This window comes from Mytilus galloprovincialis, chromosome 3 (genome assembly GCF_965363235.1).
Source record: "Mytilus galloprovincialis chromosome 3, xbMytGall1.hap1.1, whole genome shotgun sequence".
Taxonomy (NCBI): domain Eukaryota; kingdom Metazoa; phylum Mollusca; class Bivalvia; order Mytilida; family Mytilidae; genus Mytilus; species Mytilus galloprovincialis.
Window position 1 is genome coordinate 12,150,330 of NC_134840.1, and position 126,637 is coordinate 12,276,966.

Below are 126,637 nucleotides of genomic sequence, written 5' to 3' on the forward strand. Positions count from 1 at the left end.
TTACTGTAATCGCATGTTTTGTGAAATTATGTCTTTCATTTTAAAGTTTATAAATATATCGAAGCTCTGTAATAAAATTATGTTCAAATTCACCTGGACACCACTTTGATTTGGATATTGGGTCACAAAAGGTAAATGATCAATTTCAAATTTTTCAGTTTTTTCACCACATTCATTTTGTGTCACAAACTTATACCATATATACATGTCAACTATTCAATCACAATCCAATTCTACTGTCTTAGAAAAGATAATAATATCTATAAAATTGAGAAAGGAAATGGTGAATATGTCAAAGCGACAACCACCCGACCATAGAGCAAACAACAGCCGAAGGCAACCAATGGGTCTTCAATGTAGCGAGAATTCCCGCACCCGTAGGTGTCCTTCAGCTGGCCCCTAAAATATGCATAATAGTACAGTGATAATGGACGTCATACTAAACTCCGAATTATACACAAGAAACTAAAAATTAAAATCATACAAGACTAACAAAGGCCAGAGGCTCCTGACTTGGGACAGGCGCAAAATTGCGGCGGGGTTAAACATGTTTATGAGATCTCAACCCTCCCCCTATACCTCTAGCCAATGTAGAAAAGTAAAAGAATAACAATACGCACATTAAAATTCAGTTCAAGAGAAGTCCGAGTCTGATGTCAAAAGATGTAACAAAAGAAAATAAATAAAATGACAATAATACACAAATAACAACAGACTACTAGCAGTTAACTGACATGCCAGCTCCAGACCTCAATTAAACTGATTGAAAGATTATGTCTTCATCATATGAATATCAGGTACAATCCCTCCCGTTAGGGGTTTAGTATCATACTATCATAAAATATATGAGAAGAACATAACCCGTGTCATGCCAACAACTGTTTTTTTAGAAATAAATGTGTTTAGTTCCGATGCAAAGACCCTATCAGTGAATCAATGTTAAAGCCAAAATATGCAATCTTTAATGACCTGACAACAGTATCGTAACTATATCCCCTTTTAATAAGTCTATTTAAAGGTTTTGTTAGTTTCTGAGGAGAATACTGACATCTTTGTGCTTTATAAAGAATATTTCCATAAAATTTTGGATGTGAAATACCTGAACGTATAAGATGTCTGCATGTTGAGTTATATTTACGAATTATTTCCTTATACCGGTGATAAAATTTAGTAAATGTTTTGACCAGTTTGTGATATCGAAAACCCTGGTGTAATAATTTTTCAGTAATACATAAATTTCTCTCGCTAAAATCTAATACATTGTTACATACACGAGCGAATCGTACAAGTTGAGATATATAAACACCATAAGATGGTGACAAGGGAACGTCACCATCTAAAAATGGATAATTAACAATAGGAAATGAAAAATCATCTCTTTTATCATAAATTTTTGTATTAAGCTTCCCGTTTATGATATAGATATCAAGATCGAGGAAAGGGCAGTGGTCATTGTTATCATTAGCTTTATTTAAAGTAAGTTCTACAGGATAAATTTCTTTAGTATACATACTGAAGTCGTCATTATTTAGAGCCAATATATCATCCAAATATCTAAAAGTATTGTTAAATTTTTGTATCAAATGTTGTTTTGATGGGTCTTTGCTAATTTTAGTCATAAATTGTAACTCATAACAATACAAAAACAGGTCCGCAATAAGTGGTGTACAGTTAGTCCCCATTGGAATTCCAATAACTTGACGATATACGGAATCTCCAAAGCGAACAAAAATGTTATCAAGTAAAAATTCAAGTGCATAAATAGTATCAAAGCATGTCCAATTGACATAGTTCTTTTGTTTATTGCTACTAAAAAATGATCTAAAAGAGTTTGAACATATGTACTCGCATTCCGACTTTTTAAATGCCCAGTTAATTAGGGATGTAAATTTTTTCTTAATAAGAATATGAGGCAAAGTGGTATATAGGGTAGAAAAATCAAAACTTTGAACAGATTCAAAATCACCAATATATGCATGCAATTTATCAAGTACTTCCAACGAGTTTTTGACACTCCAAAAGTAATTAATTCCACTATTTTCAAAGGCCTTATTTGAACAATTTATTATCAGGTTTTTTATTGTACCAAGTGTACTAGTAAGTAAAACAGACAATTTAGTAGTTGAACAATGGCTGGAAGATGAATATATATATTTTCTATTTGATTCAATTTGATTGATTTAGGGATGTATGCTGGGCGGGCCGCTGTCAATTGGTGTCCGTTCATTAACATGAAAACGCTTTGACGTTTAGAATACACGGACATTTTTAAAGCACAGAATTCTTACCACGGACAAAATACCAATTGCGAGTTGTTAAATCAAAACAGTATTTGTAAGAGAAGCAGTCCTTATGATGCGCCCGTAGTAATAGTCCGTAAGCATAACAAGTATTTTAGGCTGTGTGTTGACTATAGACAACTAATTAAAAAGACAATATGCGACGCTTATCCGCTTCCACGGATCAATATTATTTTCTATATATATTTGTAATATTTTCATTTTTGTTTCATTGAAACATGCTTCCATTATATTTCAAATAATGTAGCCGTGCTATTAGAAAGTCCGTTGGGCATTGGCTAATGTACTATACAGACCACCAGTTCCAACACGAAATTTAGTCTTATTTCATCGATCACTACTTGATAGTTAACTATAACCTTGGGATAAATCTAAAGTTGAATTAAACTATGTTCCGTGCAGTGTCTTATGCTTTTTAAATCCGTGGAAGCGGATAAGCGTCGCATATTGTCTTTTTAATTAGTTGTCTATAGTCAACACACAGCCTAAAATACTTGTTATGCTTACGGACTATTACTACGGGCGCATCATAAGGACTGCTTCTCTTACAAATACTGTTTTGATTTAACAACTCGCAATTGGTATTTTGTCCGTGGTAAGAATTCTGTGCTTTAAAAATGTCCGTGTATTCTAAACGTCAAAGCGTTTTCATGTTAATGAACGGACACCAATTGACAGCGGCCCGCCCAGCATACATCCCTAAATCAATCAAATTGAATCAAACGATTGCGTCACCAACGTTAACATTTTATTTTTGTAAATAAAACCTTCACCTATTGACATAGTATTGCTTCCTTCCCTATGGTAATACATAATGATATTTAGCTGATTTGGAAAAAAGTAAAATCACAAAAATACTGAACTTAGAGGAAGATCAATTGGGAAAGTCCATAATCACATGGCAAAATCAAATAACAAAACGCATCAAAAACGAATGGACAAAAACTGTCATATTCCTGACTTGGTACAGGCATTTTCAAATGTAGAAAATGGTGGATTAAACCTGGTTCTATAGCGCTAACCCTCTCACTTTAATGACAGTCTCATCAATTTCCGATATTTTTACATTGATGCGTTAAATAAACAGACACAATAAATATAATAGTCAAAATATGGGTACATCAGTCATCATCGTTTAACAATTTTAAAAGGAACCGAAACTTCCGGATGATTCGATTTCCTGAGGTGAATATGTTGTAGACAGATTTCTAAACAAAGCTTTGAAATTGTTTTTGTTTGACATGCTTCCAATGTATCGTAATCTTTTCACCAGAACAAGTGTTGTCACAGCTTCAACGGGTTAGTAACGCTCAAGTATGTCAATAAATTTGGAGTAATACAACATCGATTACCAGCATTTCATAATTCTGAACACCTTTCCTCTCATCTCTTTACTCATTACCAGGTAGACTATAAAATTCATTGAAAATCCAATCATTATACTTAAATACTTGTACTGGTATAATTCAATGCGTAAATTGTTAAGCCTCTCATTGGCGCCGCTTGTAGACAAAAAATATATCATCATCTCACTTATGTTCAGCGCTTCAGACATTAAGAAAATGACGCATATGATTACAACTGTAATGGCAGACTTTCGGTTTCTTATTTGGGTTGCTGGATTATCTTTCCACATAAGATTTCTCCTCAGATATGTCAATTTACAGGTAATGTAAACCGTACACAGCAAAACAACTAAATCACTCAAAAAGTTTAATATGTTTATTATGAGTACCGTATATCTGTGTGGTTCATCTTGTATTCCTAAGTATTCTTTTCTGTCATTGCAACACTTGCCTTCAATCATTTTGATATTCAATTCTTCAAATATGATAAGAGGCAGAACCAGGAGGACACTAATGACAAGCACAACCACAGAACCTATGAAACTGACCTTGGTGTTTAGATGAACCCTGCTCCAAATAGGGAACAAAAGAGCCACGGTTTTCTGTAGGCATAAAAGTGTAGTAATGCAAACCGAAAATAAGTGAAAAATATAAGAAAGCAACAGAGTTCTAAGAATATTAAGACATAAGGGATAGCTAAATGTTGATATTCTTGGTGTAGGACCATGGACTTCGGTACGGCGAGCAATTACTTCCGAAAAAGATATCAACAATGCGTGCATAGTATCTGATATAGCCAAGGCTGACAATAAAATCGTGACCGGTGTTCGGTTCTCTTTACGTAGAAATATAAATAGTATGATGATATTAACAATGGTCACTTCAATTGTTACGCCAATTTCAAAATAAGCTATAGGTGCACTAAAAACTAATTGCAAAACCATAAAATACTGGTCCCCAATGCATTGGTAATGAACTTCCAAACAAGGAAAGTTTGAAGTATATTCGATGACATTATGAACACTCAAATAGATATCATATTTGTTTCTATGGTAACCTTGTGAATAGACGTACTGTAGAAATATATTTATACAAGATTGGTGTTCTGAAGTCAAGAAAATGTCATTCCTAAACTTTTGTTTCATCCCTTTTTGCAGTATTCCTTTTATTAAACCATATTTTATCTGTTTGCTCGTTTCATTTTTTGAAAATAAAATTGTATGTTGATTCGTACCAGACACAACTCCCCAGCATTTTGTCTTGTTCAGAAGAAAATATGTAACATCTTCATAACCAACTTGAAAATGCCTGTTTTCAATAAATTCATTGAACTGTTTTGTACACATATAAAATTCGTCTTTGAAAAAAATATTAACGCCTGTAAAGTATGGTATTGCAACATTCTTTGAATAAGTAACGTTGTAAACAGCGTTCGACCCACACGTTAAGTTTTGAATAATACTGACATTTGAGCAAATTTCTATTGAGTCTTTTAACTCGGACGCTTTAAAATAATCACGAACAATTTTATTCATTTCCAATACCAGACTCGTGCACTTCTTGCTCAATTTAACTAATATTACACTTGTATCTTCAAATATAACAACGAAAGTGTTGTCTGGACCGTCGACAGAAAAGATCTTTCCCCTAACATCAGGTAGTACTATTTGAGTGATGTCCGTTGTTTCACATATCATTTTACTTTCTGCTCCTGGAATTAAACAAAATGTGTGTTTAGTACTCTGGATTAACCCTTAAAATGTTGCAATCTTGTTCATAAAATCATACATTTCCATACATTTAAATTTACATATGTATCATCAGCTCGGTAGTCAGTACCGAAGTACTGACATGATTTAACAAAGTTTTCTAAAATTGTCCGTTTTTAAATTTAGAAATTATTAAGAAACTAAGGTTTCAACTCCCTCAGACAAAGCAGGAACATATATATTAACATATACTGTTCCCAGGGCAAAGTTAACTTTAGATGAATTTAGCTATCTATTTTATTTGTTGTATAGCTCTTCAACGGTTTCGGTATTTATACATCTTCGGATTTCAAATGTTTGACTTTGAGCGTTCCTGATGAAGGTAAATCCAGAAAAGCGCTTCGGACGCATGAAATTATTAAACGTGTTGTCCTCAATGTTGTACTAGACTTTGAAACATCCGGGTCTGACATTTACAGCCTAGTTGACCGTACGCTTGTTCTCTACTCGACGCGATACCGACACAAAATAGAATATGATACATTAGTGGAGATGATTATCCTGCAATCTATTTGTAAGCACATATTTGTCAGTTGTATGTACTGAACACAACACTCCCTCATTTATATAAAAAAAAAAGAAACATATATTTTTTTGTTTAATTAGTTTTGTACAATAATTGTTGGGTGTAAAAGAGGAAGAAGATACAAAACGATTGCACACAGGGTCTTCGGAAGACCAATCTTTGAAAACCAGTGAACAATCTACATTGTACACATTTATCAAAAATAGTTTGACAAAATTTGTAGAAATCGACAATTCTTTTTTTAATAGATGATCATTATACTCAAAGACAAAATAAACACAAAACTTTTCTTAAGAAAGATATTTTGAAAATCAAGAAGGTTTTTTTTTACGATGATTACTGCTACATCTCTTGAGCATTTCCCCTTCTTACAGTTATAATTCGTGAGGTATTTATGTCCTTTCTGCTCGAAAAGAAGAATAAATGACGAAAGAAGACTGACTTTCAGTTGTCCAGCACTAACGTTTAGCTGCTATATCATAAGTCGTTCGGTATCAGTCCGCTTTACTAACTTTATACCTCCTGATAGGTCTAGAGAAATAAAAGTTTAAAGTTTCAAGAATTCCTGAATTAAGACCCACCTGTCGTCTAGTTCTTGTATACTTGCTGTATAGTTGTTCATGTTGGATGACTCAGTAAATGTGCAATAAGTGTGTCCTAGCCTTGTAGCTTCTGGCTTTAGATGACTTAATAGTCGTTTAATAAGTGTGTTCTAGTCTTGTAGCTTCTGACCTCAGATGACTTAAAAGTCGTGTAATAAGTGTGTTCTAGTCTTGTAGCTTCTGACCTTAGATGACTTAATAGTCGTGTAATAAGTGTGTTCTAGTCTTGTAGATTCTGGCCTTAGATGACTCAATAGTCGTTCAACAAGTGTGTTCCAGCCTTGTAGCTTCTGACGTTAGATGACTTAGTAGTCGTGCAATAAGTGTGTTCTAGCCTTGTAGCTTCTGGCCTTAGATGACTCAATAGTCTTGCAATAAGTGTGTTCTAGCCTTGTAGCTTCTGACATTAGATGACTTATTAGACGTGCAATAAGTGTGTTCTAGGTTCTTGAACTTCTAGCCTTGTAGTTTCTGACGTAAGATAATTCAATAGTCGTCCGGTAACTGTGTATTGACTTTTTAGCTGCTATGCATAAAATTACTTACCTATCATACGGTAACTGTGTATACTAGCCTTGTAGCTTCTGATGATGTAGATCTGTAGCTGATGACGTAAGATTAATCACCTGTAGCTGGTGACGTACGATTAATCACCTGTAGCTGATTACGTAAGAGTAATCACCTGTAGCTGATGACGTAAGATTAATCACCTGTCTGATGATGTAAGATGAATCACCTTTAGCTGATGACGTAAGATGAATCACCTGTCCTCCAGTTACTGTGTGCACTGACGCTATAGCTTACGCCGTAAGATACTCCATCAGAAAATCTGATAAGAGTGTACTAGCTCTATAACTGGTGACGCAAGACGACTCACATGATGTCCGGTTATTGAGTACTAACTCTATAGCTGGTGACGCAAGACGACTTACCTGACGTCCTGTAACTGAGTACTAGCGCTATATCTGGTGACGCAAGACGACTTACCTGACGTCCGGTAAATATCTGGTGACGCAAGGCGACTTACCTGACGTCCGGTAACTGAGTACTAGCGCTATATCTGGTGACGCAAGACGACTTACCTGACGTCCGGTAACTGAGTACTAGCGCTATATCTGGTGACGCAAGACGACTTACCTGACGTCCGGTAACTGAGTACTAGCGCTATATCTGGTGACGCAAGGCGACTTACCTGACGTCCGGTAACTGATTACTAGCGCTATATCTGGTGACGCAAGACGACTTACCTGACGTCCGGTAACTGAGTACTAGCGCTATAGCTGGTGACGCAAGATGACTCACCTGACATCCGGTTATTGAGTACTAACATTATAGCTGGTGACGCAAGACGACTTACCTGATGTCCGGTAACTGAGTACTAGCGCTATATCTGGTGACGCAAGACGACTCACCTGACGTCCGGTTACTGAGTACTAACTCTATAGCTGGTGAATCAAGACGACTTACCTGACATCCGGTAACTGAGTACTTAGTCTAGCTCTATATCTGGCGACGCAAGACGACTCACCTGACGTCCGATTACTCTGTTCTAGATCTGAAACTGCTGACGATACTTCAAACTTATTAAAAAATTTAAAATCTAATTGATTTCCATTCACCATTATATTTAAAACTGAAGATATAATCGTTACTATTAAAGCCTTCATCGCACTCAGTTTCTACGAACATGTGTGTCTGCTGCTTCTGTCCAAGATTGAATCAAAACTATTAAACCAAGTTCATTAATATGGTTGAAACCTTAAGTTGCAATAGAGTTTTGCCATCAGCCAATATTTGTCAAAATGTAAAGATTTTGATTCCTCCAGAGAGGCTGAATTGAACCTACATCAAGGTATTTCAATCAGTGGAATATTTTCATAGTGTAATCAATACATATGGATTGCAGCCAATAGCAAAAATTGCTCTTTCTCAAACGTGAATGATTAAAAATCGCTATCATATAATTCCCTATACTAAAATAAAATGTAAATATTAATCCGACTAAAAGTTAAACAGTTGATACAAATTTTGTTAATAATTGCAAAGTTTTCCACAACTTTCCATGATTTAAAACAACAGAGGAGGTACGATAACGCATCAGTACTTGACTCTTCAACTTTTAAACTTGATGACGTTTGAATGATTTTCCGACTTATCATCCTTTCAATGTTTTATATATGTATTAATAAAAGAAGATGTCTATTGCCAAAGAATGTATGTTGCCCTCTTGTTGTTACAGTTAAAATAATAAAGCATGCACACCAAGAGTTTTTAAAATGCCTTGGTTGCCAACTTTGTTTGGTTGTTTGCTCCGGCATTGTAATTAAAATTGCTCAGACTGTTTATGTTGCCTGTATACTTAATTCATTGGCTGTGTCATAAATTTTACTGAAGACTGTTTATGTTGCCTGTATACTTAATTCATTGGCTGTGTTATTGTTTTTACTCAGACTGTTTATGTTGTCTGTATACTTAATTCATTGGCTGTGTCATGCAATTTACTGAAGACTGTTTATGTTGTCTGTATACTTAATTCATTGGCTGTGTCATTGTTTTTACTCAAGACTGTTTATGTTGTCTGTGTACTTATTTCATTGGCTGTGTCATACATTTTACTGAAGACTGTTTCTGTTGCTTGTATACTTAATTCATTGGCTGTGTCATACATTTTACTGAAGACTTTTTATGATGTCTGTTTACTTAATTCATTGGCTGTGTCATACATTTTACTGAAGACTGTTTATATTGCTTGTATACTTAATTCATTGGCTGTGTCATACATTTTACTGAAGACTGTTTATGTTGCTTGTATACTTAATTCATTGGCTGTGTCATACATTTTACTGAAGACTGTTTATATTGCTTGTATACTTAATTCATTGGCTGTGTCATACATTTTACTGAAGACTTTTTATGATGTCTGTTTACTTAATTCATTGGCTGTGTCATACATTTTACTGAAGACTGTTTATGATGTCTGTATACTTAATCTGTTGGTTGTGTACTGATCGATAATTCAGTTTTGGAAAACAGGTTTACTAACCAATGAAAACTAGACTTTGAGATGCCTGATAGAAGGAGTCCACTTACATTGGTACTTATTACCTTTTTATATTTTGTAGGATTTTGTGATTTGTACCAATCTCATGTCTTTTAAAAGCCATTTCTAACTGCTTTTTCCAGTCAGTTTGTTTGTATGTTGTGTTGTTACAACTCTATTTCAGGTAAGGGAAGAGATGAGGGCTCACAAGGGTGACTGGGGTATAGAAATATGGTCACTTGGTCTTCTCCCGACTGGCAGTAAAACGCTTGCTGAAGTGGGGCGTCCGTTTGGCTGTGCGGGATGTATCAAGTTCACAGTCACGTCCGGTCAGAAGGGGGACATTAAATCCGATGCCTCGTGTAAAGAGAGTGCCACGCTCTTTGCACGTTAAGAACCCTTGCAACAACTCTTTGAGGGGTCCGTAGGTGGCCTGTTGCAAGGCAAAATTTCTGTCCCTATCCATTATACCCTCATTTTCCAGTGGCAGTCCAAATTTCCCCGACCATCATCCTAGATGGCCTCTATTACAACAACCTACCTATTGTATTTATTGTGAACTTGTTCTCGTCCTGAATATGCATGAAATATTTGCCACTGGACGTTAAGCAACCAACAATCAATCAATCAATCATGTCTTTTAAAAGCCATTTCTAATTGTTTTTTCCAGTCAGTTTTTATGTTGTGTTGTTACACCTCTATTTCAGGTAAGGGATGAGATGAGGGCTCACACACTTGTTTATAAATTCATTCACTGCTTTTTGGGACTCTGGTCTATGTAGAGCTTGACCAATCATAGTGTTGATCTCTGGTAGTCTTTTTGTTTATTGATTAATCGGTTAGATGTTTTGTTTATTGATTAATTGGTTAGATGTTTTGTTTATTGATTAATCGGTTAGATGTTTCGTTTGTGTGTTTCACTCATATTTTTTTTCTATATATTTTTGTTGAAATGTCTATTTTTTTTAACATGTATTGTTGGCTTACTACTCTCTTAATATTTAGTACATGTACCCTCAACACAGTCTTTAATATATAAACCATTACATGTTTACCCCTCCCTATTCTGTTTTATATAGAAGAGTCTTGAACCCTGGGCCAGACTTGTTTCTTTCTCATTATCAATAACAAAAATATAAATAAGCTACACATTTATTAAAGTATCACAAACTTAACAAATATCACAACAGTTAAATAAATATTATGACAAGTTCTGGTCACACGACTCAATTATTTCTCCTGATTATTTTCATTTGATGGTGGCATTAAACAAATAAAATATTTAATAAATAATACAATAAATTTATTGTTGTAGACATGCATTAACATTAAACACCAACAACTCTGAACGTACAACCTGATATATTAACCAATAAAGCATGTTTATCCTGTGTTGATGATCTCTAGATGTATTTTGATTTTGTTTCTTTGGATTGCAATCTCATTGACATTTAACTTAAAAAGCGACAATATCTCTTAATCATATGGCAGTTTAAAGTATACATTGATTGGTATTTCAATAAGATAGACAAATGAATAACAATATACCATATATACTTCATTATCAACAGGTACATAAAACTTATGTGAACCCATGGTAAGTTATTCATCAGTTTTCATGCCAAGCACTACTTGTAATCAATCATGTAAATTTTATAAATGCATCTTTAATTTTAATACAATAATATAAAAAGCTGCTTAAATAATTTGACAAAGTAGTAAAAGTAGTAAAAGCTGATCTAAATAATATAAATGCTGCACCATTATATTTAAACGTTATATTTCTAGATGCACATATTTTTTGCAATTTATTACAAAAATCAGCACACAAATACTTTCAAATAATTTTCACAATATTTTTTTTACTTTGAACACAAGCTGCTTGTGTTCTATAAATTTTGCTCATAAAGATTAAATAAATATCATCAATACAAGCTGATTATATTGAGAATCTTATTTTCTTGATTTTATTCTTCTTTAGATGTCTTTAAAAATCACTTTCATGACAACCTTTTCAGAAACTATATAATTCAATAAGTCTGACATGTTTTAAATATGTTCCTAGAATTTTCATTTATATAGCGTGTATTCATATTTTGTCTAAGATGCTTATAAACTTCTTCTGTCGTCACCTTTGAACAACAGCAATAAAAGGATTCACATTTCACCATGATTCCCCACTTATCTTGTGCATCATGCTTCACATTTCACTGTGATTCACCACTTATCTTGTGCTTCATGCTTCACATTTCACCATGATTCACCACTAATCTCCTACTGAAGGCTTCCCATTTCAGTCATTTTACATTCAGATCACATGACTGGATCTAACATTCACATTTTGATCCCATGAACTGCTTCACATATTAGACTCTCTATGATCTTCTATATCCCCTACTACTCCACTCTCACAACTCTCTATGCATGAGTTACTACGATACATAGACTTAGTATTACTGCCCTCGTTCACTTTCCAGCAGTCATTAGTGTTCGACACAAGATAAATCATGGCTTTTGGAAGTTGTCCTTTCTTGATTAGATAGAAAATCACAATACGGATAAGCATGTGACATATAAGCATGAGACATGCGTACACAAATAAGATGTAACATGTGTTCAACAAAATCTGTCTTAATGTACTAACAAGGGGAACTAACTCTGAATGTAAATAATGAACAAATAATCCTTCATCCATTTCTGAAAAATAAATGTATAAGTAAATTAATAAAATAAAGATTCTTAATGAAGTTTTATTGTAGTATATACATAATATAAGCACTTGCCCATTGTTCAGAATCAAATGGTAATAAATACAGGTAATCCCTTTTGTTTAAATTAGACTATGTTTGTAGATCTCTTTCTCTGTCTTGTTTTTAAGTTACTTAAAATCATGTGCCTCGTTTCCAACCTTTTGTTTGACCACCAATCCAAAAACATATATATATGGTGATAATGTAAAGTTCCCCTTTACTATAAAGATAACCTTTAAATGGGGATCATGTAAGAGGGTATGAATGCCCTTCACCGTCAAGCATCAAACCACCATTTTCCGCTACTGTGAGCATCAAATTTGGTTAAAATTTTACTGTGATTGTCAAAATATCCTGGTAGTCATTCATCAGAGGCCTCAAATTATTAATGTTACAGTTATTTTTGGGGAAAATATAACGTGATTCGTCAAAATCCGGATTATTTTTATATCAGCAAGAAGAAAGTGTACATTTTAAAGTCATGCACGGAAAACCATTTAGCTACAATTTTTTTACCTTTATTCATCATGAAGGTAACCCCATCATGTCCCTCATGTAATGTTACCCTCTACTTTAATACTAACCTTTAAATGGTGAAGATGTAACTGGTAAAAAGTTACAAGATGTGATCAGTTGTTGGACCCTCAGTAATGATGGACTACAAATATCTGTATGAGTCGTGGAACAGAGGTCTGATAGTATCAGTTGTAATACTTCATTCTACAAGATTATTATATATTCAAGTTTATAAAAGTTTATTATATATTCAAGTTTATACAAAACTGTATAAAGTTGAAATAAGATGTTTCTTTATACCTAGTTATTTTTTATATTACTGTGTGAGCATAATTATTTGTGAGGTACAAATTTTTGTTGATTTTGTGGGTACATGTATAGGTTAACACAAATATATATGTTCAAGGAAGTATAAATCATAAAGGATTGTATGTGGTCTTTCGGAAATCCACTAAATAAAATATACACAAAAACTTTTCCTTAATGTGTACCTACAATAATAAACAAATCCAAAGTATGCTACTCATGCAGATATCTCTTATAAGCTTTCATCTCATCTTCATTTCCAGCAAGTTTCTTTCATTTTAATTTCATAAATGTGAAATAATGTGTGAAATGTATACCGATATGTGACTATGTGTTCAAAAATTAACTTGGACAGTTGAAGCAAAATTTTTCATTTTATAAAACTGTACATTAGTAATATTGTATGAAATTGATTTAATTATAGTTATGTTCATAAAATCTTAATTTTCTTTAATCAAATCTATATTTGTTTAACAATATGATACAAGCCAGAGTATTGTTCACAAAATTGTTAAATTATTTGATCAATGCAATCCTATAACTGTCCTTGTTTTAAACGGAGGTGATTAACCGATTAAGTTATTAATTACACAATAAAACTGTCATATCATTCTGTGATATCTTTAATCCTTAATTGACTCTTTGAATGAATCACTCAAGTTGTTTTTTACAATATCGAAGTTCAAATGGGGCTCTTGAAGGCAGTAAAAGTTAAGTGTCAGTACAAAGGTCAAGATCATTTTGGGATGTTATATATTATATTCCAGGTTTTTAATATGCAAGAATATTGTATTCATGTTCGGATATGGTTTTTTTTCCACGAAAACATACGACTGGTGAAATTTGTGAAAATAAATAAACTGCGTAAAAAAGTACATGTACAGTATGTATATACAATTCAATTATAACCAAAACTTTAACATCACAAATACGAAGTTAAAATTGTAGAAATATGCAACTGTCCAAATTGTCATATTTACAACTTGATGAATACCAAACAATCTATAATTAACTTGGAGTAGAAATTTTAATAATTACCTGTGCATTTATTGTACTGGTCAGAAAATGGTTTATGGATGCCACTTCTGAATCAACCAATGATTTGTGCTCTTTCAAAATAATGTTGAGGTCAGAGGTAACATCTATTAATAAACTATTTGTAATGTCAACTTGTCTATGTAACTGTGGAATGATGGATTTAGTGTCTATGAGAAATGTGGCTGTTTCTATGCTAACCAAGTCTGAAGTTGCCTTTGTAACTAAACAAATCACTAAAACGAAAGCTCCGACTAGAACGAACCTCCACAGGATTGGAGCAATTAAATGTTTGTAAAGAAAAGTTGACAAAGTAAAAATAGTTTTAGCTATAAAGGAGTGTGGAGTACTCTCTGTGTATGATATACGTTTCTCTTTTTGTTTTTTATTCCAGATTTCTCTAAGGATTTCCTGTTTGGATTTCTGAGCAGTATTGGCATACAGTTGAATCGGATCATTTTTACCGGACCACATGTCTTCTTTGTTTTCTGCATAAAAATTGTAAGGATTTTCTTTAGAGGCATGTTCTAATTTACGATTATTACATCCTGTTTGCCAAAACTGAATTTTTTCAGCCACATGGTCAGTAGGTACTTTGATATCCACTCCCATTTTTGCCTTGCGTAGTATTTTCCATAACCACACAAACCTGTAGCCTAACATGAAAGCATCCATAATAATAAATAAACATATGAACACAGGTAGTATGATTTGTTTCATCTGACTGATCATCTTTGCTTTAGACATCATTTTATCATCTTGAGGTCCATTAGACTTTCCATCTGATGAGGAGTTAGTATGAACCCACAATGTCTCCCCAGTCTCTAGTACTTGAGATCTGACTTCTGATTTAAAGTTCACAGGTACTTCAGGATCCTTTTTCAATAAAACTGTTTCAGGTGATATTTGTAGACCTGCAGGTATAAGTTCAGCTACAGACTTCTTCAATCTGAAATATAAACATTTATCAATATTTATATAATCTCATAAAAATACAGAGCCTTTGTCAGACTTTACTTAAAATAATCTCACAAAAAATCTGTTCTACCGAATACTGTAAATTCTGAATTATTGCATGCATTTATTGCGATATTGTTATTTAAGACTCAAATGCAATTTGAATGTTTGCAATATTGAGAAAAATCATGTTTAATTCATATAAAAAAAATCAAAATGTCAGTTTAAATTATTGCGATTGTTACTCTGTCGCATTCTTCACAATAATAAAAATACCTCAATAATTAAAATATCATAATAATTTCTGAATTTACAATAATACAATACAATCTAACAAAGCGCTGTTATTATTGGCTCATAAGTAATTTTTACTATTATAAATTTATCATTATGAAATATTTACTTGACAATACAGAAATATTAAAGTATTTTGCCATTTTCAAATATAAATCAGTCACTCCATAATATTTCAAAAGTAAAACACAAATATTTATATTTCACTTTTTTTGTGTAAAAAAATTAATCAGTTTTTCTTATTGTGAAATATGAATATGTTTTTATTTACCTATTTTTTATAATGTCCTTGAAATTAAGAACTGGTTCCACACCATCGACTTCAAGCCACTTCATAAAGTCCTTCAAACCCTGGAATGTCTTCTCCTCTCCCAAAATAAACTGCTGTTCAGCAAATCTCTCTTTAGAGAATTTCAGCCATGAATTATCTCGAAAGTTCTCTAGAAGTTCAATGTACTTCTGTTGTGTATAATCAAAATGTTTATCTAACACAGAGTCAGTTTCAGTTAAAAATTTCTGAAATTTATCAGCAATAAGTTTTGATTTTTCAGTTATGCTAATATCTATAGCAGTTTTGACTAAACCTTGACCACTATAAAACTTATTCAAAACATCGTGAACATTTTTTCTAATGGAGGTATCTATTCTAGCTACATCCTGTTTTAGGTGTGCAGAGCAAGCTTTCATACGGTTAAATGTTCCATTGAATGCATTGACTAGTTCCTGGTCTTCGTATTGACTGATTTTGGCCATGTGACTGCTAACAGATTCATGGATTTTTGCACTCGTATTTGATACAATTGTTAAATTACTAACAAGAGGTCCCTGGACTAGATAGAACACTCCTAAAAATGTTGAAAATGTGAACATGATGGCATAAACAACATATAGTGCACACAAAGTACAAGACACATGTTTTGAAACTGGTTTTGAAAATAAGGTTAAGGTCAAGGGTTGGTTGACATTTCTCTCATCATCTTTAGCACCAATATAGGTGGTCGTCTGTGGACTGATGTATTTCTTGACCTCTGGAGTCTGAATCGGTCGCTGTCTTTTGATAACCAAGAAGGCTGCAACAAATGCTGAGAAAACAATGGATGTTATGACCAACGTAGCAATAATGGGTAGCCATGGAAACTGGTACAACTCATTTGTTGACTCAGTTAGAGGATATTCTGAAGGTGGATAAAATGGTGGATGCATCATAGACAATAAAACGTAGTGACTGATGTAAGAATCATTAATCTGAGCTACAAATACATTTGGCAAGTCTGTATTTGGGGTCTTGAGGTCAAAGGTCAAATGAAAATCTACAGGACATTTAATAAACACATCGAAATGAGCCAATTTTCCTTCCATGAACTGGTCATACATATCAACAGTCAGATATCCTGGGCAAGACTGTAGTCTCCCTGTAAAACAAAAACATATTCATAACATTTAAATAAATGACCAATCTCTGCCATAATATCATAGTACCGGTAATATGAACTAAAGTATATTTGTGGTAGGTATCACTGAATCCACAACTGAACAACACAATAGAGTCAAAAATGTAATCCTAGGTGTATATACAACTCTCTTATTCTTCATTTACAGAAGTCAACACTCAGTTTCTTAATCAAGCCAAAATACATTTAAGGAATGACAGTAATATTTTTTCTGTCTATGAAGAAATAACATCAAAAATGTGATGCACACTGAATAACCAGCAAAGCGTGTTTTTTTAAAGAGTGCACCACATTTTTTATGTTATTTCTAATAGACAGAAAAAATATTACAGTCATTTCTTATAATTTAATTCTAAAATTCACTTTAAACCGAAGTAAACCATGAAAAATCGTTGATGACGTCATGGTTACATGACAAAATTATGTCTATGAGGTGATAAACATAACAACATCATCCAATCAGAAGACACGTTACATCTAAAATTAAATTATATACATATATCTTGCTCTAATTCTAATTGTGTATGAATTCAACAGAGTACCAAATCTGACATAAAAACTATTGTTATCTTGTATACTCTTATGCCAATTCTAAATACAGATTAGACAAATTGTGACTTGAATGGAGAGATGTCTCACTCATACCACATCTTCTTATAATAATTCAAAAGCTAACAAGATACATTGCAATCATCTTGTGTCCAGATAAATTCATGGCATACATGTTGAAAAACTAGTTTAACCCACCAATTCTTAGGAACCTTGTCAGTGCTGGTCTGTTGTCATATCTTAATCTATGTCATCATATTTTGAATTTGGTGTTGGTGGTAGGTCTTGATAAATCAATTCATCACTTGATCTTTTGATATTCACATATCTTTTTTGTTTTTTTTGTTTTGTTTATATGCTGTCTTATTGATATGTTTATGAAGTGGAATGACAGTCTGAAGGAAAAATAAGGAAAGGCAAGGTTTATTTAGAGAAACTAGTAACAGGGTAACTGAAAATAAGTGATGGTTTTATATAAAATAATAAACCATAAGGCTAAGCATACCTTGTACTTGTATAGTCCACATCTGTGTTTTAGGATTCCATAGTAAGCCACCAGTTACAGAACTTCCATCTAACACTGATTTTGGAAGATTATCTTGGAAATAAGTCAAAATGGAAGAATTGTCTAAAAAATCAAAATATAAAATGAAAGTGTAATAAAAATATTTCTTTAGTTCAAAATTGATTTTTTTTTTATTTTGTGAACATTTATCAAGAAATGATTTTTATCCTTTCATTTCTACAGAATTTACAATTTGTATTAGATGCAGTCTATGTATGAGCTGTATAATGGATATATACTTTTCTTGGAATGATGACACACAAACTTTCAAAATTTCATTACAGAAACAGCTATATACCAGCTTACCTTCATTACTTTTTCTATTTTAACTATGGGATGATTAAAACTGTTGTGTAACTAAAAGGGGTCTCATTGGGGGTTCTGATCCTGGATCCCACTTACTGCTTTTTCAGATTCCTGTATCCTGCCTATACTAAGTATGTAAGCAATTCTCTTTTTTTTTTGTAATTTCCCGTGTCCCGCTAGACTTCATGTACCGTTTTCACGGCACAATAATTTGATTTTCACGTGTCACACTTACCAAAAATCGGCAATCCCATGTCACGCTTAGACCCACATTAAACACTTAGTGTAAATAATTTCAGTTGTCATTATCTACTTTATAAGCATATTGAAATAAAACAATTTCTTGAAGTTGATCTCAATACTTGATAAAGATCTGACCAGTTACCAGTTACAAGTTAATATAAACCTAGGTGTACCACCTACCAATAAACATTCTAATATAAGCTGATCTAGTTATGTTATGTACTGGTGTCTCATACTCAATCCCAGCTCCTGTAATGGTTATTGATGGATCCACACGAATGCTAGATGGTTCGTAGAGTGGTTGTGGTGGATAAATATTGGTGAAATTCTTATTGATACAACCACCTTTTGAGAAAGTAGAAGAACTATACATAAATGGCCGCTCCACCTGGATGTTTGTAGAGTAAACATGGCTAAATCCCAGATTGGATCTGTGTGGACGTATCCTAAACTTTTTTCTTTTATTAAAATCATGTGGTTTCTTTAATTCATGCACTAGGAATTTGGTTGGCCTGTGTGTTATTTTATCATTCTCAGAACCAATAAGAATAATTTCTTCACTTATTTTTGGAAAGGAATAGTGAGATGCTGTTATAAACTCTGATGTAAACACCCCTCTCTGGTTGAATGAAATATCTCCCTTAGCGAACTTGATCCTTTTTGGAAAAGTGTAGTCTATCCCTAGCATACGGACTGTGTATTCCATTTGATATAAATGTCGTGGTTTCTTGTACTTCATATGACACAAGAATCTATCATTCACTGACGAGAACACAGGCTCCAACATAAAGTTGTGAATATCACCTGCAAAATAACAAAGATATATAAGAGAATAACAAGAGTTCACCATACATCTAGATGTTCAGTACTAATAGTTGTTTAATAATTCTAATTTTAAGCCTTATATTTATAAAATATTCTTAAATTTGTGTTTGACACATAATGATAGATTAAAAAATCCACTATAATTGTATATGTAAAATCTATCACATACATTCTAATGTAATAGTGAGAACTGTCATTTGATAATAGATTTCAATAATTGTTTTTCTAGATTGGAATAGCAGGAGATACTGAATCAACATGAATGATACTGATACGGTACCCAACAATACAGGTAAAATACAGGTAAAATACAGGTAAAATTAAATACTTCTTTTGGACAATATACATACTTGGCTATAATATCCCAATTCTTAAAACACTAACAAGTTAATACAATGTATTCAAAAGAAAATATGACAAAAATCAAAATATTTGAAATCCATTATAGTTTTACTGAATTTAGAATTGAACTCCTCAATAGGTTTGAAAACATTGAAATTATGAGCATTTGTATGATATTGACAACTGTCTGTTGTTGAACATTTTATACTGACAGAGTCAAGCCTTAATTTTGAGTTGTTGGGGTCATTATCTCATTGAGATATATCCCACATCTCCTTTTTTGAAACATATAAAAAGAATAACTTGAATATCCTTTCCAACAAAACTTTCAATGGGAGCTAACTCTTACCAGATGCACATTCTACAGGCTTTTTAGGACAATCATCGCTGAAAGACTTCTGACAGCTTCTTTGTGTGAAACAATTTATATCACAACACTGACCTGGAAATAAAATAGGATTTTAAAAATCTGTAATAAAATTGACAAATTAATAAAATCTTTCTATTTGTTGTGTTTTAAATTATGAAAACAAAATTATAATTATAGATTTAGCAATATTGAAGATTTTTTTATGTTAAAGTCATACACGTTTTTTTTCTTGAAAGCTGTATTATATTCTTTTTAAATCTCATTTCATTTTGGTGCTTGAAGCAGGCCAATCAAAGGGAGATAACTCTAAATACTATTAACAATGGCTCTATAGGCAGAAGAGGATATATTTGGTCTAAATACTATTAACAATGGCTCTATAGGCAGAAGAGGATATATTTGGTTGTGAAAATGGAATCTTAACCTGAAACTAAGCTTTAACCTCAAATTGTTGAACTAAAATAATTGTACAGACTTTAATATTATGCTCTCTTTATAAAATTGTGCTGATCTATCAAAAACAGACTGATTAAAAAGTAAGCTCTACACTTATTTTTGAACCTTATTACACAGAAGTTAAGGTATAAACTGAAGACATACCTTCGTATGAACGACAGCTTGGGAATTTCAAACATTTATTACAGTCCTCTGTGGCCTTGTTGCAGTCCTCTGTGGGGTAGGTAAAATTACTGATGTCCTCTGGAGTAAGTCCGAAAGTATTCTTAAACAAGGAGGTTGTGTGGGTACAGTAGATATTGTTCTTTCTGTGTTCAAATCTCTCAAAATATTGCTGTAAAATAGATATCATTTTTTTTCAAACTGGTTACTTCTCTCTCAAAACATTGCCGAATTACAATTATTGTTTATTTAGTCTTGAATATCCTATGTGTCTCTTTTTCAAATTTCTTTAAATATTCTCTAGGAATCATAAAAGTTCTTAGAAATCTTGAAACAGGTAATTTGGAGATGAAATGTTAAGAAATCCAAAAGTGAAACTAGAAAGGTGATTTAGTAATCAGATACCCATGCTTGCAGCAACCAAGAGGGTCAAGATTTTGTTTCTGTAGCAGCATACTATGAAACTAGAGATGTGGTCAGTGATCCAACTTCCAAGATACCCAGATCTGCAGCAACTGAGAGTCATGATTTTGTTCCTGTAGCAGCGTACTGTGAAACTAGAGATGTGGTCAGTGATCCAACTTCCAAGATACCCAGATCTGCAGCAACTGAGAGTCATGATTTTGTTCCTGTAGCAGCGTACTGAGAAATTTTATAAGATGTTTTCATTTTGTTTAAATTTATAACAGATAAAGAATTATTTATCTCTGATTATCCTATAACTATACTCACATTTCTTTCATATGGACATTCCGTATTGATATGTCTATTGAGGAAGATATCGCCATCTTTATATCCATCAGGGCATGCTGGGATATCAGGGTCATGTGAGTTACACTTGACGGCATCAGCAGCAGAGGTATGGTTACGTGTGATGTACAGTACCAGCTTGTAATGATCTGGTAACTGATGCCTGAAAGTATTAATTTTGTGATATTAAATTCAGATGATGCTATATGGACTACTAAAGAAAATAATTTTTAACAATAAACATGATGAAATTAAGTGCTGATTGATTGAAATTTATGTTGAGAGCCTTAAACATTATAGTGCAACTACGTTTTTTAATACATTATACTGGTAAATGGTCCATAAAAGGGAGGTCAGATGAACCTTGCAAGACAGATTTTTAAAATTTACAATCATTCCATACACCAAGACAGCAAGACAAATATAATCAGGTCCTCAATACAGTTCTGTAGAATGGACCAAATCTCATCAATTCCTTAAAACTGACCAGCATCATAATGGACCAACAATCATAAGGTCCTCAATACAGAATGGTACAATAAACCAAAATGACCTCAATAAAGATCAGTAGAAATTGAGTAGACCAACCATCATCAATTTTCAAGTCAGATTAGTAGAAATGACCAAAATCCAAAATGACCACAATACAGATCAGTAGAATAGACCAAAAAGCTTTACTTGTAGCTGACTTACCTACAGAAATCCTTTTGAATAGCCCTGTACTGTTTCTTGGCTTTTTCTAGCTGGAACCTATCTCTATCTATGAATTTGAAATCGTCTTCATGGTCTAGATCAATATACTGGGGTACCAGATACAGACTGGAAACCTTTATCTTGATGTGTAGACCTGATTCTCTTTGAAAGTCAAACTCTTGAACCTGTGCATTGTTTGGTATGTACATAGAGACGTCCAACTTCTTTATTCCTCCTATTTTTTCATGGAACACATTTTGTGATGATGTCAATGAGACCTCAGAACCAGCTGTCAATCATACAATAAAAAGTCATGTGACAATGCTTTAATCTTCGAAAACAGAAAGTTATGATATAGTACTAGTAAGAAAGTTATGATATAGTACTAGTAAGAAAGTTTCATAGATTGTTACATTCTACTTATTATTCAAGGCATTAACACTTGTATTGTTTATGGTTTCTAAGAAGTTTTAAGGCATTAACACTTGTATTGTTTATGGTTTCTAAGAAGTTTTAAGGCATTAACACTTGTATTGTTTATGGTTTCTAAGAAGTTTTAAGGCATTAACACTTGTATTGTTTATGGTTTCTAAGAAGTTTCAAGGCATTAACACTTGTATTGTTTATGGTTTCTAAGAAGTTTTAAGGCATTAACACTTGTATTGTTTATGGTTTCTAAGAAGTTTTAAGGCATTAACACTTGTATTGTTTATGGTTTCTAAGAAGTTTTAAGGCATTAACACTTGTATTGTTTATGGTTTCTAAGAAGTTTCAAGGCATTAACACTTGTATTGTTTATGGTTTCTAAGAAGTTTTAAGGCATTAACAAGAAGTTTTAAGGCATTAACACTTGTATTGTTTATGGTTTCTAAGAAGTTTTAAGGCATTAACACTTGTATTGTTTATGGTTTCTAAGAAGTTTTAAGGCATTAACACTTGCATTGTTTATGGTTTCTAAGAAGTTTTAAGGCATTAACACTTGTATTGTTGATGGTTTCTAAGAAGTTTTAAGGCATTAACACTTGTATTGTTGATGGTTTCTAAGAAGTTTCTTGTATTGATTATGGTTTCTAAGAAGTTTTAAGGCATTAACACTTGTATTGTTTATGGTTTCTAAGAAGTTTCTTGTATTGATTATGGTTTCTAAGAAGTTTTAAGGCATTAACACTTGTATTGTTTATGGTTTCTAAGAAGTTTTAAGGCATTAACACTTGTATTGTTTATGGTTTCTAAGAAGTTTGAAAGCATTAACATTTGTATTGTTTATGGTTTCTAAGAAGTTTTAAGGCATTAACCCTATATTGTTTATGGTTTCTAAGAAGTTTTAAGGCATTAACATTTGTATTGTTTATGGTTTCTAAGAAGTTTGAAGGCATTAACACTTGTATTATTTATGGTTTCTAAGAAGTTTTAAAGGCATAAACACTTGTATTGTTTATGGTTTCTTAGAAGTTTTGAAGGCATTAACATTTGTATTGTTTATGGTTTCTTAGAAGTTTTAAGGCATTAACACTTGTATTGTTTATGGTTTCCAAGAAGTTTTAAGGCATTAACACTTGTATTGTTTATGGTTTCTTAGAAATTTTGAAGGCATAAACACTTGTATTGTTTATGGTTTCTAAGAAGTTTTAAGGCATTAACACTTGTATTGTTTATGGTTTCTAAGAAGTTTCAAGGCATTAACATTTGTATTGTTTATGGTTTTAAAGAAGTTTTAAGGCATTAACACTTGTATTGTTTATGGTTTCTAAGAAGTTTTAAGGCATTAACACTTGTATTGTTTATGGTTTTTAAGAAGTTTCAATGCATTAACACTTGTATTGTTTATGGTTTCTAAGAAGTTTTAAAGGCATTAACACTTGTATTGTTTATGGTTTCCAAGAAGTTTTAAGGCATTAACATTTGTATTGTTTATGGTTTCTAAGAAGTTTTAAGGCATTACCACTTGTATTGTTTATGGTTTCTAAGAAGTTTTAAGGCATTAACACTTGTATTGTTTATGGTTTCTAAGAAGGTTTAAGGCATTAACACTTGTATTGTTTATGGTTTCTAAGAAGTTTTAAGGCATTAACACTTGTATTGTTTATGGTTTCCAAGAAGTTTTAAGGCATTATCACTTGTATTGTTTATGGTTTCTAAGACGTTTTAAGGCATTAACACTTGTATTGTTTATGGTTTCCAAGAAGTTTTAAGGCATAAACACTTGTATTGTTTATGGTTTCTTAGAAGTTTTGAAGGCATTAACATTTGTATTGTTTATGGTTTCTTAGAAGTTTTAAGGCATTAACACTTGTATTGTTTATGGTTTCCAAGAAGTTTTAAGGCATTAACACTTGTATTGTTTATGGTTTCTAAGAAGTTTTAAGGCATTAACACTTCTATTGTTTATGGTTTCTAAGAAGTTTTAAGGATTAACACTTGTATTGTTTATGGTTTCTAAGAAGTTTTAAGGCATTAACACTTGTATTGTTTATGGTTTCTAAGAAGTTTTAAGGATTAACACTTGTATTGTTTATGGTTTCTAAGAAGTTTTAAGGCATTAACACTTGTATTGTTTATGGTTTCTTAGAAGTTTTAAGGCATTAACACTTATATTGTTTATGGTTTCTAAGAAGTTTCAAGGCATTATCACTTGAATTGTTTATGGTTTCTAAGAAGTTTTAAGGCATTAACACTTTTATTGTTTATGGTTTCTAAGAAGTTTCAAGGCATTAACATTTGTATTGTTTATGGTTTCTTAGAAGTTTTAAGGCATTAACACTTGTATTGTTTATGGTTTCTAAGAAGTTTTAAGGCATTATCACTTGTATTGTTTATGGTTTCTAAGAAGTTTTAAGGCATTAACACTTGTATTGTTTATGGTTTCTAAGAAGTTTCAAGGCATTATCACTTGTATTGTTTATGGTTTCTAAGAAGTTTTAAGGCATTATCACTTGTATTGTTTATGGTTTCTAAGAAGTTTCAAGGCATTATCACTTGTATTGTTTATGGTTTCTAAGAAGTTTTAAGGCATTAACACTTGTATTGTTTATGGTTTCCAAGAAGTTTGGAAGCATTAACACTTGTATTGTTTATGGTTTCTTAGAAGTTTTAAGGCATTAACACTTGTATTGTTTATGGTTTCTAAGAAGTTTCAAGGCATTAACACTTGTATTGTTTATGGTTTCAAAGAAGTTTCAAGGCATTAACACTTGTATTGTTTATGGTTTCTTAGAAGTTTTAAGGCATAAACACTTGTATTGTTTATGGTTTCCAAGAAGTTTCAAGGCATTAACACTTGTATTGTTTATGGTTTCTAAGAAGTTTTAAGGCATTATCACTTGTATTGTTTATGGTTTCTAAGAAGTTTTAAGGCATTAACACTTGTATTGTTTATGGTTTCTAAGAAGTTTCAAGGCATTAACACTTGTATTGTTTATGGTTTCTAAGAAGTTTTAAGGCATTAACATTTGTATTGTTTATGGTTTCTAAGAAGTTTTAAGGCATTAACCCTATATTGTTTATGGTTTCTAAGAAGTTTTAAGGCATTATCACTTGTATTGTTTATGGTTTCTAAGAAGTTTTAAGGCATTAACATTTGTATTGTTTATGGTTTCTTAGAAGTTTTGAAGGCATAAACACTTGTATTGTTTATGGTTTCTAAGAAGTTTTAAGGCATAAACACTTGTATTGTTTATGGTTTCTAAGAAGTTTCAAGGCATTATCACTTGTATTGTTTATGGTTTCTAAGAAGTTTTAAGGCATTAACACTTGTATTGTTTATGGTTTCTTAGAAGTTTTAAGGCATTAACACTTGTATTGTTTATGGTTTCTAAGAAGTTTTAAGGCATTAACACTTGTATTGTTTATGGTTTCTAAGAAGTTTCAAGGCATTATCACTTGTATTGTTTATGGTTTCTAAGAAGTTTTAAGGCATTATCACTTGTATTGTTTATGGTTTCCAAGAATAAAACAGTCTTTACTCAAACAATATGTACAGTTCATAATTACTAATTTTACCACAAAAAAGTGTTTTCAAATCTAAAGTATATTGAGTTTCTTCTGAAAACCACAGTATGACAATAGGTGTTTCTTTTCTTTAAATTAATAAACACTTAAAACCTAAGGTACTATTGTAATGTTACCTGATTGTTTTATTAATTTATTCCATTTAACATCTTGTACAGGAAATGCAGCGCCAACACAGATGGTATCCTGTGTACTGCTGCACGCTGCCACTTCATACAAGGCTCCAGTACACGTAGAACATGGCCTACAAATGACATCACTACTGGACGTACAGGCCCGTGACATGTAATAACCATCTGGGCATGCTGTGGCGCAGGCTGAAATAACAATTTCAGGAAAGTGTTAGTACATAACTATTTGTGTAGACTGTTTGGTTTATTTGTAGATATTATATGAAGATACAATTTTCAGGGTATGAAAGGGTTCAAAAGGGGAGGTAAATTCATACAGGCTTTATTTTTTGTTTTGTAGATCAATAATACCTCTATAAATACTGTTCGTTTCATTTGTAATTAACACATTATCATTGACCATTATCATAAATCTTCTTCCATTTTCTACTTGATTTACCTAAAAATTCAATGCAAGGAAAAAGTATAACTAACCCAAGGATTCTAATACAGAATAATAATCAACTTAACCCTGATAATTTACTGTATATGGTGTATGGTCAATTCTTGAATAATTCTTTTCGTTTTTCAACAGATTCCTATGATTTACTGATCTTTTATTGAGTATAAAAGACCCAATGCATACATCTACAAGTTCAGTGTGTTTTCTTCTATCTTTGTATCATTCAATGTGGTGTAAAATTGTGTCATTTTCATGCATTTTTGGTATGTTTTCTGACACAAGTGTCTATGTGCTTCTTGATGTACTTTAAAGTTATAAGAATTATTATATGGTCAAACCTCTGCATTTCCTGTCTTTGACGTAGAATCCTCGTTTACATCTACAGGTCATGTGACCTAAGTCTGTATCACACATGGCATAGGTCTCACATAGCAACTTGTCAGTAAGACAGGAAGTTTGTAATAACTGGACTCTAGTTACCAATGTCATACTGCTACTATTCAAAGCTATTGCTGATAAGTCAGGGTTGACTGAGTAAGATCGAATTCTTCCTGGAAAATAAAATATGTTGAATTGTTAAAAAAATCATGAGTTGTAAATGAGATATAGATAATTAGCACCTCATAGTAATAGCCTCATGAGGACAGCTGATCAAAAATATCCCATATCACATCTTTTGGAATGATCTCCCCTTATTTTGTTTTATGAATAGTGGTAATTTACAGAGTTAAGGGACTTTAGTGAGCATTTTTAACATGATACACAATGAGATGTGACCAAATTATAATATACTTTTGCTTGATTAATTTTTGGCCTTTTTACGAAGTTGAAATGAATAATGATGCATAAAATAGGCCTTTTATAGTTTTCTGGTTTGAATTGTTTTACATTTGTCATTTCGGTGACTTTTATAGCTGACTATGGGCAATGGGCTTTGCTCATTGTTGAAGGCCATACAGTGACTTATAGGTTTTTATTTCTGTGTCATTTGGTTTCTTGTGGAGAGTTGTCTGAATGGCAGGCATACCACATCTTCTTTATAACGTGTAATTCCACTTACTTATTACTGCATTTTCTGGAACATCTATTTTAAGCACACGTTTCTGTTTAAAACTTGTCACTGCTAAAACAGTGGCAACTAAAATCATAAAGATAATGCCCATACAGAAAGTCCAGTTTATTTTCTGACCATTAGGAGATAATTTCATTCTGTAACTCTGGTTAGGTATACTGCATTCTGATTGGCTATTGCTGCTGCTCATCATGTAATATCTGTTTTCAGTTTCATTTTCCTGAAATATATAAAAAAAATAAAGAATTTAAGAAAAGAAAAAAAATATTTAAACAAAAAGACCCGTTTGACCCCTATACCACTCACCTAGGACCTATTTTACTACTCCATGGTGCAAAACATATAATATTCATCATATTCATTGGTCATAATTATATGATTGATTGGTTGATTGTTGGTTGCTTAACGTCCAGTGGCAAATATTTCATGCATATTCAGGACGAGAACAAGTTCACAATAAATACAATAGGTAGGTTGTTGTAATAGAGGCCATCTAGGATGATGGTCGGGGAAATTTGGACTGCCACTGGAAAATGAGGGTATAATGGATAGGGACAGAAATTTTGCCTTGCAACAGGCCACCTACGGACCCCTCAAAGAGTTTTTGCAAGGGTTCTTAACGTGTCTTAACGTGCAAAGAGCGTGGCACTCTCTTTACACAAGGCATCCGATTTAACGTCCCCTTCTGACGGACGTGACTGCAAACTTGATACATCCCGCACAGCCAAACGGACGCCCCACTTCGGCAAGCGTTTTACTGCCGGTCGGGAGAAGACCAAGTGACCATATTTCTATACCCCAGTCACCCTTGGGGTGCATAATTATATGAAAAATTTAAACTATATTTGTTACTACTCATTATGCAATCATATACAGATATCTGCAGTGACACTGCGACAGTGAAAGAACAAATCACTTAAGATAAACATTTTCCTTTGTGGGGCTCCCCTAGAACAGATGTGGTGAGAGGGTCCTCTTCAAAACAAATTCAATGTTGTGAATTCAATAAACATTTAAGAATAAATGTTAAGTCCAAGGGCTTCAATTAGATCAAAAGTAGGTCAAGTTGTTTCTTCCGTCTTTAAACTTCACTTTCTCATACTCATACAATATCATCAGGTCCATCAATGATTTCCATTTCTGTTTTGTGACTACATCCACCCAATCTTTTACATTATAATAAATGATACCTTGGTCCTAAATATTGGTCCATGCCTTATTAAATTGTTAAGTAAATGTCAATGAACTAGACACTAGTCACTCAGGCCCCTATATGATCAAATAAAATTGCCATGAAAAGCTGTTAGATAACATTCTAGAATAACAATAAAGTCATATTTGCAAAAATGTCCCCCTAAATTATTCTTTATAGATTGCCATCATAGTGTTTATGAACTGAAATCATTCAATTGTATACAGTAAAACATTTTATTTTGATAATGTTCAAATAAACAGAACATCTCACTAATACAAATATTACATCCATAATAAATTATAACATAAAATAGGAAATTAATAACCATTATATTACTATAACAGTCTGCCTTCTTTTATTGTAGCCCACTTATATTGTACTGTGAAAAAGTATGATTTAAATGTAAACATTTTGAATATTTAATTTTATATAATTTCTATAATTTCATAAAATAGTAACCTTACTATATAGGTATAATTCCCTCAACACAAAAATGACATTCCAAACATTCAACCACAAAAAAATACTTCACAAAACCACAAGGAACCATTATTCTTTTAATCTGTTGATTTTAAAACAAGAAAAGATATGCAAGTAGGTAAAATTTTAATTTTATGTTATTTCTTCTACCAAACTAATTGTTTAAGAAGTGTTAAAACATTATACAGCTAACAAGACTTTGATTTATTAGGATGTGTTGAAATTAATTTCATTAAACATAAAATGATGCAGAATGTTTAATGTTGAAGGCCTCAATGTGACTGTTTAAGGTGTTAAGATTTTGCTCAATGTTGAAGGCCTCTCTGTGACTGTATGAGGTGTTTAGATTTTGCTCAATGTTGAAGGCCTCACCATGTCTGTATGAGGTGTTAAGATTTTGTTCCATGTTGAAGGCCTCACTGTAACTTTGAGATGAAGGAGAGCAATAAAAGAACAGTTATACTGCTTTTATCTTAAGTATATAAGTGAATTTTCTACTCCTTGTGTAGTTCCTTCCTGGTAAAATACAGTAAAAGTACTATACAGTTGAAATATATATATATCCTCAACTACTGTAAACAGTCCTACATAAATTACACTGTAACAGTCCTCTTTGTACCAATATTGCTAATGGTTTAAAAATTTACATCACTGGCTATTAAAAAGTGCAAATTTAAATATCTGTTTTACAATCTTAAAAGATATCAAATAAAAACAAATTACTGAAATATGTCATTCATTTTTGACCACATACATATATGCACCTGGCCACTTCTTGTTCAAAGGGGATCTGCCTGACAGTACTCTCCTAAGATAATATTTGTATGTTACTCAGAAAGTTTTATCCAATAATGGTACTGATATTAAGTGATATATTTTCCCTTTACCTCTCCGTATGACAATTCTATCTCTCTTGTTACTACCATTAAAGTTTATCAAATGTTTTTCGTTTTGAGACAAAAAATAATTATAACAGTTTCGTTACTTACATCAATTTATATGTAAAATGTTTAGTGTAATGTATAGTACACCACTGATTTAAATGAGTCAAGAAATATTTAGACTTAATCATTGTTTAACCTCAAACAATAGACTATATTGGAAACTAATACTCTGTGTTTCTATCATTAGAATTATAGTATTACAATAATACACTAGAACATTATTTTTATCCACATTTTGCCTGATTAAAGCCCATTATAATTGTAGAGATATCTGTTTAAATCTCAGTTATTTGTAAAGAAGATCTATTTCAGCCAAAAATTATAAAAAAATAGACAAACTTCTGTAACTGACTATTTAGTTATAAACATTTTTTCCAGCTATTTTGACACTTTGCATTAAAACACCTTAATGTATGTTGTAACTATTATGGATTTTCTTCTTTCAAACTCAGAATATCTACAGCAAGTTAAACAGATCAATTTATGACATTTCTGTTTAAAATGACAATTCAATAGTCTAACATTTCAGTTTTAAGTCTGAAAGCATGGTGGTCTTTCCTACGGATTCTTTATAGAAATAAAACCAGTAAATTTTAAGACGACTGAAACATAGTAATGTAAAATCCTGACAAGAAAGCCTCTAAACGAGTAAAACAAAGATCCTTTAGTAACCATGTTAATCTCAAGTATCAATTGAACCCTTAAAAATCTCATTTATGCCCAGCAAAATACCAAATTGTTTATATTTGGTACAAGACCAAGTGAACTTAACATGGCTATATAATATACAAGAGACAAGTTTGTAACACTAGAAGTACAATAGTATAATATATATGTGCCAGGTATTTGTACTAATTCATTTTTTTCTAATATAAAATAGACAAGGAAGCTAATATATATAAAAGCAAAGTATTGTGGCATGTTTGCCAATGAGACAACTTATATCCACTATAGATCAAATAAAGTAGATTTTAGAAATAATAGGCAACCGATAAGATAAGAAATTTTATTTCAAGTCGGGTTACATTAAATACAAACATAAGCTCTGTAGAGCTTTTTGCCGACCGTACAGCCTTCAACCTTTCGTACAACCCATACAGTATAGAAAGTTATAAAAGCCCCCCCCCCCCTACATGGAATATATGAAACAATTCAATTGAGAAAACTCACAGCTTAATCTATATAACAAAATAATTTATGTAAAACAAATATAATACATCTTTCAAAGCTAGTTTGTAATTTTTTTTTATTTATAGACCAAATTTGTTGAACAAGTTAGTAAAATAATTTTAGGTCACGACAAACTTTTTTTTTTTTAGATAATCTCAGTTTGTAATGCCATGTACTATAAATTGCTGTGTAAACTTTTTTTGTTGTAATAATACCATTAAGCAGGGCTTTCAAAGTGACAAATACTTATTTCTTTCTCATTACAATGTTACAACATCTTAAGATGAAAATCTAAAAACAAATTATAAACAAACAAACACTTGTGTTTTTGACACATTGAATTCTTCTACTGCCTAGCAACCAAATCATTTTGAAATGTTTAATTTAAAATTAAATAATGACACTTTTAATTTATATCAATAAATTTTACCAAATGTCAGTTTTTAAGCCTGTTTTAGCTAAAAAGTTTAAATGTAAATTCATTGTCATTTCAGTGGTTTATTGTACAATGTTGTAATATTTGTAGGATATTAGAGTAGATTGATACAAACTGTACTCTACAAACTTAACCCTATAGTCAATCAGCTGGTCTCTTATTTATCATGTAACTCATCAAGACAAACATGTTAGGTACATTGGTGTAATAGTTATTTATACTGTCTGTAATAAGAAAATGTAGTGGACAGCAACCAATCAATAAAAAGTTTAAAGTCAAGGGAAAATGAGTATATTTTGGGAAATTGTTAGACATTATAAGGACTTTTTGGTAACCTGGAAGATTAGATTTTGCAGGTTATTTTCCAATTATCTTTCTTTTATCAATAATGCAGCATATATTATATTTTTTTGCAATTTCAGTAACACACTCCTCTAATGCAGTTCTTCATAAATTTTGAACTTAAAAACATCTGTGCTAATAACACAGTTTAACAAATAATTTATTAAAAATGATTTTAATGGAATTATTTGTTAAACTTGAATATACTAAAGGTTTATTTTAGAACATAAACTTTTCATCAGTATCCTAACCAGCATTATTTTATTATTTATTTTCTTACTTTTTCATTGGAAGTGTGAATATTCTATTGTTTTCTGTCACTAAATTTCTTACTGTTATTTGTGTCATGAGATCGCTGTATCCATCATTAAATAATACCTCATTGCTCTTTTTTCCCCTGTACCATTCTGAAGACATATTTCTCATCAAATGTGCATGTATATTTAATAACTATTATTTTTATCTTGCACATTTTATCATTCATATAATTATCAGTAATTTCTATTTATGTATTAATTATCAGCTAATATTGATAACACAGATTCTTTTTTGGTATTCATATTCTTAGTTTTCTTTACAATAATTATTGATGCATTCATAAAAACCTGATACAGAGATATTGTTTATTTATCATTTAAATTAGAAATCCAGAAATAAGTTGTCTATTGATCACCCAACAAAGAAATTCATAACTGGTAGAAATAAGAATATATAGAAAACTTCTTTTGTAAAAAGATGTGATACAAGTGCAAATGAGACAACTTATCATACAACAAAGGGAGATAACTGTCCACTAGAGTTGAAGTACTGTCGCATTAAAAAAAATTAATTGCCCTGTGTTTTTTGTCTAATTTTTGTGTGTGTAATATACAGTACAAGTCCAAAAGTATATCCAATTTGTTATACATCATACAAATTTGGTCATTACACATCCATACCCCTAGGCAAGTCAAGAGATGTTCCGAAAAGTGTAAATATTACTTTTTCCACCTGGCCTAATCACTCTTTCCTTATCCAAATCAGTTAAAATAAAACATCCAAAAGTTTATTTCAGCTCTTTTCTTTCATTTCCACCCCAGAAAAACTAAGAAATGTGTGAGAAAGGGAAAGAAAAAAAATAAAGAAAAAATACGCTATAATCAAAGGGAACTATATTCGTGCACAATGAAAAGCGATATCATTAATTGTGGTCTTGGGACTACTTTATTAAAATACCTATTACTAGGGAAGATAACTCATACACAGAATAATACACTTCACACACATATATGCCAAGAAAAAGATGTTCAATTTAGAAAAATTAAAGAACAAAAATACTATGTGTTACCCACCAACGGCAAAAATTGGACACATTAGAATGCTAACAATTCAATTTGCCATACAATACCGGAAACAAAATTCCAAGAAGCATACCTCTTTTAAAATTAGTTGGTTAGCACAGATTTTTAAACTTGTGTGAGACATTGCTGATATAAATCTGTGGTATGAGTTTTAAAACAATCTGGCAAAATTAAACATGAGAGAATGCTAACAAGACTGAAGGAACAGAAGGACATAAAACTTTGTACAATATAAATTGTGCCAGGCCAAAAGCTAAACCAATGAACAGATGAAATTCCCTGCAATTAGGTATTTAAAGCTTTCAACTTTCATGTGAATGAAACAATTATAATTTATTCATGTATGCCAACCAGGGCTGAGAATGTCAAATCATTCATAACAAGAGATGTGTGACAATTACATGTATTTAATGATCTAAACAACAGCTCATTTCTGTCAACATTTCCTCTTTGATCTGAACATAATTCTACTAATTTTCTCTATGTGCTTTTAACAATAAAGATATTGATAGCTATCTGAAAGTTCAAATAAATTTTCATAGCTGATAAGGAAAGTGTTGAATAGATAAAAAGAAAGGCTACAAAGGCATATTATTAACCTATAGGTATAGTTATTTATTGCTCAAAAGCTAAAATACAAAAGTTTCTACTTATATCTGAAAACAAGTAAATGTGATGTCATGAATAATCTCTTTATCCCTGAGTTACAACTATCCCTTCCCAAACAATTCCTATTTACCATATCCTTATCCACAATTTCTACAAATAATCAAATAACCAGGTGCTCCGCAGGGCGCAGCTTTATACGACCGCAGAGGTCGAACCCTGAACAGTTGGGGCAAGTATGGACAAAACATTCAAGCATGATACAGCTCTGAATTTGGATTGTGATCAATTTTTTGACATTACATGTTTTTTTTTTACACAAAACAAATGCCAAGATTTTACAAATCAATTAAAGATTTCTTCTTCAAACTTTTTAAATCTAAAATTAAATAGTTGACACAGCATAGGTTTCTGACACAGAATGAATGTGGTCTAATGAACTTAAAAGGTTTTTTTTGCCTTTGAGCAAATCACTATGCTGTTGAATATTAATCCTCTCAAAAAAATGTTTGAAGAAATTTTCTTTTTATTTATGAAATCTGAAATGAGAAAAATTTAACCCCCCCCCCTTTTTTTTTCACATCCCCGTTTCCCTTTTTCAAAACTGATATCAATTCAAATTTCTAATGGAGTTTGCAACAATAACTACTCATTTAAATACATCATAAAATATTAAGATGTAAAAAAACTGCTTGTTATCACTGAATGGTAAAGATTATTTAAATTTATCAGTTGGTAGTAAAAAGTGTATATACATTGTATATTGTATATAACAAAGATTTAAGTTGATTCTGGACAAAGAAAGATAACTCCAATTAAAAAAAATTCTTGCTATTGCACAATATGTGCAATAGGATATTTCTTGCTTACTATTCTGGACAAAGAAAGATAACTCTAATTAAAAAAAAATTTGCTATTTCACAATATTGTGCAATTAGATATTTCTTGCCATTGCACAATACTGTGCAATTGAAAAGACTTGCTATTGCACAATACTTAATATAATAATTTTAGATCCTGATTTGGACCAACTTGAAAACTGGGCCCATAATCAAAAATCTAAGTACATGTTTAGATTCAGCATATCAAAGAGGCCCAAGAATTCAATTTTTGTTAAAATCAAACTTAGTTTAATTTTGGACCCTTTGGACTTTAATGTAGAATTTGAAATTTGAAAACAGGACCAAAAATGAAGAATCTACATACACAGTTAGATTTGGCATATCAAAGAACCCCAAGGATTCAATTTTTGATGAAATCAAACAAAGTTTAATTTTGGACCCTTTGGACCTTAATGTAGACCAATTTGAAAACTGGACCAAAAAACTTCAATAATCAAGAATCTAAGTACATTTTTAGATTCAACATATCAAAGAACCTAACCGATTCATTTTTTGTCAAAATCAAACTAAGTTTAATTTTGGACCCTTTGGACCTTAATGTAGACCAATTTGAAAACGGGACCAAAAGTTGAGAATCTACATATACAGTTAGATTCGGCATATCAAAGAACCCCAATTATTCAATTTTGATGAAATCAAACAAAGTTTAATTTTGGACCCTTTGGGCCCCTTTTTCCTAAACTGTTGGGACCAAAACTCCCAAAATCAATACCAACCTTCCTTTTATGGTCATAAGCCTTGTGTTTAAATTTCATAGATTTGTATTTACTTATACTAACATTATAGTGCGAAAACCAAGAAAAATGCTTATTTGGGTCCCTTTTTGGCCCCTAATTCCTAAACTGTTGGGTCCTAAACTCCCAAAATCAATACCAACCTTCCTTTTGTGGTCATAAACATTGTGTTTAAATTTCATAGATTTCTATTTACTTAACCTAAGGTTATTGTGCAAAAACCAAGAAAAATGCTTATTTGGGCCCTTTATTGGCCCCTTATTCCTAAACTATTGAAACCAAAACTCCCAAAATCAATCCCAATCTTTCTTTTGTGGTCATAAACCTTGTGTCAAAATTTCATAGATTTCTATTAACTTAAACTAAAGTTATGGTGCGAAAACCAAGAAAATGCTTATTTGGGCCCTTTTTGGCCCCTTATTCCTAAAATGTTGGGACCAAAACTCCCAAAATCAATACCAACCTTCCTTTTATGGTCATAAACCTTGTGTTAAAATTTCATAGATTTCTATTCACTTTTACTAAAGTTAGAGTGCGAAAACTAAAAGTATTCGGACGCCGGACGACGACGCCGCCGACGCCAACGTGATAGCAATATACGACGAAATTTTTTTCAAAATTTGCGGTCGTATAAAAAATCATTTCAATCAAATTAGGTTTCATGTCAGTCAACTTTTCAAATGAAATAAGTACAGTATGAATGGCAGAAATTTAATATGATATAACTTTCTGACTACAGACAGCAATTGTTTACTCGGCTCACAACAATTTAATTTGTTGAAATAATTGATATAACTGAACATTTCAGGAAATTGGTTTCTCACAATTTTGACAATGTATAAAAAACCTACAGACACTGACTTAATCTGATAATGACAAAAAAATCAATCCAGTAAATAACATTCAAACAAATAACAAATGGAACAAGTTGTTAAAAAATCTTTTGTTTTGATGTGTAAACTTAGTATTCCATCTCAAATTCTAAAACACTTGACTCTAAGCAATGTATTAGAAATGGAAACTGACAATTTTGATGTTTTTGTGGAATTTTTAAAAAAAGAATTACTTAGGTAGCAAACCTGTTTTTCTATATTTTGAAGGTAACTATATTTGATACGGCAGCTAGAAGGTATAAAATGGATGTATTTTAATGCAAAGCTATGACCTGTGCTAGTTCTGTGCCTATTTTCCACTCTATGGATGATCATAACTTCTATTAAACTAAAAATTGTTATTATCCTACTTGATTTTAGTTTCGTCATCAGTAATAGCTGAACAGTTTATAAAATATTGCTAACAGTCTCCTGCCATACTTCACTATTTACATAACCTTTATAAAATATTGCACAGAAACTGCTAACAGTCTCCTGCCATACTTCGCTATTTACATAACCTTTATAAAATATTGCACAGAAACTGCTAACAGTCTCCTGCCATACTTCGCTATTTACATAACCTTTATAAAATATTGCACAGAAACTGCTAACAGTCTCCTGCCATACTTCGTTATTTACATAACCTTTATAAAATATTGCACAGAAACTGCTAACAGTCTCCTGCCATACTTCACTATTTACATAACCTTTATAAAATATTGCACAGAAACTGCTAACAGTCTCCTGCCATACTTCGCTATTTACATAACCTTTATAAAATATTGCACAGAAACTGCTAACAGTCTCCTGCCATACTTCGTTATTTACATAACCTTTATAAAATATTGCACAGAAACTGCTAACAGTCTCCTGCCATACTTCGCTATTTACATAACCTTTATAAAATATTGCACAGAAACTGCTAACAGTCTCCTGCCATACTTCGCTATTTACATAACCTTTATAAAATATTGCACAGAAACTGCTAACAGTCTCCTGCCATACTTCGCTATTTACATAACCTTTATAAAATATTGCACAGAAACTGCTAACAGTCTCCTGCCATACTTCGCTATTTACATAACCTTTATAAAATATTGCACAGAAACTGCTAACAGTCTCCTGCCATACTTCGCTATTTACATAACCTTTATAAAATATTGCACAGAAACTGCTAACAGTCTCCTGCCATACTTCACTATAATTTACAAAACCAGATTTGTCTCCAGAAACTTGGTAGAAATAAATTATTATTTTTTTCATTTTTTTTGTACTAGACGAAAAAGTTTTTGATTTAATATTTGGAGACATTTTTTTATCTAAACAATCAGTGTGAAGATCACAGTTCAATGAACAATGTTGATGCTAAGATGTTCATGAAACTGTTTTAATCTAGCAAATTAATAAAAAGTTTGACGACCAATAATTTTTTCCCATGACTTTATATATTAGATGTGTTCAGCTGTAGTTTTTACTACAAGTTCTGTCAGTTCTAATCCCTTCCAATACGCCTTACAAATTCAATTGTCTACAAAATATAAGTTTATCTACCCATCAAACTATATAATTATATCACAACGCTGGATTATGGGGAAGCTCAAAAATAGAATCTGATGGTTTTTATTGCAAACTAACATAATGAAATATCACAAACGACAGTGTTGAGAAATTGAATTAGTCGACTTATTTGTAAAATCCTACAAATCTTGTATAATGACATTCTCTTCATTAAATGAGAAGTCACATCTCAATTCTAAAAAGAGACAGAATTTAAATCCTAGACATTGATGTTGCCTTATTCGTTTAAATCTTCACAGACACCCTGTATGATGCACTTTATTTTATCTGTCTTTTATCCAAAAAGTAATAAAGGCAAGACTTATCATAAAACCAATTTGTTATATGCATAACTTTTGTTGTTATTTGATAATGTGTAGATCTATCATTCTTATTGGTAGCTTTTCTTTTGTATTTTATGTCTTTATTGGTATATCAATAGGGAATAACCAATGAATAAAACTCCAAGGAGCACCTGTTATAGAATCACTCATCTTAATAATGCCATCTTCTCTTTTTAGGATTTGTTCTAAATAACAGATCAATTAATGATCAAAGTATCACAATAAACAAATATGAAAAATCTATACATATAAAAAAGGCCAAAAGTTGAATTGAGGTAATGTCATCAAAGGCCAAAGGTTGAACCAAGTAATCTATGGTAATGTAAAGGGCAAAATTTGAATTGAGGTAATGTCATCCAAGGCCAAAGGTTGAACCAGGTAATCTATGGTAATGTAAAGGACAAAGGTTGAATTGAGGTAATGTCATCCAAGGCCAAAGGTGGTACCAGGTAATCTATAGTAATGCAAAGGCCAAAGGTTGAATTGAGGTAATGTCATCCAAGGCCAAAGGTTAAACCAGGTAAATCCATGGTAATGTAACGGCCAAAGGTTGATTTGAGGTAAAGTCATCCAAGACCAAAGGTTGAACCAGGTAATATATGGTAATGTAAAGGCCAAAGGTTGAATTGAGGTAAAGTCATCCAAGGCCAAAGGTTAAATCAGGTAAATCTATGGTAATGTAAAGGCCAAAGGTTGAATTGAGGTAAAGTCATCCAAGACCAAAGGTTGAACCAGGTAATATATGGTAATGTAAAGGCCAAAGGTTGAATTGAGGTAAAGTCATCCAAGGCTAAAGGTTAAACCAGGTAAATCTATGGTCATGTAAAGGCCAAAGGTTGAACAAGGTAATCTATAGTAATGCAAAGGCCAAAGGTTGAATTGAGGTAAAGCCATCCAAGGCCAAAGATTGAACCAGGTAAATCTATGGTAAAGAAAAAGCCAAAGGTTGAATTGAGGAGAATCTAAGTTAATTTAGTCATCTAGGGTCAAGGTGGAACTGATATAAATCTTTGGTAAAACCACTGCAGACAAAAGATGAAATTGAGGTAAATCTAAGGTAAAGTCATCTTAGACTGTCCTAGAAATTGGTGTTTCAGCACACAGACTTGAGTGTGTAGGTATAAAGGTAGCATCTGTGGTTACCTTGCTTGCTAGCAGAAGCATGAATTCATTATTGGCTAAGTGACTACCTTCCTTTTTGGCAGAGTCAATAGTTAAGCAGAGAACCAATCAAAAGTAGGGACGGTATATAAGCATTGTGAAACCAATAATAATAAAGCATTAATAACATGTTAAGGATTGTTGCAGTGATTTGATGAAATAGTCATGTTTAAAATAATACAGAAAATTTAAGTACAAAAGTGGAAAGTGAAAAATTACATGCCCGATTATGGTTTTAAATTGGACTTCTATAATTTACTGAATGTGTTTCTGATTGGGCTGTGGAATAGATCTGACTCAATCATTTTCTATTTATTAGTACATGTAATTATAGAAGTTCAGAAAGTCAGTGCATGTTTTGAAGTCTGAATGGATCTACTTGAGAAACAAACTTGACCTTGCAATAAACAAGATATAATTTAAATCAGCATGCATAAGTGATATTTGTCTCCATAACTATGATCATGACCTTCAGATTTGTAGGTATGAAGATTGCTGACCAGATTCTATCTAAAAGCTCTATTGACAATATGAATGCTACCTCCACAACAACATCTCTCAAATCAGAGTCAGAGTTCATAAATCGCGGCAGAAAAGATCTGGATGAAACTCTATGAAAAATGAAACCAGATTTATATTGACAATAAAACCTGACCTTGAAAACAATATTGCCTATTGATTTTTCACTGGCATAGGAGCTCTAAGCGTAAGCCTAGCGATTACCTGAAATTGATGTATATATGTAATACCTACATTACAAACTTAAGGTGTTGAAAACTTTTTAACACTGAGGATTAATATTCATCTACCTTTGATCTTGAAAGGAGTACTAAAGGCTTAAATGAAGCATTCTCAATAAGAACCCCCCCCCTAAACCAAATTTTGTTTGGTTAGGGGGGGGGGGGGGTAATAGTTTTGACTTGATGTTTTGGTGTATCACAAGCTAAAACGTCAAGACTGCATGACTACCATGAAATACTATTATTATACTTGATATTTAGGTGTATCATAAGCCAAAGATCAAGACTGCATGACTACCATGAATTACTATTTCAAGACTTGATATACAGGTGTATCATAAGCCTGAGGTCAAGACTGCATGACTACTAGGAAGTACTATTTCAAGACTTGATATTTAGGTGTATCATAAGCCAAATATTAAGATCACATAACTACCATGAAATACTATTCCAAGACTTGATATTTAGGTGGATCATAAGCCAAAGATCAAGACTAAATGATTACTATGTACTTCTTAAATTATTAAAACACCCTTTATCCAATGCTAAAGCCCAAATATGGTTATATCATCAGGTCACATGTTTACCATATAGTGTAAAAATGTTTACCGTATCATGTCAAAAAGTTTACTGTAACATGAACATTAGCTAAATATAGATAATTGTAACCATGGAAAATCCCACTGGGATTTTTCACCGGTTAACTCAACCGCCGCCTAACTCAACTGCCGGTTAACTCAACCACCGGTTAACTCAACCGCCGGTCAACTCAACCGCCGGTTAACGCAACCGCCGGTTAACTCAACCGCCGGTTAACCCAACCGCCGGTTAACTCAACCGCTGGTTAACTCAACCGCCGGTTACCATATCTATATAAATAGGGTGCAAACATTAATCCACCATTCTGCCTCTGATGAAGGTCCTTTATGGACCGAAACCGGTCAGGCTATCAAACATCACCAGGCGCTGTTAATTATGTGTATTGGTATATACTATATTTTTCTGACCTTGAAAACAATTCCATATTGAATGAGAACAGATTTGGAAGAAACTATCTTTTTAGATATATATGATTGTTGCATATTCCTATGGGCAAAAAATGGGACCTTTAACAGTATTGGCTGTTCTTTTTAGATCTTTCAGGGTTTTTAATTTCCCAAGTGTTTTATGGTTATAAACTTTCTAATCTTAAGTTGTGAGTCAGAGCTTGATGAAGGTTGTTCCAGAGGCATGTGTTGTTATCAGAGATTTAGCAGACACCGTTAAATAAATAAAACCCTATTAAGAAGAAACTCTACAGCATAAACAAGTTATTCCCTAATTCAACCATAAAACTAAGCTTCTGTCTTTTAATTATTTCAATGTAAATTTTTCCTCTTTAGAATTTCTGTTCACAAAGGCAATTTAAAGGTTGAATATGGTAAAATGAAAGTGGTCCTGTCACAATGAGTTCTGAAGTCCAAGCAGTAAATGTTTAATGACTGTTACAAAGGCTACAATGTATGTACACCAGACATAACCTTACTGGCCTTTAATCAATAAAAGACATCAATACAAACAATAGCTGTAATAAATAAATTCAAACAAACAAATTAATGAAATAGGTCTAGCTCTTGAATATTTGATAAATTGTCTGACCTTCACTGACCTACAGGTTCTTAATGAACAATATTTCTATGATTTAATCATAAATTCAATTTCATTTCATGGACTGGAATTTTTCTGTCAGTTTTATCAATAGTCTTCATAGATGTTTCTTCAGCCTGCCTAATGTACTCTAGCACTGAAACCTTACTGACTGTATTTAATCCCTAACAATCAACCAGTCTAAGGCCATTGATTTAAATTCACAGCCAAGTGGTCTAAATGGTCCAACTAGTCTGTATCATGAGCCAATAGTGGTGAAAGGTGTGTTAAACACCAATCAATCAACTACCTCATTTGGCAACCAGTCAAATGTACTTTGTGATAGAGGAAGCAAGCTTATATTACTACATCTGTTGGTTGAATATCATCAATGTCAATAATAGCAGCCAATAAATACATGGTGTATTATGGGAAAAAAATCAAAACAGAAAGTACATGTACTTTTGATAAAGTTATCTCAAAGGGAGTTTTCTATCCACCACCATTTCCTATAACCTTTCTCTGTAAATCAAATAAAACACAAACAAAAATATCGGTCATCTTCTTTGTGGTGTAATTTTGTCACTGGGTGGCTGCAGGATCATTATGGATTTTTGTAATTCTTCCCAGATTAGAAGACTTTCATATTCTAACAACATGCCAATAAATTCTTCAATAAAAAGCTTTAATTGATGTGATTCTATAATTAAATACAGTAATGATAATACCATGTGTATCTGACGGCTTCATACTTTTTGATGCAATTATATGCAATAATTAAACCATAGAGTTCAGGATATTTTCCTGTTTTTATCATTTTCTGTGGAAATTCAGCGCCAAATATTATAGTTGTCAATGAAAAAGTTATTGAACTTGTTAAATCTGTCTCCCTTTGAATGTAAGGGGAACAGGGGAAACCCAATTAAATGTTATTTCAAACATGAATAGAAAATTGTTTCTAATTAATTGATGACACCAAGTTGTTTTTTATTTTGTTTAACAGATTTAATCATATCTTGAATGAATGAAAAAGACCATCACAATGTTTTCACTCAGTTTGCTAATTTCAAGTGCAAAGAGAACCTTTATTAGGTGGGACTGACAAGTCTTATGCAGACTATTAAAATTATAAATCTGATTAAAAGATTATACACAACAAAATACATTTCAATAAATAGTCCTACTCAAAGGTAAACTGAACTATGTTGATAAAAAAAAGTTAAATAAAATTGAGAATGGAAATGGGGAATGTGCCAAAGAGACAATAACCCGAACATAGAAAAAAACAACAGCAGAAGGTCACCAACAGGTCTTCAATGTAGCGAGAAATTCCCGCACCCGGAGGCGTCCTTCAACTGGCCCCTATATATACTATAGTTCAGTGATAATGAACTCCATACTAATTTCCAAATTTTATTGGCATGTCATTGGCTATCTGACTAATCAATGGATTTAATTGACATACCATTGGCTATCTGACTCATTGATATATATTATTGACATACCATTGGCTATCTGACTCATTGATATATATTATTAACATACCATTGGCTATCTGACTCAGTGATATATATTATTGACATGCCATTGGCTATCTGACTCAGTGATATATTTAATTGACATGCCATTGGCTATCTGACGCGGTGATATATATTATTAACATACCATTGGCTATCTGACTCATTGATATATATTATTGACATACCATTGGCTATCTGACTCATTGATATATATTATTAACATACCATTGGCTATCTGACTCAGTGATATATATTATTGACATGCCATTGGCTATCTGACTCAGTGATATATTTAATTGACATGCCATTGGCTATCTGACTCATTGATATATATTATTGACATGCCATTGGCTATCTGACGCGGTGATATATTTAATTGACATACCATTGGCTATCTGACTCAGTGATATATTTAATTGACATACCATTGGCTATCTGACTCATTGATATATATTATTTTTTTTTTGTAATGTGTTTATTGGCAAAGAACTACATGTATATTAACAATAGTAAATAAGTTCATAGTACATCAGCAAAATCGAGACAAGTGCATAAAGTTGACATTTTGAATCCTTCTATAAACATATAATAATTATTAATAATAACTTTATAAAAGAATAGAAAATCTTAATCTGAGGTAGCATGGATTGGGTAGATATTTTTATTACGTGAAAGTTAACTTATAAAATCATTCTATTAGTTGGAGCCAGGGGTTCCAGCAGGTGTACGCTCTTTGCAGTGGTTTATTTTTATAAAATATTATTTTTTCAATAAACAGATTTTCTTTAAGATAATTTTTTAAGGCTACACTATTTACTTGTCCACATTGCATTTTTGTTTTGTATATATAGTATTTAGTTAATAGTATTATGAGATTTCTTATGTAGTTTTTTTCTGTTTTTTCTAATATCCCAAATAAGACAATATCTAAATTAAGTGGTAGTTCAATTTGGACTTTTGAATATATCCATTTATTAAGTTCTTCCCAAACATCAAAAACTTGATATATATTATTGACATGCCATTGGCTATCTGACTCAGTGATATATATTATTGACATGCCATTGGCTATCTGACGCGGTGATATATTTAATTGACATGCCATTGGCTATCTGACTCAGTGATATATTTAATTGACATATTATTGGGTAGCCGACTCATGGATATAGATTATTGACATGACATATCATTGGGTATCTGACTCAGTCATAGATGTTATTGACATTTGATTGGTTATCTGACTCAGTCATAGATGTTATTGACATGTGATTGGGTATCTGACTCAGTCATAGATATTATTGACATGTGATTGGATAACTGACACATTGATAGGTGTTATTGGTGTGTCATTGGGTATCTGACTCATTGATAGATGTTTTTGATGTGTCATTGGGTATCTGACTCATTGCTAGGTGTTATTGATGTGTCATTGGGTATCTGACACATTGCTAGGTGTTATTGATGTGTCATTGGGTATCTGACACATTGCTAGGTGTTATTGATGTGTCATTGGGTATCTGACACATTGATATGTGTTATTGATATGTGTCATTGGGTATCTGACACATTGATATGTGTTATTGATGTGTCATTGGGTATCTGACACATTGATATGTGTTATTGATATGTGTCATTGGGTATCTGACACATTGATAGGTGTTATTGATGTGTCATTGGGTATCTGACACATTGATATGTGTTATTGATATGTGTCATTGGGTATCTGACACATTGATAGGTGTTATTGATGTGTCATTGGGTATCTGACACATTGATAGGTGTTATTGATGTGTCATTGGATAACTGACTCATTGATAAATGTTATTGACCTGTCATTCGGTATCTGACTCATTGATAGGTGTTATTGATGTGTCATTGGGTATCTGACACATTGATATGTGTTATTGATATGTGTCATTGGGTATCTGACTCATTGATAGATGTTATTGATGTGTCATTGGGTATCTGACACATTGATAGGTGTTATTGATGTGTCATTGGATAACTGACTCATTGATAAATGTTATTGATGTGTCATTGGGTATCTGACTCATTGATATATATTATTGACATGTCATTCAGTATCTGACTCATTGATAGGTGTTATTGATGTGTCATTGGGTATCTGACTCATTGATATATATTATTGACATGTCATTCAGTATCTGACTCATTGATAGATTTTTATTGACCTGTCATTCGGTATCTGACTCATTGATAGGTGTTATTGATGTGTCATTGGGTATCTGACACATTAATAGGTGTTATTGATGTGTCATTGGGTATCTGACTCATTGATATATATTATTGACATGTCATTCAGTATCTGACTCATTGATAGATTTTTATTGACCTGTCATTCGGTATCTGACTCATTGATATATATTATTGACATGTCATTCAGTATCTGACTCATTGATAGGTGTTATTGATGTGTCATTGGGTATCTGACTCATTGATAGGTGTTATTGATGTGTCATTGGGTATCTGACACATTGATAGATTTTATTGACGTGTCATTGGGTATCTGACTCATTGATAGATGATGTAAGAAGAGATGAAATCAATAGATAATGCATCTAATGTTTTAATAATTGTAATTATCATAATATTTAACTATGAAGCCATGGAAATGAGTTTGTATCACAATGTTACAACCAGGCACTATTCCAACATCAACAATGCTTTGTTTAAGTTAATCCTATAAATTATACATTTCTTTCATGTAAATACCCATTTTGATGCTTTTGTATTCCACAGTTGACTAAAATACAGCAGTTCAAAGTAATCAGCCCTGTAATTCTATGGTGAAAACCTTCAGGAAAATGGTATCATTTTTTATATGAAATATCATCTGACATCTTAATTACTGTTTCTTTACTATTTATAACAACTTAATTCACTGTAACATTTTCTCCTGGATGCACCAAAGAAAAAAGAGTCAAGTTTAAAGATTTTTGTTTTTCTGTTGGAAAAAAGTATCAAAATAATTAAAGAATTGAAGCACTTGACATCCCTTTCATCCTATCACACTTATACTGTATTCACTCAGTTATTTTATTTTTCAAATCAGTGGCTAATAAAAACGGGACAAGAGTGCACTCTAACTCCGACAGACATTATTCATTGGTATAATCCCTTACAGATATAATTATATTTTGCTTATACATGTAGTAAATGAAATACAGACCTCATCATTAAAACTTAACATTGACCAATGAACCATGAGAGTGAGGTCTAGATTAGATGTACCCTGCAAGACAAACCTGCACACCTTACAAGTTTTATAGAAAATAGACAGAAGGGTAAACTAACCTCATGATAGCTCTTAGTGTTCCCTATGTGTTCCTTCCTGTCTGTCTTGTCTACTGTATAACCTACCTCATGATATTTCTTAGTGTTCCCTATGTGTTCCTTTCTGTCTGTCTTGTCTACTGTATAACTTACCTCATGGTAGCTCTTAGTGTTCCTTCCTGTCTGTCTTGTCTACTGTATAACTTACCTAATGGTAGCTCTTAGTGTTCCCTGTGTGTTCCTTCCTGTCTGTCTTGTCTACTGTATAACTTACCTCATGATAGCTCTTAGTGTTCACTATGTGTTCCTTCCTGTCTTGTCTACTGTATAACTAATACCTCATGATAACTCTTAGTGTTCCCTATGTGTTCCTTCCTGTCTGTCTTGTCTACTGTATAACTTACCCCATGATAGCTCTTAGTGTTCCTATGTGTTCCTTCCTGTCTGACTTGTCTACTGTATAACTAATACCTCATGATATCTCTTAGTGTTCCCTATGTGTTCCTTCCTGTCTGTCTTGTCTACTGTATAACTAATACCTCATGATATCTCTTAGTGTTCCCTATGTGTTCCTTCCTGTTTGTCTTGTCTACTGTATAACTAATACCTCATGATAACTCTTAGTGTTCCCTATGTGTTCCTTCCTGTCTGTCTTGTCTACTGTATAACTTACCTCATGGTAGCTCTTAGTGTTCCTTCCTGTCTGTCTTGTCTTCTGTATAACTAATACCTCATATCTCTTAGTGTTCCCTATGTGTTCCTTCCTGTCTGTCTTGTCTACTGTATAACTAATACCTCATGATAACTCTTAGTGTTCCCTATGTGTTCCTTCCTGCCTGTCTTGTTTACTGTATAACTTACCTCATGGTAGCTCTTAGTGTTCCCTGTGTGTTCCTTCCTGTCTGTCTTGTCTACTGTATAATTGTCTTCATGTACCTGTAAAAGTGGAAAATGGTTAGGTTGAGACAGATTATATACGTTTTACCAGATTTTCCCTAAACATTCATGACTATGTTTATTTTGTTAAGGTGGAAGGTGTCAGTGAGCACAATGTTTTTTTTTGTATATGTTAGTCAAAATAAGTTTATAAACAATAAATTTCTAAATGAAGTATGAAATGGTCATCAAAAAAGTAAAATAACCAGACAAGAACTAATCATAAGTTATAATGAAATATTCATGTATTTTTCTTGGAAGGTTTTTGGTGAAATATGTCCCTTACACTTGCTACTCAATATGACATGATACACAGACAATGTACCAATCATGTGATGACTAGAATGTCCAATCATTGGATAGCTTGTGTCAACCTAACATACAAAGAAGGTTAGTTTTCTTTTCATTCCTTATATGGAATAAAGCCTTTTATTTGATGATTGTCTATAAAGTGTACAGACTTAGAGTTCATTTGAATGTAATATATGTAAATAGCTTCTCATTACAGGGTGAATAATTAAAAATCATTAAACTTGTTTTATATCTGTGCCAAGTTGAAGATTAAAAAACCTGCTTTTAACATTAAAATAAACATGTCTGTTGCACAATCCCTCTTTTGCTTTTATTAAAATAACAAACCCCCAAAGCAGGTGAAACGTTACATTGTGTAATAAGTTTGCACTAAATGTAACAACAACCTGCCAAAAATACAACAATCGAGTAATTATATCAAGACAATGTCAAAACATATCATTCTTAAAACACAGAATACCTCCCTTACGCTTTCTGTTTCAACATTTCCTTGTGGGCGACTATTTGGCAGAGCTAGGCATAATTCCACCTAATCAGTTACATTATAAGCTCCTTATCAATATATATGTTACACAATGGAATAGGAATTTGATATCTGATTATTTAACTCCAAAATTTTGCTAAAATCTGCAAGTATATTTATAACCACATATGCTAAAGAGCCAAAATGATTTGATTTCATTATTGTAACTAGTATTTAATCACAGTGAATATTAACGCATTGAAATCTTATATCAAAATAAACAAAAGAAGATATGTTGGACAAAACGACAGCAGTCCAACAACACATAAAAGTAAAAGCCATCTTGACAAAAAACATAAAATAAATATTTATAAAAGCTGAATAAAGAAATAACTATATTGCTAAAAACAGTTAATTTTGTCAAAATCAAGTTACAAAACATCACTGGTGTATTGTTAACTTGCAAGTCAATAATTCAACTTATTTGAACCAGTATTCATGCAACCTTTAACATTGACCATAAGGGGAGATGGTGTGCATGTGTTTATCATATGGCCTACTCATTTAAAAGATAAGAATGTCAACATTGAAATCAAGTACTGATATTGAATAAATACAACATTACAGTTTTATGAGTTGATACATGTATATTGTTTTATATCTCTTTAGAAGATATTTTTTTGATTCAAGTAAATAAATGAATAGTGGATTTCTCTTTTACTAATTAAATGGGACAAAGGAATTGACAAAAGAGTTAATTTCATTTGATTGGCTACAAATATGTATGAAATGCTGACGGTCCCATAACAGCGACCTACTGTATTTTCCTTTTCGGACAAATTTGATTGTTCATTTAGTATGTTAAAAATTATAAAATTTGATAATTTGGGTCAAATCTTTATGAAAATGAACTTAACAAGTTATTCTTTGGATGCTTCCTAAAATAAATAGTCAACTACTTGTAATAACCAATCAGATAGGACATCAAACTGAACACTAATAAAAAGAGAGCCGAATACATAAGATATTTAAAAAAAAAAAAAAGAGAAATATATCTAATTGAAATAAACCCTAGATATTTCAAATTTGATCAAGTGCTTCATAAATTATCTAGGCTGAAGAAATAAACAATTAAAACTTTTGTTTAAAACATACAAAACTTGTGAAGAATCTTCATTAAAGTGAAAAGTACACAAAAAACCTGGCACTTGAATTTTACAAAGGGAAGCCATTTGTTAATGTCTATCAATTGTCTGTGCCTGCCATTCCTACTAGTCTAGTAGGTTGTAACAATGTTACACAATATATAGATGTTAATTATATTCCTACTTAGTGAACCATTAGTCTTAAATATCTGTTGTTCTACATACACTACAGGTGGAAATAAATAAAAGTTCATTATATCTTCAAAATAGTGTCATCCCTTTCACTGCTCAACAATTAAACATGTAACCCAACAGACCCAATACTGAAAAGACATTATATTTTGATAGCATAGCATTTCTTTTTTTCAAGAGATATTGAGGAAGGGAGAAAGGAAATAAAAATAACAGACCAGCAGAATAATGCAAATTTTAAGATTAAAAAAAAAACCCCAAAAAACAAAAAAAATATGATTCAGTCTCATTCAGGTCAAATTTTAAATGCTCAAAAATTAAATTGCATATTGCAATAAAATAAATCCAATTTAATGGACAATACATTTTTCATATGAAATAGCAATTTGTGCCTTACTATAACATTTAGTAAAAAATATTCAAGCGATGATAATTGTGTGCACAAAAATGCAAATTGGTTGTAGGATACTATAGCATGATGTCATATTTATCAATTGACTCTAGGGTAGTTAATTATTACAGAAACACAACTGACATTAAATAGAGCACAGGGATAAAAGTTAATTATTCATAATAATCTGTACAAATTCCATGACTTCAGAAATATTTATTAACAAGTAAAAACAAACAAAAAAACTTTTTTCAGGAGTAAAAAAACTATTACCAAAAAGACTCTTAAAAGTAAAAACTTAATATAAAATTGACACCTTTGTGCTATCTTATAAAAAATAACAATCAAAATACTTTCTTCTAAAGAAATTAAGTTCATATGTAAATGATAGGTTTGAAGAACACATCAGATTGTTGTTATTGTGATGGTTGTTTGGACAACAGGCAGATAAATGGATCTAATAGAGTATTAAACACAAGACTGAGATAAGCATATAAAAGAGAAGTGGTGTAAACACATAAAAGACAGATAGCCAGCAAATTAGGTTAACAATTAAAAGAACAGAGTTCCAATGTCCCCCGCATTGCACATATTTTATATTTCTAAGGGGCATAACTCTTTTAAAAAAGTTGATCCTCCACCATTAAATAACTTGTCCAAGATATCGTTGATATCAACCTATAGTATAAGTTTAACAAAAATCTGGCAACAATTGTATCTGTTAGAGCGCTTACAAGACAAGGACAGAAGTGCTGGTATTTTCATATCCCCCCCAAAAAAAACCATAGCCACTGCTGATAGATGGATATACTATCACACAAAAACATTATACTCTCCACAACTTTCTATGGACATTCTAGTTTGAATGACATTAGTATTATAAAACTGATCCCAAATTAAGATTTATATGAATGTACCCTATACTGTGACACTAAATTAATGTAAATGATCTAATGATGTAATCAATAATCAGCTACAGTAACTCATGGGACAAGTGAAATAAATCACCAGTATGATTTACAGCCTCATCAAATTTATCATACTTTCATATCTATTATTGATACTGATGACTGTGCACCACAAAATGTTATTAAGTAAATAGTACAATAGCTAAAAATTAATTTTCATTTCAATTTCAGGGGTCTAGAAAGAAGTGTTATCCCAAGAAATACAAAAGAATCTGTGTTTTAGGTTGCTATTAAAACAATTGTTTTTGTTAGCAAGTACAGTAGATTTTTTATCATTTTTCATATTGCAATTGCAAAACAATGAAATTTTCATACATGTACAGCAAATTTTAATCTCTGTTTCTAATAACTTGCATCTTCCATACCGTTAAAGCCAGCATAAGTTGTTGATTAGCTTTCAGAAATGTACACAAGATAAAACATTTCTATTGCGGTAGAGCCTCATGTAAGCATTTCTTTTGTGATAGAGCCCTATGGGAGCCTTTCTTATGTGATAGAGCCTCATGGGAACATTTCTTTTGTGATAGAGCCTCATGGGAGCATTTCTATTGTGATAGAGCATCATGGGAACTTTTCTTTTGTGACAGAACCTCATGGTAACATTTCTTGTGCGATAGAGCCGCATGGGAGCATTTCTTTATAACAGAGCATCATAGAAACTTTTCTTCTGTGATAGAGCCTCATGGGAACATTTCTATTGTGATAGTCTTATTGGAGCATTTCTTTTGTAATAGAGCCTCATTGGAGCATACCCATTGTGATAAAGCCTCATGGGTGCAATTCTTTTGTTATAGAACATCACGAGAGTATTAATGTTGTGATAGAGCCTCATGGGAAAATTTCTATTGTGATAGAGCATCATCATGGAGCATTTCTTATGTGATAAAGCCTCATGGGAGAATTTCTATTGTGATAGAGCCTCATGGGAGAATTTCTATTGTTAAAGAGCCTGATTGGAGCATTTCTATTGTGATAGAGCCTCATTCCCCTGTCAGTGTGCAGTTTGAACCATGGTTGTATGACCATGGTTGACCATGGTTTGACAAAATTGTTAATTGGCCGACCATGGTTAACCATGGTTTTAATGACCATGGTTGACCATTGTTAGAACCATGGTCAACCGTGGTTTGAACCATGGTCAACCGTGGTTCGAACCATGGTCAACCGTGGTCCCAACCATGGTCAACCGTGGTTCCAACCATGGTCAACCATGGTTATTAATGAGTCAACCATGGTCAACCATCTCCATTAGACCATGGTTGGCCATTTTACATTCTTGTCAAATCAATCTTCAATTATCTTGAAACAGTTAGTCTACTTGTTATGGAGCCTGTATACTTCTCTTCCTTTTTGTGTCAGGACTACCAACAAATGCTAAATTGCATGAAACTCTTTAAAGCTACCCTTGCAGAAATGTTCATCCATAAAATGCAAAGCAGTTTCCACCTGCAAGAACATAAAATTTTCCACAAAGAATCAATTGTTCTTGATAATTTGTATACAATAACAGATTTTAAGGATCAAAAATGTTTTATCTTCTTTTGCAAATTTTCAATAATAAAAACACCCAACAAAATAAACATTATGAACATGTTTTTGTTTAAACAAATAATTGTAACCCCCCCCCCCCCCCTTTTTTTTGGTTTACCTTTCAAACAAAAGAATGATTGTGTAAATTATTTTACCATTGACAAAATTTTCATATTGTACAGTTTTATCAGTTACACCTGGAATTAAAAACAATTAAATATAAAATTTATGTTGATGTGGATAACTGACATTGACAAAAAAATTTAAAGACCCATTTCAGGTGGCATGTGTTCAATTAATGAAAGCCAAATCAAATACTGTAACAATTTTTACATCTTTTAAACAAAATATCAAACAGATTTCCTGTGAATGTACTTATCTGATAACAAATCTTCTTTACGTGACAACACTGGACATCAAATCCTTCACTTGATTTTTAAAGCGCGAAATAACTTTCCTGAGATCACGTGACGTTTGTTCCAAGTCATTTAAATGTTTCGCACTGAGTGAATCATCGTTAACGGTTGGTGATAATAATTGATCATGACGTCGCATGTGTTTCCGGTATAAACAATAAAGACTAAAGATATCACTCTGAAATGTTTTCAAGTTCTTAAAATATGCCGTATAATGATAAAGAAAGGCAGATTTATGAACTTGGAGAGAAAGTCAGAAATTACGTCTTTGGAAGAAAGAAATACATCGTTAAATGACAGCGTACAACTGTTAAAAAACAAGGAATACTGATCGAAAGTAAGTTCCAACTTCCAGTTTGTAAAAGTTTGTAAGTCCCAAATTTGACCCGACTGTAACTAGCATTCTCTGCCACTATAGCTTTACTGCTCAGTTTATGTGTGTTTTAAAATGTATAGAGAATATATTGTTATTGAAATAATCATGAAAGGTCACAATTTACCTCTTGGGAAGAAAAAAATTAAAAATTGTCCAAAACGAGCACGATTTTTTAATATTGAAAGTCTCAAAGTAATTTACAATTTGTTATAAATTCCCATGGGTATAATCCAGATCAATATTTATTCACCATGGTCCAGGTTGTCAAGTTGACCATGGTCAGGTGCAAGACCATGGTTGTCAAATTGACCATGGTTGATTAGACCATGGTCAACCATGGTCAGATGTTTACCATGGTCACAAAAGTGGAAAACCATGGTTAACCATGGTTAAATAGAGCATGGTCAACCATGGTCAGATGTTGACCATGGTCACAATCATGGTTAACCATGGTTAACCATGGTTTTCAGCACAGTCAACCATGGTTTGACCATGGTTATCAATGGTTAGCGATGGTAACCATGGTCAACCATGGTTGCATTTTGACAGGGGTAGGAGCATTTTTTTAGTGAAAGTGCCTCAGTCTTGCTATTTTTAAAACATTTACATAAGAACAAAATAATATACAATGCTGACTGGTAATTTTGTTTTGTCATTGAGGTCCATTCATTTACCGTTATGTTAAAAACCAAGTAAATCGTTTCAAAATTATCTCTCATGAATGAGTTTTACCGTAAATCTTTATTGTAATTAGAGGGAACGGTTTCTTATTGAAATTTCAACAAATTAGTTTTTTTATAATATGAAAGGCCCTACCCACCACCCTTGCTCTTAGCATATTAACTACCATTAGCACCTAATTATGAATATCGCTGTTATTAAAGAAGGAGAGAATAAGGTCATCTGATTAGAGGTCATTATATTATTATATAGACTTAAAACATGTAGAATGGTTACACATAAAAAATGTTTTGAATGGAGAAAAATTGAGAAAAAAAAAGTCACAACCATTAGATGTAAGAATACATCCAAGTTATATTGAATCTTTGATACAATGGTTGTGAAAAATGGGGACCCTGGTTATATCACTAGGACTTAAAGGTCAACTGACCAACATCTGAGAAGCAATTAAACTGATATACAATATACCTACATATATTACAAATAATCAGATACTTTTGATAACAAAAACTTAACCTATACTTAGAGTTTAATCTACCAAAAATATATTCTTCCTATTTCATCAATTTCTTCCAGAGAAATCATTATTACACAATGAATGGCCTATCATGATAGCTTGTAATGTCCAACTCACCTTTAATTAACAGACATCAAAGACACCTGCCAGGTAGCAGGTAACGAAATCAAATTACCTCTGAATTAGATCAGTTTTCATGTAAATACCACACATCAAACAAATTAATTCCAATCATTCTAATCAAATCTTTGTTCAGGTACGAGGTCTATGGAATCGAATCTTCATTTGGCTGAGGAATTTAGATTTAATCTTGACTCGTCCATGGTCATGAACCATCGAGATGGGATATCATAAGTATGTTCTGAAATGTTTCAGACTCAAAGCCAATCTCAAATCAAGACATTTTAATAACATGAAGATTAATTACCAAAATTCTCCCACCCGACTTATGTTTTTTAAACCATTTTTAATTGCACACGTCCAAATTTATTTAACCTCTGATGGACAGATAATTTTGATATTTGAGAGAAAAATTGTATCAGAAATTGATTAAAAATTATGATATTTAACAGTCAAAACAATGTCAAACACAAAAAACTTAAATCGGCTTTCTGATTAAGATCTAAAGCGGATAGATTTCAACTGACTATTATTAGGATTTCAAAACTATTTATGTATGTTATTTTATTCTTTAAATACAAATGTATATAATATAACCATTTAAAGCCTGGTATGTATATATATTTTTACTTGTTGCAAAAGTACTCACACACGTTCTATAGATTTCATAACCTTGCATGGTAGAAAAACACCACACTTTAAATGAATATTCATTGTACCCAGTACTTGTCACAGCAGAAACCTCCACCATATAGTTTTTACATGAATATTTCAAAAGAAACCACAAGAGGTTCCTAACAGATTGTATACCAGCATTCATTTTATTTGCCCCATTTAGAGATCAGCAGTCAATTGGTTTCAAAAACTCTATTACAATCACAGGGCCTATTAAATATGAAAATTTCTTTAATTTTATCTCTATTTTTATTCTTGAATATGTTTGATGTAATCTTATTCTGTTGGTGCAAACAATTATACTTTTTCTCTGTTCTTATGAAACATGGATTCAATTTTCTAATTCCATAACTGCAATTAAACAAGTACTCTGGGAGTAATAAATTCTCTTTGCTAATTTTTTCTTTTATTCAAGGAAAAGAAATAAACTTTATCTTATTTCATATTCCAAGCATACATAAAAATTTTTATTCTCCCGGTAAAAACTTGGATAAAATACATAGTTTTGAAGAGCAGCTCAGTTAAGTAATGACATTTGCATTTTTCAAAGCCCTAGTTAAAGCATCTACAGATATTTTTAATCTACTAAAAAGTTAAAAAGAATTAAGTTTCCTAGACTATCTTTCATATCTACATGTATGGTTTTGTTTTATCACATAAAACGAGCAGGTGATTGGTCAATACCTATTGGCTAATAAATTAAGTCAGGTGACCTGAACAACTGTACAGAAATTAAATCTCTGGTGTAGTATACTTTCTATAAGCATCTGAAGGATTTATCTCTAGGTAACACACAATCAGTCCAGAAGGACAGTAAACATGGTAAAACTTTAAAAGGCTACAAATCCTATGGTGTATGTTTTGTAAGGACCTATTTAATATAGATATGTTGTTAGGTTGCTGTTGTATTGATGGTAACCCTACAAATCCTATGGTGTATGTTTTGTAAGGATCTATTTAATATAGATATGTTGTTAGGTTGCTGTTGTACTGATGGTAACCCTGTATCTCCTTTTAAGTTCAAGTTGATCTTTTCAATAAATGGATTAAAATACACTGTCCATTAATTCATGTTTTACATTTATACATAATGTGCTGAATGTTATCATAACGCTTCATTAGACCAACTAAGAAATTGTCAGAAAATCTTTTCTTCAGTTTTTGAAAAGCCAAATGAAGCATGATAGAATGTTTAACATGACAAATAAAATTCTAGATTACATAAATAAATATCATGATGAATTGATACTTTTCAGGAAATTAATGGAGTGTTGGCAACAAGGAACAACTAATGTTTTTTTGTTTTTTTTTTATAAAAGTTAGGTTTGATGTGGTATTTATACAAATATCTGTTCACAAAATTACTTTAAAACAAGAATGTGTCCTCAGTACACGAATGCCCCACTCGCACTATCATTTTCTATGTTCAGTGGACCGTGAAATTGGGGTAAAATCTCTAATTTGGCATTAAAATTAGAAAGATCATATCATAGGGAACATGTGTACCAAGTTTGAAGTCGATTGGACTTCAACTTCATCAAAAACTACCTCGACCAAAAACTTTAACCTGAAGCGGGACAGACGAACGAACGGACGCACAGACCAGAAAACATAATGCCCCTCTACTATCGTAGGTGGGGCATAAAAATTCAAACTATGTTTATAAAAATAATCATGTACAATCATTACTGTAAACTCAAATTATGATTTCATTTGTAAATTCATTGTAAAATAATGGTTTTTCTAAATCTATTTTATTCTTCCTGGTCAGCAGAAATAAATTCCACTGTATACATTTATCCTTTTTTTACATTTATATTCAAATTGCTTGGTGGTTAGTTTTTTGGTTTGTTTTATTTTAGCCCTTAGCATTTCTTGTCAAACATTTTAAGAATACAAGATGGGAAACTGCAATATTTTTATATTTTACTCTAGTTGAAGTCTAAAAACAGAGATTTGTAAGCAACAAGCCACAAAGGACAGCAAACACAATAGCATATTTAAGCCTGAACTCATATTTCCTCTAATTGGACTTTTACGACGAAAACAAATAAGTAATTTGGGTTGGTTGTAAAATGCTGGGAAAAAACAGCTTTAAAATGTATGAATCAATTTGACTGAATGGAAATACAAATAATTTTCTTATTTTATTACAATTTACAATAAAAAAGCAATTAGTTTAAATGAATTTAATGGATAACTATGATAATTGTTACATTAAATTATAGGGTTTTATTTGTATTGTGACTAATAACCTTTGTAATAATTTTGATTTACGAATTTTATTATTAATGACCCAATACATGAAACAAATTAAGCAGAATTTGGTTAATTCAATATGTGCACTGTAAGCACTTTCAACGGACAAAGATCTATTCCATTTGTCCCTTTAATGTATTTCTATTCCGTAGACTTGTGTACCATACATTTATAAGAAGGGCTGAATCGTTCTCATGGACAGAACACTATAATTCAACTGCCCTGTCCTCGCTTGGTATCTTTGATGAGTGTTTGGAAATGACATGAACAGAAAACTGGATGGACATAACCTTCAATAGGTAAACAAATACTGAACATACAGGAATACAACATCAAGTCTCTGCAGATAATAAAGTCACAGGCAGACAAGGAAGCTATTAATTAAACCAAGAGTTCCAAGTGGTGAAGCTGAAATCATCCTTCTGTAAATTTTATGGAGGCCATCACGAGTTAGTTGACCCCAATGGAATAACCATTTCACAGATGACATCGTTAAAGATTGACAACAAACACCATTGTCCTTGATAGGTTATATATTTTCAGGTGCAATAAGTGAGTACAGGGTGTTTACCAATTAGTCTAAGATTCGGCTGAAAGAGTCTTCTAGAAACCATCAACATCCAATGAGGCATTCTGTTAATGAAAACTTTAAAGATATTATTCACAGCAGTTGATGAACACCTTTAATGCAACTCTTCATTTCACCATCTAATTAACTGCTAAATTAACCTTTGATACGCTAAGTTCTTAAGATCACGAAAATGTAATTCAGATCAGCTATATATATTTTTTTGTTTTGCTACTCTATTTCAAAGCTTTAAACAACAAAATAAGACATTCTCAAAACTTGGGAAGTATGCAATTACGAATGCACCTCAAGGTGTTAAAACAATAACCAACCTAAACCCACAGCAATCAATTGTAAATTTATTCATTGTTAATATTTACATCATCCTGAGAAATTCCATGAGATAAAACACTCATTTGATCCCAGTAAAAAGATAAAGAACTAATTATTGATTACAAATTCCCGCGTATCATTAACGATTATTGTTTATCTCTGCTTCTATGAAATCCATGTTATTTTTTAATTAATGAATTTTACAGACACCAACATGAAATATGATGCAATGTTTGTCAAAACTTGATGGAACAGGCTAGTCAATACATTGGCTTGCACAAAACATGTTAAAAATACTGAATTATTCAACAAAAGTTACTGAGTGCAATTACATTAAGATGTTTATTCTAGATTTAAAACTTTTAAAACAAAAGTTTTTTTTTTAGTGGTGTTGATTTAGTTCATTTATCAAACCATTGTCCTTTGTATGTAATATATTCATGTATTATAAACGAAAGCTGATTGGTAATCCAAATGATATCTAGAACAAACTAACATTCCTCCAAAAACAAAAACAAAAATACTACGTCAGGTGCTTTATTATGAAGAAGCTTCTGTACAAGTTTCATTAAATTCCATAGATACAAAAATAATGAGATGAGGGATGATTGCAATCTATCCACATTTTTTTTTAGGAAAACATAAATATGACACAGATGGAGAACAACCAACAAACAATGACCACTGACCACTGAACTACAGACTCCTGATTTGGGACAGTAGCACAAAGAATGTGGTGGGGTTAAACTTGTTTGTAGCCACCAAACCTCCCTCTTACCACTGGGACAGGGTTTTTCAAAGTAATTGGTGTCTGTAAAAGAACTTAAACCACAGACCTCAATCTTGATGACATAGCATAGGATAGTTATGTCTCACCACTGTGACAGGTGACATAGCATGGGATAGTTATGTCTCACCACTGTGACAGGTGACATAGCATGGGATAGTTATGTCTCACCACTGTGACAGGTGACATAGCATAGAATAGTTATGTCTCACCACTGTGACAGGTGACATAGCATAGAATAGTTATGTCTCACCACTGTGACAGGTGACATAGCATAGGATAGTTATGTCTCACCACTGTGACAGGTGACATAGCATGGGATAGTTATGTCTCACCACTGTGACAGGTGACATAGCATGGGATAGTTATGTCTCACCACTGTGACAGGTGACATAGCATGGGATAGTTATGTCTCACCACTGTGACAGGTGACATAGCATAGAATAGTTATGTCTCACCACTGTGACAGGTGACATAGCATGGGATAGTTATGTCTCACCACTGTGACAGGTGACATAGCATGGGATAGTTATGTCTCACCACTGTGACAGGTGACATAGCATGGGATAGTTATGTCTCACCACTGTGACAGGTGACATAGCATAGGATAGTTATGTCTCACCACTGTGACAGGTGAGACCTGAGTGAATAGTTATGTCTCACCACTGTGACAGGTGAGACCTGAGTGAATAACAGAAAAAAACAAGATATGACAGTCTTACAACATTAAAAACATCAAAATCTGCTTAAACTTGATTCAATATTTTGAAGAACAAATTTCATTGTATCTATCTATTTAAAGCTGATAATGTAATTGTAATCTTATTTCAAAATTATGTTAAGAATTGTTTTAATAGTCTTTAATGATAAATTCTTCAAATAATGGCACTAGTTTATGTTTTATAATAAAAGCTAATGATGTTTTAATGTTAATTTAATGTTTATTGTTTTTTACATATGTATGAGAGTGTTTTTTGTTATACAAGTGTTGAAACTTTCATAAAATATATTGAATGTTAATTCTTGTTGAACATATGTCTTATGTCATTAACCACTTACAACATTAAAAAGTTTCATATCAATGGATTTATGTTAAATTTTAAGAAATAAAATCAAATATAAACCAGATTCTCCACAGGGCGCTGCTTTATACGACCTCAGAGTTCGAACCCTGAACAGTTGGGGCAAGTATGCACATAACATTCAAGCTCAATACAGCTCTGAATTTGGATTGTGATTAAATAGGTTTCTGATACAGAATGAATGTGGTCTAAGAACTTAAACTTAATCAAAGAGCAGATTGTTCTGAGGGATATGATTGTCATTGTTTCCATTGATACATGTATTAGTATTATTTTTAAAAATAATTCAACTGCACGTGTAAAATACTCCTGAAATGTAATTTACGTAAACTCAATAGATATTTAACTTTAAAAATAGCCAATCCTCGATACAAGTGTATGAACAATGTACTTATTGTGTTTTATCCCAAGTTAAACTGTTGGGACCAAAACTCCCAAAATCAATCCCAACCTTCCTTTTGTGGTCATAAACCTTGTGTGTAAATTTCATAGATTTCTATTTACTTAAACTAAAGTTATAGTGCGAAAACCAATGTGTCTTCGGACGACGACGACACGTCATACCAATATACGACCGCAAAATTATAATCAAAGAGCTGAAAGCTCTGAAGAAAAATGACGCCACTGTCTCTAATATTGGGATAGTTTTTATGCAAGTCTTGATTTTCACATACCGTAATTAGTTTAACAATGCAACATGTCTCGTAAGCATATAATTGATATTCGTATATGTGTGTGTGTGAAGTGAAGGTGCCAACTGGCTGGGTTTTTTTTTAAGACAAATGAATAGGTCAAGACTACCTGAATTGTACAAATAAATACCGTAGAAAGGCTTCTATATTTCTCACTGGTACATAGGCTGAATCCGGGTCCGTTCGCGCCCATTCACGTTTGCACCAACTCATGTTCGCCCCCTTTCACTTTCACACCCTACATGTTCGCAACTAATCTTAATTGGTTTTGTGTTTAATAACTCTGTAAGCAAGTGTTTTCTTATAAGTATAATTGTTGTCATTGTCTCAAAATAAAGTGAGACAGCATTTTTTTTTTGTGTTGAATAAATCTTAATCATGTTTTGGATAGCGTATTGTTAAAGATAATAATAATCCTTTCTAAATAAAGTGGTATTTTGTCAACGTTTTATTTAGCGTTGAATAACTCTTAATCATGTTTTGGTTAGTGTATTGCTATACTTTGTTTCATTGACCTCTTTCATAATGAAGTGAGATTCTGACTATTTTTTTTCTGTGTGTTGAATAAATTTTATCATGTTTTGGTTATAATAGTGGATTGCTATATTTTGGTTCCTATATTTTATTGTTTCGTTGTTTCAGATCAAAGGGCTTAAAAACAATTATCTTTTATGTTTTTCCTTTAAAATCTTCAATGTTTTACTCATACCAAGCTAAAAATACATTCAGTATTTACACCAAAGCAATTTAAAACAACAATCATGATTTTCCAATTATTCAACTTGAATTTGAATTAAAATTGGGCGCGAATGAGTAGAGTGCGAACGGACCTTGGGTGTGAACGTGCGAGGTGCGAAAGTGTATTGGGCGCAAACAGACCTGATACCACATAGTCTGAACCCCCTTCTCCCACAAAATATGATGTAAATTAAAAACAAATTGTTCAGAGAACAATTGAAGTCTTTCCACTAGAAAAGATCTATTTTTATATTGAAATATGAAAAATCAGTTTAAAATGTTAGTTCCTATGGCTTTATGACGTCCTATTAACCTATGACCTTGACCTCAATTTCAAGGTCACAAACCATGGACCTTGAATCAAAATATCCTAGGTCTTTAATATGTTTGGTTAATGAGTACTACCACTTGACGCGTAATTTTAAATGTAAGATGGACAAAAACTCCCTTTTATTGTATGCCCAGCCTTTCAACCAAAATATACAAGTAAGGACATGTCGCAACTAATAATTTATGAAAAATTATTTGTCAAAATGTCATACAGTATTTGAAAAGAAGTGAAAATAAGCCAAAATCAAAATTTATAATATGACCTTGACCTTTGACATTGACCTCATTTTCATTTTTAGTACTAATGACCTCATGAAGACCCTAGGTCTCTATCAGTTATGGTTTACCAGTTGAAAATGCATATCGCTTGAATCAAATGAAAAAGGGGGAATAACTCTCATATGGAGTCCCCATAGAGCTATGGTTCAAACAAATATTCTTATCCTAAATATGTAACGAGCAATTTGGTAAAATAAAATCTTTTACGGTTACGAAGGAGAGGTGGCCACAAGAAAAACAGTGTTTGGGGAGATAACTCTTACAACGTAATGTATTTTGTTATAATTACATTTGATATATGTTTCATTATAATACTTTATTCTGATTGGCTAACTGCACATCACATGTTATTCCTCAAGCAATTGCATCACTCAATAAAACTTTTCATTCATGATAACACGTGGCCCCACAATAAAGTGCACAGATGAATTGAATAAAAAAGTTATAAAATTCGTGTTTTCATGATCCTAGCTAAAAAAAAGTAATTATAAGTATTGAATATTTCTTTTTGTAACCTCATAGGGTTGCAAAAGCGTTGACCGTGTGCACATTTTTAGAATGAAGCGCTTATGCGCTTCATACAAAAAGTACTTCGGTCAAGCTTTTACACCTCAATGAATTTACAAAAAAAAGCATTCAATACTTAAATGCAGTTGCAAATTTTTAAAGCAAAAAGAGTCAATACTAACTTTCACTTTTTTGGATGTTCATGTACATTTTGAATGTATTTATTTTTCTCAACTACATGAATTTTTTGGTGTATTTTTAGGCAGCAACCATTCGATTTTCTGGGGGGGGCTATGGTTTTTTTTTCTGTACAAACTTTTTTTTTCGCCTGCGGCGAAAAACAATCTATTTTTTTCGCGACAAGACGAAAACAATTTTTTTCTTTCAATTTTAGCATTACATATAGTGGCAGCTGAGGGGGTAACAAACAATTTTTTTTTTTCAGAATTCAAAACAAATTATTTTTTTCTCCAAAAACTGGAAACAAACTTTTTTTTCCAAAAAAAACCATAGCCCCCCCCCAGAAAATCAAATGGTTGCTGCCTTAATGATATATATGAGTAGTCCAAATAATTATTACGTCTGGCAAGGCTTTTTAAATTTTATTCTGGGACACCTTCCTATGACCACAAGGCTATGTTAATTTTTTTCTGGGACGCCTTCTTAGGAAGCCTTCCTACGAACGTCTTAGGAAGGCGTCCCAGAAAAAAATAAAATAGCCTTATTGGATATTTTTATGCATTATTTAACCAGTTGAGTCTTTTACAGGATTGTTTGTTTAATGCTGTTTAAACATTACTGAAAAAAAACCCACCTTAAATTTGCTAATTATTTGGCATGAAAGTTTGATTTATTGAAAGGGACTCATAGTTTTCCATTTAATTTTAATAATTGTCTAATGGTTAAAACAATAGCTTCGTTGTTTACTTTTATACACAACAACATATTCACTTTGGTCTCGTTGTTTACCTAATATTCACTATGTACTTGGTAACAGTTATTAATTAATTGAATAGAAAATATTATAATAAATATTATTGGAAGCCGAATTGACTAGATGCCAATTTAACCAGGTGCCGACTTGACTTGTACGTTTCAATTCCTCTGCGATCGTTTGCGGTATTTTCTTGAGAAAACCTATTTTCCATCATCAAAGAGAAGAAGAAACTGCTTGAAATGATTCCCGAACGCTTCGTGATTGTTAAAATAAGTTTAATTCACTCAAAAAACAATTTTAAAACTTGCGATGTTTAAACAGGAAGTTTCAAAAGCACGTGTAAAAGAAGAAATTAACCGGTGAGAGTGGAAATCCGTACATAACATATATCACTATAGTACGACTTTTAAGCAAAACAGTTTCATCCTTTTGTAAAACAGTCTTTAATATACCTATCACATTAATGTTTGAAGGGTCTTAAGCTTATTCAAACCATATAAGTCGGTATGAAACACCAAAACGGAATGATAATAACCGATTACGTTTTGTAGTTTACAAAATTCTGGACTGGTTCCTGTCAAACTACAACACTTTCTTCGACTGTAGTGGAATACAAACAGAAACCAGTTAGTTTGTAAACTGGTTCCTGGCTGATTACTACACAATGCTCATGCATAATGAATGATAACACAAGCACATTCCAGTTTGTATTGAAATTAGTAAATACGAAACCAAGCGCGGTAGGCAGAGAAATCAGGTCGGCAGTTATGGAACAATGACTGCGTCATTTTCCAAAAAAAGACAAAAAATAATGCACTTCAGTGTGAATTCATTTTGATGTGAAACTTTTGCATAGATGCAGTCCTATACAAAATGATATAACGACTTAATAGTTTCTTATATTAGTCCTGAACTAGAAATTTAATAGTTGCATAATCAATGAGAGTGAAAGTGACATACTTATAATTAGATGCATTTATGTTCTCTTCAAATTATGTGAAATCAAAAAGGTGTGTCAGCGCACTAAATATATGGAAAGTTGATGAAGAAATGGTAATATCTGCAGAACTCATCCAAACAGTCATTTACCTCCAACTGACCACTTATAAATCTATGGATAAAATATATTACCTGAACCTTGAAAACCAAAGCTGTATAAATATTTAGTTTTTAATGGTGTCCATTTATCCTGCACAATGTCTTGCAATAAATCTACTTTGTAGACACGCCAAATTACTTTTCTACTTTGGTCAATTCACAAATATTTACATCTATTAGTAAATCAAACGAATCTAATTGGTCATCAGTGGTCAGACAGATATCTCCATCAAAAACCCATCTATCTGTACTACTAATGTCATTGCTTTACACAATAAATCACACTTCCTGTCAAACCATGGCCAAACTAAATAACTTTTTATTCTTTTTGCAGAAAAAAAAACTTCAACAAATTAGTTCTGTGAAGTGCTTTGATGGAGTTGGATTGCTCATGATACAGTAAAACACAAATATAATCAAATGAGTTTTCTTAATCAATTTCTATCTTTAACTTCAGTAAATGAAGTTTTTTTTATATGCTATTTTAGACAGCTGCCCAACAATATACCACAACATAAACAAAATGAACATGACTATGTGGTTTGGACTTTTCTCATTGTTGAAGGCTGTATGATGACCTATAGTTGTCAGTTTCTGTGTCATTTGGTCTCTTGTGGAGAGTTGTCTCATTGGCAATCATACCAGATCTTCTTTTTTATATCTTTGTTCAAAATTCTCAAGCAGACATCTAAAATATATTTCCTTTATATATCAGAATTGCTGATCTGTAGGCAATCAGGGGTAACTTATGACATTCTGATGTAATCCTGATGGACAAAGTCTAATTTCAGACCACTTGACCATATCTTTTCTATATACTGGTAGTAATATATCTCAGAGCTTTTATCATGTCAGCCACAAGCTAGCTGTTTTTAAATATTTCCTATGGGACCATTTTATGGCAATATTAGCTACTTCAGTAACCCAGACTTAATCCATCACTGGTACTTATCTGCTCTTTATTAAAGGGAGAAAATCAATAAGTATTCAAAATATTAACACTGAAGGAACCAGTCCAACATTTATTGTGTACACTTTAGTTTCTATTGGCAGATTAATTGGTTTGTTTGTCTCAAAAAGATTTTTGTAGAACAAGAAAAAGGCATATACATGTACATCATCTTTTAGACATTAAGAGATTTATTGAATTTTGTTAATAAATGATTGATCCTTCACTTTCTTTATTAGTTTATAGTGCCTCTGTCAGAACTTCATCATTATACTGTAAAACATATCATTTTTTCTGATACTTTGTTGTTTTTTTTTTAACATTTAGCTCTTTCAGCTGAACATGAGATTGTCTATCTTTATTATTTTGGGGATTCATATAAGTGAAAGTGCAAGTTAATAAAGATTTAACCATGGTCTAAGCTAGTATAACCATGATCACACTATTATGTAACATAAAAACCAAATTCTCCGCAGGGCGCAGCTTTATACGACCGCATAGGTTGAACCCTGAACGGTTGGGGCAAGTATGGACACAACATTCAAGCTGGATTCAGCTCCAAATTTGGATTGTGATTAAATAGTTGACACAGCATAGGTTTTGGACACAGAATGAATGTGGTCTAATGAACTTAAAATAATTTTTTTGTCTTTGAGCAATCACTATGCTGTTGAATATTAATCCTCTCAAAAAAAATGTTTCAAGAAATTTTCTTTTTATTTATGAAATCTGAAATGAGAAAAATTACCCCCCCCCCCCCCACCATTTTTTTTTCACATCCCCCTTTCCCTTTTTTCAAAACTGATCTCAATTCAAATTTCTAATGGAGTTTGCAACAATAACTGCTCATTTAAATACATCATAAAATATTAAAATGTAACAGAAAGTGCTTAAATTGTTATCACTGAATGGTAAAGAGTGTTTTAATTTATCAGTTGGTAGTAAAAGTGAATATACATTGTGCATAGTATAAAACAATGATTTAAGTTGATTCAACTACTATTCTGGACAAAGAAAGATAACTCCAATCAATTGAAAATTTCTTGCTATTGCACAATATTGTGCAATTAGATATTTCTTGCTATTGTGCAATACTGTGCAATTGAAAATATTTGCTATTGCACAATACTGTGCAATTGAAGATTTCTTGCTATTGCACAATACTGTGCAATTGGACATTTTTTGCTATTGCACAATACTGTGCAATTGAAGATTTCTTGCTATTGCTGAATACTGTGCAACTGAAAATTTCTTGCTATTGCACAATACTTAATATAATAATTTTGGATCCTAATTTGAACCAACTTGAAAACTGGGCCCAGAATCAAAAATCTAAGTACATGATTAAATTCAGCATATCAAAAAAGCCAAAGAATTCAATTTTTATTAAAATCAAACTTAGTTTAATTTTGGACCCTTTGGTATTTAATGTAGACCAATTTGAAAACGGGACTAAAAATTAAGAATCTACATACACAGTTAGATTTGGCATATCAAAAGAACCCCAATTATTCAATTTTTTATGAAATCAAACAAAGTTTAATTTTGGACCCCGATTTGGACCAACTTGAAAACTGGGCCAATAATCAAAAATCTAAGTACATTTTTAGATTCAGCATATCAAAGAACCCCAAGGATTCAATTTTTGTTAAAATCAAACTAAGTTTATTTTGGACCCTTTGGACCTTAATGTAGACCAATTGGAAAACGGGACCAAAAATTAAGAATCTACATACACAGTTAGATCCTGCATATCAAAGAACCCCAATTATTCAATTTTTGATAAAATCAAACAAAGTTCAATTTTGGACCCTTTGGGCCCCTTATTCCTAAAAAACCTGTTGGGACCAAAACTCCCAAAATCAAACCCAACCTTCCTTTTATGGTCATAAACCTTGTGTTTAAATTTCAAAGATTTCTATTTACTTATACTAAAGTTATGGTGCGAAAACCAAGAATAATGCTTACTTGGGCCCCTTTTTGGCCCCTAATTCCTAAACTGTTCAGACCTCAACTCCCAAAATCAATCCCAACCTTCCTTTTGTGGTCATAAACCTTGTGTCAAAATTTCATAGATTTCTATTTACTTAAACTAAAGTTATAGTGCGAAAACCAAGAAAATGCTTATTTGGGCACTTTTTGGCCCCTTATTCCTAAAATTTTGGGACCAAAACTCCCAAAATCAATCCTAACCTTCCTTTTGTGGTTATAAACCTTGTGTTAAAATTTCATAGCTTTCTATTCACTTTTACTAAAGTTAGAGTGCGATAACTAAAAGTATTCGGACGACAACGACGACGACGACGCCAACGTGATAGCAATATACGACGAAAAATTTAAATTTTTGCGGTCGTATAAAAACCATGGTTAAAATTATGGAAAACAATGGTAAGGAAGGTTTTAACTATAGACAGGTGGTTTTTGTCTTAAACAGAAAGAAATGACTTTTCAAGACTTTTCAAGAAACATTTTATTCATATTATATCATAGATAATCACTGATACATTGTATTACTATCAAACTTATATTTTCTCACGTATTTCAAAATATTTTACCCAAAACATAGCAACTAATTGCTTTCTTAACTTCTCCTCCCCATTAAGTACTGGGACCTCCTGTGAGTGTCAAACTTATTGAGAGATAAAACAATAATAAGTCACAAATACAAACTAAGTTTTCACAATCTCCTATCATCTTTATAAATATTATTTATCATTTATCATTGTCTGTTCATTCGGCTGAGAATCAAAAACTAGGAAAATTATAACATCTTCAGACTCTCATTTTTGACCACTTTCATTTCCAAATTCAATTTTTATTCTATTATTTCTCAATAAAAAGTCTGTAGGGCCATAACTTCTATTGATTGTTTTTCAATTTTGTCTGAGATAAATACTGAAGGATATTGTTGGGGAAAAATAAATAGGTTAATGATAAAGATGAAAAAGATGAACAAAAAACGAAATAACAAAAGCGAAAAAGAGCATTAACAGTAAATTTTTTACCCAAATTTATGAAATATCTAGTCAGCATATTAAACAAAGGGCTCCATCGGAGCTAAATGTAATGCTCACCTGCCTTTTTTGCAAAAGTTGCAAAAATAGTGTCATTTAAGGGCAACTCCTACAAGTGTTCTTCTTGCATGTCAAAATGAACGGTAGGTAGACCTTAACATTGTGACTTATAGATTTAGGAAGATGTGGTATGAGTGCTATAATGAGACAACTCTCCATCCAAGTAACAATTTATGAAAGTAAAGCATTAAAGGTCAATGTACGGCCTTCAACACGGAGCTTTGGCTCACACCGAACAACAAGCTATAAAGGGCCCCAAAATTACAAGTGTAAACCATTCAAACAGGAAAACCAATGGTCCAATCTATACAAAAAAAACGAGAAATGAGAAACATGTATAAACTACATAAACAAACGACAACTACTGTACATCAGATTCCTTTTTAAAGGAAAATGGACAATACTTGTGTTTTACCCACATAATCTATTGTTATCTTTGGTGGCCATGTTGGTTGGCAAGCCAGATCATCAAACCCATTTTTAAAACTAAGATTCATCCAAGTTGAATGAGGTAAAGACTAGTTCATATGGTCATGAAGTTTCAGAAGAAAAGAATGAGAAAAGCTCACATGGCCCTCTGAACTAAGAAAGATTAAAACCAAATGATTAAAAGTGTGACCTGTAAGTTAACAGTACAAAAGTACTTCTTTATACTGTGACTCACTGACAGCAAAACCCTTCATTACATGCTGAAAACAAAACTTCTTACAAAACGTTTGAACAGAAGTCATTTATTGTACAAAGTTGACATGGGCTATATTTACATGAGATTTGTTGACAAGGGACAGATACACAGAAGGTCTGATGACAATACTTTATCTTCTATACATGTCTTAATACTATAAAAACTTTCTTTCAAGTGGATTAAAGTCCTGAAACACTTCAAAAACAAAATGTTTATCTAAATTTAAATAAAGTTCATTTTATGTCATGAGTTTAAAACAGGATTAATAAAAATGTCAAGAAACCACCCAGTGATTTATATTTCACACTTTCTATGTAAAACGTTTAATTTTGTTTGTAGTTTGTAATACATGTCAGAAACAATGCTTTTGTTACATATGAGCCATGTTAGATAGAAATTGACCATATTCAAATCAAATATCAATGCATCTGTTAACCTATTTCAGGTGGAAAAATTCTATATACAAAGTCTGTAACTGTTTGAAAACTGAATTATCACAAGGAATATACAAAACAGACCAGCATTCATCTTTTATATTGTATTTGAATGTTCCAAAATCAATTAAATCTTATACATGTATATGTATATAAGCACTTGTATAAGGTCAATTTCTATTCGATGCAGCTCTGACATATTCTTAAATCAGTTCCTTCTAAAGATAATTAATTTAGTTTAATACTTTGTCAATTCCTTCATAATTATCATAGTTTGTTTTATTATATATTTTATATTTTGTGTAGATTGTGTAGATTGTCTACTTGGAGATGTGTCTGTGCCTTTTATAATGTCATTGTTGGGTTGTTACCTTTCATTAGTATATACAAAATAACTCCATTTAATCATTCACTGGTGGTGGTTTAGAGCAAGACTATTGTTATGGCAGTAGTTATCATTGAATATGTTGTTCCCCATTAAGATATTTTATTATTTCCAACACGCCTAAATAGAATGATACTGAAATATCATTTTTGCAAAGATTACATATGAACTGATAAAGTGAAGAAAACAGAATGATTTCTAAATTATCAACATGAATTTTGTTATATCTGTCCACATTATCCCCCTTTCATAAAAACTTTGTCCTCATAAATACTGCATATCTTATATAGCTTACTTATACCATTTGTAACACCTTCTAACTAAACACTTCACCTTCCTGAAAACAGTAATTGTCACATGACCACAGTATCAGACACATGTAAGGAATGTTGTGTTTAGTAAAGATACATTGTACTCAGACATTGTAACTGTCATTCAATCAACCTACATGTACAATGTTTGTTACATTCCAGTAGCTCTTATCCTTCTCTACCTTTTTATATAATAGCACTGCATATTTAATAACTGAAATAAATCTAATTTGCAGGGAATCTTAAAAACTCTTTTTTTATTGTCAGAGCAAGCTAGAGTCCCTCATACCGTTCTTTATCTATTCAAAATTTTAGGCAAGATTTCGTTTTGAATGACAGTATTTTAATTAAAATACATTCTTATTGAAGGACATTTCAACAAGAATGTTTTTGAATAAAATCTTTATTTATAAAGCTGTAGCTGATAGACTTCTAGACTGAAAGTCTCATTGTCAATCTATTCAATATTACACATATATAAACATACTGCATAATAAAACAATACAGAATATTTAACTTAAGACAATTTCCCTTCAGGGAAATAATCTAAATGAAAAGTGAAATAAATGGTGTTTACCTGTTATAGACTAAGTAGAGAAAGCTCAATTCTAATGACACATCAGGCAAAGGAAAACACTTCTGTCTTAGTTGGGGGTTAACATTGATTCACCAATAAAATGTATTTTTTCTTTACTGAGAAAACATGGAAATTATTCCTGAAATTTTTCTGGAAACATTATGAAATGACAAATTGCCTATTTGAGCCTGTCAAACAATTTATTTATAGTCTTTTGGGAAGAAAACTAACAAAAGTCTTCAATGTCAGTCTATCCTTTTCCAGCCCATTATAGACAGAATTCTTATCATACAACATAAGTTATCTGTAGAATAACACATGATAGTATTCAGATTTAAATATTGAACTGAAAGTGCCTTCATGATTTAGTAAAGCTCCAATCCTAATGGTCAGCCAATGGACTCAGAAAAGACCTGACAGATATACTGAAAGTCCACAGTTCTGACTTAAAACTATGATGAATGAAAAAATAATACAACCACTGATCCTCATAATCAGTTTCTGACAAGTACAAATAAATGGTTGGTTGGTTTGGGGGAGAAGGGGAGAGGTGTGTTTACAGAGATGTCTAACTTACATAAAAAATCAGTGAAAACAAATAGACAATCTCAAAACCACAGTGCCTTCCAGAACTTTGAAATTCTGAGGTAGAAGACCTACTATATATTCTTTGTTTGATAAATTACCAGAAATTAATATTCAAAAGACCAACTGCAAAGACTTAAAAGAGAAAGACCTTCAGATAGACCTACAAAATATTTTGTGTTCGAAGGGTTCAAAACTAGTGATATCTTTTGAACAAGCTCAACCTGTCCTAGCACATTGAGCTTGAGGTATTATACTCTATGTATTTTCATCAAAGGAAGAATTAGAGAAAGATAACTAGACTGAGCTCCCGAACATTGAACTTGATGCTATATTTTTTGTGTCTGGCCGATTCCCAGTGAATGATACGTAAGAAACACAGTATCTACTCTGACATTTACATATGATCATCTTGCCACATTCAATCTGTTAAAGCATTATAATCAACTATTTATAGACGATAATTTACTTCTATTAATAATCCAGCTATAAAAAAAAGAACAATTATACCAGAAATGACAATTTCTTTTTGTTTGATTAGAAACCACTGTCTTACACATCTAGTTCCAATAAAAACACTTAAATAACTGTTTTTAACACTTGATTGTCCAAATTCTTATAATCACACTTTTATTCATAAAATTTTGTCCTTTTTTCAACATTCTAATATTCAACAAAACTCACCTTGGTCTATGTGCATATCAAACAAAGGACACAGATGGATTAATGACAAAAATTGTGTTGATGATGGTGATGTGTTTGTAGGTCTAACTTTACTGAACATTCTTACTACTTACAATTATCTCAATCTATAATGAACTTGGCCCATTAGTAACAAAGGAAATTTTTTTGTAAAAATTACCAAAATTTACTAAATTAATGAAAATTGTTAAATATTGACTATAAAGGGCAATAACTCCTTAAGGGATCAACTCACCATTTTGGTCATGTTGATTTTTTGTAGATCTTACTTTGCTGAACAATATATCTGTTTACTTTAACTCTATCTATAATAGTATTCAAGATAATAACCAAAATGGCAAAATTTCTTTAAAAAGTACTTCTTTGAGGGCAGCAACCCAACAACCAGTTGTCCAAATCATCTGAAAATTTAAGGGCAGATAGATCTTGACCTGATAAACACTTTTACCCCTTGTCAGATTTGCTCTAAATACTTTGGTTTCAGAGTAATAAGCCAAAACCTACATTTTACCCCTATGTTCTATTTTCAACGGACACATTTTTTTAAACTAGATACCCCAATGACAATTGTGGCCAAGTTTGGTTAAATTTGGCCCAGTAGTTTCAGAGGAGAAGATTTTTGTAAAAGTTAAGGACAACGGACGACGACAACGGACGATGGACGCCAAGTGATGAGACCAGGTGGGCCAAATGAGCCAAAAAAAAGAGAAAGTAATATAAGATTTAATTAAAAAGCCATAAAAGAAACATTCAAATTACCATGACAACAATCAAATGCCTTAAATTAAAACAACATTTACCAAAAAATCCCAAGAATATCTCTTCATGTTTAAAGTACCAAATAATATGAGAGTATTAAAATGTGCTTCATTAGTGTTAAAAAAAACCAGTTACAACTGTTAAATTACATCATTAACACTACGTAATGAAAACTGTCTTAACGATCATTACATAACCTTGGGTAATTAACAAAAGTCTTTCCGTGATCATTCTTAAATATTGGGTTAACTTATTTCTAACGTCATTAATTCTTTAAATTTTCTCTAAAAACGATCAAAGTATATGATGTTCCTGCAGCTCATAAAATTTATAATATTTAGAACTGGGAAAAATGTCTTTGAAATGAAAAAAACCCACTACCTATGAAGAGTTATCTAATTACGTAAATATGAGGTTTTACAATGATCACAAGTATTTGTTTGATGAGTCTTTTTACTTCAATCAAAAATGTGTACTCATAAAACTGACTGCACCAGTGAATCCTATCAGGTGTTTTGTGTAAGAAGGTCGCCAGTGTAAATCGATTGACGTATCATCATGTCACTGGGATATTATTTAGCATTGCCTTTATCATGCTTTTTTACAATTTAATTTTTATATGTACACATTTTATTCTTTTCTATATTTGAATACTAAAACAATTTTTACATATATTTTAGAGAACTATTCCTAATTTATTTAGTTTCTGTCCTGATTTATATTATTAATTTAATGAGGTTGAACCTCATGTTCTCCTCCTCAGTATTTTTTATGTTCTTATTAAATCATATTTTTTTATGATGTCTCATGGTGCTTTCTTCGTTTATTTACATAACATATGGATAGGAGAGGAAAACCTGTGAGCAGGGGGTAGTATGAAGTACAAACTTTGTTTGGGTATCTGCTTATGGGTGGAAAACACCTGATTGCACAGTGTAAATGTCCAACTTCCTATGGCTTAGTAATAATACATTAAGGAAGACAGTTTGTTGACCTTCCAAAACTTTTTCTCCTGGTGTTGTTGCTTTGTTTTCTTTTTGTTATCTACCACACATTATCCTTTGAACTATGAAATCTTATATCTTAGATTTTACAGAGGTGACAAATCAAAAGTTGAACTTTTAATATTTAACTTCTAAAAAAAAAAATTCTCCCTTCAGCGAAACAAGCAACCGAAAATGCTAACATCTTCCTTATAATATGATTTTATTCATGTAACAATTTAGTTATGATTTGCAACTCACCCTGCATCAGATGACAAATCAGAAATATTAAACATACAAATTCAAATTCATATGGCCCAATATCAAAGTACAAGAAACACACTCTTCAAATATTTACAATTTGTAATTGTTTGGTCAACAGGCTCTATGGCATGTAGATATGTGGTAAGTAAACACTTATGGTAGACTATCTGCTTCATCAAACTTAATTTACATATCAGACATGGAGAACTCACTAACTGTTTACCATTATGAGGAAGATGTCTTAGGGTTTGTTAGGTTAGAGAGCTATATAGATATCTCTTTTGTCATTAAACAATACTACCCACTTCAGATTGTTAAATAGAAGGCCAGCCACCTCACTGATTTGATAATTTGTCATTGGGTGGTTATCATAACAAATAAAACTATCTTCTTCAATTTGTCATTTAAATGATAAGTAAAGATTGGAACGCCATGCAGTAAACTGTCACCTGACTTAACTCTAAACCAAATCAGTCTAACCTCTCCTGTCTTAGTAGATAATAAAGGAAATTGCATGGGACAGAAACAAGGAATAAGCAGAAAAGGAACAGGAAGTTAAATACAAATTAAACAAATTAAAAGGTATTCACTAAGTAAGCTACTAAATTCAAACTATTTCATTTTCTAACCATATAAACAAAGTAGGTCTGTAAACCACAAACATAGAGATAGTATAACCACACATTCAATACTTAATTGAATAAAAAAGAAAGGGTAGGGGATGACTAATACTCCCTATACACCTAAAACCTTGACACTGACCTAATAAAGAAGATCTATGGGGAATGTTTAAACAAAATCCATATGCAACAGTCCTACCTCTGTAAACATTGTTATCTCAAGTATTTAGCAAATATTTCAATGATGACATAATATGTTCAAAGTGATATAGAATATATCTTTGAGAGATTAATAAGCACTGACATGTTTAAAATTGTACCTATATTTTCATCTGAGGTCACATCAATGACCAGGGTGACACTTGACCTCAGGTAGATAATGGATGCAATGTAATCAATTAACACATAATTCATAAATGATTATTCTATCTTTTTTGGGGGTTATAAAATATTTGTGTGTCACCTATTTTGGTTAATTTCGTAATGTACAGTGATTCTATGGACTTTTAAAAGAACCTGATTTCACAGGTTTATAGACCTTTGATTCCATAAAGATTCCATACATGATTCCACATCAATAGATGTATATACCATGAGTTCATAAATGTATAGACCATGAGTCCATAAATGTATAGACCATGAGTCCATAGATGTATAGACCATGAGTCAATAAATGTATAGACCATGAGTCAATAGATGTATAGACCATGAGTCCATAAATGTATAGACCATGAGTCCATAAATGTATGACCATGAGTCCATAGATGTATAGACCATGAGTCCATAAATGTATAGACCATGAGTCCATAAATGTATAGACCATGAGTCCATAAATGTATGACCATGAGTCCATAGATGTATAGACCATGAGTCCATAGATGTATAGACCATGAGTCCATAAATGTATGACCATGAGTCCATAGATGTATAAATCATGAATCCATAGATGTATAGATCAGAGTCCATAGATGTATAGATCAGAGTCCATAGATGTATAGATCATGAGTCCATAGATGTATAGACCATGAGTCCATAAATGTATAGATCATGAGGCTATAAATGTTTAGACCATGAGTCCATAAATGTATAGACCATGAGTCTATAGATGTATAGACAATAAGTCCATAGATGTATAGACCATGAGTCCATAAATGTATAAACCATGAGTCCATAGATGTATAGACAATGAGTAAATAGATGTATAGACCATGAGTCCATAGATGTATAGACCATGAGTCAATAGATGTATAGACCATGAGTCAATAGATGTATAGACCATGAGTCCATAAATGTATAGACAATGAGTCCATAGATGTATAGGCCTTGAGTCCATAGATGTATAGACAATAAGTCCATAGATGTATAGGCCTTGAGTCCATAGATGTATAGACAATAAATTCATAGATGTATAGACCATGAGTCCATAGATGTATAGAGTCATGAGTCCATAGATGTATAGAGTCATGAGTCCATAGATGTATAAAACATGAGTCCATAGATGTATTGACCATGAGTCCATAGATGTATAGACAATATATAAGTCCATAGATGTATAGACCATGAGTCCATAAATGTATAGACCATGAGTCCATAAACGTATAGACTATTTTGTCTTGATCAATTTCTTTATCTTCAATGAAATTAACTGACTCCTTTTCAATAGATTGGTAAGAATTTTAAAAGTTTGTAAACAGTGGTGAAGAAAACTAAATGACATTTGTCAGATGCACTTTCTGATGATGTTTTACAATCAAGGTTTAGGAATAAAATCTTCTTACATTATTTTGTCATCAGATTGGTAATTTGTCACTGCTAATTGTATGATGCTATCATTTGCTATTCTATCATGTCTCTTTTAAAGGCTTAGCTCCATAAACCTCCATCTTTTGCTAATAAATCATGCAACTTGTTATGCAATTTTTATGAAATCTCATCTAAATGTTTTAAACATTATAAGAATAACTTTTCTGTAGAAAAAAACAGCATTGCTTAGTAAATTCCATTGGGCTGTGCTTGACATGCAAGTTTGGTTTTTTTTTGCAATATGGCTACAATGACTTTTCCTGCCAAAAATTACCACATGTGAATTTAAGAAACCTATTACCAAAGTTTTAAGATCTCCATTTTAAAATTCAAGGTATAAACCTATATAGACCACATTGTTTCAGTCAATATTTATGGTCCATCAAAAGAAAAAAAATATTATTTGTTAAATCTTTTTTTGTTATGAATATGCAATTAATATCTTAAACTTCAAAATTCCGCTTACATGTAATAATTTAACTAACAATAAAAATCAAACCATAGCCTCCATAAATTTTAAAAAATCACTCCTAAAAATATGATATATTAAAATTAATATGCAAAATCATTGTCTATTACATGACATTAAAGTGGTGCCATGGGCTGAAATAAAAATTGTTGATTCATAAAGTTGATGGTAATATCTAATTAATGATATTCATAACCAGACTGATATCATCCAAATCTGATTGGTATAATGTATCTCTTAAATGTCATCCTCTATTGTTTTAAAAAATAGATTCAAGATTCTAATCAGGAAAAGCTGAATGAATTACTGGTCTCCTGTAGGTTCTGAATAACACAAGAGGTCTCATCAATGAGCCCCGTACTAGTGTCATATACAAACTTACGGTTATTTTATTTTAAAACAGTGCTCTATTTATTAGTTTGTAATACATGTACAGAAATAAATAACTTATCGACCAGTTAAAATGATTTCTAGTAACATTATAATGATTTCCAAAACCTATGGTTCCTTGTGTTGATTCATTTCTATTTCAGTAGGCCAGACAAATAGAGCCCATTTTGACCAATTAGAAGATCTTACTATAAATCATATTTTACAAAAGACACATTAAGACAAAAACAGACTTTAAACCAAACAAATTCAATTGCAAGGTTTGTTCTCACTCCATAGAAAATGTAGAGAAAAAAAGAATTTAGTTTATGTCACTGAAATTTATTAATAACTCTGACTTTTTATATTTATACAAGATAACACCTCTTAAGCTAATCTGATGCATCATACAAAGTATGAATAAAAGAAGATATGTTGATGAGACAGTAATCCATCAACATAGGAAAACTTAAAAATATTTAGAGGTCAACAAACAGTGTTCAACAATAGTAAAGTGTCTGCACAAAATCTGCAATGGGCTTTGGACAATCACATGAACATATGTAGGAATAGAAGTATGGTCTTTAGTCCATCGTCAGTTAAATACAAAAGGCACATAGAAAAAAAAAGGAACAAAATAAATCAGGTCTGAAATAGCATTTGTCTAACTTTGACTGGCATCCGTTTAATGGACAAAAAAAAAACCACAGCAATCTGAGTAAACAATTCTAAATCAAATCATCAAAAAAAGCTCTCAGTTACTGAAAGCAAGTTCAAAATACTTAACCTGCTGATAAATCTTGTCATCCTACATACAATTATTGGCAACTCTACTTGAAAGTTAGATTTTGTATTCAGTAGTGATAAAAGATATGATCCTGCCCTTATATTTACATCTACAAGTTGTTTTCTAGTGAGTAAGACCCTCTCCTTTAATTTTTCCTTTCCCTTTCACATTTGTTATTTGTTCTACTTTATTTAATGTATTGGTCTACCGATAGTTGTCACATAGACATTCATACCATGTCTCATTATTTTACACTGTGACCAAAACCGTGCATACAGAATTACATTACAGAAAACAGAAAAAAATCATTTATGTCCTTTTTGAAATAATTAATTTAATCTCAAACTATAGAAGGATAATGATTTTACATGAATCATAACCCTTGATCAATTAATCTATCAAGACAACAAAAAAGATTTAAGGACAAAATCATTATTAATTTGTATGCTTTATATATTTTGTTTCTTTATAAAATGTCATTTCAAACATTTAATGCATCTTACTTGACCATTCATTTCTTTAATTCCTTAAAAGTGGTTTGTAAGTTTACATTTCTATATTTGCAATCATTTTCTAGGAATAAATACTGCAAGTTTTGTGAATTATATTTGCAAGCTGATTTTTTTTGTAAATACATTTAACTCTTTTTCATCATGGGTTATTTAACCCAAAAAAAATCAATGTATCAGATGTTTGTTAAAGTATATATGGGTATGTTAATTTGCAGAATTAAAATTGTTGTGCTGATATTTAGAGTAATTTCAAAAATCATGTAATATATTATTGTCTATGTGTTATCAAGATGACAATCAATCAATCTACAAATAATTGCAAAGATGTCATAGCAAACTAAGTCATATTCTTTTACTTTATTATTACATTTCTATATTTTTCTTTAGCTTTTTCTAGGTAAACAGGATAGTCTTTCAGTTGTTTAGCCATCCATAACTTTTATCTTTATAGTTTACAAAATGAAATGAATGAAATGATTTATTCCTTCATATACTATGTATTTTTTTATTTATATGATTCAAGTATATACATATTATTCTTCAGCCCATTATACAAAATTTAAAATAAATTGCTAGTGTTGAAACACTTCACAATTTCATTTCACAGTCAAATTTATTTCTTTGTACACCATGAATCTTTTCAAATATTACATATTAAATTTTTTGTGTCCTTAAAAGTCAAATTCTACATATATTTTAACTGACAAATACATTTCTTTATTTAAAAAAAAAGTTATTTTCCAAAAACAATCATGTCATGACCATTTACACAGAATTTCATTCATATATTCTACTTACTGTGTTAAAAGTCTAACTGGAAAAGTTATCCCTGTTTAAAATGTTTCAATCAATGTAAAAATACAATCTGACCTTAGTTATCGACAACCTGCAATAATTTTCAATGATTAAAGTAAATTTTAATTATAAATCTGCTTACCTTTTTTATTTACCTTTAATTATACATGTAGGTTACCCGAAGGTAACAAGTTACAACTCAATAATTCATTCACAAATCTTATCAACAATCAAAAATAAAAAAACTTACCTTTAAAATTTTGTTTTCTTTTCTCTTCCACAAAAATTCTTCTAAATAAGTAAAATTCCACATGAATGATGTTGATTGTTCATCGGAACTATCTAAAAGAAAGAATTGACAAAGTTAGGATAATCCTTGTACACAGAAGTTAGATAAAGACGTGGTATGCCTATCATAATCATTGAACTATGGGATACCATGTTAACAGATCAATGGCAAGCCAGCTACGTTTGTTGTTTTTTTGTACTATTTGACAGGTGGCGATTATAGTCAAGTGTACTTGTGTAAAATTTACACTAAAATCTGCCATTCTAGGATTGTGATTATAATGATTAGAGGATTGTCATTACAATAATTAGAGGTAAGTTATCATCGATGTCAGTAAGAAAGTATCAGAGAGTATACAGACTTCATGTTTATTTCATATATCTCAACTTTTGTATGAAAATAAGCACATAAAATTTTTCAATTTTTATTGTTTTATAAATTTATAAAAATTGGTGTTCAAAAGTTTACTGATTGATACTATTTGGTATCAAGTTATTCTGTTTTCTTCAAAAATGAAATAATGCATGAAAATATGTCTTTTTTGTTTCCATTCATGAAATGTTGTTCAAAAGGAGGAATGATTGTAATCATTTTTCTTTGCACGGTTGTATACACATTTCCGTTGTATACACATTTCTTTGCACGGACTTACCATATAAATGCATCATGTGTTAAATACTATATTAAGTAAGTTAAGTAAGTTTGTACTATTAAATTGATTGGTGTGAAGATTAGTTTTCCATACTAGGAAGTAGTACTGGTTTATAATGAAGAACATATGTTAGAACAAGAGGATTTTACATATTTACCCTGTTTATTCATGAACTTGTACTCTAACAAGGGGGGATAAATATCCATGAACTTGTACTCTAACAAGGGAAATAACTTGCTTTCAATCTGACTTTAAAGACAAATAAATTGCTTCAGAAAATTGTTATTCAGAGTAGCAGACCGGTATAGCGTGTTACATTCTAATATAACTTATTTCCCTGACATTTGTGGTTTTTAGTGATGTGAGGGTCAGCACCAATGCAGACATAGATATAACACTTTATATAAAGGTGCGGGTGGGAAGTTGTAATGCAGGTCTGACAAATGTTACACTTTCCTTTTGTTATTTATAACTGATCTGACCAGATATAAAGATGGTATTTGCTTATGACAATTGAATATACTGGTTAAATATACTTCTGTATCATTCAATTTCATTGCACTATATGGACTCAAAGCAATGCCAGCTTTATATCTGGTTTATAATACTTATAGAATAAAAATGATCAAATATTATGGCATCAATCTCTATTCCTAACATTAATTATTCTCCAAAGACTCAACTACATAATATATATCCTTGTTAAAATACATTGAATAATGATGAGTTCGACAGGACCAGACTGGCTTTGTACTTTATAAATTTAAATGTTATTTGCTAGATAAGTACTTTTAAGTGAATTAATAGTCATTTGATTATCCAAGGTAGGGCTACCAGATTTGTTTCATCACTTATTTGAAATCTCAAACCTTCATCACTAAAATATAATATATATTGTGATGATCAAAATGTTTTAAAACTTGAAGAGAAGATAGAATGGTGTAACAGATAACCCTACAAGATATCTCTCACTGAGGTACTAAGATCTGTCATGGTATCTTCATGATTAACAGCTAATTGATTTACTCAAAATATTTATTGTAATTGTTTATAACATAAATCTGACATATATTGGTTTACTGAAGAAAATCTGTATCTTATTATAAATGAGAATTTATTAAAATGTTTTCAAGTGGTGGTTTTTGTCTGTGGATAGATTATGGACTGATAAAAATTACAAGGAAAGGAAGGGGAACAACTCAACATGTATTGCAATTTTTCTCCACATGTAAAATTGAATTTACATTTTTAAAAAGCTGTCGATTGCTCCTCAACATGTTATTATATTACTGTTTGCATGATAAAAAGTATCACAAAAAAAAACTGGAAAGTCAAAACTGGTTCCTCTTTACTATACATACATAACATCTTATTACTAATCCACCCTATGCCTAGAGGTCGTAGGACAAAATTCCATCCCTTCCCAAGAAGTTTTTATGAACCTGAAAAGACCTGATACTATAATTTAATGCAATGAAGAATATATCGATATAAACTATTGAAGAAAAAAATTCCAATCTGTCATTTTCTAACAGGGAATATTTTTATGGCCCTAAAATTGATTTATAACATTATATAATGTTATTGTGGGTGGATGACAAGAAAAGTACTTTTGATGAATTTAATGTACATCCTTGTGTTCATACAGTCTTTTAAACATTTGAATAAAAACCAATTACATTTACAAGAGGTGACCCAACCTTGTTCTTTTGTATACTTAAATAATACAAAAATGTCCGTAAGTATTTATAGAATTCTATAATCTTTCTTTACAAATAAAGAGAGAGAGAGAGAGATAGAAAAAGAAAGCGAAAAATTATCTTTTTTTCAACGTAAGCATACTTTGAATTTTAAATGTCCTTTTCATGTACTACCTAATATCATTATTGACAAAGTTGATTGTGAAGATCTTTATCGTATCCTGTTCATAGGCAAATGGACAGATACAATTTATACTCAATTTAACTTTTTTTACGCAGAATTAGTTTGTGTTTAACACTCCTTCCGAAACTCTGAGAGCAAGACCAATAATACTTTTATAAAACTAACAATATTTGATGAACATGCGAGCTTTGGCTGAATGACTGAACATTTGAATGACAAGATCCTCTGCTATAGGTACTTAACTTTTAAACAGTTGTCTAGAAAACAAATTGTAATCAATCATATCAAAAATTAAAAAAATGTCAATATAATGATGATGAATCCAACAATATGTGTTACTTCCTGCGAAATACATTAGTACTATGATGTGAATCAAAACTAAAGCAAAACTGACCATATCATTTCTAGTTAGTCACAGAAGCCAGTTTACACCATACATGCAAACTAAATTATAATATTTTTAAAAAGAAACAATATTGTGACAGTTCCTGAAAATTAATATCATCAAATATGAATCATAGAATGCCAAAGCTTGGTACTTAAGTCAGTGGAACTGCGTAAAAAAACCTGGCAGTATCCAGTTTCAACATTTAATGTAAAGTGTCATTGGTAATAATTTCAATATTATCAACAATTAGTTAATGATAGCATAATGATAGCACTGACTAAGTCAGAAATATTGACTCAACACTTTAAAGATGATCTCACTGGCTTCCTATATGGAGGAAAGCCATTATAGATGTTTCCTTACAAAGTAAAGGGAATTAAAACAAATAGCACTATGTCATGGGATGTTTTTAAATGTATTTCACTTTAATGTTTGAACAACTTTCTTCGTTTATATCAATAATTACTTGTATTCCATCATTTCTACTTTGATCATTTTAAACATTATATTGGCACAGTAAGCAAGAATGTCAAAATCACAGAAAACTTTATTGTTACCAGTGTTTTTATGGTGTATCTACACACAAACAATTGTTTTAACTGGCATTCCAATTAACTAAATTAATATTTCATGAGTACAACTTTCTTTTTGACAGATATAAAGATTCTTTAAAAAAGATATTAAAAAATTATCAAAAGGTTTTTTATTGTGATTAAAGTTTGTAAAAGACAGATTCATATAAGGATTTAAACCTTAAGATCAAAACCTTAGTAGTTACTAAAACTGATAGGACTTTTAACTTTCTAAGAGTTGTTATACTGCTTCTTCCCAATGTTAGAAGGTGGTTCATTATATACAAGTACAGTTTCATGGGACAAGAGCTTGACATATTGTATCGACACAAGCCACTCTTTTCACAAAAAACTTACGATTAAAAACTATCATAAGTTCTACTGAAAGGCCTATGACTTTCGAGTAAATTCACACTTGAGATTTTTTGTGAGAAGAGCCCATGTATGTTACCCTGGAGTTCCCTTCTGTATATGATTTATCTCATAACTCCTTTTATACATAGGGACTAATCTGTTGCTTCTGCTGAGTTTTGTCTGCAGATAACTCTGCTCCTGAGCCGCTGTTGAGCCTGGAACCATTCTTTTTTCTATGACTTGTCATTTGTCCATCAATGGATAAATCATCAGTCCACGTGCCAAGATGGAAATAGAACAACTCAAAACCTGTATAGCAGCTTCACATCCTGTGATGACAAACTGCGCTAACCTACTACAAGTTTAAATATGTTGGTGACTAGTTTTGGTATTTGATATTTACATACTTTGCCCTCTCAGTTTTAATCATTTCCAAATTAGTAAGCTCATCTGTCACAATAACTATAGTTATGTCACAGAGAAAATTACCATTGTTAAACAATCAATGACATTTTAGAATAATACAACCTTTGATTGAGAAATTTTGTGGTCAATTTTCTGTGGTAAATTAATTGTAGGTCTTACAAATGGATGGATTTATGATATAGGGTTTATACAGTGCACCGTGTAAGTCAAGTAAATAACAGCAAAAAGGTGGATGTAAAATTGACAAACAGACAATCAGACACACAAGAGTCCACAGTGCACTTTATATAAAATTAATTACTGAGCATTGCAACTCCACTAAAACAGGGTTAAACTCAAGATACTCATGGAAGAGAACATGAAGAGATATCTAATAAATCATAATACATAAAATTAGACAGACTGTCCAACAAGAGGAAACAAATTGACCATTTTAATCCCTCAAGTACTACATGAACCTATCGTTATTAACTCAATCTAATATGGGGTGTCTTATAGAAGAACAATCAACAAAATTCTCTTTATCTAATATATCTCTTGACATCTCATATTACTTTTCTTATTATTCAATCTACTTGTAGTTTTAACAAATATTGACCCATTGATTAACACCAGCAGAACAACATTTACACCGATTCTGTCCACATTGTGTCAATATTGGAACTACTTATATCACCCTAGCTTTAAACAGCCAAGGTCAAATTACCCCTTTATTAGAAAAGTAATTTCATCACAGATCTTGGGAGCTTTTGAAGACATATTTCCACATCAGATCAACAAAATAAGTAAAAAATATTCAATTTTAATTTGGAAACAATCCGTGCAAATACCCAAAATGTATATAAAAATATAATATTCCAGCATGTTATTTAATAAATGCATATCCTTACAATCATAATAAAAGATGTGTTGACTTATTTATAGTAAGTGCTCATTTATATTCTATAAGCTATCTAAATCAGAACTGTTGAGTGGTCATCAGGTCAGTTCATGTAAACTTAAAGGAGTAAGCTGTTCCACCTGAGAAAGGTATATTAGGACCTATCATACTTGATAGTTGATGTTTAGCTCTTGGTACTCACTTAAAGCATTACTCTTCTTATTGAATAAGTCAGATGCAAGTTAACTTTCATGAAAGTGCTTCTCATGTGTTAGAAAGATTAATTACTATTTACTTAATGTCCATTGGAAAGTATTTCATGGAAATTGAGAAAGAGTACAAATCTGCAAAATGTATCAAAGAGATGAGATAATTCAGTCTGCCATTAGAAAAGAAGGGAGGATGAAAAACACATAACTATTTATAAGCTATACTGTAACGACCATAACATGGACAAAGTAATAATAAAGAAAAAATCATATTTTTATGACAATTTACAAAAATTATAACGCAGATATTCTAATGTAATTTTCTGCAATGCATCTATGATTTTTTTCTGTGCATTATATCTTATGATACTGTTTAGTGGGAGATATTGCAGTGCAATCATCTACTTCTGATACAATTCTGACATCTTACCACTTGTAAGCATCGTAAGTCATCCACGATAATTACAAATGGACATATTACCAATTGTTTCATTAATCTAGTACCACATTTGTTGATTTTCTCTCAGAAATTATATTGTACTTTTGATTTATTGTAAGAGGAGCCTGATAATACATAAACAGTAGTTAGTTTTATATACAGATATAACATGAGGGCATTGGGGGACTGTGAAGGGGACAGATAATTTATAAATAATAGTACATTAACCTTTACGTCAGTCATATAAGCAACTAATAAGATTAAGATATTTGGGTGCTCTGAAAGAGAGGAACAATTTTAAGTACCCATACACAAAAAGGTAAGTTTAAAGTACTGATGTTTTAGCAACCAAACAACATGACCAAAAGACCATGAATAAAACAAAACTTGAAAATAATGAATAAAACAAAACAAAGATCATGAATAAAACAAAAAATACTTTTTTTAATGTTGGGATCTGAATTGCACTGGGACCATGAGATTTTGGGGAATAAAAGACATTAACCAAACAGTTCTGGTTAAACAGAGTTCATGAGAGAAAGAGGGGAAATGCTGGGATGGGGAAAGTAATGGCAGAAGAACCCTCAAATCCAGAGATAACTTAGGTTTATAATAAACTAACAGATAACCAAATCATCAACAAATATAACTCTGATTTAAGCTACATCCCTTAGATGAGATCACATAATGTTCAGAAATCAATTATAGTAACCAAGATAAAACTATATGTTACAAATATATTCACCTTATCATCACGAAACAGCTTGCACAAAAGGGTTAAAAGAATAAAGTACAAATGTTTAGAATTCAGTGAGAAAAGTGTTGAATAAATGTCATTCTTAAGTACCTTCCCGATTTACAACAAAACTGAGAAGTGATATAATACTTCTTGTTATGAATCGTAAACATTGACTAACAGGACAATTCCTATTGTAAAAGTATAGCAGCTAGAATGACAGGTTCACATGATTGGCCTGAGAATGACTAGAAGCTACAGACAAAGAATTAGGAACACGCCAGCCTTTAACCAGGAGATGTGCAAAAGCATAATAACATAGTTTCAACAATTATGTTTTATTGCGTGAATGTAACAATTCAAAATTAGATTTTAGAGTAAATTCTTAAAGTTTGCTAAAGAAACACTTTCTTTAATGAAGCAGAAATTTACAATGAATCAACGATCAAACTGATTTAATAATGTACCACCCAAGTAAATTTCAATCTATTTAAGTGGAACCAAATCATAGCCAAGATCTTAGGATATAGAAAGATTTCAGGCTGACAATTAACTGTAGAATTAAGTCTGACCTAACCTAAACTGTCATTAGGTGGCTTATAAATACATAGCCTCTGTACTGAAGGTGTTAGATTAATTAACTTAAATTGATTTTACTTAAATCAAGATTATGGATAACTCCAGGAGACTTTTCTACTTTTATTTTTAGCTACTGGTTACAATAAAGTAGAATTCTATTACTGGAAATGTATTATGATGGTATTTTATTGCTATCTCATAGACTGTAAAAGTATTATCGTAAATAACTGCGGACGAAATAAATCATTTTAATAATTTTAATATTCCATTGACAAGTGACATTAGTCTAGGTGGCCATGTTTATATGTAAATATGTCTATAATTTCTGAAATAGGTTTAGAAGACATTTGCATGTTCTTCGCTGAGTAATCAGAATCTGTTTTTTTTTGGTTTTTTTTTTCTCTCATTATATTTTTACCTTTTAGATTAAAACAAAAGTTAAAATTGAATTTGAATATATAAAATTGTTCAAGAAGACATCAGAAACAAGTCTTGCAAAAACCACTAATTAAAGGACCTTAATAAGGAACTGAGACACATATTTATTGAAGGAATGCTTTAAGTATTTGGTGCCTTAAACATTATTTGCTTCAATTTGGCCTTCAAACAAACCAACTAACACCCCCTGAAATATTTTCTACATTTGGTTTTTGAGTAAGTATTAGTTATAATTTTGATGTTCCTCTCAGGATGTATTATTCTAAATCTATTTTCTGAAACAACAATATAAACAATTCTCAAGAGGAAACTTGTTTTCTTCCATTTCCAGAAATAAAATCTCAAAAAACACCATAACTTCTGCATGCAACATGCAACATTATTTCATATTGTAATGAATTGTTCACAAAAGCTATTAACTGTCCGTCAGTTCAGAGATTTACATTTAGAGTACTGAGACGATAACTGATCATATAGGAGGGTCTGGATGGGGGGGGGGGGGGTCTGTTATTCTGTAAACATTTAATTTTCACCCCTTTTTTCTCTTAAATCTTCAAAAAATTAACCCCTTTTTTCTCTAATCTTCATTTTTTTTGCCCGTTATTCTCTAATCTTCATTTTTTAAGTGCATTATTCTTTCCAACCCTCATATAGTTATAAAAAAAAAAGACTGGAAAACATCCTGACTGTGGAAATTATCTGGGCAACCAGTTTTTTGGTCAGGTTTGGGTTGCTCAATCTTTAGTTTTCTGTCAAGAGTGAAGTGGAATGTTGGATTTTTCTTTGTTTATATCTAACTATTGGTCATGGCTTTGTCTATTTTTCACTGAATTCTGGGTTTTGATTTCTCTTTTCCTATCTTCTTTTTTTGCAAATTCAGTAATAGAGGATCTAAACAGGTTTTTACCTTATTTCCTATTTGAACACATTATATATGATCAGATTAAAGTTGATAATTTAAACATATTATTTTTCTCTATCAAGATTTACATCCCAAGAAGTACAAGTAATTTTTCATAAAATTCTAAGTACAACTGATTCTAGATAAACTAACATTGCTGTACAAGAACAGGAGATTAATGTTCAATATTACTTAAAAACTCAATGTAAACTGGTTGTATTTATATTGATAATTGGGTAATGGACAGTCTTTTGTGATAATAAAGGAATTTTCTGATTTTGATTTGGAAAAACAAAATAAACATTATTTGATGCTATAATTCTTGTATGATAGACCTCCCTTGATAATCTTCTCTTACCTCCCTTGACAATCAATAGTGGTCAGTTCTATTTATCTGTAATTGGTCTTATCAGGTTTTTAGATGGATTACTTAAAATGAAATCAATTCCCTAATTGGCGATAAGATATATTTCCTGACAAGATATAAACAGTACTTATCATTTGCACATTTATAAGTAGGTCAATGTTTTTGCACATTATCAACTTACTTCTTGTATAAATTAAATAGCCCCTCCATACAGTTATTCCTTTTATCCAACTTATTATGTTTGAGCCCATTCTAGCCTCTCTTTCCGTGATATATATATATATATGGTGATCCAATACTGTATATTGAAAGACCAGGTTTGACATATTTGAACCATTTATACAAGTTTGCATTATATATAATGTGTTTTTTTTCAAAGAAGATTCCCTACATTTTTAGCCAATAAGAAAAAACATTTATAACTGTAGTCCATCTTTCTTGCACATTTTTAGCAAACTTAATTTTCAATACTTAACAATATTCTTTCGCATTCTTTCCGCATCACAAGCAAACAGATCAATGAAAGTCAGAAAAGCTTTGTCTATTTGCTTTTTAATGCATAATGGAAAAGTACTTAAAGCATTTAAAATACAAGATGCAGGATTATACCTGGTGTGACAATATTCATTAATTGATCATTCTCATTCATACGAAAGGAAATGTAATCATTATTTCATTAGCAATTATTAGATTGACAATTGAATATCAGATATGTAAATCAAAGTTTTGATATCTTATTAATTCAAACATGATTTAAGACCAGAATGCAAATAAATGCAAATCAGCAAATAATATGACAAATAAAATGATTATTTAGAATATTTAATGAAACTTACTACGTTTCCACTTGAGTGAACAAGCACTACAAGTGTCAAGTCAGCCTTGATAATTATAGGATGACACTTTCATAGAATGTTATTTCAGAAATCACTGGGGACAAGGTTTTGTCATTTCAGCCATCATAAACTGACTATATAGTATCTTATTTCAGGCCATATTGAGCAATTTGATAATGAAATTACGCAATTCTTTTCAAATTTATTAATTATAACTGTTGTAATTCTCCAAGGTTATTTAAATAAATTGTGATGCCACTTAAATCATAGCAGTGTATACACAAGACAGCAATGAAGGAATAGTTTTCCTATAATGACTGCAGCAGTTCATCTGAGTCATAATAATTATCTATTCTAAATGTCAACTTGTAGAAGATGAATATCATTTTACTTTAAAATGTAAAGTTTTAGAAAAATTTAGGCAAAATCTTTCAAGAAGTAGAGAATATAGTTCCAGATTTCACCAAAATGTCTGATGAGGAAAAATTTGTATTCATGTTTACTTTTAATGAGTATGACGTAACTAAAATTATTGTCAAGGGAGTTAATGATTTATATGTATTAAGAAACAGCTTAGCTGATAAGAAAAACTAGTGGATGTAAAAAAATTATGACCATTTTATATTTTCTTATAGTATTTGTAATGATATATTTTATAACAATTGCATTAATATGAATGTTTGTACTTGTACTTTCAAATTTGCAAAGGTATCACCTCCTCCAAAACATTTCAATATATAGTCTTATACGAATATGAATGTTGTTTAAATTTAGATATTATATGCTTGTAATGATTGTCATGTTTGTCTTGGTAACAATCCAATATTTGGATTTTACACCAATAAAATGAGTTGATTTGTTTTGATTTGACTTGTTTTATCTTTAATGAAAACATTGACCTTTTTGGCTTAGTCTAACTGTCTTAAGCAATAAAATATCATGTTATAGCTTTATTTTCTCCAGTTTTAATGTTTTGTGGGTTTTATAGAAAGTATGCTGATTTTTGCATCTGCAAAAATTTCATTTCAATATTTTGTTTGTATGTGCACAAGTACCATTGAGACAATATTGTTTGTGTATGTGTACCAGTATATATGAAGCTCCCGTAGGGTCAACGACCTGCGACCTCTGGGCTTTTTAGAGGTGACTTCCGACCTGGGGGCCTTCTAAAAACGACCTGCGACCTTTAAAATTTGGAAAAAACGACCTCCGACCAACTTCCATCATCTGTGTTAGGAAAAAAACGACCTGCGACCTGTACATTTCCCTTAAAAACGACCTCTCGACGAATTTAAAAGAGACCTTGCGACCTGAGGGGGTACCCTGTGGGAGCCTCATATATGTTGGTTTAAATGCTTGAATTGTTTTACATTTTGTCATGTCAGGGTCTATTATAGCTATCTATGTGGTATGGGGTTTGCTCATTATAGAAGGTGGTGATGCTTATATCTGCATCAGTTGTTCTCTGGTGGATAGTTATCTCATGGGCAATCATATTACATCTCCTTATCATATAACATTATAACAGCATGTTATGTTGTATTAACACCTTTCTAAAGTTAAACACTGTATGATGACCTCTAAATGTCCTCTGGGTTTTAGTGCTGCTTGGTTGCTGTTTTATTAACATATATACAAAATCTTCTCATATTGACGTTTATCCTAAAGGTCAACATACATCCGAATATTCACCTAGAATTAACATGACCCCCTATCTTTTTAAATTCTATGCCATTTTGTATTTTCCAATTGAAAAACAAAAATTTATACATTATTTGAACTGTCTAACATTGGAAACAGTTTCTCTCCTTCAGTGACCAAATCTAAGTATGAAACTTTAAGTTGTTTATTATCAAAATGTTCCATGCTTTCCCTCCAGCAAATTCTACATAATTATATTATTCTAACAAGAAAAGTGTTATTAGTTCAATCTATGCTTTAAAAATCTATGTAACAATTCTTTTGTATTCTTATATCATTAATTATTCACTAATTTTAAGGCCACAAAGTTTTGACAATTGTAACTTCCGATTTAATTTCATTTTGAATGTTAAAAAAACATAGTGTGTTATTTTTCAAGATCAGCCTTCCACCAAACGAGTCCAAAGAAATATTAACACTGGTATCTGTTTACTCTTTGTCTGAATGTGTTGGTCAAAACAATGAATCAGCATCGATTCTCTCAATTGGACTATGTTAATATTTCAGCCCAGATAGAAGATTTTATTTATAATATTATGATCAGAAATTAAACCTAAAGTTTTAACTCTACTGTGTGTTTGGTTAGCTTTGTTGAAATCAGTATACTTTAAGGGAATCTTATTTCATAATTAGCTTTCATCTTACTTAAGCAACTTGTGGTTACCCTTACCTAAGAAATCAGAGAAATAGGTATCCCACCTCTAACCAAGAAATACAGGAAAACTGGTATCCTATGCCCCTAACCAAGAAATCAAGAAAAATTGGAAGCCAACAGCCCTACCCAAGAATCCAGGAAAATTTGTATACATGCCCCTACACAAAAAAAAATCCAGAAAAGTTGGTATGCCACAGCCCCCCAAAAAAATCTAGGAAAATTGGTCTTGCTAGACCCTACTGTAAATCTGACACATTTCATCTTTGAATGAATTTCCTTTTTGTATGTATTACAAAAATTTACTGAAAAATTTATATTGCTGAAGGACAGGAAGTTTTATCAAGTTAATTTCTAATAAACTTTTACAAGTTTAATATAATGGAAAATAGCTTACCTTACCTCCATGTATTTTAAAATACTATGAATATGATATGATATAAAACCAGTTTGCCATGAATAACATGTGATATATAAGATTTATTTAATTGCACAAATTCAGTTTTTTTTTAATCAAATATTCCCTGTCAAAAATACTTTATAGACATCATGTGACGCCCCTCATATAAATATATGTATAGAAACACTCCCCTCTAGCAAATTAAGTCATACCAAAGCAGGTGTTACCTTTCAAAAATATCCTGAAAATCTTAAAATCCCAAAGATACCATTGACAGAAATTATATTGTTAACATCATTGGGAGAGAAAAAAAGATGAATACAACCTCTGACCCTATCTGTGTGAAAGAATTTCAATTAATAAACACTTGATAATCCTTGTAGAGGAACTCATAAAAGATAAAATCAACTTTTCTAATAATTTATGCAATGTTATTACAATCAGAACAGAAAAGTTAGAGAAAATATTATTTAAAGAAATAGAGTTATTCCCCTTACTATAGGTAGAAACTTACATTCATAATTGGGGAGAAAAAACACTGAATAATTCCAAGTAAATAAATGCAGAAACAAATTATAACTTAAATAATGTTTTTATTAAGATAATAAGGCAATACTGGTAACTTCAGCTGTTTCAACAAACCCCATCACCCCAAATAACTTTTTTTTAAATTCCCCAAAATCTACACATATACATGTCCCCACGAAAAAAAAATTCATATGATTTGATTAAGTTAAGTTCCTAATAAACTCTTCTTCCATCTAAACAAAATTCTTTTTACTTATTACAAAACATCTTAATTTTATATTTAAAAGCCAAAATGAACATCTATCTAACCTAATTATTTTTAATAACAGAGTTATAGAGTTATCTACCATGGACCATCTAAAAATTATCTTGAAGGCAGTTTGAAAAGAACATTTATATAGTGATAACCACAGGAGTTCTTGTAGACCAAACATATAATAGCTCCTAAACAAATTTCATCCTTTACATGAATCATAGTCATCTATATACCGGTAATGATAAAACTTTATTCCAAAAGCAATACAGCTTATAGGAGCTGTTTCTCTGTCGATTTAATATTGTTTTTTAATGTCTAAAAGAAAACCCGACTTTCTCAAACCCTCCATATCTTAACCATAGAAGATACAGGTTAGAAACCAGTAGATATAATGCATGCCAATGTGCAGAAGGTAGTTTGGTTGCTGAGGCAGACTTGTTCGGCAATAAGGGGGGGGGGGAGTTATGGTATAGTCAAACACTACATGAGTAATTATACCTGTTTGATTGATTGGTGTGTGTGTGTGTGTGTGTGTATATCAGCACAAAGAGACTTTTTACAGCCAGGCTTGACTTCTATAACTTACCTTTTTCTGTGATCTGTAACTTGAATTTTGATTTATAGTTCCTGAGTTTCGACAGCAGCACTATAATGATGACTCCAATGATGATTGTTGTTATAGTGTAATCTGTACATCCACCTGGATCTTCACCCTGAAAACAAAATTGTTAACTATTTCATACAGTAAGTTCTTGCTATGCAATATAAAAAAATAACAGAACAATTGACTTCTAATTATTCTGAATGACAGTTAATTAGCATTTCAGCAGTATTGCTTTATTTTTCACAAATGGTTTAAAGTTTATTTGGAGCTTGTTCTATGATTAAGATACAGATTTTTAAATGAACAAATCAGAAAGATGATTTAGTGAATTTATTTCGGAAAAACATGAGGAGGTATAATATCTTGAAAACATCTAAAACTTAAAATTGTTATACAATAAATCTGGTTCAAATCTAAGCATAAATACTGACAATTGCTGAGGTTTGTTAGAAGAAAAAGAATCATGACCAAAAAACTTCATTGGACATCAAGACAAATAGGGTCAGAGTTTAAATGAAGTCTTACAACTTGTATTTTGATGTACATATCATTGTCTGTGTATACTGTACTAGACCATAGTGAAGTGGACGGCTGATTGAAACTGTAAGCTGTGTGGGTTTGTAGGTCTAAGGTCAATAGGTTATCAGTGCTTGTTCCCAGGATAACATCACTCTGAAAAATAAAAAGTGCTTATTATTACATAATGTTGATGTAACAAAATATTATGTAAGAGAGAAAATACATTCCAATAACAAGTAGATAGGGTATATACAACCTCGTACATTAATACATTCCTGACTTCAACCAGTACAATACTTTTAGTGGTAAATTGGTCTTTTGATAAATGCTTTTCAACATGGGCAATCTGTTAATTTGAACATGCATTTGCAAAGATGGCAAGCTTGAGGTATGTTGCAACTTTAAATGTAGAAGCTGATGTACAGGTACTGAGATGAACTTAGCCGCCAGCTAAATAATAAGCAAAAACTCTTTATAAATAAGCAGGCCTCACACTTTTCAAGACTACATGTACTTGTATGACCCCTCAATTTATTTTCATTGTTAGGTAAAAATTGGTGCATTTCAATACAGGTATTGCTTTGCTTTGGTTAAAAGGATCTGTATGAAATAGAGATATGAATTTAACACTAACTACAGGTTGTGCATTTTAAATTCAAGGTTAATGTTTAAATATTAACATAATATGCCTTCAAATGATGCCATTAAATTCACAAATAACACCTCTTTATCATTCAAATTACCCTCTTTTATAAGCACAATAATGCATAATTTTGTCACTTAAAACCTGAAAAAATATAAGTATTTACTTAAACTTAAAATCTGATTTAACATTTAAATTCAGTTTTACTTCTTGGCCTTCTACTACTAAAACACCAATGAAGTTAATTACAAAACAAAAAACTAAGAAAACTATATGTATCACAGACAGCAACCACCGAATTAAAGACTCCTTTTTGGGGCAGAAACATACATAATGTGTCTGTGCTAAACATGTTTATTTTTACGAAAAAAGTAAATGTCTACCTACCTACCTACTCTCTCTAACTTTGGATAGGGTTTGAGCAAACCAAAATAATTGTAAATTTGGTCTTAACCCTTATTTGTAATAATAAAGAAGTTTCAAGTATGGCATTGCAATTCAAAGTCCCCTACCGGTTAAAAATTCCTTATAATGGAAAAGTTGTAATTTGATCTATAACGTGTCATTGTGTTAAACTGCATAAAATAGTAAACAAACCTTCCACTAAATTCTTTTATGTTCTTTTAAATTCTAGGGAAAGGGCTTTAACTGAACAAGGAGAAAAGCTTAAATCATTAGAATCAAACTTGAACTGTATCTTGTCATGATAAAACACACCAAATCAATATCTTTAACAAAAAACAAGAGTGCACACACTGAAATGTCTCGCCTTCTATACTAATCATTGATATTATGTTGATAGTCCTAAGTGTAAAGCTAAGCTTTATTAAAACTGTCACATAAACTTAACATTAACCAAGATAACTAAACAAAGACCAATGAACCTTGAAAATGAGGTCAGGGTCAGATGAACCATGCCAGGCAGACAAGTACAGCTAACAATGCTTCTATACAACATATATAGTTGACCCATTACTGATAGTTTAAGAAAAATAGACCAAAACACAAAACTTAACACTGTGCAATGAACCGTGAAAATGAGGTCACGGTCAAATAAAACCTGCGTGACTGACATAAAGATCATAAAATATTTCCATACACCAAATATAGTTGACCTATGGCATATAGTATTAGATAAAAAGACCAAAACTCAAAAACTTAACTTTGACCACTGAACCATGAAAATGAGGTCAAGGTCACATGACATCTGCCCGCTAGACATGTATAGCTTACAATCATTCCATACAACAAATATAGTAGACCTATTGCATATAGTATGAGAAAAACAGACCAAAACACAAAAATTTAACTATAACCACTGAACCATGAAAATGAGGTCAAGGTCAGATGACACCTGCCAGTTGGACATGTACACCTTACAGTCCTTCCATAGACTGAATATGCTAGCCCTAATGCTTATAGTATCTGAGATATGGACTTGACCACCAAAACTTAACCTTGTTCACTGATCCATGAAATTAGGTCGAGGTCAAGTGAAAACTGTCTGACAGACATGAGGACCTTGCAAGGTACGCACATATCAAATATATTTATCCTATTACTTATAATAAGAGAGAATTCAACATTACAAAAAATTTGAACTTTTTTTTCAAGTAGTCACTGAACCATGAAAATGAGGTCAAGGTTATTGGACATGTGACTGACGGAAACTTCGTAACATGAAGCATCTATATACAAAGTATGAAGCATCCAGGTCTTCCACCTTCTAAAATATAAAGCTTTTAAGAAGTGAGCTAACACCGCTGCCGGATCACTATCCCTATGTCCAGCTTTCTGCAACAAAAGTTGCAGGCTCGACAAAAACAATAAACAGACAGACAGACAGACAGACAGACAGACAGACAGACAGACAGACAGACAGACAGACAGACAGACAGACAGACAGACAGACAGACAGACAGACAGACAGACAGACAGACAGACAGACAGACAGACAGACAAGTCAAGACAACCTAAAATCCCCTTAAAATAGCTAAAATATGAAAAAAAGTTTGACAAACTTTATAACAATTTGTTGAACATTACTTGAACAATATTCTTTAAATCTTCCCACACCCAGGTATTGTTTTACAAAAGTACACAGGTGTCTTTTTTTTTTTTGAATTATGATCCAGCTCTAAAAAAAGATATAACATATTGTTGATCTGATCTTCTCAAAGTAAACTGACTGGACAATTTTTGTTTTATCATTAATCTGCTAATTTGGAAACAGTATAAAAATTCAGACAGAAAAACCACAAACTCAGATTCAAACTTTGGTGACGTGGCCTGCTCACTGACAAGTAAAAAATTGGTTAATATAAAACTGTCCTCAACGTGTCAACAATTACATAGCAATTATACACTCGGGTGAGCACGGATTATACCTATATATCCTGTATATAATAAAGACTAAATTATGTAGTGTCATCTATCTTACAGAGGTACATTATTCTACAGTTCATAAATATATATATCTATAAGTACTGTTCATCTCCAATATATATCACTCATCAATTACACTACTATCAAGTCCTATAAAACTTCCATTTATGTGTTTTTATTAAAGTTAACATGTATCTTTTGATATAAGTTAGTGTGAATGGCACAAATTCATTCCACTTCCCTATAAGTATCTAAATTACTGAAAACACATTAAATTAGCTTCAATCTACTAAGTACAATGAATTATTTTTTTCTTATGGTAATCAGTCTGATTAAAATCAAACCTCTCAGCGCTCACGTTTCCCATAAAACATATCAGAAAACAGGAGCACTGAGAGGTTTGATTTTAATCGGACTGTATGGTACAGTAATTACAGTGGATTTAAGGAGTGAAAGGAGAGAGGTGCTCCTTTTTTCAAAATCTGGTAATAATTTTCACTCCCCCCCCCCCATTTTGTCAGTTATTTGGACCCAACAAGTATCAATGTATCCTAAATATATTAAAAAAAAAACTTCTTGTGAAACTAATAAAACTTCAGTTTGGAAAGATGCTGTATGGTCTGAATCATTGCTTGTATTTTAAATTTAGCCTAGGTAAATTCTGTAACTGTCTAAAGTTCAATCTAGCAATACATAGTAGCTAGAATTAGATAATTGGATATTTACAACAGTGAAACAAAGGTTTACATGTGCCAAACTTAAAATATGATGGTCATATTTATTTTAATGTAAAAGAGATAAATTTCATTTTCCCTATTTAATATCCCCATTAAAAATGCAAAAATCCGTAAAATAAAACTACTGTGAAAGAGTGTTCTCATCTTTGTGACCCTATGATAGCTTAAAGTTTTTATTCAATCAAATGTGTTTTGATTACTTTTGTATATCTATAAATGTAGGTTTCAGAAGACACTATTTTTTGACACAAAAGGAGTTTAAAAGAAAAAGTGATAATCCAATACACAGGTGTGCTCTGAAGAACTGTAATTATTACCTATACCTATATATACAGGTGTACTGCTACACCCATGTGACTTTCCCCCAGTAATTATTACCCTTGCACTTCCTATAAGTCTTAGTAGGGGGTAAATCGTAAAGAACTTTGAAGAACTTTGTTGACATAAGGTTACCGATTATAAACCAAACCATTCATGATTGTAAAATCTGTAGAAATGTATAAATACTTATACTCAATGACAACAAAAAACTATTTTATTTGAACTTGTACCTAACCCAACCTACTGTCAGAACTAACTATTATCTTCTTTCTAGGGCAGTGTCATATGTATATCAGCGCAACATTTTGCTTACCTGTGATAAAATAAACGAATTCCATTATGCATGATCACTTGTTATATAAGATATATTTGAATTCACAGGACCAAAACATTACTAAAAATTCAAAAATTAATTTATATAAAAAGAAGATGTGGTATGATTGCCAATGAGACCACTTTCCTTTAAAGAGACCATATGACTCAGAATTTAACAGCTATAGGTTACCGTACAGCTTTCAACAATGAGCAAAGCCCATAATGCATAGTCAGCTATAAAAGCCCTGAAATCACAATTGAAACAATTCAAACGAGAAAACTTACTGCCTAAAATGAATAAAAAAACAAATATTCTATTCTTGTTTTCTGTGTCAGTGGCTGAAATGTGAGAGGTCATCGGTCTTACAGTTAGTTTTTTTTATATCAGTAGGTGACCTTAGGGGCAAGGCCTTAATCTATGAGTGTCTTCTTTTTTTCTACTATTATTTCCCTCTTTGCTATGTTTTAAATGTATAAGATTAAAGTAATCAAATTTATTTGTAGGGCCAGTAAGCTCTTTTATATCCTTTTCTACAATCCAAGCATGCTTCGTCAGATTTGTAACTAAAAAGCTAACAAGATTTCATCTTAACTCAGAATTAACCTTCAAATATCTTAATAAAATCCCATACCTTGAAGGAAGAACTAACAGTTTTTCTATGTGTTATTTTAAGCGGTTTACTGTTGATTTTTCCCTAAGTAGACATTTTCCTTCAGCAAAATGTTAACAAGTCAACTTCAAAGGTTTTTGTTAAAAACTTTTTTTTGAGTGGAATTCTCATGGCTTTATAATTTTCCTACTTAACAGGAATTATTTTCATCAAAATCAAAATAATATCGAAAAATTTAACTAAAGGGCAAATCTTTATTTTAAGTTATTTAGCCAGATTCTTACTTCTGGTGATTGGATTAACTTATACAGATACTGAAACAAGTTTTGTTTCTAGATACTTAATCTTATCAGATTTATAACCACATGTATTTTCTATATCTGGGAGCCAAATGACAGAATGAGGCTCTGTCCAACGTGATGTAAAACTGTGCTGATTGATTGCTACTTACTTAACATCCAGTGGCAATGAAATCTTATTAATGTTTCTAGACAATTATTAAAACAAAACATAAACATTGAACACTGTTAACAAATGTCTTTCTTTACTGATTACTTGATGCAAGATATATTATAACTAAGTAAGAGAAAAAGGTTGGTTTTTATGTCAGATTTTGTAGTTGTTTTTGGTTGTCCTATGATCAGTGTATTATTTAGCCTATAATAGTTGTTGAAGTTTATAAAATAGATTTGACAAAAGTTTCAAGTATATCCATATGTCTGAGTTTGTTGTTTAATCCTGCGTCTAAGATCAGTGTATTATTTAGCCTATAGTATAGTTGACGTAGTGTATAAACTAGATTTGTCTGCCGTCTACGATCAGTGTATTATTTAGCCTATAGTATAGTTGACGTAGTGTATAAACTAGATTTGTCTGCCGTCTACGATCAGTGTATTATTTAGCCTATAGTATAGTTGACGTAGTGTATAAACTAGATTTGTCTGCCGTCTATGATCAGTGTATTATTTAGCCTATAGTATAGTTGATGTAGTGTATAAACTAGATTTTTGTAACAAGTTTAACAGATATAAATCTTACTCTGTGATATATGTATCAGAAATCAGAGACTTTTATCTTATATCTAGTAATAATACCATTTAAAAGCATAAATCTTTAGATTGATATCATAATATTGAGGTATTAGTTTATAAATTGGGAAAAAATAATTTCTTATGATATAAAAATTGAATTAAAAATGTCTGTAATCAGATGAATTGATTTAAAGAAGTCATTTTAGCATTATAAATACATGCCTTAAAAAGTTAATTAATATACTAATGAGTGATAAATACTTTAAATACAACTTCTAAGACCAGGATTAAGTTTCAAGATTATTAAAGATTTAAGGATTTAATCAAAATTTATTTTCTAATTCAGATTATTAGGTATGTATAAGAATGTAAGCTATATAACTAAGCCATTACTAATAATCATAAACAGTTTTGAATGAACGTTTGACAAGAGTTGAACAACCAGCAGACATTTGCATCAGTTTCTAGGTGCAACTGAAAGCCTTTACATTAATTGTGTAACTATAAGAAGTAGACAACTCTCATTAAATCTAACTCATGTCACCTTAGAATAACTTCTTTATCCAGGTACTAGACCACTCAGCCATCAAATCTCATTTCTGACCCTAGAATAACTTGTTGGTTTAGAATCTTTCTCAATATCAATATATTTATAAGAACATTAAGAAGGTAACATATTATAAGTCAAAGGGCACCTACCATCCTTCTTCCATATTTTTTACCTGTAAACCCTGATTTTTACTAGATTTACATGTCAGTTTAGATTTTGAACATGTGGTCATACTGGGTTATGCAGCCTATAATATGATATTATTCGGACAATCAGATGACCATTTAACATTAAAACATAGTACGCTTACTCACAGTAAAGCACTAAATATACAAGTTTTTAAGTGGGTATGGGTATCATAAACAACATTCACTATTACATCGATGGCATGCTTCCTAGTATTCATATACCTTTATAATCACTCTTTATCTATTCCTACTTAAAAGCATTCACTGTAGGGAAATTCAGGTAATTTACCAAATGAGAATAATTTTTTACTATGCCCCATTAACATTATTACGTACACTTGATAATTTTCCATTTAGAGTATACATTCAGTGAATTTGACACCAAATCAAGTTATCAGGTGGTTTATCTTATCCAATGAATCGACACCAGATAAGTACCAGCCGAGATATATGCAGCAACTTAATAACTCTTCTCATATTTCCTGTCATATTAACATATCTACGATAATAAGAAAGAGGAGAAGAGTTATTGTAGGATAAGATAGTACACAATCTATCCACATATAAATATCAAATTTATCCCTTTTCAATGCACGAGTAGAAATATAGTACATTTTATTTCTACACAAATTAGTTTTTATATTAGACACACAAACATTTTGTCCTGAGAAAGTAACAGTGGGACATGTGTATAACTACAAATATAGTTGACCATAGTGTGAAACACACCCAACAATGGTCAGATGTATGACTATGGTCTACCATGGTCACAAAGGTAGGAAAACCCATGATGACCTGATAGTTGACCATAATGTAAGGCACATTCCAACCATGGTTTCATTGTAGTGACAATGGTGAGCAATGGTAACAATGGTCAACCATGCATGGTCAGATGTATAAATATCATGGTATGGTCAACCATGCATGGTCAGATGTATGACTATCACAGTATGGTCACCCATGCATGGTCAGATGTATGACTATCACAGTATGGTCACCCATGCATGGTCAGATTGTATGACTATCATAGTATGGTCACCCATGCATGGTCAGATTGTATGACTATCACAGTATGGTCACCCATGCATGGTCAGATGTATGACTATCACAGTATGGTCACCCATGCATGGTCAGATTGTATGACTATCACAGTATGGTCACCCATGCATGGTCAGATGTATGACTATCACAGTATGGTCACCCATGCATGGTCAGATTGTATGACTATCACAGTATGGTCACCCATGCATGGTCAGATTGTATGACTATCACAGTATGGTCACCCATGCATGGTCAGATTGTATGACTATCACAGTATGGTCACCCATGCATGGTCAGATGTATGACTATCACAGTATGGTCACCCATGCATGGTCAGATTGTATGACTATCACAGTATGGTCACCCATGCATGGTCAGATTGTATGACTATCACAGTATGGTCACCCATGCATGGTCAGATTGTATGACTATCACAGTATGGTCACCCATGCATGGTCAGATGTATGACTATCACAGTATGGTCACCCATGCATGGTCAGATTGTATGACTATCACAGTATGGTCACCCATGCATGGTCAGATGTATGACTATCATAGTATGGTCACCCATGCATGGTCAGATGTATGACTATCATAGTATGGTCACCCATGCATGGTCAGATTGTATGACTATCACAGTATGGTCACCCATGCATGGTCAGATGTATGACTATCACAGTATGGTCACCCATGCATGGTCAGATGTATGACTATCACAGTATGGTCACCCATGCATGGTCAGATGTATGACTATCACAGTATGGTCACCCATGCATGGTCAGATGTATGACTATCACAGTATGGTCACCCATGCATGGTCAGATTGTATGACTATCACAGTATGGTCACCCATGCATGGTCAGATTGTATGACTATCACAGTATGGTCACCCATGCATGGTCAGATGTATGACTATCACAGTATGGTCACCCATGCATGGTCAGATTGTATGACTATCACAGTATGGTCACCCATGCATGGTCAGATTGTATGACTATCACAGTATGGTCACCCATGCATGGTCAGATTGTATGACTATCATAGTATGGTCACCCATGCATGGTCAGATTGTATGACTATCATAGTATGGTCACCCATGCATGGTCAGATTGTATGACTATCACAGTATGGTCACCCATGCATGGTCAGATGTATGTCTATCATAGTATGGTCACCCATGCATGGTCAGATGTATGACTATCACAGTATGGAAATGGTTATGCATTGCTATATCTTTCACAAAACTAACCTCTTTTACTAAGAACTGTAATTACAAGATACATTTCGAATACCTGGTAGTTTTTATTGGCTTACTGGTGTTATAATTTGCTCAAAATAATATAAGTTTTTGTGTTGCTATCACATTGACATAATAATGTAAACATCATGCTATTTTTATTCTCTTATGAAAAAATCTTTTAATAGTCAATGGTATTCGTAAATCATGAATATTTCAGTGTAGCTTACAATCAATTTCAGTCGTAAGTAAAAAAGAGTGACAGACAAAATTGTTACAATTTTTTCTTTGAACACATTTTTATCAAACTTGACTATATAACTGCAAATGTAACTTAATAATAGTAATACATTAACTTCTGGCTGTTGCTCTGCTGTCATTGCCATAAATCATCTTCTTTGAAATATAGAGAAATAACTAACCTTAACTTGCCTTGAAATAGTTAAATTTATGATTCCAGAAAGGGCTTAATTCATACATTCATTAGCCATGACTTCAGTATAAATGAAATGAAATTGTACGTTTTCAGCTAAGAAAAGTACAAACGTCTGAATATTTTTAGAAATGGAAAGATTATGACCTTGACATATGGTATTGACACACTTCTATTGCTGAAGGCTATGTTGAGTTTGCCTTTTTGCCTTTTTTTTTGTGTTGTAGCATTGCTGTCTTAGTGATGTATACCTTACATCTCCCTAAATTGGTTTCATGTAAAAATAGGAAATAAATCTGACTTTTTTCTTGTTACTTTTAAGAGCTGTCGGACTCGCTGATCATTAAGCTTTTTGATGGTGTACATGTTTTGCTTGATCTTTAGTTTTTTATTAGAATTTCTTTGAAGACTGTTGTCCATTTTGTCAAGTATATTTTTGGACTTTGGTCATGTTGTCTATTTATCATCATTTAAAAGGACTTCGTTGGTCCCCTTAAAATCTCCACCCTCTATTTAAAAGTCATCAAGTCGGTCTATCATCAAGGGCACCTGTTCAGTCTGTGCTACCACTTTAGACATAGATAAGATATTGTGGTTTTCTATTTCATCAACTTAAAACATTTAAATATTCTTTCTTTGTATTTCTTTTTAGGTGTTTGAAGTTTGTCTACCTAATCCAAGATCCCTTTGAACTTGTTCAATGACTTTTTTTAACTCTTCACTAGTTACACATTGACAGAACAAATCAAAGTCTTTATCATGACAATATCTTCCCTCATTTTTTTTCTTGTTTGTTTGTTTTATTGTATATATTTCAGTAATGACTTTGATTTTGTCTAAGTTATAGTTCAGGGTTTCAGTCTAAAGCAAACTTCTTGAAATTTAAACCAGATTAAATTGCTGTGATGTTCTAGACCAGAACCAAGTTTTGTTTTGATAGCAATAGATGAGTATTCTAAAAAGATTTATTTAAAGTTAACTATCATTGACTAACTGATCAAAATAGATCAAAATTAACTTCTAAGAATTGAGTGTTTGGTCCATCAAAGAACACTAACAAGATGGCTAACTAATCAAAAATGAATTTAAATTATCAGAAGAATTAAGTGCTTCAGGTCATTCATTGAAAGACGAAACAAGTTGAATAAATAAGATTTGTTTTAAATAAAAGAATAGAACTGTCCCCTTCCCATGCAAAAATGTTACCTACCAAAGGTAACTATTCCAATAAGACTTTTTCTTTAAAACTTATTCATTAAAACAAGTAATGTTACGCGTGAGAATGCTTACTATGCAATTTTCCATATAATTTATAATTCAAAAAGCATAGCTGTAGGAAATTCTCATGAAAATGGTTTATTGGTGCTGATATTAAAATTGTCCAATTATTGCTAAGTGTAACTTTATTTTAATTGATCTTATTTTCATAAAATTCCAACACAGAAATTTGTAGGCTTATAGTGTGCTTACAACATATGTATGAAGCAAATTTTTATAGAATTTTTATTCCAAGGGCATTAACCCTCAGAAAAGTTGATCTGGACTTAAAATTTCAGATGTGTCTGAGACATTGCTGATATAGACTTTCATATTTTTCTAAATCTGACAAGAAATGTAGGGTTGAGAGAGCTTACATAACTAGACGGATGTACAGACAGTTTAGGCCTACATGCCTGGTATTTCTTTGTCCCCATCCTCTATTGTGTTGGGGAAAAATCTCAAAAACAAATCTACAGAGGTTAAAACAGGTCCATTGTAATGCACTCTCCCTATGATACATGTCCTAAGTGTATCATTTGGCAAAAAAAAGGATGATTCTTTATAATGGTAAATGGATAAAAACCCATAAATGTAGAAGAATAAAACGTTACATGATAAAAGGTCACCATTATAGTTTACTTTATAGAGCAAAACTTTAAATTTGTTGTACGTAGATTTTACACCAAAGATCTCTTTAGACATACACTCTGCAGTACAAAGTTTATAAATTTTCTGTAATATACAATATGCAAATGACCACTAAATAAACACTACAGTATATAGACAACTTTGTCAAAAAGATATTTATTCTAATGTCATTTGAAATGTTTGTTTCTCTAAGTGATCTATATTGACTGAGTTAGTCACCCGGGTCGATGAAGAATAGAAAACACAACCTTTCTGTTATAAATGATTTAGGCAACCTCCCCCAAAGTAAACTCAAATAAACTCTGTATGCAATATGACTTTTCAATACGCTTATTTGCATTTAATGAAAATCAAAATATTTTGCTGACTAACTATACATATCAAATTTGGCATGATTTATGTATTAGGGTATACTGGGGTTTGAAAAAGGTGCCTCATAATATATGATAACCTTTGTATATTTACTGTATTATAATAATTTATTTAATATAATCAAATGAGATGTTTTTTAACCTAGAAAATTCAAACTAAATAATTCCGTGGATTTTTTTAAAACTAAGGAAAAATAATTTTGATATATGTACTCCTACAAGGATTTAGTAAAAACTTCACATATCATGCATATTCTCTGGTTTTATTTTTCAGTATTATTATTGTGTTGAAAGTGTAGGCATCTCCTGCTAAGCATGCACCCCCCACCCCCCCCCCCCCCCACCCACCCCATGATGCAAATCCAAAATCAGACACATAGTTAATACAATACTCAGGAGGGACTAAGGTACTCATTACCACATGCCATCAATAACATAAGATGTTTTTAGAGGATTTCTTTACTTATGTAAATTACATAGGACTTAATTGAAATCTGGTTTATACAGAGCAGAAGACTACAATGAGGTCAGCTGTCTGTGTGATGAATGTACCTACCTGATTCCCCCTAATGGTATCTATATGATTTAGGATCTACTACAACACTTCACTATACCTGAGAATAAGTACAAGTTATGACATCTAGATATACTATCTTATCCAGGTGACAGTAACTTGTTTTTCTATAATTACAATATGGCTGATCATATTTCTAGTTCTATTTTATAATTTTGATAACATAATTGTAAGAAAGTAAGTCAGAAAGGATCAGGTATCAGTGTAGGGTAATGATCTGTAAGAAATCATACACATATTTCTAACTTTGCTTTTTCTTTGTATTAATTTACTGAATTTTTCATTCACTTCAGTCTTTTTGACCTGTTAGTGTTAACCAAATCATATGATATATATATTACAAATAAACAATATTATGTGCAAAACTTATTCTTCCGATTCCCACTTACACATAAAATGCATGATTTCCTTGTCAAAAACCCATTCATAAAATATTTCCTATAAATAAATCCTTAAAGTTAACTATAGGGACTAATCAAAATTGTGTTTGTATATAAATTGACCTTTACCCAGCACAACTGTAAAAAGCCTTCCCTATGAAATTATTGTTATATTGCAATTTTAGTATTTTTACTGTTTACTTTTGCATTTTACATGGATCCTTTACAAATCATATTGAAAGTAGAAGATAAGAAATAAAAATCAAATAGTTTCCAAACCTACTTTATAACACAAGATAATGTAAACCACAAACAGAAAATTATAGGCTTTATATATAAATTTAGACATGACTTTTGTTGTTTTTCTATTCTTTATAAGTTCTTAGTTTTTTCCTAAAACTACAATAAGTGAAGGATTTGAATTCATTAACCAACTTCGGGACTATGACACTGTCTGTAATGATCAGTTTCCCCTGAAGACTGATATAAAACACAGCTAACTTTATTATCACTTCTTTTACCTGTTTATAACGCTTTGTAGGTGTAAAACTAAAAAGATCTTTTTTCTCTTTTGATGTGAATATTGTTTGAGTCCCTCTGCCCTGCTGAATTTTTTGTTAAATCTGACAGATAATCATGCCTTAAGGACAATAGACAATGAAATTAAGTAACCTATCCATCCTAGAAAGTATAGCACTAGATTATGTTAACATGGAGATTGAAGAGGTAAAATTATTGAAATATTAAAACAACCCATGCTTTGGAAATGTTAAGGGGGTGGGTGGATTATGTTAACATAAAAATTAAAGAGGTAAAATTATCGAAATATTAAAACAACCCATACTTTGCAAATGTTAAGGGGGTGGGTGCATGCCTGCTGCAATTCCCAGCCTGAATCTGTCCATGCATTGCAAAGATCCCTGCATTTTTATATCACCATGCCATGGTGTGCATTTAAATGTGCATTTTTTAATTTATCTGGATAATTACTTCACAGCTAAAACATCCTACACATGTACATGCAACTTCTCAACCTAATTTCTATAAATTTTGATATTTCATAAATCAAATATGGTTTTCAGTGAAATTTTTCCAAACTTGATTGTGTCATTGACCTACATTTTAAAACATAAATTTGTTAAAACTAGCTCGCCCATAAAAAAGATGTTGGTTTGAAAACACATTTCATTACCACTTAACAATGCCGTCTGAGGGCTTTCATACTTGGTTATAAAGTTTGATGTGCCGATTGTAATCACTGAATCACAATTCATTCATAAGATTGTACCTGGTATCATATTGAGTCAGACTAACCACAGTTTTAATTAATACCAACCAGCTCTGATGTTCTATGTAGTTATCAGATGGTCCACAATTACAAACCATTTTGTCGAACAATAGCTTACATTTAAACTTTATCAACAGATATGATACATGTAATTAAAGGGTGGTTAATCAGCTTATACTTGACGGCAAGGCACCAGATGATAGCTCTGTATTGATCAAACATTTCATCCCCTCATTGTCATCCCATACAATACATATATCATATACAATATTGTTCAATAGACCATGAGAGGTGAAAAAAATCTTCCACGTCATTTAATCATTGAAAACTTTTGACACAAGGAAACACTGTCCTGATGTCTCCTTTTCATTGTTATAAATCACTGTGATTTCAATATGTTCAATTTAAATCCTAAAGTTTGTTGGGCTGCTGTCATATCTCGCATATAAGGCCAAACAAAAAAGTATGTGTGTTTACTGTCACATGCTGAAAAAAAATAGGGTAGGTAAGGTAGGGATTTTTTAAAATTTTATATTTAATATTTTTGTACATTTTAACAGTGCTTAATCAAAAATGGTCCAAAAAAATGTTCGGGAAGAGGATAAAAATTAGGGTAGGTAGGAATACAGAAGCACACATATGTTTTTGTTTGGCCTAATGTAAGACGTAGGGCATAATACTACAGGGTCTAAATAGATTACTTTGCTCACCTGTCAAAAAAGATTTCTACATATACTTAGGAAAATTAATTTACTTTTGTAATGAATGATTTCAGAGTTTCACTTTTTTATAGATTACCTCAGAGTTATATACACAGGTTATTTCCTGATTAGTATTTTCATTCAATAGAACTGTCGCTACTATTCATTTTTGCTTCCTTATTTTTTCATGGATACTTTTGACTACATGTATCAATAAAGGACTTATGACATGTATAATTCAAATTCAATCATGTTTTCAAAGTCTAAAGGGGATTGAATCAACCCCCCGGGTGGTCTTGGACATCATCAATGTTAAATGCAAAATTCAGACTAAATTTGTGATAAAATAAAGAACAAATCTTGTAAGGTACAAACATTTCAGGAAACCTAAGATGTAAGATTTTATGGAAAACATTATGAATATGTCCTAAAACAGAACAAAATGACCCCTCTCTGCTCCCATTGGTTTAAAGGTCAGAAGTACATGTAACTGAAGCCACGTAGGACAAAAATTGCAAAGCAATCCTGAACCTATTGTACTACATGTATCGCTTGACAAAACTTATAATTACTAAACAGGAAAGGTGAGCTCTTCTTAACCACAAACAGAATTTATTACTAAAATAAAATATGAATTTTGTCAAATTTATGACAGGGAAATCCTGTCTGCAATAATTTACACAGGAAGTTCATTCAACTTTTTTTGCCTAAAGAAGTGTCTCAAATTTTACAGATTCATTAATATTCCTTAAATCTACCCTATGGCATATCATTTTTATAGGACTTTTCTTACATCATAATTGCACTTTTCTAAAAAAAAATCAAAAAGTCGGTAAAAGGTATGTTCCTTCATATAATATTGTTATATAATAGTAAATAGGACATTTTTTAAATTGAGATAACCACATCCTACAAGACATTGCAACCAATATGAATAAAGTGATAAAACATTATCAATCTAATTTTATTTTTTTTCTCTATCTGTCAAACTATTATACAAAGCATATCATACAAACATTCCCTTCAGTCAATATGACAAATTTAACATGTAATTTTAATGTGAATTTAAAACTGCATAACATGGATTAAGTCAAATATAATTACCAAAAACCACACTGTGACGACACAGTGCTTAAAAACTGAGTTCATATGGAATTTAATGTTGAAGTTCTAGCATATTTATATGATTGGTTAAAATAAGTTTTGAATACTTGTGTGAGCCATCTGCCTTTTTTATGCATTGATCGTCCAAAAAAGGGTCCAACCAAGGGAATCATCCCCCTGGATCTGACACTGTTACAGGTTCAAGATAATACTAATACAATGTAATCAGTGGCGGATGCAGGAATTTTCGAAAGGGGGGGTGCTAGCCCAGGGCAAAGGGGGGGTGCAGGGGGGGGGGTGCAAAACATATGTCCCGATTCAAATGCATTGATCGGCCAAAATAAAGGGGGGGTGCGGACCCCCGGAACCCCCCCCTCTGGATCCGCCACTGGTAATGTATCAAAATAAGTCCCCTGTTTTGATATAAAAATTAGACATGGTTTGATTGTAGCCAAAGCAAAAAATCATTGAGACCAAATGACAAAGAAATTAACTACTATAATTAGGTCACTGTACTGCTTTCAACAATGTGCAAAACCGCATAGTCAGCTATAAAAGGTCCAAAAATGACAAATGTGAAATGTGAAAACGAAGAGATTAATTTAAGTACAAAATAATGAATGAAAATCAAATATGATACACAGCAACAAACGTCAACTACTGAGTTACAGGCTCCTTACTAATCTCACACAAAATATAACAGTTTTACACATGTTTACTTCAAATTCCACTCATCATTTTGACATGTAATTCAAGGTTTACCCTAAATTAATTAGCAAAGAATGTCTTACAGATGCCTCAAAACTGCCAAGTTTTATCAAAATATTATAAGTATTATTGGGTGGGTGATCTGAAACAAAAACCAAAATTTGTTTAAGACTAACAGAATAGGTTTTCTTTAACATTCATATAAACATACATAGAGTTTGGTTTTGAGAGTCTACCACTTCTAAATTCATAAATACATGTAAAATGTTAAATATTCTATCTAAACTTCAACTTTATACTATATTAATGAAACCAATACAGGATACTGGCAGTTACTGTTTGTCATAAATACTCAGGTTAATGTACAAATTACATGACAAAACAGATGACCTATACCCCTTCAACACTATCAAAACATACAAGTAAAGACTTAAAATATATGCTATTGTCTGTCTTAGACAAATTCTGACACCACTCAAAGGAATGTTATCAGAAATTCTACACCCCATTCTAACCATTGTACAAATACTATAGACAACCTTTGGCCTGAAGAAAGTCCTGTTTTTACATAGACTTAGAAACTTAGACATTCCTGAAAATAAAACCTATTCAACATCTACAGATAAGATATTTGACATCAAATTACAGCAGCCTCTTGTGACACAGCTTTCTGACAGAAAACATGAGGCTTATTATACATGTTATATTAATGCCTCTTCCCAACACATATGCAAGAAGGATTTAGATATATTATTAAAACTTTATCTCCAGCTATATGAAAGTCTGTCGATCCTTATTTCTCAAAATAAGTTTATGTTCTTTAAAATTTAGTATTCCTCAACCAAATGTTACGGAATTTATACACAATGCTAAGTACTACCAAACACAGACCAATTTCCAATTTTGGTGGTGTTATCAAGTAGTGTCCCTTTGCCCCCTTAAAAATGGTTAAATTTGCTGTATGTTTACAACCTTAGGCATCTGTCCCATGGACACATTCTTGGTTTTATAGCAAGTCAGCAGGAAAATGATGTTGTCTTTTTAATATGAAATGGTATTGTATTTTTGTGTTTTTACGGAATGAAAAGGTATATTTTAGTGTTTTTATTGCTAATGTAGAAAGGTCTATTCATGTTTTAATACTGCTGATCTTAAGTGGATTTGTCAGTTTACATTTATATATATATATAACACAACACTTTTTTTTTTGCTCATACTTTTTGAAATTTAACTGATATATAAATATTCTGTTTGTTAGTGTGTGTGTTTGTACAAATGTATTTTACAGCTAAGTAATATGCATTGTCTAAGCATAAAAATATAGTATATACCAATACACATAATTAACAGCGCCTGGTGATGTTTGATAGCCTGACCGGTTTCGGTCCATAAAGGACCTTCATCAGAGGCAGAATGGTGGATTAATGTTTGCACCCTATTTATATAGATATGGTAACCGGCGGTTGAGTTAACCGGCGGTTGGGTTAACCGGCGGTTGCGTTAACTGGCGGTTGCGTTAACCGGCGGTTGAGTTAACCGGCGGTTGAGTTAACCGGCGGTTGAATTTACCGGCGGTTGAGTTAACCGGTGAAAAATCTCAGTGGGATTTTCCATGGTTACAATTATCTATATTTAGCTAATGTTCATGTTACAGTAAACTTTTTGATATGTTACGGTAAACATTTTTACACTATACGGTAAACATGTGACCTGATGATATAACCATATTTGGGCTTTAGCATTGGATATAGGGTGTTTTAATAATTTAAGAAGTACATAGTAATCATTTAGTCTTGATCTTTGGCTAATGATCCACCTAAATATCAAGTCTTGGAATAGTATTTCATGGTAGTTATGTGATCTTAATATTTGGCTTATGATACACCTAAATATCAAGTCTTGAAATAGTACTTCCTAGTAGTCATGCAGTCTTGACCTCAGGCTTATGATACACCTGTATATCAAGTCTTGAAATAGTAATTCATGGTAGTCATGCAGTCTTGATCTTTGGCTTATGATACACCTAAATATCAAGTCTAAAAATAGTATTTCATGGTAGTCATGCAGTCTTGACGTTTTAGCTTATGATACACCAAAACATCAAGTCAAAACTATTACCCCCCCCCCTAACCAAATAAAATTTGGTTTAGGGGGGGGGGGGTTCTTATTGAGAATGCTTCATTTAAGCCTTTAGTACTCCTTTCAAGATCAAAGGTAGATGAATATTAATCCTCAGTGTTAGAAAGTTTTCAACACCTTAAGTTTGTAATGTAGGTATTACATATATACATCAATTTCAGGTAATCGCTAGGCTTACGCTTAGAGGTCCTATGCCAGTGAAAAATCAATAGGCAATATAGGAAAGGTGTACTGACATAAGTAGTCTCTAAACACATTAGCTCCATGGAGCTTTCGTTAGTAGAAGCCATATTAACTATGTGTATCAGTGAGAAAAATGTAAAAGCATAAAAATATAGTATATATACCAATACACATAATTAACAGCGCCTGGTGATGTTTGATAGCCTGACCGGTTTCGGTCCATAAAGGACCTTCATCAGAGGCAGAATGGTGGATTAATGTTTGCACCCTATTTATATAGATATGGTAACCGGCGGTTGAGTTAACCGGCGGTTGGGTTAACCGGCGGTTGCGTTAACTGGCGGTTGCGTTAACCGGCGGTTGAGTTAACCGGCGGTTGAGTTAACCGGCGGTTGAATTTACCGGCGAAAAATCTCAGTGGGATTTTCCATGGTTACAATTATCTATATTTAGCTAATGTTCATGTTACAGTAAACTTTTTGACATGTTACGGTAAACATTTTTACACTATACGGTAAACATGTGACCTGATGATATAACCATATTTGGGCTTTAGCATTGGATATAGGGTGTTTTAATAATTTAAGAAGTACATAGTAATCATTTAGTCTTGATCTTTGGTTAACTCAACCGCCGGTTACCATATCTATATAAATAGGGTGCAAACATTAATCCACCATTCTGCCTCTGATGAAGGTCCTTTATGGACCGAAACCGGTCAGGCTATCAAACATCACCAGGCGCTGTTAATTATGTGTATTGGTATATACTATATTTTTATGCTTTTACATTTTTCTCACTGATACACATAGTTAATATGGCTTCTACTAACGAAAGCTCCATGGAGCTAATGTGTTTAGAGACTACTTATGTCAGTACACCTTTCCTATATTGCCTATTGATTTTTCACTGGCATAGGACCTCTAAGCGTAAGCCTAGCGATTACCTGAAATTGATGTATATATGTAATACCTACATTACAAACTTAAGGTGTTGAAAACTTTCTAACACTGAGGATTAATATTCATCTACCTTTGATCTTGAAAGGAGTACTAAAGGCTTAAATGAAGCATTCTCAATAAGAACCCCCCCCCCCTAAACCAAATTTTATTTGGTTAGGGGGGGGGGTAATAGTTTTGACTTGATGTTTTGGTGTATCACAAGCTAAAACGTCAAGACTGCATGACTACCATGAAATACTATTTTTAGACTTGATATTTAGGTGTATCATAAGCCAAAGATCAAGACTGCATGACTACCATGAATTACTATTTCAAGACTTGATATACAGGTGTATCATAAGCCTGAGGTCAAGACTGCATGACTACTAGGAAGTACTATTTCAAGACTTGATATTTAGGTGTATCATAAGCCAAATATTAAGATCACATAACTACCATGAAATACTATTCCAAGACTTGATATTTAGGTGGATCATTAGCCAAAGATCAAGACTAAATGATTACTATGTACTTCTTAAATTATTAAAACACCCTATATCCAATGCTAAAGCCCAAATATGGTTATATCATCAGGTCACATGTTTACCGTATAGTGTAAAAATGTTTACCGTAACATGTCAAAAAGTTTACTGTAACATGAACATTAGCTAAATATAGATAATTGTAACCATGGAAAATCCCACTGAGATTTTTCACCGGTTAACTCAACCGCCGGTAAATTCAACCGCCGGTTAACTCAACCGCCGGTTAACTCAACCGCCGGTTAACGCAACCGCCAGTTAACGCAACCGCCGGTTAACCCAACCGCCGGTTAACTCAACCGCCGGTTACCATATCTATATAAATAGGGTGCAAACATTAATCCACCATTCTGCCTCTGATGAAGGTCCTTTATGGACCGAAACCGGTCAGGCTATCAAACATCACCAGGCGCTGTTAATTATGTGTATTGGTATATACTATATTTTTATGCTTTTACATTTTTCTCACTGATACACATAGTTAATATGGCTTCTACTAACGAAAGCTCCATGGAGCTAATGTGTTTAGAGACTACTTATGTCAGTACACCTTTCCTATATTGCCTATTGATTTTTCACTGGCATAGGACCTCTAAGCGTAAGCCTAGCGATTACCTGAAATTGATGTATATATGTAATACCTACATTACAAACTTAAGGTGTTGAAAACTTTCTAACACTGAGGATTAATATTCATCTACCTTTGATCTTGAAAGGAGTACTAAAGGCTTAAATGAAGCATTCTCAATAAGAACCCCCCCCCCCCCTAAACCAAATTTTATTTGGTTAGGGGGGGGGGTAATAGTTTTGACTTGATGTTTTGGTGTATCACAAGCTAAAACGTCAAGACTGCATGACTACCATGAAATACTATTTTTAGACTTGATATTTAGGTGTATCATAAGCCAAAGATCAAGACTGCATGACTACCATGAATTACTATTTCAAGACTTGATATACAGGTGTATCATAAGCCTGAGGTCAAGACTGCATGACTACTAGGAAGTACTATTTCAAGACTTGATATTTAGGTGTATCATAAGCCAAATATTAAGATCACATAACTACCATGAAATACTATTCCAAGACTTGATATTTAGGTGGATCATTAGCCAAAGATCAAGACTAAATGATTACTATGTACTTCTTAAATTATTAAAACACCCTATATCCAATGCTAAAGCCCAAATATGGTTATATCATCAGGTCACATGTTTACCGTATAGTGTAAAAATGTTTACCGTAACATGTCAAAAAGTTTACTGTAACATGAACATTAGCTAAATATAGATAATTGTAACCATGGAAAATCCCACTGAGATTTTTCACCGGTTAACTCAACCGCCGGTAAATTCAACCGCCGGTTAACTCAACCGCCGGTTAACTCAACCGCCGGTTAACGCAACCGCCAGTTAACGCAACCGCCGGTTAACCCAACCGCCGGTTAACTCAACCGCCGGTTACCATATCTATATAAATAGGGTGCAAACATTAATCCACCATTCTGCCTCTGATGAAGGTCCTTTATGGACCGAAACCGGTCAGGCTATCAAACATCACCAGGCGCTGTTAATTATGTGTATTGGTATATACTATATTTTTATGCTTTTACATTTTTCTCACTGATACACATAGTTAATATGGCTTCTACTAACGAAAGCTCCATGGAGCTAATGTGTTTAGAGACTACTTATGTCAGTACACCTTTCCTATATTGCCTATTGATTTTTCACTGGCATAGGACCTCTAAGCGTAAGCCTAGCGATTACCTGAAATTGATGTATATATGTAATACCTACATTACAAACTTAAGGTGTTGAAAACTTTCTAACACTGAGGATAATACTATTTTTAGACTTGATATTTAGGTGTATCATAAGCCAAAGATCAAGACTGCATGACTACCATGAATTACTATTTCAAGACTTGATATACAGGTGTATCATAAGCCTGAGGTCAAGACTGCATGACTACTAGGAAGTACTATTTCAAGACTTGATATTTAGGTGTATCATAAGCCAAATATTAAGATCACATAACTACCATGAAATACTATTCCAAGACTTGATATTTAGGTGGATCATTAGCCAAAGATCAAGACTAAATGATTACTATGTACTTCTTAAATTATTAAAACACCCTATATCCAATGCTAAAGCCCAAATATGGTTATATCATCAGGTCACATGTTTACCGTATAGTGTAAAAATGTTTACCGTAACATGTCAAAAAGTTTACTGTAACATGAACATTAGCTAAATATAGATAATTGTAACCATGGAAAATCCCACTGAGATTTTTCACCGGTTAACTCAACCGCCGGTAAATTCAACCGCCGGTTAACTCAACCGCCGGTTAACTCAACCGCCGGTTAACGCAACCGCCAGTTAACGCAACCGCCGGTTAACTCAACCGCCGGTTACCATATCTATATAAATAGGGTGCAAACATTAATCCACCATTCTGCCTCTGATGAAGGTCCTTTATGGACCGAAACCGGTCAGGCTATCAAACATCACCAGGCGCTGTTAATTATGTGTATTGGTATATACTATATTTTTATGCTTTTACATTTTTCTCACTGATACACATAGTTAATATGGCTTCTACTAACGAAAGCTCCATGGAGCTAATGTGTTTAGAGACTACTTATGTCAGTACACCTTTCCTATATTGCCTATTGATTTTTCACTGGCATAGGACCTCTAAGCGTAAGCCTAGCGATTACCTGAAATTGATGTATATATGTAATACCTACATTACAAACTTAAGGTGTTGAAAACTTTCTAACACTGAGGATTAATATTCATCTACCTTTGATCTTGAAAGGAGTACTAAAGGCTTAAATGAAGCATTCTCAATAAGAACCCCCCCCCCCTAAACCAAATTTTATTTGGTTAGGGGGGGGGGTAATAGTTTTGACTTGATGTTTTGGTGTATCACAAGCTAAAACGTCAAGACTGCATGACTACCATGAAATACTATTTTTAGACTTGATATTTAGGTGTATCATAAGCCAAAGATCAAGACTGCATGACTACCATGAATTACTATTTCAAGACTTGATATACAGGTGTATCATAAGCCTGAGGTCAAGACTGCATGACTACTAGGAAGTACTATTTCAAGACTTGATATTTAGGTGTATCATAAGCCAAATATTAAGATCACATAACTACCATGAAATACTATTCCAAGACTTGATATTTAGGTGGATCATTAGCCAAAGATCAAGACTAAATGATTACTATGTACTTCTTAAATTATTAAAACACCCTATATCCAATGCTAAAGCCCAAATATGGTTATATCATCAGGTCACATGTTTACCGTATAGTGTAAAAATGTTTACCGTAACATGTCAAAAAGTTTACTGTAACATGAACATTAGCTAAATATAGATAATTGTAACCATGGAAAATCCCACTGAGATTTTTCACCGGTTAACTCAACCGCCGGTAAATTCAACCGCCGGTTAACTCAACCGCCGGTTAACTCAACCGCCGGTTAACGCAACCGCCAGTTAACGCAACCGCCGGTTAACCCAACCGCCGGTTAACTCAACCGCCGGTTACCATATCTATATAAATAGGGTGCAAACATTAATCCACCATTCTGCCTCTGATGAAGGTCCTTTATGGACCGAAACCGGTCAGGCTATCAAACATCACCAGGCGCTGTTAATTATGTGTATTGGTATATACTATATTTTTATGCTTTTACATTTTTCTCACTGATACACATAGTTAATATGGCTTCTACTAACGAAAGCTCCATGGAGCTAATGTGTTTAGAGACTACTTATGTCAGTACACCTTTCCTATATTGCCTAATATGCATTGTCTAGTTGCTGGTTTTCTGATAGACTGTGTTACCATCATTCTTTGTTCACAGTAAGCATAAAGGTGTATAGCTTATTTGTATTTCAATTGATGGTGGTATTAGGATTCTATTTTATGGCTAGCGAGGTGTTATCTATTTATGTTCTGCTTACTCAAGCATTTTTAGTGAAATTATGTGTCTGCATTTACATCAAAATTCTAATTTATTCAATTCACCTTGTTTGTTCTTTTCACTCTACGGTACGTATGCCAAGTATAAATGGCGTGATTTCATGCGTGTGCGTGTACTTTCATCCTATTATGTGAAGATTATGCATACTTACGACCATGGATGACTTTTTTTGAAAACTAGTGTCATTTTTATATCCTTAAGGAATTGGTGTTATACAAATCCAGTCAAAATATTGAATATAAATGATTATTCTCGCCATTCTGTTTTTTAAGAATAAAACTTTTGTGGCTGTTTTAAGAAGTACTTTAGTATAGTTTTGATATAATAAAAATATTAATGTTTATAAACCAGTAAACCAAACAATTTTTTTTTAAAGTTAATTCATTCATGTTTGCTATAACAACCATGCTTAAAAAACATCAGTTTATATAAAGTACATGTATTAACGTGTGGGTTTTGCTCATTGTTGAATGTAATATGGTGACCTATAGCTGTTTATTTCTGTGTCATTTGGTATCTTGTGGAGAGTTGTCTCATTGGCAATGATACCACATCTTCTATTTTTATATAAAGAAACAATACAATTCCACATGCAATTAAAATGATCAGTTAAGTAGCAGATAATACATGCTGGAATCGTTCACAAAAAAGTAAAAAAAGCGAAAATATCTGACATTGAACTGAAAAGACAGTTTTATGTCAACAACCTGAAAAGTCAGTCAAGTCAGTTGGATTTAGTCAAAGCAATGCAAGAACGAAGGTATTAAAAATACCTTATAGTTAAGGAACAGGTATGATGTATATTTGCTCTCTCGTTAACAGATTATAGTCTTTCAGACATAATAATCAGCCACTCTTTCTGTTGTAAAGAAAATCAGCCCATAAGTAACCACCCTTTCAATCCTAACTTGCTAAATCTGAGGTCCCTTTGCATATTGTTTATATACTCAGAACTTCTAGACTTCTATTTAGTAAACACTTTTCTAACCATTCAGTAAATTGTACCATGTGACCTTTTGTCTTACAAGGTTAAATTAAGATCCTGTTTGAAGTTGTTACCTGTCTTTTTTACCTGACAGAATGGAAAGAACCATCCCAGCTTATACCTAGAATTATCAACTTTTTCTTCATGAATTATAACTTTTTATTCTGATTTTTTGAAAATGTGTATAATGAAAGGCTTCGGGAAAGGAACAGTGTCAATGATGGGAGTCAAATTAACTTCGGTCACATATCTAAAGAAAAGTGTTATGTCAGTGGGTTTTTTTAAATTTCTCAGATATAGTTATGTCATCACTTGAAATTCACACAATTTATCTAAAAATCTGGTGTGTTCTGGTCTTATGCACTCTTTTAAGCTATTGAATGTTCAGTGAAGAACAGTACTTTTGTCAGAAATTGTATTTTTCTCCACTGCAAAAGTGTGTTTTAAAGAATGTTTTTTTTAAATGGAATTAAAAGCCATAATCTTTTTTCTGGAAAGGATTCTTATCGCATGCTGAACCATTCTGCATGGAAGGGTCAAAGAAACTACAAGCCAATACTCAGTGGACTACACCAAAAATCTAAATAAACCTGTTTTTCTTATGAGAAAGAGTCCAATAAACTACAAATCAATACTAGTGGCCTTACAAATGTAAATAAACCTGTTGCCCTTGTGACAATGGGTCCAAGAAACTACAAACCATTACTAGTGGCCTACATCACAAATCTTTAGCAAAACTGTTGTCAAGAGAAAGGGTCTAAGAAACTACAAACCAATACTAGTGGCCTACATCACAAATCTAAGCAAAACTGTTGTCATGAGAAAGGGTCCAAGAAACAACAAACCAATACTAGTGGCCTAAACCACAAATCTAAGCAAAACTGTTGTCGTGAGAAAGAGTCCAAGAAACTACAAACCAATACTATTGGCCTTTCAAATCTCGTAACCCAGTTGTCCTTGTAGTGTGATAACACTTGTTGTTTGTCATCAATGTGTTTATTTAGTTGTAGAATTAGGACAGGTATAAATGTAACTTACAGTCCATTTTATCATTATGACTATAAGTACATAAATTATATAGTGGTCATGTTATTTGGTGTTTCTGGTGATAAATCTGAATCAAATAAGACAGTTGAAATCTTTAAAACCAGGTCATTTGTATTAAATGCTTTAAAAGTTTTTAAAAAAAGTTTATACGATATAAGTGTGGTTAACAAGACATTGCAATAAATTTCCTGGCACGATAATTTTTTTTTTTTAATTTAGTCCAATTTTGTTTACATTTGTAAATTTGTAAATCAGTAAGGTCATGTCATAATGTTGACAGCAGAGCTATGATAGTCTCTGCTTTAAATCAATTCATTTCTCTAATTCCTACTTTCAATGTCTACAATATCACAAATATAGGCAGATCTGACTTCAGGGAATACTGATAGACCTTACAACATGTACAAACAAGCAATGATAAAGTGATGAATAATAAACCATCTTACTCAAGTGAACATGTACATAACAATGATTTACTATTTATCATCACCATTTTAATGTGTATTATCTCTGCAGCAAAATTTGGATAAGATTTATCTAAGTTTTTAAATGTGTCAAGACCTTTTTCTAGATAATTAAACAAGTGAAGTTATCTTTCCTTGTCTCAGAGTTAGGACACATGGGACCATGGACTAAACAATAACTAACATAACAAATACAAATTTCATGTCCGTTCTAATCTTGTGGATTTTATGATGTTCTCTAATGCAATGTTTCATACAACACATGAAGGCACAATATTGTAGAAAACACAAGAAGTACATATGAAGATATAAAAGGAAGATGTGGTATGAATGTCGATGAGACAACTCTCCATCCAAGTCACAATATATAAAAGTAAACCATTATAGGTCAAGGTAAGGTCTTTAACACAGAGCCATAGCCTTAATTAGGCTCACAATGAACAGCATGCTATAAAGGGCCCTAAAATTACAAGTGTTAAACCACCTACATTCTAATCTATATAAAAAACGAGAAACACACATGTTATAGAATATATATTCTCTACAATTCTTATTTTAAAGGTTCTTAATTCTCCATATATTCAAAATAAATGAAGTTGTATATCAAGATTCCAGTTATATATATATTTTATTCTTTTCTCATTCAAAGTTTGATCGATTACGTGCTAATAACAATTCAACTTTCATTCATAGAAATTTCCAAATTTCAGAGGATTAAGAATGTGACTTTTATCAAAGATATACATGTAAACTTCTGACAATTGACAAGGAACAATTGTAGATTTATGTTTTACACATATAATGTTATCAAAAATTTCATTACCTTAGAATTTTACCAGATAGTATCAACAGTATAATTTTATTTTGGTTTAAACATTTGATTTTTAAAGAAAACTTATTCAAAACCAGAAGATTATAGCTTAGAACTGTTTTGACAGATCACTAAGTACAGCAAAGGTTTAAAAATGAAAATCTCAAATCCAAATTTAGCCACAATGTGTTTTATTAAATTGTACAAAAAAATATAATCTTTCCTCCTGAAGTAGGTCAATTAGGATTTGAATGGGTTCCTGAAGTGTGTAATTATCTGGTCTAGCATACACCTTGTACACAGTAGCCACAGTTCTGCTACAGTGATAACCAACAAAATAAAACCAGCAAAGCGTTGTATTAAAATAGTGGGATGAGTACAACGTTACTATCTTTTTTAGTTTATGGTAAATATTCTGTCAGACACATGACACCTAGCTATAAATCACATTATTTTTCAGTTAGAAAATTATCCTTAAGTGGAAGGAGTATATATTTATTTTACAGTCCACAATTTATTATCATATTTTAAAAGTTTTCAGGTAAAATGGGTAATATTAATTAGTTTTTGGTAAACATCAAAATGTAAATTTGCTGAAGCACTCAATTCACCAGCGTAAATTTCAGCCAAAATAGTTTATTGAGAAACTTTAACAGGTTGCATAATCTTGTCAAATGTAGATTTAAAGGAGTGTTCTAAACAATATACTAAAGATTTATTTAACGTTGTCTTTTTAATATCATAAACAACAAAAATAAATATTGTTAGTAATACATGTATATAATAAATGGAAGGAAGATACAAAGGGCCAATCAAAAGTAAAATGACAGTAAAGATCTGATCATCAACAAAAAAACTAAGATGAGAAAAACAAAAACAAAACGCATACAATGAACTGTAGTTTTCTAACTTTTACGTCATTAGGTCTCTGGGGGGAAAGTTGTCTCATTGTCAATCATACCATATATTTTTATTTTTATATTTATACAGAAAACTACAGATTGTAAGATTATAAGTAAGGGTTAACATTTTTTGAAAGATTTGATATGCATGGTAAAACATGTACAGTACTCATAATTCTTAGTATCATTTTGTCACTAGAGGATCATTATACATGTAGATTCGTGTTGTTGGGTTGCTGTCTAATTAAAGTATTACCCTTATCTTCTATTGGACCTCATAAGGCGACTGATGTTCTGAAAGCTTAAAGTTAAGGCTTATTCCACAAAATTTCATTTTAAAAACTTGAGTGTTTTTTGCTATGCATGCACTGATTTTATTGTATCATGGATGGATTACAAAATATCCTTCATTTGTCCTTTGTTTTTCTATTTCATGAGGGTCTTTTTAGAGTTTTAATTGCTCATTCAAATTCCATAGGTGGGATAATATAGTACGAAAGCATATGAACATGCCAGCTGGTTATTCAGACATTAATGCCACAAAACATAAGATGCACTGCATGTGCATTTAATGATCCATGAAAAACAGGTCTCTCATCACACACCTATTAATTCCTGCAGATGTCATGTTAATATTTGATAGTTAGTCAACCCTGATCTTTTACATAACATCTGGATATAAAATATAAACTACATCATAAGTACCTCTTTATTCATTTTCTTGTGAGAATTTCATATTTTCCAGAAAATGACCCCAGAAATTATCTTGAGCATCAATTTTAATAATGATCTTTTTTACATAAAATCTATGATTTTAGAAGTTTTCTTAAAAAAAATTCAAATCTTTGGTGGGAAATTTCTTAACATTTTACACTGTTATAAGTATCAAAGAGTTCTTATCTCACATGATTATAAAAACATTTTTATTTGAAATCAAAAATGCTGTTGACAATTATATAACAACCAGCCTCTGGGTGTAAAAGTAAGTCTTTGAAATAAAACTAAAATTGAGAATGTAAATGGGGAATGTGTCAAAGCGACAACAACCCGACAATAGAGCAGACAACAGCGTGCTGATTTTTTTTGCCAATCAATGCATTTGAATTGGGACATTTAGTTGAACTCACCCATTTTTATCCTTGGTTTGGACCCCCCCCCCCCCCTTTTTGAAAATAGCTGAATTATCCCCAAAAAACTTAAAGGTAGTCATTATGTTGCAAGAAAATAAATGTTATTAGGAAACTGTTATTAGGAAACTATAAACAGAAGTATTTTTCTGATTAAGGAAAAACATGTGATCTTGAAAATTCTAAATGAACAAATTATCAAAAAGAGGAAGTATATCAGAAAAGGATAGGAAAAAGTCAGAAAAACAACATACATGTAGTTTTTATCACAATAAGCAAAACCTAAATTGTATAAGTTATTAGTCAAAACAAATTAATCCATCAATTAACCATTGATTGTTCTGGTTGATTACACTGAAGGATCATAATAGATTTTATTACCCAGTACAATGCTGTCTTAACACCAAACATTAAGATGAATTGTACTAAATGTCAGCAATGATGAATGAAATTAACATAGGTAAATATCTCAGACAATCCGATTGGAGATACTAATCGGATAATAAACTCACATTTAAATCAGGCCTTCTTTAGTATTGTACTCAATACAAATTATATTTAATCTTCAAACTTGTACTTTCAAATGTGTACAATCATAATGATCATCACTCTTGGTACTTTATGATATATATATTAAAAATTTGATTCAAAGGGTTTTTTGGGTTGTTTTTTTTACACTTTTGGGTCAACTCACACAAGAATTGGATTGGAGTTTGAAGTAAAATTGAGAATGGAAATGAATGATTTGGATAAAAGTTGGCACATTTTGTGATTAATTTGGCCTTTATAGAAACATTCCAAAAGCAATGAAAAGCATAGAAATGAGGTAAAACATTATAATGCACAAACAGGGGCAATAACTCAAGAAATTAGTACATTGTATCTCAGATGTTTTACATATTTCAGTCATTGGGTTGCTGTCATGGTGATTTATATCCCAAATTCAATTTTATGCATACACTTAAAATGACAAGCATCTCTCTATTTTCAAACATAAAAAAACAAGTAGACATGGCATGATTACCAATGAGACAAAAATCTACTAAAGACAATATTTGAGCAATAAATAATAAACTGATCTTCAACAATGAGGAAAAGCCTGTAACTAAAATAAGCAACAAATGCATCAGCATATGACATATATATGTAAATGTATGATTGTCAAACTGTGAAACAATTCAAAAAGATAAATTTGTATATGAACAAAAAACAACTATAGCAATAACAGCATACATGTACAGTCACATGGGGAATCTCAGTACAATATTAATAGTAAAAATGATTGAAAAAAATAATTTTAGATCAAAATTGGGGGGGGGGGGGGTTGTTACATCTTCAAATATGCCACTGGTCACTGCTAGTTCCTGGCTTGCGACATGCACAACGCGCAACAAGAAAGGTTAATATTTACTATGAGACTTTTTTAAACAATGTCAATAATTCAACTTATATCTGTTTACCAACAAAATAAAAGAAGAAATTTGTGTCACTGTTTGTAAATTCCATCACAATAACCTCAAGGTTTAACATTAGTCTAAATCATATCAGTCATGTCTGCTCTTCTAATCTTTTACTAAATGTATTCACACTCTTACATGTATGTCATGTATTAAACTGTTAAATTATAATTAATAATATTTTAATTTAGACTTACCTCCATATACTGGACAATATCCAAATAAATAATCTTGTTAAAATCATGAGGAATCTTCAGAATTTCACTGTGAATCTTTACATTTTCTTCATTTACACTTTCTTCAGTAGTTTTTAAACCATGCACAGTTGTCACTGAGAGTGCATGGCCATGTGTCCCATCTGCTGAAACTGGCCAGAATTTTACAAAAATAAACAAGTATCCAAAAATAAAAACTACTTTGTC

The 126,637-nt window shown here is 31.9% G+C and overlaps 1 protein-coding gene across 1 annotated transcript; it reads right to left on the reverse strand.

The window, feature by feature from the left end:
* Positions 1-10,723: 10,723 nt before the first annotated feature.
* On the reverse strand, positions 10,724-94,641 carry LOC143067198 (uncharacterized). Its single transcript, XM_076240293.1, has 16 exons — positions 94,541-94,641; positions 80,718-80,809; positions 47,934-48,008; positions 27,795-28,026; positions 27,073-27,285; positions 26,278-26,478; positions 22,154-22,442; positions 21,443-21,623; positions 20,693-20,882; positions 20,072-20,164; positions 18,736-19,359; positions 17,947-18,069; positions 15,713-16,853; positions 14,194-15,139; positions 12,918-13,053; positions 10,724-12,280 (listed from the first exon to the last, which is right to left on the reverse strand). The coding sequence occupies exons 2-16, from the start codon at positions 80,778-80,780 to the stop codon at positions 11,943-11,945; spliced, it is 4,845 nt and encodes a 1,614-aa protein (XP_076096408.1). The 5' UTR covers positions 80,781-80,809; positions 94,541-94,641; the 3' UTR covers positions 10,724-11,942.
* Positions 94,642-126,637: the final 31,996 nt, after the last annotated feature.

Bases quoted from the DNA above. Each gene is read 5' to 3' on its own strand.
- LOC143067198 (XM_076240293.1), bottom strand. From the start codon at position 80,780: ATGTGGAATTTTACTTATTTAGAAGAATTTTTGTGGAAGAGAAAAGAA. The intron at 22,443-26,277 runs GTAACATTACAA...TATGATTGACAG, and splicing joins TAAATTAATAAAACAATCAG to CTGGTTCTGAGGTCTCATTG. The intron at 18,070-18,735 runs GTAGGTGGTACA...TTGATTTTTTAG, and splicing joins TTATATTAGAATGTTTATTG to ACAATTCTTCCATTTTGACT.